At 59.9% G+C, this 103715-nt stretch overlaps 1 protein-coding gene across 1 annotated transcript; it reads right to left on the bottom strand.

Annotated features, from left to right (window-relative positions):
• Positions 1–1499: 1499 nt before the first annotated feature.
• On the bottom strand, positions 1500–103077 carry LOC307112712 ((E2-independent) E3 ubiquitin-conjugating enzyme FATS). Its single transcript, XM_079793614.1, has 7 exons — positions 102103–103077; positions 45800–46904; positions 29284–29471; positions 27899–28076; positions 7323–7386; positions 3810–3909; positions 1500–2278 (listed from the first exon to the last, which is right to left on the bottom strand). Exons 1-7 carry the CDS (start codon positions 102553–102555, stop codon positions 2240–2242), a joined length of 2127 nt encoding a protein of 708 aa, XP_079649740.1. The 5' UTR covers positions 102556–103077; the 3' UTR covers positions 1500–2239.
• Positions 103078–103715: the final 638 nt, after the last annotated feature.

Here is a 103715-nt window from a genome sequence, read left to right as displayed (position 1 = left end):
CTCACCCTCCCTCACCCTCCCGCACCCTCCCTCACCCTCCTGTACCTTCCTGCACCTTCCCTCACCTCCCGCACTCTCCTTTACCCTCCCTCACCCTTTCTCACCCTCCCTCACCCTCCCTCACCCTCCCTCACCCTCCCTTACCCTCCCTCACCCTCCCACACCCTCCCTCACCCTCCCTCACCTTCCTGCATCCTCCTGCACCTTCCTGAACCCTCCCTCAACCTCTCTCACCCTCCCGCACTCTCCCGCACCCTCCCTCACCTTCCTGCACCCTCCCTCACCCTCCCGCACTCTCCCTCACCCTCCCTCACCTTCCTGTACCCTCCTGCACCTTCCTGCACCCTCCCGCACCCTCCTGCACCCCCACAGCAGCAGAGCCTCCGTGAGCCAGCTCCCATGTACCCGAGAGCAGATTTCCGGCAATTCCATCGGTGTGGCACCCCGGGAACTTCTCAGTCACCTGCTGAGCCACAACCAAGTCCTCCCACCAATATCTACATCCCAGCCGGGGGGAGTGGGGAGGGCGGCGGGGGGGCAGTGCTCTTTCTGGGGCAGCTGCTCCTCCTGACCGTTCTCACCTGCATTCTGTCTAATTCGCTTTTTTTAAAAAAAAATGTATTTTTATTGATTTCAGAGAAGGAAGGGAGAGGGAGAGAGAGAGAAACATCCATGAGGAGAGATGACCATTGATCGCCTGCCTCCTGCACACCCCACACTGGGGATCAAGTCTGCAGCCGGGGAATGTGCCTGGACTGGAATCGAACCGTGACCTCCTGGTTCGTAGGTTGACCCTCACCACTGAGCCCGCCGGCCGGGCCCAATTCTCTTTACTTCTCTTTAGCCAATCCCCCGTCACCCATGCCCCGTCCTGGATAATAACGATGCACATGAAACATCCCTGTGGGCATCACTGTGTGGTTTCTCGCTCCTGGTTGGATCCTAAGGGCTCAGACCAGGGAGCCCCACAGCCCAGCTGTGACCCCAGTCAGCTCCTCCTCACGCAGGTACATCCTCTCGCTGGGCCAATGGCACAGGCTCTGGTGCGAGGAAACCCATGTGCCGATCGGTCCCCACGGGAGGGCAGGGGGAGGGGGGAGGCGTCAGGAGGGCACCTGAAGCTGAGCTTTTAAACAGTCGCCAGCGGACATGTGAATGGCATCTTCCCGGAAAGGGTGCCACCTGCTCACCCCCCGACCTTCCTCCTCTTTCCTCGGGGAGATTGGGGTCTTCAGGGTCCGGACCCTTGCCCTGCACAGCTCCCCGCTTCTCTGGGAGACAGCCTTCTCCGTGGGCATCGAGAGGGGCGGGCCCTGACCTGGGCGCTAGGAGGCGGCCGGGGGACCTCGGGGGCTCCAGCTGGGCCTGGGGGCGTTTCTGGCCGAGCTGCTCCATTCAGAACACAAAAGGCTCACAGAGAAATACCCGAATGTTTGTAATAACTGCCTTTATTTTATTTCCACTTTTGATAAAAACTAGTTGGTTCTTAACTCCCCAAATGATAAATGACAAACGTAAATGTTGGAAGAAGGCGTGGCAGCCTGGGAGCCCGCCGTGCCCGGCCATCGGCTGTTCCGGGGGACGGCTGCGGAGGACAGGGGGGTCCGGCGCGTCCTCCGGCTGACGCCGCCCTGGCAGTAGCCATGGAAACGGGCTCTGGCTGGGGGAGGTGCGGGGTGGGGTGGGGGCGGCGAGGGCTGAGTCCAGGTCGTGGGAGCCGCTCGCCCAGCTCCCTGGCGCAGCCCCATTTCCCCAGAGCTGCCTCCAGCACTGGGCGCCGCGTCCAGAGGCCCCTCAGCGCTCCACGCGGTGACCCGGGGCGCGGGCTTGCACGGCTGGCAGAATCAGGGGCTGGTTTGTAAGAAGTGATGGATTTGGAAATTCGATTAAAAAAATATAACCCCTGGGATCTGAGCCCCGAGGAGTGTGGGAGGCCTTTCTGCCGGGGGGAACGGGGTGGGAAGGGGGGCTCAAAGCAAAGGGGGAAACTCGGAAATACGAAGAGAAGGGTCTGGCGGGTTAGGGACTTGATCGGCCCTGGTCTGAGGAGCCCCTTCCTCAAGCGTCACTGGTCCTGCCTGTTTGGGCCAGCAGTTCGGGAAGCGAGGTTTTCCTTTGTGCAAAAAAAAAAAAATCATCTAAAGTAAAAATAAGTGTGCTGTCGTGAAGGGCTGTTTAATGGTGTGTCCGGTGTCTGGAGCCCTCCGGGCCCGGCAGGGGGCTGGCAGGCAGCCTGCGGTTAGACGGCGTTCCGCTGAAGCAGCTGGTCCAGTAATTGCTGGGGAAGCAGGAGACACACGTCAGGTGCAGAGCACACCTGGGCCCACTCCCATCACACCTGGCGGCCAGAGCACACCTGGGCCCACTCACATCACACCTGGCGGCCAGAGCACACCTGGGCCCACTCACATCACACCTGCTGGGGCCAGAGCACACCTGGGCCCACTCACATCACACCTGCTGGGGCCAGAGCACACCTGGGCCCACTCACATCACACCTGCTGGGGCCAGAGCACACCTGGGCCCACTCACATCACACCTGCTGGGGCCAGAGCACACCTGGGCCCACTCACATCACACCTGCTGGGGCCAGAGCACACCTGGGCCCACTCACATCACACCTGGCGGCCAGAGCACACCTGGGCCCACTCACATCACACCTTCTGGGGCCAGAGCACACCTGGGCCCACTCACATCACACCTGGCGGCCAGAGCACACCTGGGCCCACTCACATCACTCCTGGCGGCCAGAGCACACCTGGGCCCACTCACATCACTCCTGGCGGCCAGAGCACACCTGGGCCCACTCACATCACACCTGCTGGCGGCCAGAGCACACCTGGGCCCACTCACATCACACCTGCTGGCGGCCAGAGCACACCTGGGCCCACTCACATCACACCTGGCGGCCAGAGCACACCTGGGCCCACTCCCATCACACCTGGCGGCCAGAGCACACCTGGGCCCACTCCCATCACACCTGCTGGCGGCCAGAGCACACCTGGGCCCACTCACATCACACCTGCTGGGGCCAGAGCACACCTGGGCCCACTCACATCACACCTGCTGGGGCCAGAGCACACCTGGGCCCACTCACATCACACCTGGCGGCCAGAGCACACCTGGGCCCACTCACATCACACCTGGCGGCCAGAGCACACCTGGGCCCACTCACATCACACCTTCTGGGGCCAGAGCACACCTGGGCCCACTCACATCACACCTGGCAGCCAGAGCACACCTGGGCCCACTCACATCACTCCTGGCGGCCAGAGCACACCTGGGCCCACTCACATCACACCTGCTGGGGCCAGAGCACACCTGGGCCCACTCACATCACACCTGGCGGCCAGAGCACACCTGGGCCCACTCACATCACACCTGGCGGCCAGAGCACACCTGGGCCCACTCCCATCACACCTGGCGGCCAGAGCACACCTGGGCCCACTCACATCACACCTGCTGGCGGCCAGAGCACACCTGGGCCCACTCACATCACACCTGCTGGCGGCCAGAGCACACCTGGGCCCACTCACATCACACCTGGCGGCCAGAGAACACCTGGGCCCACTCACATCACACCTGCTGGGGCCAGAGCACACCTGGGCCCACTCACATCACACCTGCTGGGGCCAGAGCACACCTGGGCCCACTCACATCACACCTGCTGGGGCCAGAGCACACCTGGGCCCACTCACATCACACCTGCTGGGGCCAGAGCACACCTGGGCCCACTCACATCACACCTGCTGGGGCCAGAGCACACCTGGGCCCACTCACATCACACCTGCTGGCGGCTGGGCCGTTACCTTTTTGAAGACTTCCGCGCGGAGCCTGTTACTCTGTAAGATCACCCTTTTCTTCTGTTCTTCTTTTTTCTTTCTGACTTCCGGCAAGTTGTTGTAGATTCTGAAACAGATGCAGGAAACACTGTGAACGGCAGCAAGACAACGTGTGTCTGAGGGGCTGCAGCCTGGCCTGTCAGCAGGCGCCGCCGTCTCAGAGGGAGCTCTGCTCACCGGGTCTCCAATCCGCGGGACCCCGAGGCCGCGGGGCCCTGACAGTCTCCGGACAGGGCTGCGAGGCTCAGCACGCAGAGCCGGGGCGGGGGGGCGAGGAGGGCGGGGGTAAGAGGAGCGCCGTTTCTTTCTTTAGTCGTCACTTTCCTTGTCCCTCCGCTCCCTTTGAAAACGAACCCCTTCCTTGTAAAGCCAGGGGTTCCAAGCCCACTGCTCTGCCAGCCGAGTGCCAGCTTGCCCCTCGGCGCTCGCCTCCCCGTGACCTAGGGAAGCAGCAGCAATGGACGGAGGAGCAGGATTGGGTTGGAATCACACACACACACACGCGTGTGCATGCGTGTGTCTGTCTACCCTCAGCGACTGCTCTCCTCCTTCACCTGTTTCCAAACACATGTCAGGCGAGCAGCGGAGGGTGCTCGTGTCGTGGAGTAAAATCAGGCGCTTCCACTGGACAGGCAGGGCCCACGGGACCCTCTTCTGGACGCTTCTTTCCTACCTCCCAACAGAACAGTTTCTGCACCGATGCCAGGCAGAATTCTCTAGAACCCACGGCACGCGTGCTGCCTGTGCCGGGCTTTTGCGTTGCCACGCACGTAAAACGACGGGTGTGGCTCAGCGGTTAAGCTTCTACCCAGGAACCAAGAGGTCATGGTTCAATTGCCAGTCAGGGCCCATGCCCGGGTTGTGGGCGTGGTCTCCAGTAGGGGGCGTGCAGGAGGCATCCGATCCATGACTCTCTCTCATCATGGATGTCTCTCTCTCCCTCTCCCTTCCTCTCCGAAATCAATAACAAAAAAAAACAACAAAAACCCAGCTCCTTCTCGTGCTGGAAAGCCAGACCTGTTTTGCTGAACAGGCGCCACGAGTAACACAGTCATCGCCACGGGGAACAGCACTGACGCTGACGAGACAGCACCCGCCGCCATCCCGGTTCCTGGGCGCGCGACTGATCACGCGGCACGGACTGTCTCATCACTCCTCACCCGTCGGGAGAGGCGTGGGGTCCCGCTGTGACGGGGTGAGGAACCCAGGCCCCAGCCGGGTCAGGAGACTCCGACCTCCGTCTGTCTGACTGGGCCCAACACTGTCCCCGGCCACGGCGCAGAGGGACCCGGGAATACGGTGCCGGGCGCAGTGCCTGGCTCACCGTGGGCATCCCCATGGCCTGAATGAAGACAGGAGCCATCGTCACCTCCACAGAGACCCGTCCTCGGGCACTGAGCGTCTGAGCCCCCGGGGCGTTTCAGGGAACAGCCCCCCACTCACCCTGCGGCTTCTGATGCAGTATTTATTACATTTTATTTATTTAATCTTCACCGGAGGACATTTTTCCCTTTGATTTTTAGAGAGAGTAGAAGGGAGGGAGGGGGAGGGAGGGAGGGGGAAGAGAGAGGGAGAGAGAGAGAGCGCGAGAGAGCGCACAGAACACTGATGTGAGAGAGGCCCAGTGATTGGTGTCTCTCGCACACACCTGACTGGGGCTGGTAATTGAACCTGTGACTCTTCGGTGCAGCCGATGCTCGATCCCTAGGCCACACCGGCCCGGGCTGAAGCAGTCTTTTCTGAAAAGAGCTTCCTAAGTGAATTATGGTTCATCCATGTAATAGACCACTTTGCAGAGTTAAAGCCCGTGCGGAGAACCATCTGTATTCATACCTCCTGACACAGGCCGCCCGCACAGACGTGTAATAAAGTGGAAAAATAAAAGCAGGCCACGGGAAGATGAAATACCGCGTGGTCCCACTTAGGGCTAAACGTCAGATCACTGTCGGCACAGAGAGAAGTCTATTTCCGGGCAGAGGCGCCTGGTGGGTGCGCAGGCCGGGAACTGGGTGTGTTTGGAGATGGAAACAGAGAGTGGAGGGGGGGGGGCTAGCGGGTCACGAGGGACTTGAGCTTCATCTCTACTATTTGAACTTTTTAAATGAAATGTAATGAAGCGATATAATTAATAACAAAGAATGCAAAAGAAAGGGGGCCGTGCGCCCCTGGGGGCTGCGGCCTCAGAGCCCGGCCAGAGCCCACCCAGGCGCAGCCCACAGAGAGAGGGAACCGGTCCTGACTCCACGGAGACCGGCCTCCGGCGGGGGGAGCGGACTCGGGGCCATCCCCTCGCTTGTGCGTCCCGTCCCAGCCTCAGTTTCCCCTTCAGCACAACGCTGGGGCGATACGCTCTGTCCACGGACGCTGGCCTGGCCTCGATTATTTTCGTTGGAAGGCTCCCTGATCGCGGCGTGGGGTTTGGGGACCGAGAGGGAAGGATTTGGCGGAATTTCCCCCCGACATTGAAAGGGAATACTTTTGGCATGAGGTCTACACAGCTTCGCACTTCTAGCCAGCCAGCCTCGAAAGGCGGTGGCCCTTTACAGACCCCGCTAGGACGCCGCGGCGGGCAGGCCGTGAATGGGACGGCCCCCCTTAGCCTCCCGCCCGCGTCTTTATTTACAAAGAGGTTTCCTCCCGCCGGTCCACGTTGGCTCACGTCATGGAGACCGCATAACCAGGCCGAGGCCGGGGCTCTGAGCCGGGGAGCCCGGTCCGTCCTGCTCGGCGCTCTCTCTCGGCGCCCTCTCCGGCTGGCTTAACTATTGTAATTCTTCCCGGTGCGAGATACTTGGTTATAAGTTAATGGCATTTTGCTGGCCAGCACTGCGGAGCGGTTACATGTCCATGAGGCGGCCAGAGCGGGAAGAACGGCCGCCTTTGTGTGCAGCAGGTGGGGGGAGCTGGTGGGCGTCTAGAATGTCAACCGGCCGGGCAGAACAGGGCGGGTGTGCTGGCATCTCGCCGCCCAGCCCAGCCCGGCCCCGCTGGCCGGGAGGGAGGGGGCGCCAGGGAGCAGGCCTGTGGCCCCCGGTGGCTTCTCGGGCCCCCACGTGCCATCAGCCCCCACGTCTGGGCCCGTTTCCGCAGCCCTGAGCGTCGAGGCCCTCAGCAAGCAGCTTCCTCCTCCCCGTCAATGACCTTCAGAGGCGCAGGGACACAGAGCACCTGCCCGTCAATGACCTTCAGAGGCGCAGGGACACAGACACGGGACGACCAGGAGCGCCCGCTAGGAGCCCGGTGATCGCTGAGAGACCAATCACCGGTCGGTCAGGATCCAGGACCCCCGCTTTCCGAAGGATTTCCCACGAACAGCGGGAAGATCCCCCGGCACGGTCCCGCGGCCGCACTCCCCTGGGCCAGCGTTCCACATTCACGGCCAAGACGACCTCAGAGCTCACACGGGGACTGGACACCGGCCCCTCGGACAGCACGGGGCCCACGGAGCCGCCCTCCCCTCCCCCTCACGCCACCAGGTACCTCTTCGACCGCATATGCATCTCCTTCTCCGAAATGCACCTTTCTTTGGGTTTGAACAAGTTATCTGGAAAAAAGGAAAGAGGGTTCAGGTCAGAGGGCACGGGTCACACATTTCTAGAGAAACAGCTCGGTGGCTCCGCACGCTCTGTTCCCCGCTCTTCCTCCACGTGCCGGCCGGTCACCAACACGGCGGGGCGCAGTCGATGCTCACACCGCTGAGCCCCCGCCCCCGGCTGGCCTTGGCCGTAGCGAACTCCGGGCACGAGGCCCAAGGTTGGCATCTAACACACTTTATGGACAGTGACCTCCCCTTTTTAAAAACATATTTTTACATATTTTTACTGATGTCAGAGAGGACGGGAGAGGGATGGAGAGAGAGAAGCACCAATGACAAGAGAGAATCATGAACCGGCTGCCTCCTGCGCACCCTATGCTGGGGATCGAGCCCGCAACCCAGGCGTGTGCCCTGACCGGGAATCGAACCCTGACCTCCTGGCTCAGGGGGCGACGCTCAGCCCCTGAGCCACGCGGCCGGCTGTACTTCATTTTTAGAAGCAGTCGTGGTCTGCCGAGGGCGGCGCCCGGCGTCACGCTGGCTCAGGGCCCCGGTGAGCGGTCACCCCCACGAAGCAGCCACGCCGGCTCTGGTGCGGAGGACAGGCGCCCGGCCGCAGCCCGTGAAGAGCGGCACCGGGACACGCTGGCCCCGCACAGGCCGCGTCGTGGGGGGAGGGGGGGGCCGGCAGCCACCGGTGTGTGCTTAGTTCAGGAACACGGCGAAACCCACCCGAGTCCCTTTCCCCGGAAACGCTGCCTTGAGAGTTCGCGTGACGGGGAGCGCCGTGCCGGCCCACGTGCGGGTCTTCCGCGCCTTCTCCCTGGAGCTTCGCTTCTTCTCATTCACTGACAGGAGAGAGCAGGGGCTGTTCACCCCATCGCCGCTCACATCGAGGCGGCTTTCTCTTCTTCTCAAGCACATGAAGAGGAAAAGCCATGTCTGTGCTCCTGGGAAACCCGTTTGTTTTTTAAACCCCGAGCATCTGGCCTCGGGCTCTTCCCTGGGTCCCGCTCCAGGCCTGGTGCTAACGTCAACGGCGAGGCCGGACCTGCGTGTGCCTTTGCCCGTTGGAAAGTCAGCAGACCACCAGCCCCCAAGATGGGGGTCCCTCTGAGGCTGCTCTGGGGTGCAGCCGAGTGAAAGCCCGACATTCATCTCGATAAACACACGCGGGTGTTTACTATGACCCTCATCATGCACACACACACACACACACACGCACGCACACACACACACACGCACACACGCACACACACACGCCATTCTCCGCTCCGGCACAGACGTGCGTCCCGAGTTCAGAGCTGGAACACCAGCTCGGGCCTCCCATGAAGACAGGGGCGCGAAAACACACAAAGAAGAAGAAAACAACAACAACAACAACAGAGAAAGGATAGGGGCCGGGAGCTAAGAGGCGGACCCTCACAGGGCGCGCCCCTCCGGACGGGCCGGCGATGAGGAGGGCCCACCATGAGCCCCGGAGCCCGAGGACCTCCCTCCGATCCTCCTGCTGGAGAACCTCGGGCAGGCGAGGCCCCAGCTCGCCGCCTACAGGAGCCGACCCCCCAGTCAACCACGTCTATGAAACACGTTTGGGAAGAAATCGTCTGAATGTCCTGCCTGGGGCCGTTCTGCTCTATCTCTTAGACCCACGAGGACTGACCCAGCCCCGTTCCCAGCTCCCTCAGGGGCTCCTGGTCATTCCAGACTTGGTTTACACGGCGAAACCAACACCATAGCCCCTGCCCAGAGGTCCCCAGGGCTCGCCGGCACCACTTCCTGGCATTGATAGAAGAAAGGGCGGAGGAGAGTGAATGGCAGGGAAAACACCGGTTTCTTCAGCGAAGTGTGGTAGGCTGAGGTCAATTACCTGCAAGCAAAGATTCCCAGAGCAATGTTTCCCAAGGGAACTCTTAAGAATTAGATAAAAACATTCCCAGGTTAAAAAAAAAATAGGAAGAAGAGTGTTAAATAAACTTAAGCAGTCCTCACTGTTGCAGGACTTACCAGTGCCTTTAACATGCACTAGGGCCCAGTGGTGGGCAAACTCATTAGCCCACAGAGCCAAATATCAACAGGACAACGACTGAAATTTCTTTTGAGAGCCACATTTTTTAAACTTAAACTTCTTCTAATGCCACTTCAAAATAGACTCGCCCAGGCCGTGGTATTTTGTGGAAGAGCCACACTCAAGGGGCCAAAGAGCCGCATGTGGCTCGCGAGCCGCAGTTTGCCGACCACAGCACTAGGCATTGTAAACCTCCAAAAGAATATGGCGTGCGAGACATTTCTCAGAGGAATCCGAGGGAATGATCCTCCTCTGAAGTGCATTTTTGATTGTCCTAGGCTTGAGGACATTAAGGAGGAAAGTGACAACTGCAGAATAATAGCTCTCATTCATTCTCAAAGTTACGTGTGACTATAAAATAGGGTTTAGTCTACCTATGTACCGGAAGAAAACCCGGTATTCTTTGTCCACATTTTCTAAAAACGTGTATGTCTGCCCCCATTTAAAGGGACGTCAATCCTCATAGTGGCCCCCATCGCACCCTCCCCATAAAGCAGCCGTGTCTCATCCGCGTCTGAACGACCACCCGGGGGTAGGAGACGTTTTGCCCCAATTCCAGGGTTTCCCCGTGTTTTGTAAAGAGCCACAAAACGCGGCGATTTGTAGATGCCGAATAAACATTCGCTCTCGTTGCCAAGTGGGTTTACTGACGTGCATCATCGAAGAGAGACCACGTGGGAAGGAAGACCGAGGCCGTGGGGAGACGGAATCCTTCAGGAAGTCACCTCTTACCATTCTGCAACTCGGTGTGCTCCCCGGTGTTACCTTCATCAGAAACGACCTGTCCTTTCGGTCTGCTTCTAGCCCACGGACAGAAATTGGTCTGTTTTCCCCCCAGTTTGGGGTTTTGGTTTCCTGAAAACACACAGCACAAGGCCGTCCCCCTGGGGCTGGGAGGACCTAGTAACGCTGTGCATGCAATTGTCTTTGACTCAGGGAAACAACCCTTTGGCTGAATGAGGCTTCCTGCTTCCTCGCGGGTTGATGAAGTAACAATTTACTGTTATCTGATAAGCACATTTAAAAATTCCTTTGTGAGTAATACTGGGAAAACTGCCCCCAAATATTTATTCAGATGTTTTATGGAAAAGCATTCATGAGATCAGACCGGGCCGGGGTGGGGAGGGGGCGGCCGTGCTCCCAGCCGCGTGGTGGGCAGCTCCTGGCTATTACCGCGGCGCCGGCCCCGCCATCCCAGATCTGCTGGGTCACTTCTCCAGCGAGACGCTCCGGGAATGCAGATCCGTTCTAGGACCTGCCGCAGCCAAGAGCTTCCCCAAGGGCGGCTCTGCGGGGGCAGGGATTCGCAGCGCCTTCCGGAGAATTCCATCCCTCTACTGGGCCGTGGTTCGAAAGGCTCTCTGACCTGGCTCACCTCGGACATGTGGCTAATGCCATTCAGATGAATGGCGTCAGCTTCGCTGCGTGCGGCAGGGTCTCCCAGAGGGACTCGGTGCGGTGCACGCCCACAGGCACTTACCATGGAGGGAGACTTTCCTAGCAAATACCCACAGGACTATACTCCAAATGAAGATGGCAAGAAGGCCGGGGTCTGGAGGGAGACAGGAGCCACGAGTCCTCAAATGGAAGAGACTGGATGGGAGTAGTCAGGGAGGGCTTCTTGGAAGAAGGGGATATTCCTGATGGGTTTTCTACACAGTCACAGGCTAAGAGGACCCCCTGGCAGAGCCATGAGGGGGACCCGGCAGGCAGGGGGGACACAGACGGAGACAGAAGCAAGGGCGCCGGGGCTGTGAGCAGGCCAGGCCCCCGACTGGCTGTGGCATGGAGGGCAGATGGCAGCAGCGGATGAACAAAGGGCTCACTGAGCCGGCAGCTCCCCTCACAGCCCAGGGCTCCTCCCAGGGACGAGAGGACGGCACCTGGGGGTTAGGAGGCTGGACTGGAGACAGGCCAGTGAGGCGAGGCAGAGGGCGGGGGACAGGGAAGCCTGTCCAGGGGCGTGGGGACCCTGATCCGGCTGTTACCTGAGGTCAGGGAGGACAGCAATGAGACCGACCAGGAGCGGAGAGGGCAGAGGCAGGCTGGACGGGGTCCGGGGCAGGTGGGGGTGCTCAGAGGCTGGGCCCCAGCCCTGTGGGGCCGAGGAGGGCCCGGCTCAGGGTGCGGTCAGAACAGGACAGAGACAGGGACTGCTCAGCGGGGGCAGTGAAGGCCCTGCCGGGGCGCAACCACCTGTGGCCTCACTCCTGTGCTTCCCGCAGGCCTGCCGCCCCCCCCCCCACCCCCATCCCCCCTGCCGGGCTCATCCCACAGTGGAAGCCACGGCCGATTCTGAAACCCCCTCATTCCGGGCATGGTCAGCCTCAGAACACGCCCACCCTGGGAACCCCGCCCTGGAGGCGTGCAGGGGTGACGCCCGGGAGTGCTGGTGACTGAGCAGGAAGCCCTGACACAGGAGAGAGCGCAAGGCCCTCGGACTGGGACTCCGTCCTGGGTCTGCACCCAGAGGCTGCCTCCTGCCCGCCGCCTGCAGCTCCGCAGTCTCATCGTCTCCCCACAGCCCGGCGTTCTCCACCTTCCGCTGACTGTCACCCCACAGCCCGGCGTTCCCCACCTTCCGCTGACTGTCACCCCACAGCCCGGCGTTCCCCACCTTCCGCTGACTGTCACCCCACAGCCCAGCGTTCCCCACCTTCACTGACTGTCACCCCACAGCCCGGCGTTCCCCACATTCCGCTGACTGTCACCCCACAGCCCGGCGTTCCCCACCTTCCGCTGACTGTCACCCCACAGCCCGGCGTTCCCCACCTTCTGCTGACTGTCACCCCACAGCCCGGCGTTCCCCACCTTCCGCTGACTGTCACCACACAGCCCGGCGTTCCCCACCTTCACTGACTGTCACCCCACAGCCCGGCGTTCTCCACCTTCTGCTGACTGTCACCCCACAGCCCGGCGTTCTCCACCTTCCGCTGACTCTGTCACCCCACAGCCCGGCGTTCCCAACCTTCCGCTGACTGTCACCCCACAGCCCGGCGTTCCCCACCTTCCGCTGACTGTCACCCCACAGCCCGGCGTTCTCCACCTTCACTGACTGTCACCCCACAGCCCGGTGTTCCCCACCTTCACTGACTGTCACCCCACAGCCCAGCGTTCCCCACCTTCCGCTGACTGTCACCCCACAGCCCGGCGTTCCCCACCTTCCGCTGACTGTCACCCCACAGCCCAGCGTTCCCCACCTTCACTGACTGTCACCCCACAGCCCGGCGTTCCCCACCTTCCGCTGACTGTCACCCCACAGCCGGCGTTCTCCACCTTCACTGACTGTCACCCCACAGCCCGGCGTTCCCCACCTTCACTGACTGTCACCCCACAGCCCGGCGTTCCCCACCTTCACTGACTGTCACCCCACAGCCCGGCGTTCCCCACCTTCACTGACTGTCACCCCACAGCCCGGCGTTCCCCACCTTCTGCTGACTGTCACCCCACAGCCCGGCGTTCTCCACCTTCCGCTGACTGTCACCCCACAGCCCGGCGTTCTCCACCTTCCGCTGACTGTCACCCCACAGCCCGGCGTTCTCCACCTTCACTGACTGTCACCCCACAGCCCGGCGTTCCCCACCTTCACTGACTGTCACCCCACAACCCGGCGTTCCCCACCTTCCGCTGACTGTCACCCCACAGCCCGGCGTTCCCCACCTTCCGCTGACTGTCACCCCACAGCCCAGTGTTCCCCACTTTCACTGACTGTCACCCCACAGCCCGGCGTTCCCCACCTTCCGCTGACTGTCACCCCACAGCCGGCGTTCTCCACCTTCACTGACTGTCACCCCACAGCCCGGCGTTCCCCACCTTAACTGACTGTCACCCCACAGCCCGGCGTTCCCCACCTTCCGCTGACTGTCACCCCACAGCCCGGCGTCCTCCACCTTCCGCTGACTGTCACCCCACAGCCCGGCGTTCTCCACCTTCACTGACTGTCACCCCACAGCCGGGCGTTCCCCACCTTCCGCTGACTGTCACCCCACAGCCGGCGTTCCCCACCTTCCGCTGACTGTCACCCCACAGCCCGGCGTTCTCCACCTTCCGCTGACTGTCACCCCACAGCCCGGCGTTCCCCACCTTCACTGACTGTCACCCCACAGCCCGGCGTTCTCCACCTTCCGCTGACTGTCACCCCACAGCCCGGCGTTCTCCACCTTCCGCTGACTGTCACCCCACAGCCCGGCGTTCTCCACCTTCCGCTGACTGTCACCCCACAGCCCGGCGTTCCCCACCTTCACTGACTCTGTCACCCCACAGCCCGGCGTTCCCCACCTTCCGCTGACTGTCACCCCACAGCCCGGCGTTCTCCACCTTCACTGACTGTCACCCCACAGCCCGGCGTTCCCCACCTTCACTGACTGTCACCCCACAGCCCGGCGTTCTCCACCTTCCGCTGACTGTCACCCCACAGCCCGGCGTTCTCCACCTTCCGCTGACTGTCACCCCACAGCCCGGCGTTCTCCACCTTCCGCTGACTGTCACCCCACAGCCCGGCGTTCCCCACCTTCCGCTGACTGTCACCCCACAGCCCGGCGTTCTCCACCTTCCGCTGACTGTCACCCCACAGCCCGGCGTTCCCCACCTTCACTGACTCTGTCACCCCACAGCCCGGCGTTCCCCACCTTCCGCTGACTGTCACCCCACAGCCCGGCGTTCTCCACCTTCACTGACTGTCACCCCACAGCCCGGCGTTCTCCACCTTCCGCTGACTGTCACCCCACAGCCGGCGTTCCCCACCTTCCGCTGACTGTCACCCCACAGCCGGCGTTCCCCACCTTCCGCTGACTGTCACCCCACAGCCCGGCGTTCTCCACCTTCGCTGACTGTCACCCCACAGCCCGGCGTTCTCCACCATCCGCTGACTCTGTCACCCCACAGCCCGGCGTTCCCCACCTTCCGCTGACTCTGTCACCCCACAGCCCGGCGTTCTCCACCTTCCGCTGACTGTCACCCCACAGCCCGGCGTTCTCCACCTTCACTGACTGTCACCCCACAGCCCGGCGTTCCCCACCTTCACTGACTGTCACCCCACAGCCCGGCGTTCTCCACCTTCACTGACTGTCACCCACCAGCCCGGCGTTCTCCACCTTCACTGACTGTCACCCCACAGCCCGGCGTTCTCCCCCTTCCGCTGACTGTCACCCCAAGCCCGGCGTTCCCCACCTTCACTGACTGTCACCCCAAGCCCGGCGTTCCCCACCTTCCGCTGACTGTCACCCCACAGCCCGGCGTTCTCCACCTTCCGCTGACTGTCACCCCACAGCCCGGCGTTCCCAACCTTCACTGACTGTCACCCCACAGCCCGGCGTTCTCCACCTTCCGCTGATTGTCACCCCACAGCCGGCGTTCCCCACCTTCTGCTGACTGTCACCCCACAGCCCGGCGTTCCCCACCTTCACTGACTGTCACCCCACAGCCCGGCGTTCCCCACCTTCTGCTGACTGTCACCCCACAGCCCGGCGTTCCCCACCTTCTGCTGACTGTCACCCCACAGCCCGGCGTTCCCCACCTTCACTGACTGTCACCCCACAGCCCGGCGTTCCCCACCTTCACTGACTGTCACCCCACAGCCCGGCGTTCTCCACCTTCCGCTGACTGTCACCCCACAGCCCGGCGTTCCCCACCTTCCGCTGACTGTCACCCCACAGCCGGCGTTCCCCACCTTCCGCTGACTGTCACCCCACAGCCGGCATTCTCCACCTTCCGCTGACTGTCACCCCACAGCCCGGCGTTCCCCACCTTCCGCTGACTGTCACCCCACAGCCCGGCGTTCCCCACCTTCCGCTGACTGTCACCCCACAGCCCGGCGTTCTCCACCTTCACTGACTGTCACCCCACAGCCCGGCGTTCCCCACCTTCACTGACTGTCACCCCACAGCCCGGCGTTCCCCACCTTCTGCTGACTGTCACCCCACAGCCCGGCGTTCTCCACCTTCACTGACTGTCACCCCACAGCCCGGCGTTCCCCACCTTCACTGACTGTCACCCCACAGCCCGGCGTTCCCCACCTTCCGCTGACTGTCACCCCACAGCCCGGCGTTCCCCACCTTCCGCTGACTGTCACCCCACAGCCCGGCGTTCCCCACCTTCTGCTGACTGTCACCCCACAGCCCGGCGTTCTCCACCTTCACTGACTCTGTCACCCCACAGCCCGGCGTTCCCCACCTTCCGCTGACTGTCACCCCACAGCCCGGCGTTCTCCACCTTCACTGACTGTCACCCCACAGCCCGGCGTTCTCCACCTTCCGCTGACTGTCACCCCACAGCCCGGCGTTCCCCACCTTCCGCTGACTGTCACCCCACAGCCCGGCGTTCCCCACCTTCCGCTGACTGTCACCCCACAGCCGGTGTTCCCCACCTTCCGCTGACTGTCACCCCACAGCCGGTGTTCTCCACCTTCCGCTGACTGTCACCCCACAGCCCGGCGTTCCCCACCTTCCGCTGACTGTCACCCCACAGCCGGCGTTCTCCACCTTCCGCTGACTGTCACCCCACAGCCGGTGTTCTCCACCTTCCGCTGACTGTCACCCCACAGCCCGGCGTTCCCCACCTTCTGCTGACTGTCACCCCACAGCCCGGCGTTCCCCACCTTCCGCTGACTGTCACCCCACAGCCGGCGTTCTCCACCTTCCGCTGACTGTCACCCCACAGCCCGGCGTTCCCCACCTTCCGCTGACTGTCACCCCACAGCCCGGCGTTCCCCACCTTCCGCTGACTGTCACCCCACAGCCGGCGTTCTCCACCTTCCGCTACTGTCACCCCACAGCCCGGCGTTCCCCACCTTCACTGACTGTCACCCCACAGCCGGTGTTCTCCACCTTCACTGACTCTGTCACCCCACAGCCCGGCGTTCCCCACCTTCCGCTGACTGTCACCCCACAGCCCGGCGTTCCCCACCTTCCGCTGACTGTCACCCCACAGCCGGCGTTCTCCACCTTCCGCTGACTGTCACCCCACAGCCCGGCGTTCCCCACCTTCACTGACTGTCACCCCATAGCCCGGCGTTCCCCACCTTCCGCTGACTGTCACCCCACAGCCCGGCGTTCCCCACCTTCTGCTGACTGTCACCCCACAGCCCGGCGTTCTCCACCTTCACTGACTCTGTCACCCCACAGCCCGGCGTTCCCCACCTTCCGCTGACTGTCACCCCACAGCCCGGCGTTCCCCACCTTCCGCTGACTGTCACCCCACAGCCCGGCGTTCTCCACCTTCACTGACTGTCACCCCACAGCCCGGCGTTCTCCACCTTCCGCTGACTGTCACCCCACAGCCCGGCGTTCCCCACCTTCCGCTGACTGTCACCCCACAGCCCGGCGTTCCCCACCTTCCGCTGACTGTCACCCCACAGCCCGGCGTTCCCCACCTTCACTGACTGTCACCCCACAGCCCGGCGTTCTCCACCTTCCGCTGACTGTCACCCCACAGCCCGGCGTTCCCCACCTTCCGCTGACTGTCACCCCACAGCCCGGCGTTCCCCACCTTCCGCTGACTGTCACCCCACAGCCGGCGTTCTCCACCTTCCGCTGACTGTCACCCCACAGCCCGGCGTTCCCCACCTTCACTGACTGTCACCCCATAGCCCGGCGTTCCCCACCTTCCGCTGACTGTCACCCCACAGCCCGGCGTTCCCCACCTTCTGCTGACTGTCACCCCACAGCCCGGCGTTCTCCACCTTCACTGACTCTGTCACCCCACAGCCCGGCGTTCCCCACCTTCCGCTGACTGTCACCCCACAGCCCGGCGTTCCCCACCTTCCGCTGACTGTCACCCCACAGCCCGGCGTTCTCCACCTTCACTGACTGTCACCCCACAGCCCGGCGTTCTCCACCTTCCGCTGACTGTCACCCCACAGCCCGGCGTTGCCCACCTTCCGCTGACTGTCACCCCACAGCCGGCGTTCTCCACCTTCCGCTGACTGTCACCCCACAGCCCGGCGTTCCCCACCTTCACTGACTGTCACCCCACAGCCCGGCGTTCCCCACCTTCCGCTGACTGTCACCCCACAGCCCGGCGTTCCCCACCTTCTGCTGACTGTCACCCCACAGCCCGGCGTTCTCCACCTTCACTGACTCTGTCACCCCACAGCCCGGCGTTCTCCACCTTCCGCTGACTCTGTCACCCCACAGCCCGGCGTTCTCCACCTTCACTGACTGTCACCCCACAGCCCGGCGTTCCCCACCTTCACTGACTCTGTCACCCCACAGCCCGGCGTTCTCCACCTTCCGCTGACTGTCACCCCACAGCCCGGCGTTCTCCACCTTCACTGACTGTCACCCCACAGCCCGGCGTTCCCCACCTTCCGCTGACTGTCACCCCACAGCCCGGCGTTCCCCACCTTCTGCTGACTGTCACCCCACAGCCCGGCGTTCTCCACCTTCACTGACTCTGTCACCCCACAGCCCGGCGTTCCCCACCTTCCGCTGACTGTCACCCCACAGCCCGGCGTTCCCCACCTTCCGCTGACTGTCACCCCACAGCCGGTGTTCCCCACCTTCCGCTGACTGTCACCCCACAGCCGGCGTTGCCCACCTTCCGCTGACTGTCACCCCACAGCCCGGCGTTCCCCACCTTCCGCTGACTGTCACCCCACAGCCGGCGTTCTCCACCTTCCGCTGACTGTCACCCCACAGCCGGTGTTCTCCACCTTCCGCTGACTGTCACCCCACAGCCCGGCGTTCCCCACCTTCTGCTGACTGTCACCCCACAGCCCGGCGTTCCCCACCTTCCGCTGACTGTCACCCCACAGCCGGCGTTCTCCACCTTCCGCTGACTGTCACCCCACAGCCCGGCGTTCCCCACCTTCCGCTGACTGTCACCCCACAGCCCGGCGTTCCCCACCTTCCGCTGACTGTCACCCCACAGCCGGCGTTCTCCACCTTCCGCTACTGTCACCCCACAGCCCGGCGTTCCCCACCTTCACTGACTGTCACCCCACAGCCGGTGTTCTCCACCTTCACTGACTCTGTCACCCCACAGCCCGGCGTTCCCCACCTTCCGCTGACTGTCACCCCACAGCCCGGCGTTCCCCACCTTCCGCTGACTGTCACCCCACAGCCGGCGTTCTCCACCTTCCGCTGACTGTCACCCCACAGCCCGGCGTTCCCCACCTTCACTGACTGTCACCCCATAGCCCGGCGTTCCCCACCTTCCGCTGACTGTCACCCCACAGCCCGGCGTTCCCCACCTTCTGCTGACTGTCACCCCACAGCCCGGCGTTCTCCACCTTCACTGACTCTGTCACCCCACAGCCCGGCGTTCCCCACCTTCCGCTGACTGTCACCCCACAGCCCGGCGTTCCCCACCTTCCGCTGACTGTCACCCCACAGCCCGGCGTTCTCCACCTTCACTGACTGTCACCCCACAGCCCGGCGTTCTCCACCTTCCGCTGACTGTCACCCCACAGCCCGGCGTTCCCCACCTTCCGCTGACTGTCACCCCACAGCCCGGCGTTCCCCACCTTCCGCTGACTGTCACCCCACAGCCCGGCGTTCCCCACCTTCACTGACTGTCACCCCACAGCCCGGCGTTCTCCACCTTCCGCTGACTGTCACCCCACAGCCCGGCGTTCCCCACCTTCCGCTGACTGTCACCCCACAGCCCGGCGTTCCCCACCTTCCGCTGACTGTCACCCCACAGCCGGCGTTCTCCACCTTCCGCTGACTGTCACCCCACAGCCCGGCGTTCCCCACCTTCACTGACTGTCACCCCATAGCCCGGCGTTCCCCACCTTCCGCTGACTGTCACCCCACAGCCCGGCGTTCCCCACCTTCTGCTGACTGTCACCCCACAGCCCGGCGTTCTCCACCTTCACTGACTCTGTCACCCCACAGCCCGGCGTTCCCCACCTTCCGCTGACTGTCACCCCACAGCCCGGCGTTCCCCACCTTCCGCTGACTGTCACCCCACAGCCCGGCGTTCTCCACCTTCACTGACTGTCACCCCACAGCCCGGCGTTCCCCACCTTCCGCTGACTGTCACCCCACAGCCCGGCGTTCTCCACCTTCACTGACTCTGTCACCCCACAGCCCGGCGTTCTCCACCTTCCGCTGACTGTCACCCCACAGCCCGGCGTTCCCCACCTTCCGCTGACTGTCACCCCACAGCCCGGCGTTCCCCACCTTCCGCTGACTGTCACCCCACAGCCGGCGTTCTCCACCTTCCGCTGACTGTCACCCCACAGCCCGGCGTTCCCCACCTTCACTGACTGTCACCCCATAGCCCGGCGTTCCCCACCTTCCGCTGACTGTCACCCCACAGCCCGGCGTTCCCCACCTTCTGCTGACTGTCACCCCACAGCCCGGCGTTCTCCACCTTCACTGACTCTGTCACCCCACAGCCCGGCGTTCCCCACCTTCCGCTGACTGTCACCCCACAGCCCGGCGTTCCCCACCTTCCGCTGACTGTCACCCCACAGCCCGGCGTTCTCCACCTTCACTGACTGTCACCCCACAGCCCGGCGTTCTCCACCTTCCGCTGACTGTCACCCCACAGCCCGGCGTTGCCCACCTTCCGCTGACTGTCACCCCACAGCCGGCGTTCTCCACCTTCCGCTGACTGTCACCCCACAGCCCGGCGTTCCCCACCTTCACTGACTGTCACCCCACAGCCCGGCGTTCCCCACCTTCCGCTGACTGTCACCCCACAGCCCGGCGTTCCCCACCTTCTGCTGACTGTCACCCCACAGCCCGGCGTTCTCCACCTTCACTGACTCTGTCACCCCACAGCCCGGCGTTCCCCACCTTCCGCTGACTGTTACCCCACAGCCCGGCGTTCCCCACCTTCACTGACTGTCACCCCACAGCCCGGCGTTCCCCACCTTCACTGACTGTCACCCCACAGCCCGGCGTTCTCCACCTTCACTGACTGTCACCCCACAGCCCGGCGTTCTCCACCTTCCGCTGACTGTCACCCCACAGCCCGGCGTTCTCCACCTTCCGCTGACTCTGTCACCCCACAGCCCGGCGTTCTCCACCTTCACTGACTGTCACCCCACAGCCCGGCGTTCCCCACCTTCACTGACTCTGTCACCCCACAGCCCGGCGTTCTCCACCTTCCGCTGACTGTCACCCCACAGCCCGGCGTTCCCCACCTTCCGCTGACTGTCACCCCACAGCCCGGCGTTCCCCACCTTCCGCTGACTGTCACCCCACAGCCGGCGTTCTCCACCTTCCGCTACTGTCACCCCACAGCCCGGCGTTCCCCACCTTCACTGACTGTCACCCCACAGCCGGTGTTCTCCACCTTCACTGACTCTGTCACCCCACAGCCCGGCGTTCCCCACCTTCCGCTGACTGTCACCCCACAGCCCGGCGTTCCCCACCTTCCGCTGACTGTCACCCCACAGCCGGCGTTCTCCACCTTCCGCTGACTGTCACCCCACAGCCCGGCGTTCCCCACCTTCACTGACTGTCACCCCATAGCCCGGCGTTCCCCACCTTCCGCTGACTGTCACCCCACAGCCCGGCGTTCCCCACCTTCTGCTGACTGTCACCCCACAGCCCGGCGTTCTCCACCTTCACTGACTCTGTCACCCCACAGCCCGGCGTTCCCCACCTTCCGCTGACTGTCACCCCACAGCCCGGCGTTCCCCACCTTCCGCTGACTGTCACCCCACAGCCCGGCGTTCTCCACCTTCACTGACTGTCACCCCACAGCCCGGCGTTCTCCACCTTCCGCTGACTGTCACCCCACAGCCCGGCGTTCCCCACCTTCCGCTGACTGTCACCCCACAGCCCGGCGTTCCCCACCTTCCGCTGACTGTCACCCCACAGCCCGGCGTTCCCCACCTTCACTGACTGTCACCCCACAGCCCGGCGTTCTCCACCTTCCGCTGACTGTCACCCCACAGCCCGGCGTTCCCCACCTTCCGCTGACTGTCACCCCACAGCCCGGCGTTCCCCACCTTCCGCTGACTGTCACCCCACAGCCGGCGTTCTCCACCTTCCGCTGACTGTCACCCCACAGCCCGGCGTTCCCCACCTTCACTGACTGTCACCCCATAGCCCGGCGTTCCCCACCTTCCGCTGACTGTCACCCCACAGCCCGGCGTTCCCCACCTTCTGCTGACTGTCACCCCACAGCCCGGCGTTCTCCACCTTCACTGACTCTGTCACCCCACAGCCCGGCGTTCCCCACCTTCCGCTGACTGTCACCCCACAGCCCGGCGTTCCCCACCTTCCGCTGACTGTCACCCCACAGCCCGGCGTTCTCCACCTTCACTGACTGTCACCCCACAGCCCGGCGTTCTCCACCTTCCGCTGACTGTCACCCCACAGCCCGGCGTTGCCCACCTTCCGCTGACTGTCACCCCACAGCCGGCGTTCTCCACCTTCCGCTGACTGTCACCCCACAGCCCGGCGTTCCCCACCTTCACTGACTGTCACCCCACAGCCCGGCGTTCCCCACCTTCCGCTGACTGTCACCCCACAGCCCGGCGTTCCCCACCTTCTGCTGACTGTCACCCCACAGCCCGGCGTTCTCCACCTTCACTGACTCTGTCACCCCACAGCCCGGCGTTCTCCACCTTCCGCTGACTCTGTCACCCCACAGCCCGGCGTTCTCCACCTTCACTGACTGTCACCCCACAGCCCGGCGTTCCCCACCTTCACTGACTCTGTCACCCCACAGCCCGGCGTTCTCCACCTTCCGCTGACTGTCACCCCACAGCCCGGCGTTCTCCACCTTCACTGACTGTCACCCCACAGCCCGGCGTTCCCCACCTTCCGCTGACTGTCACCCCACAGCCCGGCGTTCCCCACCTTCTGCTGACTGTCACCCCACAGCCCGGCGTTCTCCACCTTCACTGACTCTGTCACCCCACAGCCCGGCGTTCCCCACCTTCCGCTGACTGTCACCCCACAGCCCGGCGTTCCCCACCTTCCGCTGACTGTCACCCCACAGCCGGTGTTCCCCACCTTCCGCTGACTGTCACCCCACAGCCGGTGTTCTCCACCTTCCGCTGACTGTCACCCCACAGCCCGGCGTTCCCCACCTTCCGCTGACTGTCACCCCACAGCCGGCGTTCTCCACCTTCCGCTGACTGTCACCCCACAGCCGGTGTTCTCCACCTTCCGCTGACTGTCACCCCACAGCCCGGCGTTCCCCACCTTCTGCTGACTGTCACCCCACAGCCCGGCGTTCCCCACCTTCCGCTGACTGTCACCCCACAGCCGGCGTTCTCCACCTTCCGCTGACTGTCACCCCACAGCCCGGCGTTCCCCACCTTCCGCTGACTGTCACCCCACAGCCCGGCGTTCCCCACCTTCCGCTGACTGTCACCCCACAGCCGGCGTTCTCCACCTTCCGCTACTGTCACCCCACAGCCCGGCGTTCCCCACCTTCACTGACTGTCACCCCACAGCCGGTGTTCTCCACCTTCACTGACTCTGTCACCCCACAGCCCGGCGTTCCCCACCTTCCGCTGACTGTCACCCCACAGCCCGGCGTTCCCCACCTTCCGCTGACTGTCACCCCACAGCCGGCGTTCTCCACCTTCCGCTGACTGTCACCCCACAGCCCGGCGTTCCCCACCTTCACTGACTGTCACCCCATAGCCCGGCGTTCCCCACCTTCCGCTGACTGTCACCCCACAGCCCGGCGTTCCCCACCTTCTGCTGACTGTCACCCCACAGCCCGGCGTTCTCCACCTTCACTGACTCTGTCACCCCACAGCCCGGCGTTCCCCACCTTCCGCTGACTGTCACCCCACAGCCCGGCGTTCCCCACCTTCCGCTGACTGTCACCCCACAGCCCGGCGTTCTCCACCTTCACTGACTGTCACCCCACAGCCCGGCGTTCTCCACCTTCCGCTGACTGTCACCCCACAGCCCGGCGTTCCCCACCTTCCGCTGACTGTCACCCCACAGCCCGGCGTTCCCCACCTTCCGCTGACTGTCACCCCACAGCCCGGCGTTCCCCACCTTCACTGACTGTCACCCCACAGCCCGGCGTTCTCCACCTTCCGCTGACTGTCACCCCACAGCCCGGCGTTCCCCACCTTCCGCTGACTGTCACCCCAAGCCCGGCGTTCCCCACCTTCCGCTGACTGTCACCCCACAGCCGGCGTTCTCCACCTTCCGCTGACTGTCACCCCACAGCCCGGCGTTCCCCACCTTCACTGACTGTCACCCCATAGCCCGGCGTTCCCCACCTTCCGCTGACTGTCACCCCACAGCCCGGCGTTCCCCACCTTCTGCTGACTGTCACCCCACAGCCCGGCGTTCTCCACCTTCACTGACTCTGTCACCCCACAGCCCGGCGTTCCCCACCTTCCGCTGACTGTCACCCCACAGCCCGGCGTTCCCCACCTTCCGCTGACTGTCACCCTACAGCCCGGCGTTCTCCACCTTCACTGACTGTCACCCCACAGCCCGGCGTTCTCCACCTTCCGCTGACTGTCACCCCACAGCCCGGCGTTGCCCACCTTCCGCTGACTGTCACCCCACAGCCGGCGTTCTCCACCTTCCGCTGACTGTCACCCCACAGCCCGGCGTTCCCCACCTTCACTGACTGTCACCCCACAGCCCGGCGTTCCCCACCTTCCGCTGACTGTCACCCCACAGCCCGGCGTTCCCCACCTTCTGCTGACTGTCACCCCACAGCCCGGCGTTCTCCACCTTCACTGACTCTGTCACCCCACAGCCCGGCGTTCTCCACCTTCCGCTGACTCTGTCACCCCACAGCCCGGCGTTCTCCACCTTCACTGACTGTCACCCCACAGCCCGGCGTTCCCCACCTTCACTGACTCTGTCACCCCACAGCCCGGCGTTCTCCACCTTCCGCTGACTGTCACCCCACAGCCCGGCGTTCTCCACCTTCACTGACTGTCACCCCACAGCCCGGCGTTCCCCACCTTCCGCTGACTGTCACCCCACAGCCCGGCGTTCCCCACCTTCTGCTGACTGTCACCCCACAGCCCGGCGTTCTCCACCTTCACTGACTCTGTCACCCCACAGCCCGGCGTTCCCCACCTTCCGCTGACTGTTACCCCACAGCCCGGCGTTCCCCACCTTCACTGACTGTCACCCCACAGCCCGGCGTTCCCCACCTTCACTGACTGTCACCCCACAGCCCGGCGTTCTCCACCTTCACTGACTGTCACCCCACAGCCCGGCGTTCTCCACCTTCCGCTGACTGTCACCCCACAGCCCGGCGTTCTCCACCTTCCGCTGACTCTGTCACCCCACAGCCCGGCGTTCTCCACCTTCACTGACTGTCACCCCACAGCCCGGCGTTCCCCACCTTCACTGACTCTGTCACCCCACAGCCCGGCGTTCTCCACCTTCCGCTGACTGTCACCCCACAGCCCGGCGTTCTCCACCTTCACTGACTGTCACCCCACAGCCCGGCGTTCTCCACCTTCACTGACTGTCACCCCACAGCCCGGCGTTCTCCACCTTCACTGACTCTGTCACCCCACAGCCCGGCGTTCCCCACCTTCACTGACTGTCACCCCATAGCCCGGCGTTCTCCACCTTCACTGACTGTCACCCCACAGCCGGCGTTCCCCACCTTCCGCTGACTGTCACCCCACAGCCCGGCGTCCTCCACCTTCACTGACTCTGTCACCCCACAGCCCTGGCCTGTCCCCGTGCGCCTCCAGCCCCTGCCCAGCCGGGCCTCCATCGCTTCCAGCCGGAGCTCTGCTAGGAAACCCTGCCTCCGCTCTGGCCCGGACCAAAGTGAACCTCGGACGCAGCACGTGCAAGTCCTCGAAGCTTCCTGGGGCTCACCTTGGCCCCGCCTCCCTCCGTGCTCCACACCCCGTCTTACGGTCCAGGGGAGCTGGGCTGAGCACCCCAGCAACCTCTCCCTCCTGGGCCCCCATCCCCACCCCGACTAGGTACCAGTCATCCTATTGTACCTGGTCCCCTCTGTCAGGAGCCTGCCCTGTCCCCCGGGTGAGAACAAAGCCCCTGCCTGCGGTTTCCATGGCAACCCAGGACAACTCCTTCCCGAACACCTAGCAAATCCCAAGGTCATTGCCTCTGTGCCTGCAGGTCTCCCCCGCGATGTAGGGAGGCCCGTGAGACCAGGGACTGTGCAGGGCACACAGTGGGGTCTCAGGAAGGGTCTGCTCAGAGACGGATGCAAACGTGCCCGGCGTCACTGCAGGGGCCTCGCCGAGGTGGCCGGGGCTCCCAGCACGGAAAGGGACGTCTGTGCTCATTAGCTTTGGGAGGTCAGCAAGGACAGGGGGCTGCAGGCAGGACCTGGGTCACGCCGCCTCCCGGTCTCTCTGTGCTGCCTACCGTGGGTAAACGTCCCCTCATCTCTGCACGGGACCCATTTACCCTTACATACGTGTGCAGGCACACACGTGTCACTGCCCAGGGCCTCAAAGACCGCTCAGCATTCACCAGCCAACAGGGGGCAGAACTGGCCGCTGGCCTCGTCGTCTCTGTCCCTGCACGTCGGGTGCCGCTGTCCCCCAGCCCCTGTCCTGCTGCCTGAGCTCCCGCCCGAACCTCCCCGGTCTGTTCGGGGTCAAGACTGATGGGCGGCGCGAGCCCTGCTCCGAGAGCCAGGCAGTCTCGCTGCTAACACGTCTGACACTGTAGCCGGCTCACTCCCGCGTGTGAAGGATGAACTAACTCGGCATGCGAGGGGAACATCTGCAGCTCGCCTCGCCATCCTGCCCGCAGACAGATGCGGCTGCAGATTTGTTTATCGGATTGAACACCGTGCCCGCACTGGGCTCTGGCTGCAGAACGCGTCTGACTCACCGGCAAAGCAAACCGACACGAGAGCGCGAACACCGCGGGGGCAGGCAGGGGCCGGACACCGCGCCCGAGCCGGTCGAGAGCGTGCTGGTCGCTGGGACGGTCCCGGAACTTGGGGAATGAAAAGGGGCCTCAGGAACTTAAAACTAGTGACGGGGCGCGACCCCTGCCTCACACACGGTCTGAAGATCTCCTTGTAAAGGAGTGTGAGCCCGGGAGGGCGTCTGTTTCGGGCAAAATACCACAGGATGACGCAGCGCCTAGGCCTGTCTCCCCAAAACGGTGCGTTCCAGCCCCGGGGCGCGTGGCCGTGACTGCGTTTGAAGGAGAGCCTTTGCGATGCCCTCAGGTTAAGGCGAGGTCACGCTGGGTCAGGGTGGGCCCTGAGCCAAGGACTCGCGTCCTTAGAAGAGGAGGAAATTCAGACACAACGACACACACACACACACACACACACACACACACACACACACACACACGGAGGCCGTCAGAGATGGAGGCTGAGGCTGGAATGACGCATCTACGAGCCAAGGAATAGCGAGGAGTCTCAGAGCCCCCAGAGCCCCCCAGAGCCCCCCAGGACCCCCCAGAACCCCCAGGGTCCCCAGGAGCCCCCCAGGACCCCCCAGAACCTCCAGAGCCCCCAGGAGCCCCCAGGAGAGAGGCCCTTGCAGGAATCAATCCTCAGACACCCGGACCTCGGACGTCTGGACTCTGATCTGGCCTCCAGACTCCGAGGGGATCCACTGCTGACTTCCCAACCGCCCAGCCCGCGGTCCTTCCATACAGCAGCCCGGAAACAAGGCGCAGGACCAAGGCGGCCCTCGGGTCCTGCAGGGGACGCTGCCCTGGACCCGTGGGGCCTGCAGAGTGCACGAGGCCCAGTCCCTTGGCGACTCCCTGTCCTTAGCATGCGGGAGTGTCGCCGGGAAGGAGCGGCAGGGCACTGCCGAATCCCTCTCCCCGAGAAGGCTGCGTTCACGTCCCCCCTTGCCAGGGTCTGAGACCATCCCCCCCACGGCGCTCTGGGGGATGCGGGCCCAGCCTGCCGTGGACCCAGGGGGGCACAGGAATCCTAGGACAGCACCCAGGACAATGGAGGCTCCCTGGCCTCCGGATTCTCAGAGCCGAGCTGCGGGCGTCAGGATGGGCTCCGGGCCCCGTCCTGCCCTCGCCTCCTCCTGCTGTTCTTGCTGGAGAAGGAGGCTGTTCACAAGCTCCGTGGAGCCAGGACTGAGGCTCATCCGCTCAGGGCCCAGCCCAGCCCCGCGCAGGCCGGGAAGGCTCCTGCTGACCCTCCTCTGAGTGACAGGCCGCTCGCGGGGTCAGCATGACCCGCGCTTCTCCGCCCTCCACCCCCGGGGCTCCGCAGGCGAGGGGCTTCCAGATGACATGACGCACGCTGATGTGGGTCCGCCCCGCACCCTGACCTCTGTCCAGGGCAGAGGGCCCCCTGCAGGGTCCGTCAGGAGCCGAGAACGTGAACTCGCTCCCCTGGCTGCGAGGCCCTGGGGCTTCCTTCCCGGCCCCGTGGCGAACTGTGAGCCAAGGAAGCTGCGAATTCAGTGCCCAAAACGGGCCGGCTCCCGTGGCCGACTCTGAGATACCCAGGTCGTCGGCGTGAACACGGTCCCGTGGACATGGTGGCAGCGTGGGATCAGCACCTGGGGGTGCAGGTCCCAGCCCGAGGATCCCCCCGGTCCCCGCCCCCAGCCACCGAGCTCACCACTAAGCGGATGGGGGACAGTGAACTGCCTCCTGCTGGCGCGGACCGGGAGGGGGCCCGGCTTCGGCCCCGGGCTCTCCTGGCGCTGGGCCCGCCTCTGCTGCGCCATGAGCTCCAGCTTCTTCAGCCGCTCTTGCGAGCGAGAGATGAACTGCGGCCTCCGGGCCTCCAGCGCCTCCTGAGGGAGCGGGGAAAGAGTTTATTTTTAAATATATTTGTACTCGAGGCCCGGTGCACGACATTCATGCACTGGGGGGGGGGGGGGTGGTGTCCCTCAGCCCGGCCTGCACCCTCTCGCAATCGGGGACGTCCCCCGAGGGGTCCTTAGAGCTGCTACTGAGGTAAGAGAGGCTCCTGCCACCGCCATTGCACTCGCCAGCCGGGAGCCCGGCTTCTGGCTGAGCGGCGCTCCCCCTGTGGGAGGGCACTGACCACCAGGGGGCAGTTCCTGCATTGAGCGTCTGCCCCCTGGTGGTCAGTGTGCGTCATAGCAACCGGTCGTTCTGCCATTTGGTCGATTTGCATATTAGCCTTTTATTATATAGGATTGATTTCAGAGAGGAGGGGAGAGGGAGAGAGAGAGGAACACCAATGGTGAGAGAATCATGGATTGGCTGCCTCTTGCACGCCTCACACTGGGGATTGAGCCCCGCAACCAGGAATCAAGCTGTGACCTCCTGGTTCACAGGTTGCTGCTTAACTAATGAGCCATGCATTTTTAAGAGGAGGGACACGGGGGGGGGGGAGGGGTGCCCACATCCATCTGACTGGCCAAGGAGCTGAGCAAGAGGACAATTCAGGGACCGAAAGTGTCAGTGCGTAATCTGGTCCCCGTGGCCTTCCCCGGCTCATGGAAAGGCGGCCCAGCCCCCCGGACGGCACAGGCCCTCTCGGCCCCCGCGGCCCACACGGTGGACCAGAACCAACATCAGGGTTGTGAGAGCAAAGGCAACCGTCTACCATCCTATCCTTTCTTCCACCGCCACCCTGTCCATTCGCTCATTTCCCACAGGCCCAAACCGGATGCCCTAATCCCATCTTCCAGGGCCGTGATGGGAGGGATGGGAGTGTCCTGAGCCCCTCGCTCCTGGGGGTGGGGGGGGTGGGGGGGCTGGGAGCCTGAGGAAGCTCAGACCCAGGTCATCCGCCAGCGTAACACACAGGCCTTCTCAGGAGAAGCGGCAATCCTGCCTAACGGATGTCATGGTCTCCGTGACTCACGCTGTGACCCAGGGGCACAGAGAGGTTAGGGCACCTGCCCAGAGGCACACAGCCTCAAGGAAGGCGAGACAGGCCTCCAGCCTCAGAGGCCGAAGTGAGGGCATGTGACCCCAGGAGCAGTCTCCCCGTGGCGGGAGCCAGGTGTGGCATGCAGAGGGCCTCACCTGCAAGGTCAAGGAGGAGCTGGCTGGTGCTGGCCGGCACTCGGAGCAGCCCTCCCGCAGGCCGGGGGTCTCCGGCTCCTCGGAGGGCGCGGGCTGGGGCGGCGCGGGCGCGGGCCCGGGGATGGCGGCGGCCTCCCGCGTCTCGCACTCCTTGATCTGAACCACCAGGTCGCAGCAGGTGTAGTCTCCTGGAGGGAGGGGAGAGCCCAGTGAGCGGCGCAGCGCTTTCTCCCGGCCCCTCGCCGCCGTGAGCCGCGGAGACCCTTTTGAAAAGGGAAATGCCCGCAGGTCATGAACGGGCCTCGCTAATCCGCAGACATCATGGCTCATCACAGACCCCCGGCCGCCCTGGCCGCGGAGAGGAGTGCCCGTGGGCGGCCGGCCCCCACGACCCGCTAACCACGCCGCCCGCGGACACGTTCCCCGGCTGCCCACGGGCGGATAGCCCTGCCCGCGCCGAGGAGAACCTTCCTGCTCCGAGCCGCAGGTCCAGTGGTTCCTGTACGATCGTCACCGTTTGGTGTCTGGGGACAGAGCGTGACTGCATCTTATGGTTGCTACGTTCATGATGGAAGACGGGGCTGGCCTTAATTATTCATCCCTCCCCTTGATTTGCCACGACGACCGCTGGCTACATGGGCCTGGGAGGTCCCGTCTCAGCGCTGGTTCGGGCTCATCCCGGGGCCACGGGGACTCGATGACTGCAACCGCGGGGAAGCTGGAGACGCACCTGCCACAGGAAGCGCATCTTTGGCCTCCGCCCCGCGGCCACCGGCCTTCAGCCAGACCCGGCTGGTTGCACGCGGAGTTGTGTGAAGAAAATGGGCAACATTGAGGAGCCCATTTGAAGTGCTGACTAAACGCCATCCAAGATTGGGCCTCAGGTGTGAGATACGGAGTTAAGGGTTTACAACACTGTGGGGAGCTCTGATCCTAGAATCCCCTCCCCACTACGCTCCCAGGACTCTGGCTGGGGAGTCCCCGGCATGGGGGCTCTGTGGGGCCGGGGCGGGGAGCAGACAGGCCTGACCCAGGACACCTCCACTTCCTGCCTCTCGGGATGGCCCTGGTCCGCCCTCCACCCCCAGCCAGACCCTCATTTCCTGAGCAAGGTCTGGAAACCCCATTTGGGGGAGATATAAATCCCTCCTAGGGTCCCAGGTCAGAAAAGGAAGTGGATTACCAGCCGTGGGTCCCGTGGAAAAGGCACGGGCTCGGCCCCTCAGCCCTGCGGGGCCGCTCGCCTGGCGGACATCCCTCTTCTGGTTTTCCCTGCGTTTCTTACAAACCGCAATCACGTCAACCCCCACCCCGCTGGCCCCGTGGCCCCGTGAGCAGCCTCTGCTAAGAACCCGCTCCCTTTGAAGAACGGTTTTTGAAAATCAGACTCGGAGACACTCCCCGGGCCTCTGAGGAGCAGCACGCGGCGCGTGAAAACAGCAACAAAGGAGAAATCTCAGGGTCCGGCGAACCTGCACCCCGGCCGGCCGGCCAGACCGCAGGCAGCCGCAGAGAGTGAGAGCCCGCCGCCGGCTGGTCCCCTCCGCCGTCCTCGTCCCGGACCTCGAGGCTGACACAGCTCACGTCCTCCCCGTCCCGCCCCCTCCCCAGGTGACCATCACGTCCCGATGAAATAAACAGGTGGTGTCGCCCCAGACAGACGCTCCCTCCGCCCGTCGCCCCCGTCCCGCGTGGACTTCCTGAGTTACTTCTCTCTCGTCGCTGGGAGTAAGTCATAAGAAACAAAACATGCTTGCTTTATGAGCGGCCCCGAGACACCCCTCAGCTCCAGGAAAGTGGAAATGCGTTTAACTGGTTCTTAAATGCTGCAGGAGCGTCTGTGTCTAGTAAGAGCATCTCCCCATCGCCCCGCACAGGGGAGGGTCTCTGTGACGATAGGCTTCTCGCGTCTCATTGAAAAGCCTCCTTTTGGCCCGACGGGCGCGGCTCCGCGCTGAGCGCCGACCTAGGAACACGGAGGTCACCATTGGATTCCCAGTTAAGGGCACATGCCCGCGTTTCAGGCTCCATCCCCAGTGTGGGGCCTGCAGGAGGCAGCCAATCAATGTTCCTTTCTCCCTTTCTCTCTCTCTCTCTCTCTTTCTCTCTCTCTCTCTCTCTCTCCCCTGCCCCTCTCTGAAATCAATAAAAATATATTTAAAACAAACAAGAAAATCATCATTTTGAAGCCATAGGAAGAGGGCAAAAGTCACTGAAAATGACAAGCTGTTCCCGAGACAATGTGTCCTCCCTCTACCAGCCGGGGACCGGAGAGAGGCCGGCACTTTCGCTCTCGAGAGCCGTCTCGTGTCGGCTGGGGCCGAAGCACCTTCCTCCTGGCATTTAAAAAGGTTCCGTTCAGCGGCTGAGTGCTGTTTGACGTCCACGGCCCCACGGGCAGCGAATTTCACAGGTGACTGGGGGGCGTGCACTGTTCTTTCCTATGCCCCCCCCGCCCCCGCTTTTGGGGACAGACTATCCAACTTATGCATGACTCCAAAACAGTAGGGAAAGGGCACTTTACTAGCTCTCATCCTGCTTTTAACCCCCAGTGCCCCGACACGTCCCTAAAGCTGCTCGCAGGAGGTGTCACACCCTCTGGTTCCGCCCGGTTCCTGGTTCCTGCCGCCTTTGTTCCTCATCTCCATCCCTTCCAAAGGGACCTTTTGGGCCAAACGGGAAACACAGCGCCCTTTAAAAAGCGGGGTTCCAGGCTCAGGCTGTCTTCGGGGCGCATCTGCTGGTGGATGTAAGACAAATGCTGGTTGGAACGGCCCTTGTTCACATCTTGCACGTGAGCCTGCGGGGACGCGGGGTGAGGGGGCGGGAACGCCGGGCACCGTGTCTGCCCCGTCTCTGTACGTCTACAACAGCTCAGGCTCGGATGGGTTTTAGGTGGTCACGGTGACCGGGGAGAAGAACCTGACCGAGGGCTCGTTTCTCATGGAGCTGAAAGGCGCCTCCCAGAAACTGAACCGTGACTCACTATCGCCGCATCTGCCCATCCACCAGACGCGGCGCAGACACGCTGGCAAACGCCTGTGCTGTGTTGGTTAACGCGTCCGATGCGTCTCGGCACGGTTTACGGTTCCAAAAGCATCAACGGGCCATCAGCTCCTCGGACTCGCACCCGGGTCAGCTCCGGTCCCCGAGCACCTGTGCGGGCCGTGGGAGCCGTCAGGGCACGGGCGCTCCCGGGATGGCCACGTGTGCAGCATGACATCATTTCAGAAAGGTGGAAGGTATTTCAAATACAAATGAACAAAAGGATTTGGAACACCCCCCTTCCCCCACCGCCCCGAGATCTGGGGTCTCCTCCCGCCTGGCTCCACCTCCCATTAACCATGTGACCGTGCACAGGTCACCAGGCCCGATCTGGCCTCAACTTACCCATCTGGGCAATGGGATAATAACCATCCTGTCCTGGGAGGGGGAAACGGGCGCTGTGAACTCAAAAAAGCATAGTGCGCTGTGCGCAGGAGCGTCGTTGTTACAGTTTAACCAGCCCTTGATAGCCCACAGGTAAGGCACAGCCTGATAAATGGATCCCTCCTGTGACCTAGGCAGACCCCTTACTGCAAACGGAGGAGGACATACACGCTCAGGAAGACACGGGCAGGGAGCCAGTCTGCTCCATCCTTGGCCGGTCCCAGCCCCACGTCCCCGGCTGGTTCTCCTCCCCATTTCATTAGACTGACTGGGTGCAGGCCCGTGCGGGCACTGTGGGTTGGAGGCTATGCCCACCTGATGTGGGGCAAGCCCGGCCGTCCTGAGCCACGGGAGCTCTCGGGGAGGGGGCGCTCTGCTCTCCAGCCCCACGGACTGTGGTCTTGTCCCCTAAATGCACAAGCCGCCCCCCCCCCCTCCGCCCAGTGCCCTGTCCGGGCTTCTCTGCTGGGAAGCAGGCCAGAGGAAGGGACGCGGAGGTCACTGCAGGGCCGGGAAGATCGGCGACCCTCAGGTGACCTTCACATGCAGCAAGGGGCCTGAAGGGCAGCCCAGCCCGGCCTCTGAGCCTGCGTGTTGAGCCTCCTCCCCTGCAGAGGGCCCTGACTCCTCGGCCAGTTCCGGGGGTGCTGAGATCTGCCCTGGGAAGGGGGCGGGTGGGGGAGCATCCGTGGGATTCCTGCCAAACCTCTACTCTGCCCTGACGGTCTTCAAGGTGGGCACCTGCGTACCAACACTCAGAACCTCTCAGAAAAGCCCCGTCGCGGGGGACCGGCTCTGGGGTCACAGGGGTGTGCCCTGGGCCCGGGAGGAGAACTCAGCGAGAATCAGCAAGGCAGGGGTTCCCCAGGAGCCGGCAGAGCCCACCCTGCTCAGATCAGGAGGGCTTTGGGGTGAGCCCCCTCCCACCGCCCCGTGAGGACACAGCGATGACGTGCGTGCGCGGCGGCGGCCAGGCCTCCCGAGGCCACAGCCCGCGGTTATTTATACACCGGGAGGAGGGGGGGGTCCTTTCCCTCCATGAAGATGCCTCTCCCCCATTAACACTAATGAGAGTCACATGGATACATGGACGGCCTCTCGTTTTCCAGATTGTCTAAAAATAAAACGTGCTGAGGAAAAACACATGTATTGTTTCTGTTTGCGACTGTAAAAACACACACCCAAAGGGGACAGAGACTGGCCGCCCGGGAGAGCCAGCGCCCTCCCGAGGCACAGCGGACGGGGCCCCTGTCCTTGCCCAGGCCTCGCGCTCCAGGAGTGGGTGAGGCAGCTTCGGGGACGCCCTGTGGTCCCTGGAAAAGTATACCGCCCCCCCCCGCCCCACCCCCCCGTTTGATGGCCAGGATGCTGGTCGTACGGCAGGTCCTGTACTGAGGTTCCACACGACAGCTGTGGTCCAGGAAAGCTGACGGTAGAGAAAGGAACGGAAAAGGGGGTTTAGAGAGCCCTGATGATTCCCATTGCACATGTGCAGTTACGTACGGCAGGAACTTCCACGACACCCTCGGGTAGCATAACATCACGCTCAAACACCCCCACGTGTAGAGCGCGCTTGGGAAGGCACACAGGCATTTGTTTAATTATTGTCAGCTGAATCCAGTGGCATCGGCAAAGCCACGTCCTGGAAACACTCTTGGCCAAAAGGCAGGCATGTTGTCAGCTTGACCTTCAGCCCAGGTGCCAGGAGGTGGGTTTTATTATGTAAATCCAGCCAAGCACCAGAAATGAATATGACCCGGGCCCACCCTAGAATTCGAATAATCTCCTTTGTCTCGACTTTTAGTAAAACCTCCTGTTTTTTGCTGTATAAAATAAACACGCTGTATGGGCTCAGAGTCACTGTTCCTGTCCCTGTCCCTGTCAGAGGACAGTGGTCCCATCCGGCCCCAGCTTTTTCCTTCTATCTCTGTGTCTGTCTCTTTCTTTCATTTTCTCAATCCCCAGACGCCCCTACTCAGGAACCGATCGCTCTCTAGCTGCGCTGGACGTGGAAAAGAGAAAAATATTTATACCCACGTCCTGTCAAAGGCCCATGCTTGCAGGGAAGGCGGCGATCAAATGTCGCCACCAGTCACACCCTGACGGCACGCAGGCCAAGCTCACCCTGTCCCAGCACAGCCACACCGAACGGGAGCTCCCGCTCCGCCTCGTCTCCCCGAGCGTGGTGTGTCCCTGGAAGCGGCTACATCTGCCGATGCGTGGCAGGAGGGGGATGCCTTGACCCGGGGGCCACCCCCTCGCCCTCCTGATGGCGAAGCCAGGCTATCCCAGAGGAGCCGGTGCTCTGGCCTCAGTGGCCTCGAGGACCGGGAGACTGAGCCCATCCCCACCGGCCCAGCCTCGGCTGCGCCCCTCCGGCCTGTTTTGCTGAGTGTCTCGCTCTGCGCAGGGGCTGGCGGGAGCCTTCCGGGCCTCCCCGGGCCGTCCCAGTGGCGGGTGCTGCCAGCCCACTGGGCTGAGAGGGCCGGGGGCGGGGGGACGTGGGGCTGTGTACCCGCTCCGTGGACGGGCGTTAGGGAAACCTCACGCGGACAGAGCTCGTTATAACCACTTCACCGTGGACGGCAGTCCCAGCCCCTTTCTGCCCCAAAGCGTTTATGAACTAAGGGGGAAATTTGAGCGATTCCGACGTCCCGTGCTCTCTGCGCTCCGTCTGAGCAGACGCCCAGATGGGCAGACAATCAGACAAAAGCCAGGTGGGGGGTGGGGCGTGCAGACAGGAGCGGAGATCAATTACTCGCTGGCGGAAACCGTGTCCTTCCCACGGAGCCGGCCCTCGCGGCGGCCGCGTTCCCCTGGATTTGAAATCACCCGTTTCCCAGCCCTGACACGGCCACGGCCTCGCCGGTGAGGCAGTTTTCCGGAAGGAAGCCGGAGATCCGCTTCAGAGGCCCCGCGGCCCAGACCGCAGGCCCCGGCGAGGCCTCCGGGAGAACGAGAGGGGCAGACGCCGCCTGCGATCCGAAGGGGGCTGCCCTTCCTGGCGGGAAAACATCGCCCACATCTACGTGGAAGTCTCTCTGCTGGAAGAGGGGTGAAGGAATGAGGTTGGCTTGGGGGGCCCTTAATTGTAAGTGCCTGCCCCTGTGACATGAGGGACTCTTGCAGAGGAACACGTAACAACATGCAGCGTTCACAAGTTCACCGCCTCCCGGAATGGCCGTCGGGGAGGGTGTGGCTAGGGCACCTCAAGCCAGGACAGTCATGGCATGTGGCTCCTACCCCAGTGAACTCGCCGTCAAATGCATCTTAGAAAGGCGAGACCGTCCACCACGCGGAGAGGCGTGGCCGGCAGGTGTGAGCAGGCGGGGCCGCTGGGAGGACACGGTGTCAGACCGACAGCCCCTCGTGCTTAGCCGGTGGAGCCGAAGCCAACGACGCTGCTGGACACGTGGCGGCCGGGCCTGGCTGGTCCTGGACTTTCTCGCCCGTCTCTGTGTTTGAGGAACTAACTCACCTCAGCGGCAGGGACGGGGGCTGGTGTGCTTTCGGTTTCAGGACGTAACACGCTTCACATCCAACTACATTCCCGTAAGAACCTCTTCCGGCCTTTCCCTGCGGACCCGGACTCGGTGCCCGTGGGCCGGCGCGCTCGGTGCTCAGGACAGAGGCAGGACGCTCACATGCAGCTGGGAGCCGGGCCCACGAGCTCGGCGGTTTCTCTGGCCAGTCCAGGTTGTCTGAAGACGCCAGCCTCCGGGGTGTTGTGGTTCGACACCATCGGTGGATTTCTATCAGGAAACCCCAAGGAAACAGGCGTGCGGGCAAACCCTGGCTCCCGGACGCCTCCCGTCTGCGACCATCCGGTTCTCCACCAGGTTGTTCACGGGGGAAAGCTGTCGTGGTTCACTCAGGTTCTGGACCTGACAACCCTATCACGCCGACGCCTCAGCACGGCAAGGAGCACGTCTCAGCCCGCAAACAAAGGCGAGAACACGCCAGCACGCGTCAGTTTACAGCTAAACCCGTGTTGTTAACATCTCAAGAGTTTTGTGAATATACAGAGTTGCAAGATTATTAGGATCTCTGAACACATAATAATCTGGCCACTCAGTGTATATCCTATATAATAAAAGGCTAATATGCAAATTGTCCCCTCGACCAGGAGTTTGACCAGAAGGCAGGCCGGCCAACCGCCCATGTCCCCTCCCCCTGGCCAGGCTGGCCGGACCCCCCCCCCCCATGCATGAATTCATGCACCGGTCCTCTAATATATATATATATATATATATATATACATATATATATATATATATGTATATATATATATATATATATATATTAATCTGACCATATATATATATATATATATATATATATATATATACTGAGTGGTCAGATTATTATGCGTTCAGAGATCACAATAATCTGGCCACTCAGTGTATATATACTAGAAGCCGAGGCTTCGTCCAGAAGGTTGTCCGGAAGGTCATTCAGCTGTCTGGTCTAATTAGCATATTACGCTTTTATTATTATGGATTTTTTTTGCTTTTGTTGCTGGTGAAATGGACAATTAGCACCATTTTAAAGAGGCCAGCAAGAGCGCTAATGTTGCAAAGAGGGTGAAAGACACAGTGAGCACAGGCCATTGAAGAGGGAGGAAGCCTGCTGTTGATGTGGATAAAGGAAAAGCAGTGAGCTGGTGACAGCACTTCGGAGGCAGTGACATGGGAAAAGGCGAAAATGCTGCCTCTGACCCCCCAGGTGAGTGCAGAGAGGGACTCCTGTAAGGCTACGAGGGGCGGCTCCATACGTTTAAGAAGTGTTTATTTATGGACTAAACCGTACATCAGACATGTACTGTATATGAGAAAGGTAAATGGGGGGAGAGGGGCACTGGGGGTCTGCAGCAAATTGACTCCATCTACATGATTTCCAAGGGGAAGAATGGTTCGGTTTTCCCATTGCCTCTGGAACAGCCTCCGGAACGAATTAAGTTCGAGGGCCGAGGCTCCACTGGGCATCTTCAGAGTAAGACTCGCCTGAGCTCCATGGACACAGCCTTCGTACCGACCGGAGGCAGGGCTGTGCCTTCCCCCACGCAGCGCGGGAGCGCGCCCACGGCCCAAGTGCGACCGGAAGCCCTTGGCCCTGACCTCCTTCCATTACCCCATCCTGTTGGCAGCCCTGCAAGCCCCCAGGGGCCGAGGACCTGTCCCATTTGTCCTTGGCTCCCGCCCCCCGGGGACGTCCTGCTCCATCCGGCTCAGGCCACCTTCCCCCTGAGACGTCACGGGTCTCGCCCTGGGAATCACCCGCCAGCTCTGCAGGCTCAGCGCAGGCCGGGTTATCCGCGGGACTGGCTTTGACTCTGCGTTTCTCTCTTCCCGTGGAGCCCGAGTGCATCTCGGGACAGAGGAAGATATCTTTCCCGCCACCGTGTCCCCCACAGCACGGGGCACGGTAGTTCACCTCTACTCTGTTTGTGGGAGGAGTTTAAAACGTGCGCTTTCTGCGTTCCAGGTCTCCCCATGCACACGCCCGTTCCCTCCAGACCCACCACTACTGGGCGGTGTCACGACAACTCCAAGTCTCCAAAGGCAGGGAAGTCAGAGGACAATAGTGGAAACGTCAAATCCAAGTTCAAAATGACCTGGCAGTCTCTACGCACTGGCCCAGAGGGTGTGGGCTCACCATCAAGGTCCCCATGACATGGAAAAAAATAACATCCTCGAGAGAGGACTAACAACATCAAAGAGTATAACGCGTCATGCCATGACAACTAGAGTTTAACCTAGAAATACATAGTTAACTTACATATGAAAACCCATGTCATTCCCCATGTTTACCAAATAAAGGAGAAAAGTCCCATTTTTATCCTTATAGGTACCTAAAATGTATGTCAGTATTCAACATCCATGCATTAAAAAAAAAAAGCATCCATCAAATTAGGAATAGAAACAATGGAATAACCTGAATAAAAAATGGGCAAAGGATTTGAATCGACATTTATCCAAAGACGACGTACAAATGGCCGATAGGCACCCAACAAGATACTCAGCAGCAGTAGGGAGTCGTCAGGGGAATGCACATCAGAACCATCATGCGATGCTACTTCACAGGCAGCAAGATGGCTGCTATCAGAAAAGTAAGAAAACAGCCAGAGTGAGCCAGGGTGTGGGAGGCTGGAGAGCTGTGCCTTGCTGGGGGGGTTGGGGGGTTGGGGGGGTGGGGGGGGATGTGACGTGGTGCGGCTGCTGTGGACAATGGAATGGCGGGTTCTCAGAAAGTCAAACACGGAACCGCCATGTGACCCAGCAGTTCCGCGTCCGGGTATGTGCATAACCAATGAGTTAAAGGCAGAGACTCAGACAGATATCTGTACACCCATGTTCACAGCAGCATAGTTCACACTAGCCGAGAAGTGGAAGCAACCCCCGTGTCCTCCGACAGATGAGTGGATACCCAGAATGCCTGTGCCTGCAGCAGGATACGGTTCAGCCTCAACCAGGAAGGCAATGCTGACGGGGCTACAACAGGGATGAACCTGGAGGGCATCATGAGAAGTGAGAGAATCCAACCACAAAAAGACAAACATTGTATGATTACATGTAGAGGAGGTCCCTAGAGTATTCCAGTTCAGAGAGATAGGGTTAGATCGAGGGGGCATTTGTAAAATAAAATAATCAAAATCTGAAAAGGTACTACGGCAGCCAGTCTCTCACAGCCCGACTCCTGCCCGAATGAGCTGTGTCTAATGCCGACGGTTCACACTTAGCAGTGTCTAATATATTCTCTGCCTTTCAAATCCACAGACAGTAACAGAGCAGCTTTTATAAGTCAGGTAATACTCAAGAGGCATGACATTTTCTAGAACAAAACAACAAAATGCATTAGGGAAATTCTTGTAGAAACACTAACTTGATAGATGATTGGCATTTTCAACCAGTAGAGAAATATTATCTCCTCAATCATCAGTGGACATTGGGTAAACCATTTAGAAAAACTGATCCCGATCTTCCCCCCTCTGAGGAAATCTATCCAGGGGGATGACAGATATAAAGGAAGGAACTAGACAGGAATGGAAGCCAGAGAGAAGGCCATTCTGAGCCTGTCGGTGAAAACAAAGGAGAAAGGATTAAAAAGATAATAACATCTGAATGTCAAAAATTACCATCGATAGACATGATGACTAAATGCAACGTGGTATCCTGGATGGGTTCCTGGAACAGAAAAAGGCATTAGTGGGAAAACTGGTGAAATGGAATAAAGACTGCAGTTCAGTTAACAGTATGGTACCAACCATTGGTTTCTTAGTCTAACTGTGGGGGATTTTGCTCCCCAGGGGACATTTGGCCTAAGGGCTATTTTGAGGTGAAGGCAATTTGCAAAGAAGCAGATACAAGGAAAGCTCTCTGCCCTCCCCCATCTGTCTAACAGCAAGACATACGTTTACAAAGGTGTCCCTTCTCTCTCCTCTACAAGGAAGGACAGAAGATAATCATCGGAGACCCCTATAGACCCTATCAGCCTGGAGACATCACCAGAGGAATCAACGTAAAGTTTACCAGCTTTTATCTACCATTTCTTTCCTCATATATTTATCTTCTCACTCTGCCAACCTTGGATGCCTAAGCATGCTTTCCTTTGTCCTGTCCTTTCTCCACAAAATTGGTCTTTGTTGAAAATGCTATATATAAGCCAGAGTTCTCAGCCACCACTTTGAGTTACTCTTTTTCCCCAGTTGCTCCCACATACGGATGAACACTACATGTTAATAAACATATTTGTTTTTCTCCTGTTAAGTAGGCCGTTTCTTATAAGAGCTCCAGGAAGAACTTAGGTGGAAGGGACATTATTTTCCATCCCCTACATCCTCAGGAATGGGGCTCTTCACTAGGGAGGCGTAGACTCATAGGATTCAGCACAGACATTTTGAAAACACATCCTTAATGCATCTGATGCTCTCCACTGCTTAACACATTGCCAACTGATCACGAGAATACTCGCTTCATATTACACAGTGTTTTACAAACTACCATACTTTAAAAAGATATTAGCTTGTAAGAACATGTAATAAATAACTTCAAAATGCAATGGGTATTTAATTTTAAAGCGTGCCTTTAACATTTATGTAAAACGTTTTTTGTACTCATTCAATGGAAACTTATCTGGCCACTGGGTAAAGCTAGTGATAAAACTACTGGTCCGCAATGTGTTAAGAACACCTTTCCATGGTCTCTGATAACAGCTGCTGAGCCATGTGAGATACTAGGATGCCACAAATGAGAGCTGTGGTCCTTCACCCACAGGAATGCCTTCATGTGGCTAAGACCTAACGTGGGAAATACATGACCCTGTGGTAGCAACGTGAAAAAGATTTCTGCATTTAACTACAAACTCCTTGCACAATGTAGTATAAGATGACTTTATGGCTGGTCCTACCACCTTCATTCATTTCTTATTCTCCCACATTAGTCAGAAACATTGAAAAGAATTTTACACATTTTAGAAAGATCTGAGCTTCTGCTTTAAGATAATTTTGAAAAAAGCAAACAAACAAACAAAAAACATCAAGCCAAAGGAATTAAACACATCACCTGTTTCTCACATTTTTTTCCCCTTTTCTCTAGGGTCATCTATATCTGAAATATATACCTTTTCCTTATGGAATTCACCATGCTATTATCACTTCCTCTTTCCCCAATCACGTCAACATTCCTTTCCTGCAGACAGCTCAGATGAGGACCAACGATGATCGCAGTAAGCTGAGTTCCCACCACGCACCACCGTGTCCGGGGCTCCGGGTAAATCACCTCACCGAGAACACCGGGTTGGCCACGGGCAGAGTCGGAATTGAAACTGAGATGGGTCCCACTCCCAAACCCAGGTGCTTCTGCTCAGTCCCCCCAATGGTCACTGCTCTCATTCGTGGGGTGCTCTGTAGTTTTGGGCCGTTATCCCATTAGCCTGCTACAGGCCTCGAGTCCAATTCTCTTACCTCACGTGGCAAACCTGAGCGAGTGGACAATTAGAATTACTGTTCCCTAAGCAACGGTGGGGACTCGACCCACATGCCATCGAGAGGGTGACTCGGAAGAAGGACCGAGCCCTTCCCCCACAGGGACACGGGGGGGGGGGGGGGGAGGCGGGCTGACAGGAGCAGCCTCCGGAGACCACGGCCTCTGGGCAGTGATGGGACCAGCACGTTCAAGGTCCTGGGGGAGGGACCCCATCTCATCCACCTTGACCAAGAGCTGAACAAGTAAAAACACCTTCAAAATATTTCTGTAACACTCTTCATACATGTCCTCGGGGGTTTGGACCTTAAACGTGACCATCGGAAGGACAACAAAGTCGTTCCGTGACAATACCGGGTTATTCTGACTGAGTTCTTGGAGGAAAGCAGCATTCTGAGACCTTTCCCCTCAGATTCACAACAAAGTGGGGGAGGCTGCAGCTTCTTGACTTCTCTCCACCTACCTCCGGACCGGAACGTTACATGGCGCCCAGCCTCTCCGAGCAGAGCGGTTTCGCGTATGGCCCCGGGGAGAGGTGGTTTGAGAGAGAACAGGCAGCAGGCCTTTGGGTGACCCTGACATCAGCAAGGCTTTGTTGGGTCATCAGGATGACCTGTCCCCCACCTGGCACCCAGGTCCTGAGCAAGTGCTCCAGGCCCCGGCTCCCGGCTGGGCGTGCCGAGGTCAGTGCCCACGAATGGGACTTGGGTCCTGACCGCAGTGACATCTAGAAGAAGGAAGTGGCCCTGGCGACACAGCCAACATATCGCATGAAAGGCCAGAGGATTCTGGGAGTCTGTGCTTGAGAGGAGAGGCTGGGAGGGTGCGCGGAGCGGTCCGCGCGGTGGGCGGTGAGGACTGCTGGGCAGGGTGGTCCCCGGCCGCGGCGGCAAGGAGGTCGGGCACAGTGCGGCCGTGGTGCTCAGCCAAGAGCGGTTTTGTCCTGTCCCCTGACCCAGTGCGCATCTGAAGACATTTGCGTTTCGCACATCTCGGGGGGAGTGGCGAGGGCTAGGGACACTGTGCACATCCCACAGTGCTCCACAGAAAATGATCTGGCCCAAATGTAGACACTACCGGGGCCTCGAGGGAGAAGGTGACAGAGGGGTGGGGACCACGGAGCCAGCTATGGCCAAGGTCAAGGTGAGCTGCAGACATAACCCAAAATGTTCCCCTTCCCCAGCAACCGCAGAGACGCCGGCTCCAGCGCAATAAGGCAGGGCCTTCTCCCTCCCCGCCCCGCCCCCCGCCCCCGTGCCAACCACTGATTTCTTCCTCTAGCTCAGCGATTCCCCACTGTGTGTGTGGGGGGGTGCTCCCCAGGGGACATTCACAAAGGGGCCCCTGCTCTCTCCTGCACAGGAAGGACAGAAGACGCTCTTGGCCAAGCCCACGTAGAGACGGTCCTCACGGGGTTTCTCGGGGAGCCTCATGTACATCGCGCGTCAAGAACCTTACAAAGGCGACTGCGCTCTGATCTCAACGTTCCACTTCAGGGATTTTTTTTTTTCCCAAAAGAAAATCACCAGCGTGTAGAAAAGTCTCCCACGCCAAGTTCCTCATCCCCATCATCCTCCAAAGTGAAGAACGCGTAGCAACGCGAAGGACCTACGGTGAGGAAATCGCGAGGCTTGGATCGGCCCATCGGGCACATCATCTGGACGTCCGTAAACATTATCTCTGCAGCGTCCTGTTCATGTCAGCAAATATGGATGGCACGGCGCCAAGTGGCAGAGGCCCAGGGGGACATTACGTGTGCAGCTGGAGCTCCACGGTTTCACAGAAAGAAGCAGACGCGCATAGCAAGAGAAGGGGAGCCAGTTTACTAAAATATGAACCATGGTGACTTCAGGGCACTGCGCTCAGGGCACCGCGCTTTGTCATTCTGCCCGTTGCTGTTCTCGGCGCCCATAATGTATTAATGTCTGAAGGTCTCAGGTGCCACTGCCTGGACCTGCTTCCTTCCCCTCCCCCTCCCCCTCCCCCTCCCCCTTCTCCTTCCCCTTGCCCAACAAAAGTCCATAACTTCCCATCTCCAAGGTGAATCCCCAGAGAATCCCACAGGCAGCATTGGACACAGGGTGGAGTTCATCTTGGAGGACGGATGATTCAGAATCAGCAAATTACAGCCTATGGGACCAAAATGGGCCCCCACCTGTTTTTATAAATAAAGTTTTATTGAAACACAGCCATCCACGCTCATTCATTCATTGTAACAGTGGCTACTTTTGCTCTACCACAGAAAAGTTAAGTAGTTGCTACAGAGACCATCTGGCCCTCCCAAAGCCATACTTAATCATTAATATCTGGTCCTTAAAACAAACAAACAAACAAACAAAAAAACTTGCTGCCGGATTGGTGTGGCTCAGTGCTTGGGTGTTGTCCTATGAATCAGGAGGTCAGGGTTCAATTCCTGGTCAGGGCACATGTCCCGGTTGCAGGCTCAATCCCCAGTGTGGGGCGTGCAGGAGGCACCCGATTGATGATTCTCTCCCCTCACTCATGTTTCTATCTCTCTCTCCCTCTCCCTTCCTCTCTGACATCAATAAAAACATACTTTAAGAAAGAACGCTTGCTGGCTCCAGCTCTGGGTCACTAAGACACATCTCACTGGTAAGATAGGGCTCCTCAAGTGTTTCCAGCCCCTCGTGGGACTAGAGGAGCTGACTCTAAAGCACACTGTCTGGTGAGCTGACACAGACATGCACTGGCTGTGACAGCGCCTTCCCGCAGGCGGCACAAGTGCTCCGTGAACTAAACCCCACGCGCCCCTGCGGGCGGAGTCTAATGTCAGCACAGGGAGACACAGCCCTCCTCTGGGACCGGGCAGGTTCTGCAGCTTTGAACTTCTGGGTTAAGGGACCCAGAGTCACACAGAATCCCTTTCCCTCACACATTTCACTTTAGGCAAATAAACCGGAAATTTCTTCAAGCCTGAGGGGCTCTTTGAGAACCCCAAATGCACGCCCGTCTCTCCCCTGCCCTCCGCCCGCATGGCTCAGGCGTCCCGACGGTCGGATCCATCTGGGAGTGTGTCACAGGCCTTAAAGATCTCTGAGCATTGGCTAGACATAAACTTGTCAAATTAATTACATCCTTTCCTGTCTGCGCGCATTACAGCTTTAACATATTTCACAGCCACTTTGGTTAATTAACACGGCGTTAATGGGCGGGGATCGCACCGTGAATTATCACGCACAAGCTGCCCTTCCCATGTCACTGCCGTTACCTTTAAATATCTTCCCCCGGTGGGAAGTCGCTCATGCAGACGCCAGAGCCTCTCGCAGAGAGTAAAGCAGAAAATCGAAGTTTGCACAGAGAGAGAAGGAGCTCGGGCCTCTGGCTGAGGCCCCGTTCCCGCCCAGCCTCCCGGAGAGGGGGCGCCCAGCAGGCCCAGGGACCCCTGCCTGCCACGTGACCTGGGAACAGCAGCACATCCTGGCCAAGCGGCTCCACGAAACACGGCCGAGGAGACAGAAAACTGCTGCTGTCCGGCCTGGAGAGGCCCAGCTTCGCTTCCTTTAGAAAATGCCCTGTAGTTATTACACACACATTCACATACACTCACACACGTGCACACACTCCCACACATGCGTGATCACACATCCACACATGTGCACACACACACATGTATGCACACACACATACACACGCTCTATTATGGAGCCAACCCACAAATATCAACCGTCTGATTGGCAGTGAAAGGGCATTGCTCTGGACACCGTCGAATGTGCAGATGCTGGGACCACAGACAACCTGTGGGCGGGGCCCTGTCCTCGCCTGCTCTGGGACCACGTAGGCCCACCCGACCCTCAGGTGACCTGGGGCCACAGTTTCTGCCTCTCACATGGTCTGGATTTGTCGTTGGAACAAAGCGTGGAGGGCCAGACTGTCCTGTCCCAGGATCTCCTCCCGGGGAGCCCCCCAGCGCAGACACCGCAGGGCGTGGCCGTCGCTGGGAGCGCAGCCGGGGATGGAGAGCTGCCCTGGGAGGGGGTGAGTGACGGAGAAGCAGCTCGCGGCCACCTGGCCGGGCTTCGCACCCGGCACCTGGCCTACGGGGGGGTCTGTGCTGGGGCCCCACCGGGGAAGCGAGGGCCACTCACCCGCCCGGTAGCTCCAGCCGGGAATGTGGATGGACAGCTGGTTGGCGTGAGCACTGGCGTGACCGCTGGTGCGACCAGGAGCCCCGTGGTCCCCCTCCCCTTTCCTCGCAGTGATCTGCCGAGTCCCCGCGTCTGCGAGTTCTGTGCTTTCCGTCGGAGCGCGGCCACTCCAAGGGCATGTGCCGGCCCCCAGGTGCACCTGCCCCAAGGAGGGGTGCAGGGCGGGGGCCCAGCGCGGGCCCAGGAGGCCGGAGCCCTCCACCAGCTGCTGCTTCAGGCTGCTGCTGATTGGCCCTCCGGAGGCTGGGCCGTCGGCCCCATCTGGTGTCAGTCTGTGAGAACTGCAGTTCAGGTTGAGCGACAGGACGGACCTGTGCGTCTGGGGGCCGGCTGGCTGCGTTGGCTCCATGGGGACCGAGAGGGACCTGTCCGGAGGGCACCGCCGAGACACCCTGAGGTGCACACAGGAGCTGAACAGCAGCGGGCCCTGCCCCGACCGCGGGCGGCCCGGGGAGAGCCTGTCCTCCCCGGGGTCCACGCCAGCCACCCAGTACTGGTGTCCGTCACACAGCCGTGCGTGGGCCTCCGGGAACTCCAGCTGCATCCTAGGGCTGCTTCCGGCGGGGTCCGTGCAGGCGAGAGGTCCGTGGTGCCAGCCTGGATCAGCGCCGCTGGCCAGAGCAGGGGGGCCCCTGAGCTGAGGGTCCTGGGCCCTGCACCGGGTGCACGGCGGGTCCCCCCCAGGGCCCCACGCCAGGGCCCTGGCTGGGGGGCCCACGCGCCGGGCGGTGATGGTGATGGAGGCAAACCCCTTCTGGGGGCTGCCGCCCGGCTGCCTCTCCTCTTTGGGGGTGAGCGCAGGCTCAGGTCCACACACCCCGGCCGGTGGCTGCGGTCCTCGCTGGCCGGGAAGGAACGCGAAGGCCCTGTTGATGGTGACCCCGCTGCGGCTGGCCAGAGCGCGCTTCCCGGGCCACATGGGCGGCTGAGCGGCGGCGCACGGCACGGGCACGGCGGCCCCCTTCTCCGTGGGCTTGTTCTCCTCCATCAGCTGCGAGATGACCAAGGAGGAAATCATCTTCGTGTCCTGGGATGCCAGCGTCTCCTGCGAACGGAAAGAGATCGGCGTTATTCCGGCCACGCACTCCAGCGTCCGCCCCAGCGCCCGCAGGCTCTCCAGGGGCCGCAGGGCGCTGCGCCCAACGCTCTCATCCGAGGCCTTTACCCCACGCCAGTGGTCGGCAAACCGCGGCTCGCGAGCCACATGTGGCTCTTTGGCCCCTTGAGTGTGGCTCTTCCACAAAATACCACGGCCTGGGCAAGTCTATTTTGAAGAAGTGGCGTTAGAAGAAGTTTAAGTTTAAACAATGTGGCTCTCAAAAGGAATTTCAGTCGTTGTACTGTTGATATTTGGCTCTGTGGACTCATGAGTTTGCCGACCACGGCCCTAGGGTTTTATGAGGAATGAGACGACGAATATGGCGAATTTAGCACAGTGCCTGCTGGTGGTGAGGACTCGCCCCTGCCCCTCCCACCTGCCCCTCCCACCTGCCCCCACGGCTGTCACCACCACAGAGGTCCCCGCCATCGGGTGACCCCCCGACAGGCATCACCCAGCAAGTCACCCCTGGGGGCCTTTGGGGCAGGTTAGCGAGAGCAAGACCAGTGGAGGCGTGGCGTGTCCCAGCAGCGGGACGGCTGTGTCACGGGAGGGGGTTCGCGTCTCCCACACGGGGACCAGCAGGAGCCGGGCCAGACAGCACCGGGCCTCGGTTTCCAGGAGAGAGGCTTGTGCGAGGGCAGGAGGCCGCCCGCCCGGCTGCTCCCTCCCTCCTCGGAGGTGGCGGGGGGATCGGCCCCAGAGCTCTCACAGGCTCCTGCTCTGCCTCTCAGCTCCCCAGCCCCCACCAGAGCCCGGCCTCAGGACCCCCAGCACCGGCCTGACCTGGGCTGCGAGGCGGTGGCCGGTGAGACGCTCCCCGCCCCCACGAAGCGGGAGGAAGTCACGGCTTTGCCACCTGCCAGCGACAGAGGGACCCGCCCGCCGAGGGACCCAGGAGGGGTCGGGAAGGGGACCCGGGAACGCCCTTGCAGGATGGCGTGGATTTAGACGCCCGGGGACGCGGGCGGGGAGGAGGTGCAGCCCACGTGGAGCCCACGGGAAAGGAGCAGGTGGCCGGGGAAAGCGGAGAGGCAGGGAGGCCCAGCGACGCCGAGGACAGCGGAGCATGCTGGGCCGAGCGCGGGCCAGGGACAGGGTCACAGGGTCCCGCGGCCCAGCACCGGAGCTGACCTGCAGACAGCCGCCAAGCGGCATCGGCTCCGCCCGGGAGTCACTCGTCGGCGTCAATGCGGACGGACGGCAGGCGGCTGAGTGTGTAAGCTCCCTTCTCCGCGAGCCGCATCGCTCACCCGTCCTTCCTCACGCCCTGGCCTGTCTTTCCCTCCCCACCGTGACCCAGGCTGTGGGAGATGCCCTGGTCAGCCCCCCACTCTGAGGACCCTGAGGACCCTGAGGACCCTGGCCCAGCGCGACTGGCGGAAGATGCGTTTCTCTTTTGAGAAGAGTCCCACCTGCGGGGAGAGGTCAGCACGTGCCCTCCCCACTCGGGGTGGATCCCACGAGGCTCCTGAGCCCTCTGCCTCCTTCCAAAGGCCTGCACTGCGGGGTGCGCTCAGCTCAGCGAGGAACCGGCCACGCCACCGCCGTCGCCGCCCTCGGAATGAGTCGGGCTCCTCCTCCGGCCTGAGCTGAAGAACCTCGGAGCCTTCTACCCCCTGTGATGACGTCACCAGAATGTCCGTGGGCCCCCCCCCCCGGGGGAGGGGCGGGCTGTCCGCCCGGGCGTCTCTCCTTAGCAGGGACAGAAATCGCCACTTTGACGTTTATATCTGAGGCTCCTTTGACAAGTCAAAACAAAGTGTACACAGCCGTTACTCCAAAGATGTGTCGCCCCGGCTGGTGTGGCTCAGTGGATAGTGCCGGCCTGTGGACTGAAGGGTCCCGGGTTTGATTCCAGTCAGGAGCACATGCCTGGGTTGTGGGCTTGATCCCCAGTGGGGGGCGTGCAGGAGGCAGCCGATCGGTGATTCTCTCTCATCATGGATGTTTCTCTCTCTCTCCCTCTCCCTTCCCCTCTGAAATCAATAAAAACATATTTTTTAAAAAGATGTGTCCAAGAACTATTTTACCCACTGCCTCCCTCAGACACACATTTCTCCTCTTTCTCCCCAGCTTCTCGGGACTTATGTCCCACCTGCCTTTGAGGATGCCGGGTCTCTGGCCCAGCAGCGTCGTCAGCGTGTACGTTTCTGCGTGTTAACACCCACCCAGGCGGCATCGCGTTCCCGTGTCTAACCTGCTCGCAGCACGTTGTACTGATGTCTGCAAACCGGCTCATCCAGAAAACTGAGCCAGGCGGCGGCTGCTCACCATGCAAGCCGTTACCAGAGCGATGGGTCTCCATGCGATTTCATGAAACACCGACGACACTGAATTATGAGGACCATTGTCACGTAGACCCAGCCGCATTGAGGGAGCTTGTAATTAACAACACAGATAAAAGCCAGTGAAACTGTGGTTTTTGTTCTTTTTTGAAAAGTAGAGCAGGTAATGAACTGGAGAAGTCACTGAACCGTGACGCCTGTGCCACAGACGGTCCAGGCAGAGGTGATCCGGCGCGAGGGTGAGCTGGCAGCAGCCGCGGCGGGAGGGGCGAGGCACAGGGCGCCCGTCCTGCCTCCGGAGGGCTGGCACCGCGTGGTGCGGAGAGCGGCCCACCCGGGGAGGGGCTGGAAACACGGGCCGTTCGGTGCAGGAACAGCCTTTGGTGAGCAGTTTCGTAAACACGGGATCGACGGGAATGTCCCCGGATGTCCCCACGGCCCTCTGAGTCCAGTCAACCTCACTGGTGCTTCGCTGTGAGATGGACGTCGGACGTGAGTCTGTGTTACGGATGGGCCTTACGCGGCGGGCGCTGTGACAAACCCATTTTACAGATGAAGAAGCTGAGCCTCGTTTGCGTAGCCTGCCCAGGGCCACCGGGTCAGGGAGCTCCAGCTGAGCGTCTGCAATGTTAGCGATCCCCGCACAGGCGTCACTGGGAGAACGGGGGATCTGACCGCAGCTCGGAAGCGTCAGGACACGGGCGGAGCAGTCTGGGGTTGGGCCTCGGGCCCGGGGTGCCATCTGGTGCCACCGCATCCCAGTGCGCTACCCTCCGTGGATGAAGGCGCGGCAGGGACCTGGGCCTGGACCTGGGCCTGCGGGAAGGCAGCAGCTCACACCGCCTCCTCCGCTGGGAGCGGCATTCCTGCCCCAGAGGCGGAGAGCACGCTCTTTGGGCCGGACCTGGGCTCGAACCTGGCTTGACCACTTACTATACAGTCTGTGACTTCGACAAGTCACCTAACGTCTCCAGCCTCAGTTTCCCCGTCTGCAAAACAAGGACCCGCGACCTATTTCGCTGGATTGTCATGAGCGCTAAGAGAGAAGACACTGAAAATCTTCAGCTTGCAGCTCAGCCTATAGGAAGCACCAATCACATTTCTTTCGTTATTTACCCAGCATGCGCGTGTATAGCATCGGCCGTGGGCCGGGCACCCGTCCACACACCGCAGTCACAGCAATGAGCACCATAAACATCATGTCTGCCCTCACGGAGCGCATATGCTGCTGATCATTCTAGCCAAGGCTCTTGGTGCTGCCCTGGCCGGATTGGCTCAGTGGTTAGAGTGTCGGCCCTCAGACCGAAGGGTCTCGGGTTCGATTCCCAGTCAAGGGCATGTACCTGGGTTGCAGGCTCAATCCCCAGCCCGGGTCAGGGTGCAAGCGGGAGGCAACCAACTGATGTTCTCTCTCTCTCCCCTCCTCGCCCCCTCCTAGTCTCTCTAAAAAATCAAAGAAAAACATCCTTGGGTGAGAATTAACAAAAAATACATACATGAAAAAGGTCATGGTGCTCATGATAATGCAAGTTTTACTCTTGATTGCAAAATCAGAAACCAGAAACTAGACTGACAAGATAAAAGGCGTTTCGCTGGTGAACGTGGACTTTGGGGAGAGAGAACTTTGCTAATCAGGGCTCTCCTGCCGGCTGCCCAGGGTGGTACCTGCACAGGCAGCAGGGGGAGGTGCCAGGCAGCGCTGGCGTGGACGCCGGGCGCAGGAATGCACCCAAAGGAGCCAACGCCAAGGTTTGGCAGCTCCCGGGGGCGAGGCACAGCGGAAACATAGGCGCGGCCCCGAGAGGGTGTGGCCGCAGGAGGACAGATCGGGGACAAAACGACGCGACAGCCGTGGATGGAGGGTGCTGGGAAGAGAGCCGGGCAGCTCCGGCTGCCTGAGAAACAGGTCCGGCAGGACTGGGCGGGCCCGAACATGAACTTGAGTGAAGGCCACACTGCCAGCCTCAAGGACTCTCCACTGCAGCGACACCCACTCCAGCACAGGAGGCTGCGGGGCCGGAGACGCCGCTCTGCTCCGAGGTCAGAGGTCAGAGGTCAGCAGGGGAAACCCTCACCGGCCCGGCCCCACGCAGGCTCGCTTGTGGGGGGATCAATAAAACCATCGCGGTGAAAACACAACCGAACGGCCGTTGTTGGGAATGAAAGAGCTGCTATTCCTGCGAGCAGGGTCAATAGGGACATATTATCAATAAGCGTCACGTGAATAGATGCACCAACACAGAAAAAATGCACCAATGGGCTTTTAAAAGCCCACATCGACACAAGATGGAACAGAAGATCCTAAGCGCCTGCTGCTATGAGAGGAGCAAACTCCTTCTCCAAACCCGTCCTGCAGAGGAAAACGCCAGGGCCCAGGCGGTCTGGCCCGAGGCAGGAAGTGCGAGTTTGGGAGACAGCCAAGCCGCCCAGGCAGCCCCGGGCATACCTGGGAAAGATGAATTCTATCAAACACGTAAGGGGAAATAACGCCAATATCACACAAGTCTTGAGACAACAGAGGGGCCAGCAGAAGGCTAGCATCGCAGCTCCACCAGATGATGATGTTACCGAAAAGAAAGACATGCTCTGGCTGGTGAGCTCAGTGGTTAGAGCCTCGGGCTGCGCACAGAAGGGTCTGGGGTTGGATTCCAGTCGAGGGTATGTACCCTGGGTTGCAGGTTCGATCCCAGCTCCCGCCGGGCACGTGTGGGAGGCAACCGATCGATGGGTCTCTCTCACATGGATGTGTCTCTCTCTCCCTCTCGCCTTCCCTTTCACTTTCTCTGAAAATCAGTGGGAAAAAACGTCCTTGAGTGAGGATTAACCAAAACCAAAACAAAATAGCCAACAGCAAAGCCAGCCGCTAACAGGACCGGGAAGCCGCGAGGCCCAGGCACCGGACAGGTTTAGCATGGGGTGGGCGGCGCCGTGCCACCTGAGCCGCAGCCAGGAGCCGCTCGTCAGCTGCAGAGAGCTGAGCCTGGAGCAAGGCCACCTTTGACGTTTATTAACCCTGCGCGTCTCCAGGGCCTGGGGAGCAGGAGCCTGCAGTCCCAGAGCTGAGCAAGGTGAGGGCGGCGGGGGGGGGGAGGGTAGTTTGCACCCCACTGGCGAGCCAGCCTTGTGGGAGTGTTTCCCACGTGCTCAGCATCTCCGCGGCAGTTCGCATTCGTGCATTTAGCAGGAAAAGCAAAACTGCCGTGAACGGAATCACAACTCCACTCCAGGGCCCGCTCTGCAGCGGGAGGCTCAGCCACCCCGGGCAGGGGAGGGGGACTTTCTACCACCAGCAAAGGCACCGGCTAGGAAACACGGTAGCCGGGGGAGGGGGTGGGCGGGGTCCTGTTGGTGGCGGGAGTCTCTGCCATGCCCCTCACGACGGGGAAGCCTTCGTACCCGGGAAACACCCCGACTGCTCCAGTATGGAAAGGTGAGACCGATGGACACAGGCACCCAGTGGGCCCCCCCCCCCCACCCCATTCACAGACCTTCTGCCGAATGCCGGGGAAATGAATTCACCCTGTAAACACGGCGCAAGTGAAATCGGACACAAAAATATTAAGGAAAAAAAAGAAACCGTGCTTATTTTGTGATTTTTAAAATAAAAACGGTCAACATGTCCAAGACCAATATATTGGGAAGGCTGCACATGAAATCCTCCCGTGCGTCCTCAGTAAACCTGCCACAGGACGCTGAGGTTTTTGAAATTTCTAGAAACAGTGAGACTTCTCCTGACAAACGTAAGCTCAAGCTCAAGGGCTCAAGCTGAAAACCGTCAGGACTCCCAGGAAAGCCATCAGCTACAACCAAAGCACCAAGAACCAGTGACTTCCACAAAGAGCAGCGTTAAACCGTGAGGAAACCTCGGGAGAAAAAGCTAACAACGGCAAGAACATCATAACGTGTCCAGGAACACATCTAACCCGAGATATTCCCGACCTGTGTCGAGAAAATCACAGAATTATGCTGGAGGAAATAAAAGGAAAACTCGGTGGATTGCAGGGGGACGGGGGTTAAAATGCCCCCATTTGTGCATTTTTATATGGCAAATGTTACTAATTAGCAAATCATAAGCGACCCTTATGACCAGAACAACCTGAATGACTGGTCAACCAGTCGCAATGACACACACTGACCACCAGGGGGCAGACGCTCAATGCAGGAGCTGCCCCCTGGTGGTCAGTGCGCTCCCATAGCCAACTTCCCGCGGTCCCTCCCCCCAGCCAGTCCCTCCCCCAGGTCAGCCGGCCAATCTCCCACGGTCTCTACCCTCCTTCCTCCCCCCCCCCCCCCGCCCCCCGCCCCCGGCCTGCAGGCCCCATCGGGCAGGCCCCAATCGGCCCAGCCCCGATCAGGACTGGGAGAGACGGCCCCAATCGGCCCTGATCACCGGCCAGGCCTAGGGACCCCACCCGTGCACGAATTCGTGCACCGGGCCTCTAGTAAAATATAATTGTCAGTCTGAGTATAAATGTATGTGGAAGAGAGACCAGCCAAGGTGATTGTGATACGAGTGGGATATTGCCATGCTACCTACCGACACGTACTCCATTCGGTGAGAACAATGTGGTGTCCACAGAGGGGACAATGGAGCCGTCAGGGGAGCAAAACAACGTGAGATGCCCACACACTCGGGACGGTGAGAGGGACCTTTCAAAGCAAAGAGACTAGAACAGCACATACCACTGGGAGTTCGTTTGAGGATAAAGTCATGTAAGTATGGTCCATCTTTAGAGCCATACACAAGACTAAACTGCGAAAGAACTAAACGCATAAACATAAAAGAGTGACATTAGAAAATAATAGAAGGCTATTTTTTTTATAATATTGAAAGTCTTCTGAAAGAAGACAAAACATCCAGAGGCCATAAAAGAGGAACATCTGACGATAAAAGAACCAGTAACTTTTATATGGCAAATGTTACAACTTAGCAAATTAAAAGACAAGCAGCAGACTGGAAGAAAATATTAAAAGCATTACTACCCAGGCTGTAAAAGTGACTCATGATGCACTCACACGGTTGTGCAACCATCCCCACCATGATAAAGAGGAAAGGCAACTCGGGAGTAAAAAAAGCACTTTAGGAAAGGGAGACAAGGAGTGGACACGGTTTCACAGAAAAGTAGGTGCAACGAGGTCATGGACATTAAACGACGCTGGAGCTCGTCAGCAGTTAGGAAAATATAAATTAAAAAAACAATGTTTAAATAAAAGAAATTAAAGCAATAGTTTGTGCATCAAAGGGTATTATTAAGAAAGTGAAAAGTCTACCTACAGAATGGGAGAAAATACTTACAAACCATATCACCAGTAAGGATCTAGAATCCAGACTATATAAAGAACTCTCACAACTCAATAACAAAAAGATAAGAAACCCAATTTAAAAGTGGGCAGAGGACCAGAAAGGACACTATTCAAATAGCCATCATGCCCATGAAAAGATGCTCAACATGATCAGCCATTAAAGAAATGAAAATCAAAACCACCATGAGGTAATATTCCATATCCACCAGGCGATTGTAACGAAGTCCAGAACAAAACTAACAGAAGACAGAATACTAAGTGTAGGTGGGGACGCGGAGAAGCATCCCCGAGACACGGCCGGTGAGAAGGTAGAAGGTGCAGCTGCTGCGGAGAACAGTCCGACAGCCTCAAAGAGGTAAACGTGGAATTCCCATGTGACCATGGGAGCTTATGTGTATACCCCAAAGCGTGGAAAACTACTCAGACAGATGCTTGTATGCACATGTTCATGTCAGCACTGGTCACGAAAGCCAAAGGGTGGAAGCAACCCAAGTGTCCCTGAACCAATGGATGGACGAACACGTGGGTACACATCTGCACAGTGGAGTCCTGTGCAGCCATGAACAGGCATGAAGCACAGATATCTGCTGCACCATCCTCAAAAATATCATGTGATGTAAGAAGCCACACAAAGATCATGTATGTAAAGGAGCCACACAAACACCATGTATGCAAATGGAGCCACACAAACATCATGCTATGTAAGAGGAGTCAGGCACAAACATCATGCATGTAAAAGAAGCCACACAAACATCATGTATGTAAATGGAGCCACACAAACATCATGTATGTAAAGGAGCCACACAAACATCATGTATGTAAAAGGAGCCGCACAGACATCACATATGTAAAAGGAGCCACACAAACACCACGTATGTAAAAGGAGCCGCACACAAAAGGTCATCTATCATGTGATTCCCTGTCCATGAAATGCCCAGACCAGGTACATCCATCTAGACAAAAGCAGTGGCTCGGACGCGGGGAGAGAGAGAAGTGCTGCCTACAGCACCTCACCGACCCCCGGCTGTCCGCGGACCCCCGGCTGGCGACCGCCGGCAGAAAGGGCACAGGGCTCTTCCGCGGGATGACACTGCTTTGGAGAGAGACACAGGGGTGGCTGCACCGAGCTGCACACGCTCCATGGTTACATGTTCTGTCATGTGCAGTCCACCCCATTTAAAAATTAGCAAGGAGATACCTAATCTTTCTTCCGTTTGGCACACACACGCGCGCACACACACGTGTACACACACACACACATACACACACACTCACACACACGCGCGCGCGCACACACACACACACACACACACACGCGCACACACCTATAGAAACCCAGTGTCTGCACGCAAGAACGTGAGCACTGCCCACACTGTGCTCACACGTAACCCCGTCGAGCATCCGGGGATGGGACCGGGCACCATCTGTCCAAATGGAAAACGCGCACAGTTTGTGGCACGAGTTTCGCTTCCAGGATTCCGTTCCGCACGCGCTCCGAGACAGACGTGAACGCACTTCGTTGGTTTTAAAAAAATGAAACACAGTAAGAAATAAAAATCTGGCAAACGGGTGTTGCTGGTTTGAGAGCCCGGAAGAAGGACCCGGAGGGCCATTTGGTCTCTAATTGCCTTGGAACATCCCTGAAATCGCCCATAAATTGCAGGCGATGTGCGTAAACACCGCTGCACGGCAATAAAAGCGGGAGAATGTGTAATTTTCCCGATAACGCATCCTCTGTAGTTCCAGCACATGGCTGTGTTAAAAATTCAGCCATTCACGTGCGACACCGCGGGACACACCGCCACACATTCACCCTCAGTCACCGCGCCGGCCCGCCCCTGCCGGCTGCTCCCGTGTGGCTGGCCGTGGGCCTTGGCCTGGGGAGCGGGGATGCCACCCCTGCCCAGAGGCCGCGAGGGGGAGGCGGGGAGTGCGCGCAGGGGAGGGGCACCCGCCCGCGCTGCACAGCCATGGGTTAAGCGCGCAGCGACTGTGGGCTGTGATTAGGGCCTCGAGGGGCTGGCATTCTGGAAGGGGACGTAGGTCATTCCGAGACGATGTTACATAACCCAGGTCAGGAGGGCTCCGAGCTGTGGGCACAGGTAAGGAGGGGAGAGCGGACTGCAGGGCAGGTCCCTCCTCGTCGCCTCTCAGTCTACAGCCACTGCCCACCCGCTGGGCGCCCTCACCCCGATCCTGGCCCGCGGTGCCTGGCTGAGACCGACACGGACCTGCTTTTCCCGGAGGTCACAGACGCCCTTTCTCCACGCCGTGCCCCTACCATTAGCACGCACGTCTAAGCGCGCCTGTGTTCGTTCTCTGGAAAATAAACTGTTGGAAAGAAAAATCAATTTTCATTAGTGGTGCAATTACTTTCAAGAAAAATCCTTTTTCGAATAAAAGCATCGAGGGCACTTGAGAACTGGTGTCAGCCTGACCTTCCCGGGAGGAGGAGTGTGCTGGGACCCGGGGCTGTCACCGCCCCTCAGCCGCCTGCCCCGGTCACGGACGTCCCGACAGGAGCCAGCAGGTGCTGCAGAAGCTGGAGGCCGGCCGGGAGGGGGGTGGGGGCAGGCGGAGAGTCCCCCCACCCCGGGGTGGGCGCCCCTCAGCTCAGCTGATGGAAGCCCAGGCCATATGCCAGACCTCCTGGTGTTGTAAGAGGAGCTCTGTGCCTGATTTTTATTTGAAATCGTCCAAATGTTTAATTATTTTAAAAAACTCAAAGTGAACAACAAAAACAATACTCTTGGGGCCCAACCAAATACTAGTGTGGGATGAACCGGGCCCGAGGGCCCCGGCGGTAACTTCTGTGACACACGCCTGCCCTGCCGAGAACCAATCCCAGCGTGTAATAATGACAAGAGTTTTACCAAAAGGTTGGTGAAGCTTGGGGAGCTCAACATGTAGTTCACCTGTTGGAAACGGCTAAACGGCACTTCCCCCAAACCTGAATAGGATTGTCTGTTGCCAGACAGCTCAGGGCATTTTATCGCCTCCTGTTGGCCAAACACCTGAACAGCTGTAGGCTGTTCCCCAAACTGACAATCTCTGTAAACCCTTTGATACCATACCCTTTGAAGGGTATATTTCCACCTTGCCTTGGGACAAATTGTGTTTAATAAAAGCACGGGTCCTTGGTCAAGGGTAGAGTCTTCTAGCTCCTTCAGCTGGAAGCTCCTCTGACCCCCAGTGCCTCTCAAAAATATCTTTCGTCCACGGACTCCTTCTTAATCATCTACGTGCAGCCCCTTTCTCCAGAATGCTGAACCCTTTGTGAGGCTGGGGAAAAAGAACCCCGGCATTGCCCTTGGCGGTTAGAAAATGTACGTCCAAAGGTGCTCATGGGCCAGGGCTGTGGACGTCACAAGAAAAGCATCTACCCGCCCCAGGCCTGATAAAGCCCCTTCGTGGGTGCGAGTCGGTTTCCCCTCCCCAGCCTGTCCATCATCTGCCCCCGGCCCTGGCCACATTGCGGCTCCACACCACGCCCTTGCCGGGGCCACGGTTTGAAACGACACCTGGAACTTTGGACGGTGCTTCCCACACACCTCGCTTGACAACAATAAACGGCAAGACACATCCCCCCCTGAGAACACACACGGGAGTTTTGTTTTCCCTTCCACTGCACGAGTCAGCAGAACTGGTGGCTCTTTTATGGAGCGATTACCGTAAATGAATATAAAGAGGCACGATGGAACCAGGTTAGAGAAACTCCGCAGCCGCCGCCAGGCAAAGCTCGAGCAGAATTGATTTTCCTTAAGTGGGGCCAGTGAGTAATCGGTGCGCCCGGCCCGGGAGCCGCTCTGAAGCCCCTTCTGCCCCCGTGGCGTCCTGCCCCGGCCTCGCCCGATCGATCCTGCCACATGCGTCGCCAACAGAGTGCAGGGCCTTCGATTATCTGGTGATTTTTAGCATTTCTCCCTCCTTTTCTTTTTTTTTCCATTCTATGTGCCTCGGGCATGAAGCAGCTCTGGCCACCGACACAGGCATCGAGCTGGGATGAACTAAGGCCTGTACCTCTGCTTTGCCCCTGATGGATGTCAGAGCAACACCACCAATCAGGTGTCTCCGTGCCCGTTGCCAGGGGGCTCTCCCTCCTTCTTCATCAGCACCGGCAGGGGGGCTGATGTGGAAGCCAGCTTCCAGGCTAGATTTCCCCATCCCTGCGTGGAAAGGGATTTATAAACGCCGCTGTCGCTTTTAGGCGAGATACAGGCTGCCTGTGGTTTAGCAGATGTGCTGCGTGTTGCCCCGGGCAGTACCCTGACTTGTAGCTCAGCCGAGGCCGTGCATGATGCGTCCCCCAACCCCGAGCCACCCCTCCAGAGGGGCTGTCCTCCTAACCCCTCTCCCCCCGCCTGTGCTGCCATCCCTCGCACAGAGCGAGCTTCCTATCCCTGGGGAACCTGGAACAGGAGGCGAGGAGGAGTATAGCAAGGATACCCCATACACTACTGTGTGGGTACCCTATGGACCGGCCATGGCTGGCTTTCCAGCGCCCTGACCCCGCTGGGTCAAGGTGTCTCTGCGGCCTCATGCAATTCCTCGCCCTCTCCTTTACGAAGGTGAGGAGGGCGTCGGGCCTCACACCGCGTGGATGACACGAGGGCTTCACTTTCTGTGGCCACGGTAAGTCCTTACAATGATTCACGTGTTCTTATGGAGATGCTACGGCGATGGCTTCTCTCTGCCCGCTGCCTGGCGTCCCGACATGGCTGAGGAACCAGCGGGCAGACAGCGCTGGCAATACTTACACAGACCTCTCTCCCTGTCCCCCTCTGGCAAACCCACCGACTGGAATTCCTAAGACCACAAAGGCCAGAGGAAGAGACAATAAGAAAAGAACTTGCAACTCAGAATCCTAGGCTTAGAGAAAATATCTCAGGAATAAAGGGAAGGGGAATTCAAAACATTCTCAAATGGAAACACACACACACACACACACAAACCAAAACACGAAGAGAATTTGTGGCCAGCAGACTGGCCCTGAGGGAACGGCCGGAGGTAGTTCTCAACCAAAAGGAAGAGCGAACAGGAAGCGCCGTGGAATATGGTGAAGGAAGGAAGGACTCAGTGAGCAAACGTACCGGCAAAGACAACAGGTTTCTCCTCCTCCTGAGTTTTGTAAATTATGTTTGGCTGTTGAAGAAGAATTTGTAACACAGTCTGACGTGGTTCTACATGTATATACAGGAAGCATTTAAAACAATTATATAATGAATGGGGGAGGTAAAGTTTCTATACTTTACTTGAACGGGCAAAATGATGACATCAAGAATATGTGATGACATATAGATGTGTATGTATATATGTATGCATACATATGTTTGTATGTGTATGTATCATGTATATAATGTGATACCTAGAACAGCTACTGAAACAGCAATACCTTTTAAAGTATAAGACCTACTCAAAACCACTAGAGTGAAACATAATGAAATGTTAAAAAATTGCCCCAGCTGGGTCGGCTCAGTGGATAGAACGTCGGCCTGCAGACCCTCTGAGCTGCCTGCTGCGATTCTCACCGCGCTCGCCTTCCTCCGAGTGTTTACCCGGAAGACCACACGAGAGCAGCACCGCCCGCCGAGGCGTGTGCATTGACCGTAGGACTCAACCTGACGACCCGAACATTCCCGGGGGGTGGGGGGGTGTCCCACCTGACTCATCAGCCTTTCATTTCCGGGTCATTCCCAATTGACGTTGGGTTGACCTGGAGTGTTTACAGGATGGATGGAGTGGGCTTTGGGGAAGACAGGTGGGGGCAGGGAGCGGGAAGTAAAACATTAAATACAGACAGATCCAAGCACCAGCTTCCGGATAGAAAAGGCAGCGGAAGAGATTGACACAGCAGCCCACACCTCTCATCCTCCGCTGTTTAAAATGAACTGATCAGCCCGGCTGGCATGGCTCAGTGGTTAAGCATCGACCTATGAACCAGGAGGTCACAGTTCGATTCCTGCTCAAGACACATTCCCAGTAGCGGGGGTGCTTGATCCCCAGTAGTGGGCGTGCAGGAGGCAGCAGATCAATTTTTCTCACTCATCATTGATGTTTCTATCTCTCTCCCCTCTCCCTTCCTCTCTAAAAATCAATAAAAGTCCATCCATCCATCAATCAATCTATCAATCAATAAAAGGAACTGGTCCGAACCTCCAGTCGCGCTGGGGTCAGCGCGAGTAAAGTGGGCCTCCCTTGGCGATGCCCACAGACGTGGCGGAGGGAAGCCCCTCGCTCAACGCGACAAGTTACCTCCCCCCAGAAGTTGCTCTTAGAAATGATTCCATTCCACAAAGATGCCAGTCTGTCCACGCCCGAGCCAACTGCACACGTCAACCCGTCGCCGTGAAACTTCTGTGAAGTCATACAGTTTCGGTGAGTGCCTGTGAGCCTGCGCAGGGAGTTGTTGTCACGTGAACCGAAATGGGTGGAACATGCCCGGCTCGGCCTGCACGGGGTCACACAGGAACCCTTACTTCCGGATAGCATCCACGCCGGGTCACACAGGAACCCTTACTTCCGGATAGCATCCACGCCGGGTCACACATGAACCCTTACTTCCGGATAGCATCCACGCCGGCTGGTGGCCCGGCCGGAAGTCAGGCCCTGCCCACGCACGGGCCAAAGTGCCCACTGGCCCGGGGCCGGGCCCCCCGGGAATGGTCCGAGGCCCTCTCTCAGAGGAAGACCTGTCATCTGGCCTGTGCTGTGGGTGAACGCACAGCATCGACGGCAGGAAGGCAAGAGGCACTCACGTGTGAGAGGCAGGGCTGGGAGGAGGGACAATGGATGCAGCAAAGGGGCCAAGGTGACCCCCCTTCTTCTCTCAGGATCAGAACAGAGCGCACGCGGCCTCCCCCCGCGGTTACCAAACCCAGACGCCCTTCCAGCCGCAAACTCATGAAATGATCCTTGAAATGATCTCGCCCAGAGAAAACGTCCTCCGTTGCTTATTTTGATGTAATTTAAATAAATGTGCGGCAGGTGGAATTATTGCTCCGTTCCATCCTGGTTCTGAAAATGAAATTCCATTTACGAGCCAGTCTGTGGCCCCTCAGCTGCGCAGAACGCACCGGCGTGTTGTTGGCTGTAGGACCCGGGTCCCGGGCCGCGGGCTCTCTCTCCCAAGGTGAAAACGACCCTGTCGGGTCAAGGGTGCGTGCAAGTGCGTTCCCACCGGGCTGCAGCATGCAGGTGGATTTTTAACTGATAGTGCCAACCCAGACACCCTGTTTCTTCGATCTGACGCGTGATTTCTGAAAAGGGGCATGTGGAGGGATCCCGCGGAAGCCAGAAGTGTCAAATGCCACGGACACACCTGTGCACGCAACTGTGACCCCAGGCAAGGAGCCCGTGCACAGTCCCACGCCCTGGCCCCGAGGGAACAGCAGGGCTGTGGGGCTCGGGGTTCTCCCTAAGGCTCTGTGTGAGCAGGAGAGGGGGTTGTTCTTGGGGACGGTGTGAAATCGATTGTCATTGACCTCAGAGAGGAGGGGAGAGGGAGGGAGAGAGAGAGAAGCATCCATGATGAAAGAGAATCATAGATCGCTGCCTCCTGCACGCCCCCTAGTGGGGATGGAGCCCAAAACCTGGGCATGTGACCTGGCCAGGCTTGGAAAATGCGTTAAAATGGTGGTCTCCGGCGATGGGCTTTGGATGACTTTTTAAAAAAAATCATGATATGTTGAAGACCTGTAGGATGATAACAAATAATAAATTTCACAGCGGCGCATGCACCACACGGGTTAAGAACACACGTTACCTAAAGAGTTGCTGTCTTTTCCCCGACTATCCCTGCCCCCCACTGACCCCCATGGGCCTCTCCCCCAGGCCACCTTCCCTCAGGCCGCCACCGCGCAGAGCGGGGTGGTCATCTGTCCTTTAGCCAGAGGTGGGGCCTCATGTTTGCAGGCGTTTATAAATAGGGCCACACCGGCCCCCCCCCCCCGGGACTCCCTCTTTCTGCTCCACGTTTTACTCGAGACCCACTCGTGTTGGTACACGCAGTCCCAACTGGTCCTCGCCATACTGTATGACAGAGATGAGCAACCTCTTCTCATCCTGCACTTCTCACAGCTCCGGCGTCGGCCACGCCTTCCTTTCGCCACCAGAAAAGAACAGGGTTTGTAAGGGGGAGGCAGCCCCAACTCCCCCTCATCCACGCCCCCTCCCTTGGGGAATGACAGCGTGGCGTGGGATCCTGGAACCTCCCCCAGCCCCCCAGCCAATGACGGAGTCCTGCTGGCCCCCCTTCCGCCACATCTCAGACCCCTCTCTTACCTCCCCCTCGCTCGCACGGCCCTGCGTCAGGGGCCCAGCCTCTGTCCTGGCCTGGGTGCCGGGTCTGCCCGGCCTCTGCTCCTCTCCCTGCCCTGGTGCAAGGCCACCTTGGTGAGTCCCAGCGGCCACCGTCCAGGTCAGGCCACCACCGTCTCTGTCTGGTGTCACTTCTAGTCTCACGGCCTGAAGTATTGCTCTAAACCAGAAACCCGAACCGCATCAAACCCTCCTCCACATCAGACATCCTCCAGGGCCTTCTCATTGTCTTGGGGATGAAATCTGAACTCCGAGGCATCAAGGGTAAGACGCCTCGCCATCTGATCCTCCCCCATCTGGCCGCTCATCCCATCCACCCCGAAAGAGCTGCTGAGCCCTCCTATTAACCAGGAGGTCAGGGTTCAATTCCTGGTCAGGGCACAGGCCCGGGTTGTGGGCTCGATCCTCAGTATGGGGCGTGCAGGAGGCAGCCGATCCATGATTTCCTCTCATCATTGATGTTTCTTTTTTTTTTTTTTAAATCCTCCCCCGAGGATATTTCTCTATTGCTTTTTAGAGAGAGTAGAAGAGAGAGGGAAAGACAGAAAGAAACATCGATGTGAGAGAAAGACAATGATTGGTTGCCTCTTGCATGAGCCCTGACCGGGGTCTGGGCCGGGGAGGAGCCTGCAAAAAAGTATGTGCCCTTGACCAGAATCAAACTCAGGACCCTTCAATCTGCAGGCCCACAATCTATCCACTGAGCCACACCAGCTAGGGCTCATTGATATTTCTTTCTCTCTCTCCTTTCCTGTCTGAAATAAATATAAATATAAATTTAAATATATAAAAACTAGAGGCCCGATGCATGAAATTCGTGCAAGAGTAGGCCTTCCTTCCCCCAGCTGCCAGCACCGGCTTCCCTCTGGCACCCGGGACCCGGGCTTCCCTCACAGCCCTGGCTTCGTCTGGAAGGACATCCAGTCTAATTAGGATATTATGCTTTTATCATTATAGATATATTTATATGTGTGTATTTTTAAAGAGCTGCTGGAATGCTCCAGTCTGGCCCCGCCCTCTCTCACCTCCCCGTGGTTTCTCCTGGCTGGGTGCTCTTCCTCTTCCCAGCCTGGCCAGTGCTGTCGCCGGGTCCTTCACGTCTCCCTGAGCACCCTCAGGAGGCCTTTTCTGAGCGCCCATCCCCGCTGGGCCCCCAACTCTGTGGTCCTCAGTGTCCCCCATGTCGCCTCTCCCGTGGGGGCGCACACTGATGGGTACCCACCTGCTCCTCCCTCTCTTCCCCACACAGGGCTGGGCTCCCAGGCTGTGCTGGGCCCTTGTATTCCCAAGACCCGCGCAGACATTTTCTGCAAAGGGCCAGCCAGCCAGCATGGGCTCTGCAGGCCACCGGGTCCCTGTCGCTCAGCAGCCCGGCCACTGCCGCACGTGAGCGGCGGTGACAGCACGGAAGTGAAGGGCCCGGCTGCTCCTCGCAACGTCACGGACCCTGACACGTGAGCTTCATGTCATTTTCACGTGTCAGAAAAGATTCTTCTCTCTTTCCTCCCAGCCCTCAGAGGGCAGGAACACATGCTCGGCTCAGAGTTCTTACTGGGCAGGCAGTTCCATCGTCCAGGACGGGATCTGCTGCCCCCGCAAAGCCCACGTAGAACGGGCCTCCCGAAGCCCTCAGGCGGAAACAGGCCGCCCGCAGGTGGGGTCAGTCGCCCGCACAGCCCTGGTCCCCACCCCGCTGCCCGCCGCCCGGTGTCACAGGGGACCAGACACTGAGCCCACACGTGCGGTCAAAGGTCTGGGAACGGTGAGAAGAAAATCGGGAGAATCCTTAAAAAGCGCCCCGGGAAGGTAATGCCCAGCCTGCAGCCGGGACCCCGCGTGGGCCCTGCCCCCAGTGAATCGAACGGCCGCGCGGCACTTGTGCTGGTGGAGCCTGTGGAACGTCAGCGACATCCATTCAGCGTCTGCGAGGCTCGGCGGCCTCAGCAGCGTGGCTCCGGGGTGATGGGGGGCCCAGCTCGTGACGGCGGTGGGTGTGGGTGTGCAATGGAGGCAATTACATTGTGTCACTGCCGTCCCGGGGCCGCAGGATTCATTAGCGGGCGCTCGCTCTCAGGAGCGGGCTGTGGGCCTGACACTTCGGGGTCCCGCAAGGAAAATAAGAGCAGGCGTTCGCTCTCCACGCCGCGGGAGCCGCACAACGCCCGCACTGCACGAGCTCAGACGTGACTGACGGGTGTCACCTCCGATCTGCGGCTGCAAATGGAAGAAGGGGACCCAGAGGAACCCGGCAGAGTCCCCAGCTGAGCAGGACCGAGGCAGAGGAGGAACCCAGGCCCGTCCCAGCTAGCCCCCAGCGCCTGCTAAGCACCCATCAACACCTCCAGACAGCGGTGCAGGGAGAGGCCAGAGGCGCAAATTTGAAAGTTAAGTGAGAAAACCCTCCGCTGAGAGCGGAATTAGGAGGTAAAAGCTGTGACCAGGGAGGTCCCGGGATTAAACAGCATCCGGAAGAGCTCAGGCCTGCGATGCAGCATTGATTCCGGCAGCTGAAGAGCCAGGGGGGCTGCCCCCCGCGGAGGTGCTGCTGAACTGCCTCTGCTTTGCCAGCCGAGCAGGCCAGGCCCCGGGAGGTGGCAGCCGCCGCAGCCCCTGCAGGGGGTGGGGAGGCTTTGTTGGCACAGCCCAGAGGCCGTCTGCTGGAGGGGGAGAAGGAGGCAAGTCCCTGCAGCTTGTCAGCTCAGCCTCTGTCAGCTCAGCCTCCGTGAGCTCAGCCTCCGTGAGCTCAGCCTCTGTACCCTCAGCCTCTGTGAACTCAGCCTTTGGATGCTCAGCCTCCGTGAGCTCAGCCTCTATGCTCAGCCTCCGTGAGCTCAGCCTCTATGCTCAGCCTCTGTGCTCTCAGCCTCCGTAGCTCAGCCTCTATGCTCAGCCTCTATGCTCAGCCTCCGTGAGCTCAGCCTCTATGCTCAGCCTCTGTGCTCTCAGCCTCTGTGAACTCAGCCTCTATGCTCAGCCTCTGTGCTCTCAGCCTCCGTGAGCTCAGGCCTGCAGCACCTGCAATTCCCTGGATCCTAGGACTCGCCTGGCCGCCCTCCCATCCCCTGGGGTGAAAATGAAGCCCAGAGGCAGCGGCTGCCCAGGACAGACGCCCATCAACGCCGCTCCCGCGTTCCTCCAGCAAGATGAGGGGGGAGCCCGGGACGGGAGCAACAGAAGTCGCCGCCTAAAACCATAGCAACCTCCTCCCTCTCGCGGAGGGGTGGCCAGCTGGCCCACGTCCACTCCGCGCAGACTGGCTTGTTCTGCTCTTTGTCACCCCCTCGTGCTGCAGCCCGCCCGGAGCCCTTCCCTCACGGGCTCCCCGTCCCTCTGCTTCAACAGGAAAATGAAGCCGGTCGTGCTGACTCACGTCTACGTTTAGGGATAAGCCTCTAGACCCAAGGTTTACATGTGTGTACACGTCTGTGTGTGTATGTGTATACATGCACACATGTAAACATACACACGAACATAAATACAAACTTTCAACCCATTTGCAGCGTAAAGGCACTAGCAGGAACCCGAGCTCTGCTCTGTAAGGCGCTTCTTCATGAGCTTCCGACACAGGAAACCGCTCTGCCCAGGACTCCCGGCCCCGCGCTGGCTGGTCTGAGGCCCCTCAAAGCTCCTGGTGTTCCCCAAACTGGAACAGAAAACGAAGCACTGAGAAAGCAGGCAGCCCGGCCCGCGCTCCACCGGGGCGGGTCCCGGCAGCCCCTCCTGCTGTGAAACTAGCGGAGTCCCCACATCTCAGGGACAGTACCCCCACCCAGACCCACAGCTCCGCCCAGTGAGCTCTGTGGGCCCCCCGGCTGCCCCCGGGGAACCCAGCGCACGTCTGCACAAAGCCACGTGCCTTCCCATGCGTGGCTCCTTTAAGGTTTTCTAAACGCCTCTCGTGGACGGCGTTCACAGCCCCTGCCCACGTGGCCGGGCACGCCCAGGCCTTCCCGCGGAGGAAGCGAGGCCCCCCCCCCCCCCCCCCCCGCCGCCCCACCAGACGTATCAGCCGCCTGCACACGGCGCTCTGATGCAATTTCATTCCGAAAGGGTCTCGCGGATCTCTGTTCCTCGATGCGGTTTTACACTGAGCGGGTTTCACTGAAGCCTGCTCACATCGGAGACGGTTTGAAATGCGCACGTTCTGCGTGTCTATCACTCACAGCCAGAGAAAAGACAAGCACAACACGCGTTTTCCAGGCGCAATCTCTTGTTGAAATCTACCACCCTCTGGCTGCAGGCTGTCGCGTAGAAACATATGTCGGCGAAGTCGTGGAGAAGGGGCTGGTTCTTACCCGGCGCGCACACGGCGGGCGGCGTGGAGCTCATGCTGTCCCAGGCTCGGTGCTCCCGGGAGGACGCTGCGGTCAGGGGCCGGCGCAGCGGTGCATGAACCCCCGGGTGTCCTGGGGACACCCCCAGACGGGGTGACTACTGCTCTGGATTATAGACGGGGAAGCCCGTGGTTAAACCGCTTGTTCAAGGCTGCGGCTCTCGTGTGCGAACTGAAGAGCCCCACAGCCAGGAGCCTGAGGACGGCCCGCCCACACGCGTGCGCCTGCGTGTCTGGTGCTGCGTCAACCTGCCTCCTCCCCACAGCGGCGCATTGCCTAAGGGAAAACGCTGAGCCACGGCAGTCACCTGGGTGCTGGCAGCGCCAGAATCAGCACCGAGGAGGAGGGAGGGAGGGAGGGAGCTGGGATGGGCGAGCACGTGAGGGGAAGCGGGGACCACCGACTTCTTACTGCTGGCCCTGGGCTGGGCCCTGGCTCTCTCCTCCCGAGACCTGCCTTCTCCGCGCCTCTTGGGACGCTAGGAGATCTGTCTCTTTCCTGAATAACACTGCGTCTCCACTGGGGCATTTGAGTTGGTTTTTCTCATCACGATGAAAAACAGAAAGATGCCCGGCCGACGTGGCTCAGTGGTTGAGCATCGACTTATGAACCAGGAGGTCAGGTTTCGATTCCTGGTCAGGGCACATGCCCAGGTTGCGGGCTTGATCCCCAGTGTGGGGCGTGCAGGAGGCAGCCGGTCAAAGATTCTCTCTCATCATTGATGTTTCTCTCTCTCTCTCCCTCTCCCTTCCTCTCTGAAACCAATAAAAACATATTTTTAAAAAAAGAAAGAAAGAGAACGAGACCGCTGAGACGAGATGCAGGACAGATCCCTTCCACGGGCCGAGAACGCGACCCGGCCGGTGGACGGGGTCAGATTAGCGTGTTTGGAGGGCGGCTGGCCGCTGGGAAGAGCTGACCAGGAAGGCGCGCGAGCAGAGAGCTGGACAGCAGCCAGGAGCCGGGACGTGGCCGGGGCGGGGTGGGACGTGGAGATGGTGATGGAGGGCGTGGGTGCCTTAGAAAGCTTTTGGAGAGTCTGTCTCCAGCACCCGACGACCGATTGGCTTTGGGGAAATGATCCTCCTTATCCCCCGACATGTCCTCCTCTCGGCGTCGGCCCTTCCCCTTGGATTCCGCCCCCTCCTCGCCGTTCCGGTCCGTGTCTGCCTGTGTCAGGGCGTCCTTGTGCCGGGCAGCGTGGGACCAGGACGGGGGCTTCACAGCATGGGGGACGCCCTCGGCCTCATGGACTTGAACAGGGCTCTTCACCCACCAGGCACGGGGCCGCCCAGCCCACGTCTCCCCACTCCTCCAGCCGGGACGTCATGGAGGCCTGGTCAGAGGCCCCCCAGGTACCACACTCCCACGGCGTTCCCCGGAACCGCACAGCAGAGAGGGAGGGAGAACAGTGTGTGTGACAGGACTGGCCTTTGGTCAGCTGTCCTGGCCCCGAGGGCTCTCCAAGGGCTCGCCCGTGGCCCTCGCGCACCGTCACCCACCGGCGGCGGAACGGACCCACACCCGGGACACGGACCCCATCCGCTCCCCCCACCCCGTTCCCCTGCGGCCCCGGCACTGAGGCGACAGGCCCACCAGCACCGGCCCCTGGCCCTCCCGGGCGGCGCGACCACATCTGACACGCTCGTCTTGGAAGAGAGAGAAAAAGAACGGAAGCGCCCTGCCCGCGCCGTTCTTTTCTGAATGGCCATCATCCGGCCGTGGGGGTGCGTGTCCTTGAACACCGAATCCGCCGGCAGCGGGTCTGTAGACAAAACGCCTTGTCCTCAGCCAGGCCACCAGCGGGCTGCGATGGAGGCGCCCGTCCCACCGCGTGGCCCCGCGTCCCTGCCAGCATCCTCTCCCTCGTCCACGTTCCCGTGCCTCCCGGCTCCGGACCTGCAATGAAGCCTCTCCTTCGGCAAATCATCGCATTTGCAGTCGGCGTGTGAGCGGGTCTTCAGGAGGGACGCCGTCGGCACGTCTGGGCTTAGTCACACGCGTGTGAGCTGACGGGCGCAGCGGGTGGGACGAGGGAAATTAACCAGGCACAGGGGCTTCCTCACGGCGGCGCTGGCGTGGGAGGGGACGATAGAAGCAGACCAGCTGTCCTCTCTCTCTCTCTCTCTCTCTCTCTCTCTCTCTCTCTCTCCTTCCCTCCCTCCCTCCTCGCTAGGTGATGGAGAATTTGCTGGCTATGATGATCAAAGCTGAGGTTTGCTCCATCTTCGCACGCACACGCTGGCAAACTTCTAGTTGCTGCTTTGTTGACAATAACTCAGAACTTGAAGTCATTTCTGGGGTCAGTGAGCCTGTCTAGCCTCTCTCACCTTTCCCGACCTCAGCTCTTCCTGGGAAGACCCCCCCCCCCCCTCCGCACGAGGGGGCAAGCTCCTGTGTGCTGGGAGCTAAGGGTGCTGGCCCATTGGGGTCCCCTCCCGGGAAGGCCGGGCCAGGGCGCTGGTCGGTGAACCCACGGGCAGCGCCATGAAAAGACCAGGAGACAGGCGGGCCGGGGCCCACGCACTCCTCCGAGACGCGGGCGGACGCCCCTCCGGCGGCCCGCTCTGCTTCGCAGGGTTTTAGTGCCGCGCTCACAGCCGCGTGCACAATTAGCGGTGGATTAGAGAAGCTGGTAATAAGGGATTTGGCTGCTAATCCCCTTCTGCTTGTTAATATTAATTAAAGTGCTTTTCTCTTTCATTCTGCAACAAACACCAGCTACTTGAAGAGGAGGAACGGAGAGTGCGGCCGACAGGGTCGTCTCTGTGTGGCTTCTCCATCCAGGAGGGCGCTGTGCGTTCTCAGAGCGAAGCTGCACCGTGGCTATGAGGCGCGGGAGGGAGAGAAGCATTCACGGCCCACGGAACCGGTGAGGAACGCTTTAAGGGTCTATCATTTCTCCCGAGAGTTTTCCTGTTGGCCCCTGCAGGCAACCACTTAGTTCAGACAGTTCGCCGGAGGACTGGCTGCGGGGAGCAGCGGTGCCGCTCAGGTCAGGACGCCTCTGGCAGGGGAGGGCGGGGCACGCTCCCTGGCAGGGGTTAGGGCTTCGCTCCTGGCTTTCTCACCTGCACGTAGGATCCTGCCTGGACCGTCTGGCTGTCCCGATCCTTCCTCTCTCAGGGTTGAATACAAACCATCCACACGCGCTTTCTTAAAAGATCCAAGGCGGCTCGCGCAGAAAGCCCGCAGTCTTCAGGGAGGGCCTGGCGCCTGCGGTTCCATCCGAAGGATAATGAACAAAACACGGACACGCGAACGTGGGTGGCATCTTCCCTCCCCGCCCTCCTGTCAGGGTGCTTTTCCTCGGAAGCCCCGGAGGGAGACAGCGGGTCTTTCCCGCGTTACCCAGCATCCTGCAGGGGGAAGGCGCCGGCCCGTCGCGCACACGGATGTCACGGAGGTGGCCACGTATCTCCGCATCTCTACAGGTTCCCCTCGGAATGCCTTCCGGATGCGGCACGGATCCGTGTCAGTGGGAGCCGGCAGTTTTTTCAGGGAGATAAGGCCCGTTTTCAGATGAGGGTGCAGGAGGCGCGCATGTTTTTCCATTAATGGGCCTTGGGATTCGGTCACGCAGCCTCTGCCTGACGTGTAGGCCTTGCCCATGCGTGTACCCGTGTGATCTGGTGCCACCCCAGGACAATGCAGAGAAGAGACAAACCAGCAAGCGGCAGGCGCGTGGGGTAAGGCGGATCGGGTCCTGAAGAGAGCTGGACTTTCACATGAATGTTGCCCAGTGCATCCTTCTCACCCTGTCTCCCCATGACTGGCCATCTCCCATCCACCTGTCAGACCCACTCCATCCCTCTGCACCCGCGGGTGGGCCCTCAGGCTGCCCTGCACGGCATGTGTTGATGGAGCTCCCTGGCCTCTGGCTTCCAGTTGGCTCACCCAACGGGACACGGGTAGGTTATCAGAGGGGGAGGCGGTGGGGCACTGACTCCCTGGCCCCCCTCCCGGGCCCTCCCTGGGCTGGCTGGGTTGCAGGCTCCATCCCCAGTGTGCAGGGGGCGGCTGATCAATGATTCTCTCTCATCATTGATATTTCTCTCTCTCCCTCTCTGAATCAACAAAAATATATTTAAAAACAAAACAAACAACACCCAAGTAGAATATGCTCTCATTCCTCCTGGCCCCGGCCGATGGGCTGGGCAGGAGTCCGACCCAACCCCTTGGGCGTGGATGGCCCTCAGGGAGGCGGGGCCTCCTCCCGTTCCCTGCTTTCTCGGAGTGGAGTGCAGCCCAGACACACTGCAGCGCTGATTAAATGTTTGCTGGATGAGCGAATGCTAAATGGATTTCTCTTTCAATTCTGTCCACATTTTAAATCAAATGCTTTAACACACTTCAGGAGGGGAATTAATTGCCTCTCCTAGTCATTATTTTAATCCATAGCTCTATCAAGCCCACCCACCCCAGCTAATAAAGGGAACCAGGCACAGCGCAAGCCCCCCGAACGGAGAGCCTCCTCAGGGCATCTCCCCAGGGACTCCGCACCCCAGACACGCGCTGTGGGGGGCAGAGAGAGGGGGCCTCTATATGTGTTCTATTTTTCTTTATTTCTTTTTTTCTCCACTTGCCTTTTAATTTCATTTATGGTGTTTTTTAATATAACCATTTGATTAAGAGAGAATTCACATACGGTACAATTCACCCATTTAAAGTATACCAATCGGTGGGTTTTAGTATACTCAGAGATGTTCAGCTGTCTCCACAATCAATTTTATTTATTATTTTTTAAAAATTTATATATATATATATGTATGTATGTATATATTGATCTCAGAGAAGAAGGGAGAGGGAGAGAGTGAGAGAAACATCAATGATGAGAGAGAATCATTGATCGCTGCCTCTGCATGCCCTCTACATGTGCCCTTGACCAGAATCAAACCTGGGACCCTTCAGTTCACAGGCTGACACTCTACCCACTGAGCCAAACCAGGTAGGGCATCCACAGTCAAGTTTAGAAATTTTCCATCGACCCAGAAAGAAACTATGTCATTAGCAGTCACACCCATTTGCCTCCACCTGCCCCCCGCCAGCCCTGGGCAACCGCGGCCGATAGATTCGCAGGTTCTGGACATTTCACATAGATGGACTCACACAACACGTGGCCCTTCATGATGGCTGCTTTCACTTAGCACCGTGGTCTGCAAACTGCGGCTTGCGAGCCATATGTGGCTCTTTGGCCCCTTGAGTGTGGCTCTTCCACAAAATACCACGGCCTGGGCGAGTCTATTTTGAAGAAGTGGCGTTAGAAGAAGTTTAAGTTTAAAAAATTGGGCTCTCAAAAGAGATTTCAATCGTTGTCCTGTTGATATTTGGCTCTGCTGATGAGTGAGTTTGCCGACCACTGGCAGCACAACATTATCCCGATCCGCCCACGCCGGGGCGTGTGCCGGTCCTGCACTGCTCTCTATGGCCCGGTACCCGTCCCGTGTGGAAACACCACATTTTATTGACCTTTTCCTCAGCTGACAGATATCTGAGGTAGGTCCACACCCTCGCCAACACGTATTATTACCTGTGCTTTTTACAGCAGCTCTTTACTCGTTGTTGTTGTTCTAGCCCTCACCTGAGGATATTTTTAGAGAGAGTGGAAGAGACAGGGAAGGACAGAGAGAAATATTGATGTGAGAGAAACACATAGATTGGTTGCCTCCTGCACCTGCCCTGACCAGGGCTCGGGCAGGGGAGGAGCCTGCAACCGAGGTACATGCCTTTGGAATCGAACCTGGGACCCTTCAGTCTGCAGGCCGATGCTCTATCCACTGAGCCAAACCGGCTAGGGCTGTACTCATTGTAAAACACTTCTGGGAGAGGCGTCTATCAGTCACCTGGGCTCCCCCTTAAGTGACCACATGTGTCAGGGGCTAGTCTAGAATCCCCCTCCCCCCCCCCCAATACCTCAGAGTTTCTGGAGTTCTAGCCAGGCTCCATGCCACTGAGTGCATGCGGCCCCAAGTAGCACATGGACCGTCCAGACAAACCCCCAGTGGCGTGAATTCTGCGTGCTCTGGAGCGGCCTGCCTAGCACAGCGACCACTGGCCACAGGAGGCTGTTGGAACCTAAATCAGTTACAATAAATGAAACCCTCAGCTGCTCACTCGCACTGACCACACTTCAAGTGCTCAACAGCCGCGTGTGGCCAGTGGCGGCCATATTGGACGGTGTGGCTGTAACACATTTCCATCGCTGTAGAAGTCTATTTTATTTTTTATTTTAGGTTTTTATTGATTTTAGAGAGAGAGGAAGCGAGGGAGAGAGAGAGAGAGAGAGAAGCATTGATGTGAGAGAGAAACATGGATCGGCTGCCTCCTGCACGCCCTCTACTGGGGATCAAGCCTGCGACCTGGGCCTGTGCCCTGACTGGGAATCGAACCCGTGACCTTTCCATGCATGGAATGACGCTCAACCACTGAGCCACACGGGTCGGGACCATCGCTGTGGAGGTTCATTGGTCAGCGCCGAGAGGAAAGACAGCAGGCAGCGTACATCACCACCCTGTGAGACGTGTTCCCCAAGTGGCTTTGTCTCCGGACCCCCCACTTCAGTAGCCCTTGACACATACCCCACGACCCATTTGCCAGTCATCCGAGAGGCTCAGGATTCGTGGGGATCAAAGAGAAGAGCAGGACGCGCGTGTATTTGATGGAGAAACGCTGAGGGTTAGACCTCGAGAACTCGCAGGTGGACTGTCACATTTTTCCGTGACTTCAGCGACATTGGAGCCATTCTTTTCCCTCCTCGAGGTCCCACCAGCCAACCCTCAGGGCCTGGGATGAGCAACACTTCACGTCCACAAGCACCTCCTTCCGGAAGGACGGCCACACCATGCGTTTCTAAGAAGCACACATCGCTGCGTGTGCTGTTCATAGTCAGCAGGCCCTCGGCCCTTCTCGGCTCCCCGCTGTTACAATGCTGACCACGGAGGAAAACCATCGCCCCCTAAAGCCGCGACCGCCTTGAACACGGGGTGACCACCTGGGAAGGCGTCCCAGGCCTGGTGATAGGCAAGGGTACACGCCCTCGAGCTTGCCCACAGGCAAACACGCCTCACCGTGTGTGTATCCCTATGGGCACTGGCCCCACCTCTGAGGTCACAGCCCCGCCCGCTGCCCCAGGTGAGCGCTGCCCCAGGACCAAAGCTCAGGGAGCATTTTGGTCGCTGGTACAGACGCCTGCAGTCGCTGGTCCAAACCTGGACAACCACATACGGCAGCTGAGCAGCCACATTCTCCACGGAGCCCCCCACCGCCCTCTGGATCACTGTGGGTACGTGAACTCTGGCCCGGTCTTGTTTGAAAGACGCAGCCGGTGACTTCTCACGGGGCATCGATCAAATTTACAACCAGGTGACCTTCCAGTGCAGACCGAAGGGCATCGGGAGCCCTGTTCTCCGGATATGAGGCTCCGAGGGTCTCGCCGTTTACATCTGGGCCGAGCCCTGTGGGTCCCCCACGAGACGCAGTGCACTGTGGGGCCCTGACCTCTACCCCCTGAGCAGCCTGGGGACCAGCATCCGCTGACAAATGCTCGGGGAGGAGGCGGAGCGGAGCCTGGCCTGGGAGGGTTTCGAGAGGCAGGAAGGCGGCACGGATGTGGGCGAAGGCGCCGTGAACTCCGGCAGCTCCCGGCGCTCCCTCCATCAGCACCGCGGTGGCTCTCCGTCCACTGACCTGACCTCAGAGGCCAGGGCAGGGCTCTGGGATCCGAGCCTCGCCAATCCATCTTCTTAATGAATGGCCATTCGTGATTAAAGCCCAGCTTGTGGCAATTCCTGCCACGTGAAGAGCAGAACCTTTGATCCGTGCTCTTTGCTGGTCTCCTCCTAATTGGATCTCGGGCAGAAAGAAAAATAACAGCCAGTCTCCCTGCCGGATGCCGTGGCCTTCGGTGCCCCGGCCCAGGGGGGCCGGCCTCTAGCTGCCTGCACCCCCCTTCCCAGCCGGAGCTCCTTCATCGAACTTGAAAGACGTGGAGACATAGCTGCCAGGCGCCGGTCGCTGTCAGGAAACCAACCCGACTCAATTCCCGCCCAGAGTCTTCTCCCTCCCTAATACCCCAACGAGGGGTCACGTGCAAGACACACTGGGCACAACTGAGCGGCACTGAGCTGCCTGCCCCCAGGTCACTCCACACGGCCGCACCCCATCCCCAAACGGGGCGCTGTGGGACATTCCTTCCCGGGGGCCCCCCAGATCACTCCACATGCCTGCACCACCACCCCAAATGGGGTGATGTGGGACATTCCTTCCCTGGTGCTCCCCAGGTCACTCCACACGCCTGCACACCCCCCCCAAAAAAAAACGGGGTGATGTGGGACCTTCCTTCCCAGGTGCTCCCCAGCGGGGCGTGTCCTGGGACCGGAGCTGAGCTCCACTCCGGTCCCCCGGTGCCAGAGGGAAGAATGCCCACCTGCCCACGGGCAAGGACAAGATGCTCCGCAAGACAACACCACGCCCTACATACCTGCAGAGTGCGTGCCTCCCAGCGGAATGCCGGGTTTGGGTTCCGCCAAACCGCTGGGTGAGCCAGAGAGCTGGGCCCCGACACTCCCCAGCCCCAAGCCGGGCTCGCTACCAGGTGTGTGTGTCCTGGGTGTGGACACACGGACACACAGCCCCCGATTCATTCCCTGCGGGAGAGCCAGTCCCAACACCGTCCCTCGTTTGCTTGAGCGGCCTCTGAGGCCTTTGCCAGGCCCAGGAGCTCTGACGGCGAGGGCTCTGTCCGCCGATGTGCCCTGGGCTCCGCTCTGCTCCCTCGTCCCACGCTCGGTGAGGACAGAGAAGCATCGTCCACCACGGGCTCGCCCTTTGTCCTACCTTTGCCATTGTGAACGTGGACTATTCTAGACAGTCAGAGGGAGAGGGGGAGGGAGAGCGGGAGGGAGGGAGAGAGGGGGAGGGAGAGAGAGAGAGAGCGCGCGCGTGCGAGGGATCATCAGTCACAGAACCCATGAGCAATAAATGCTAACGTATGCCAATTGGTATTCAGAGCTGGCTGCCGGCCGCGGCCGATGCTTAATATTTATTGAGTGCCCATCATGGATGCGGCCCCTCCTGACCCTCCCGTGGAACAGCCCTCGGGAGGAATCGCAAATGCTTCCCGCGGGAACCCGCCCCCCTCCCTGTGCGGCCAGAGGGATCTTTAGAGGGAGCTTCAGGGCCACATTTCATCAGGCAGATGCCTCTCACCCCCACCGTCCGATGCGGATGCGCCGTTATGCCCTGGACCTAAGGCAGAGAGACCCCATTCACTGCCAGGAGCTGTGGACAGCGTGCGGCATCCAGCGTTCGGCCGCGCTGAGAGGCGACAGCACGCACGCCTTCGAGTCGATGAGATGCGTTGTTAGCCGGCACTGCCCCTGCCTTTGGCATCGGAATCTCCCGAGCTGGGACCCTGCTTGTGTCCGTTTCTGTACCTGGGCGTGCTGTTGCCTGCGAGTCATTCTGGTTCCCCACAGCCCTCCTGCTGCCCGGCCAAACTCCCGCCGGCTCCCATTGATACTTGTTTGGTCTCCTCACCTGGTCCAAGCCAGGCTGCTCCTGCCTTATCTTAAATGAGACGCTGTATTTGCTTAACGGCGGCAATCAAGCACTCCTGTCTTCTCTCCCGGAAGGCAAACAACGTCCACCCCTTCTTACTGAAGTGCGACGCACACACACAGAAAAGGAACCGTCCGCAGAGGGAAAGCTTGATCGTTTTTATGACATGATCCCATTTGGAGCCCGGCAGGTGTGGCTCAGCGGCTGAGCGTCGATCTAGGAACCAGGAGGTCACAGTTCAATTCCCAGCCAGGGCATGTGCTTGGGTAGCGGGCTCGAACCTCAGTAGGGGGGCCTGCAGGAGGCAGCCCACCAATGATTCTCTCTCATCACTGATGGTTCTCTCTCTCTCCCTCTCTTCCTCTCTGAAATCAATAAAAAAATATTTTTAAAAAATGAGCACCTCTGGAAAAACCACCATTCTGATTTTTAAAAAACAGGAGCCTCCTCGATGCCTCCCCCTCTCCGTCCCTCACCCCCAAGTGAATCATCCGGACTCCAGCCAGACCCAGAGGCGCCTTTCGCTCTGGACTGCGGGGAGATGGAGGCAGACAGCGCGCAGGCCCGTGCGTTTGGTTCCTGTTGCTCGGCTCACACGCACCATCAGGAGTCAGCAGCGGCGGCTTGCTCCATTTCGTTGCCACAATGTATTTACCCCCCTCACTCCCCACGGGCATCTGGGTTCCTTCCCACTCACGCCCACGACGAGTGATGCCGTCACGGATCTCCTTCGATAGGTCTTCCAGGACGCATCGTGCTGGCACCACACACGAGGGTGGCGTCGCTGGGCACAGGGCAGGCACATGCTCAACAGTGTCCCAACGTCCTCGTGCCAGTTCCTACTCCCACAGCCAACGCGTGAGCTCGGTGGCTCCGTGTCCTCGCCAACACTCGCTCGTGTCTACCTCACTTGAGCCATCCTGGCAGGGGGGCGCCTCAGCGTGGTTTCCATCTGCATTTCCCGCACCATGAAGGACCCTGAGTGAGAGAGGACACGCAACCCACGGAGCCACGCAGGCCGGGGCTGTGAGTTTGAATGTTTTTTCCGTGTTTTCCAGCCACCGCTGCTTTTCTTCGTGCATCGGGATCCGGCCAGTGTGGCACGTCTTCAGAAGCCAAAGCCAGTAGCGACCTGTCTGTGTTAGACCCCGTGCTCCTCGGGCGGCGCGGCCTGGATTGCACCTCGCATCCGCAGCCAGCAGCCCGCGCCTCCTCACTGAGCCGAGCGAAGGGAGGCCTGTGTGTGCCCGGCGCTCTTTCCCGTCCACGGCCGCCATCTGCGCTCCGTGCGTGGGTGAGGAAGAGCTGCTGATGTTCGTTACGATAACGATGACGCCCGGAGAATTTATTTTAGTGGCATCTGTCGTGCGGAGTCCCCGCTTTCGTTATTTCAGTCTGACAACCTTATGGATTGGTTTCCCTGAGGCCATTCTAATCCTTCCCTGTATTAATAAAAAACCCCTCCCTGCGATGAATGTGGTATAAACATGGACATTTAGAGAGCGCTCCCAGGCCTGGCTTTCACTCGTGGGCACACAGCTGGGCAAACCCCGCAATCACTTTGCGGTCCCCGGGATGCTGGGCACTCTCCTGCCCGCTGGCCTTTGCACACGTCGTGCACCATCCTTCCCAGCTCCGCCCCCTCGCTGACTTGTCCTCAGCTCCTTCCGACCCCGTGTCTCCTGGCCGCGGCCTCTCGTGGGCTGTTTGGGGTGTTCCTTCACTCATTCCTTCCAGCACCCCGAATGTCCCCCCCATCACTGCCACTTTGCATCAAGTATTAGAATTGTCCGGAGGGATTGTCTCTGGTTCGTTCCTGTGCTCACTCCGTCCTTCACCCGTGAATCTATCACCGTCCCTGGGACGTAGCAGCAATGAAACATTGATTGTGGAGTGAATGAAAATAGTTGAAATAAATTCAGTGGGCATCCACCTTCTCCAGCTCACCTAATGAATAATCGCATCGGGCTGGAGAGGACACACAGACCTAGCTTTCTACTCTTTAAAAAAAAAAAAAATAGGTTTTTATTGATTTCAGAGAGGGAAGGGGGGAGGGAGAGAGAGCTAGAAACATCAATGATGAGAGAGAATCAGGGATCGGCTGCCTCCCGCACGCCCCCTACTGGGGATCAAGCTGGCTACCTGGGCATGTGCCCTGGCCAGAATCAAACCATGACCTCCTGGTTTGATGGTCAACCACTGAGCCACACCGGCCAGACCCTATCTTTCTACTCTTTGTCGCCCTGCCCATTGTCAGGTTCTGGTCTCTCCTCCCCTGTGACCAAGGGGGAAAAAAATCCAAATTCTCTTTCCATGAATGTTGTTTTTAAGCTCTCTGACAGTGTTCCCAACTGGGGCCGTTGAGCCTCTAGGGGACAGTTGGTAACGTCTGGAGGCGTTTTATTTCCTGACTGCATGAGGAGGTGCTGCCGGCGCCGGGTAGGGCCCAGGCACGCAGCTCACACCCTGCGATGCCCAGGACACCCCACTGGAGAGTTATCGGCTCCAAGGTCAAGAGGCTGAGGCCGAGAGCCCTGCTCTATGAAATCCTCCCCACTTCCCGGCACCCCTGTGCCACCCCTTAGCAGCCACCACTTCGCCTGAGCCTCAGTGGCTGAGCGCACTGCACCGAGGTGGCCAAAGGCCCCTGCTTGCAGCCGTGGCCCCAGCTCCGACGTGCCCACCACGCTCTGTTCTGCAAAGGAGCCTCAACAACCCTTCAGAGGCCACTTGACATGAAATCATCTCATTTACATGGGCAAGCACGTCTTTACATACATGCATACAAATTAAGCGGCACAGGTGGAAAGCCTCACATGAAATATTAACAATATAATTGGATTTCAAAATGCTCCAGGCAATTGTCCTCATGGGAGACAAAAACCGCACGGAATGCTGCCCAGTCCACAGAGCCCAGGTTTCTCCTGAGCCTGAAGAGGGACGGGCGCCTCCATGTGGGGTGGGAAAGCCCTTCCGCTGGCAGCTGCCAGGCCTGGGGCCCCGACCAGCCTGGCCGGGTCACATCTGCTCTGCGACGCAGTTCTCTTGTGGGTCAACAGGACCAGGTTGCTAAGGAGCTCTGTGGCTTTTATGTTCTTGGGGTCTCCAGACGTTTATTTGTTGGGGTAAGTTCAAAATGCCAAGGTCTAGGTCTTATTTATGTATGTATTTTCAGGGCCTTTCTCAAAGTTGTCATCTGTTAGATGTTGGGTGGGTGGGTGGATGGATGAATGGATGGATGGATGGATGGATGAATGCATAATAGATGGGTGGATGGATGTATAATGGATGGGTGGATGGATGCATGCATGATGGATGTATGATGGATGGATGGATCGGAGGGTGGTTGGATAAATGGAAGGAAGAAAGGAAGGAAGGAAGGAAGGAAAGAAGGAAGGGAGGGAGGGAGGGAGGGAGGGAGGGAGGGAGGGAGGGAGGGAGGGAGGAGGAAAAGGATGAGGGTGGGGACTGGCTGGATGCTCTGGCAGTCAGCTTTCCCGGCTCCTGGTTTTGGAGAACTCCCGCCCCCACACGAGCCCTCTGCGAGTTTCGATGCCACCGGAACACGGAGCCCAGGGAGGGCGCTGACCTTGCCGGGGTCAGTCTCCAAGACGCGTTTCATTGGCTCCTGCCTCCCCGCATTGAAGCCGCTCAATAATAAGTCACTTGGGGCTGATTTTGCCGAGTGGACAGTTCCGAGTACTTGGCAGCCACCACGCCGGACCGTCTCCTTGGCCACACGACACCCTTTCCTGTCCTCCATCCTGTCCCTGCAGCTTCTCCGGGACCAGGCTCACCCACCGCCCGCCGCTCAGCCGCCTCTTGGCTCACAGGTGGTTCGCAACTCGTGGTCCCTGTCACCGTGGCGGGGCCAGGAGGTGACTGCTGCACGGTGCCCCACCCCCTAGGCCGCAGTCCCCACCGTTTGCCCCTGCGCGACCCCAGGCTCACCCTGGCCTCTGCAGAGACCTCTGAATGGCCCTTGTGTGGACGCTGGGTCTACCGAGGGCTCCCCGTGCCGCTGCCACGCACACGCCAGCGTTCCCACGGCGACAGCAAGCCAGGCGGGCCCTCCGGCAGTGATTTCTGACGACCCGCTAATGAGGGGAGGCATCTGGCCGGACCAACCTCGGCACCCCCAGACTGGACCCTGATCCGTGCTCCCCGCATCTCAGTTACCAGGGGAGCGGCGCTCAGACCCCAAAGCTTGCCCGAGGACGTCACTGCGGGAGCTTCCTTTTGCTCCCCCCTCCTCTCCTTTAACCGGCAGGTTTTCCTCAGTTTTAGCTACAACAACTATGATGTGTTCAACTCTCTTTCCTCTTTTTAAAAAAAATTTTTTTAAGATAAATTTCAAAGAGGAAAGGAGAGAGAGAGAGAGAGAGAAACATCAATAATGAAAGAGAATCACGGATCAGCTGCCTCCTGCACGCCCCCTACTGGGGATGGAGCCCACAGCCCAGGCATGTGCCCTGACCGGAAATTGAACTCTGACCTCCTGGTTCATAGGTTGACGCTCAACCACTGAGCCACGCGGGCCGGGCAACTTTCTTTCTTCCTAATACACAGACGATAGAAACAGCAACTGTCTCTGTGTGCTGTGCACCAGGCACGGGCCGGCGTGACCTTGTTTAATCCGCTCAGGGGCGCTCCGAGGCAGACCCTGTCACTGTCCCCGTTTCAACACATTTTAATCAGCAGCAGGCCAGGCCGCTTGCACCCGGGGGCCCGTGCACTTGCCCAGCTGCTGCCGTCATGTGTTCCACAGAATGTGCTCTGCAAGAGCCATCATGTGACCAGCACCCGTGTTCGTACCAAGAGGTGAAGTAAGCGATGGGGACCTAGCCGGTGTGGCTCAGTGGATAGAGCATTGGCCCACGGACTGAAGGGTCCCGGGTTCAATTCTGGTCAAGGGCACGTGCCTCGGTTGCAAGCTCCCTGGCCCTGGCTGGGGCGTGTGCAGGAGGCAACCAATCGATGCGTCTCTCTCTCACATCGATGTTTCTCTGCCTCTCCCTCTCCCTTCCACTCTCTCTAAAAAAATCAATGGGAATATATCCTCGGCTGAGGATGAACAAACCCACAAAGGAAAGCGGTGGGGGTACACCGTCTCCCTGGGTCGGGGCGGCGTGGCTCAGTGTCCTCGCCCCCTGGGGCCCGGTCACAGCATGGCCGCCAGATCAACACACCGTTCGTGTGGGAAACTGGGCCCTGAGGTGGCCGCTGTGTGAACACTCTGAGCTCCCCACACACGGTGCCCCCCGGCGTGGCTTCCGTGTCTGTTCTTCTGTTTATGCCCTTTTTCCTGGTCCAACGTCTTCCCTTCCGTGGCCAGCTGGGTGCAAAGGCAACAAAAAAACACACACAAATGCCGCCTCCGCCCCTCAGCGTGTCTTCCCTCTGCAGCCCTCCCCGGTAGCACACACACACGCATTGGAAGGAGCGTGTGACCTCCCCGGTAGCACACACACACGCATTGGAAGGAGCGTGTGACGTCCCCGGTAGCACTCACGCATTGGAAGGAGCGTGTGACCTCCCCGGTAGCACACACGCATTGGAAGGAGCGTGGGACCTTCCACGGTCATTGGTGGGTGTGACCGTTCTTTCGGGGGTGCTATTGCTATACAACGGACAAACAACAGGAAACCAAGGCCAATAAGCCTCTGTCATTTAAAGCTGCTTAAAATCGCACCAATATTGACGTACAAGCCCCACGCGGAGCCCTGTGCGGTGGGGCCTGCGGCTCTGGCGGCCAGAGATGCGGGAGGAGAGAGGCGGTGACCTCGGAGGAAGCAGAGTGAAGACCGAGGGCGAGGAGAGGGCGGACCCATGCGGAGCCGGGGAAGCGAGGACCGAGAAGGGGAGACGCACACGGGTCTCAGTGTGTCCCCACAGTCTCTTCGACGTCGCGGAGAGGAGCCTGCTTCCCGCCCCCACGGCGCTCCGGCCCACAGGGACCTGCCCCCCGCCTCCAACCAGCACTCATGCCCCAGGAGGTGTGTGTTGTCCCCGAAGCCTGGCCCTGGGCCGAGAGCAGCGTCCAGGCTTCGGTGCAGCTGGCGGCTGGATGGGGGACAAATGGTTATCAGATGTTTGAACCCAGTCAGGGCACGTGCAAGAGGCAACCAGCGCCCGGCCGGCGGGGCTCAGGGGTTGAGCATCAACCTGGGAACCAGGAGGTCACGGTTCCATCCCCAGGCAGGGCACAGGCCCGGGTTGTGGGCTCGATCGCCAGTAGGGGGCGCGCGGGGGACAAACAGTTATCAGATGTTTGACCCCGATCAGGGCACGTGCAAGAGGCAACCAGCGCCCGGCCGGCGGGGCTCAGGGGTTGAGCATCGACCTGGGAACCAGGAGGTCACGGTTCCATCCCCAGGCAGGGCACAGGCCCGGGTTGTGGGCTCAATCCCCAGTAGGGGGCGTGCAGGAGGCAGCCGATGCATGATTCTCTCTCATTATGGATGTTTCTCGCTCTCCCTCCCTCTCCCTTCCTCTCTGAAATCAATAAAAATATACGTATTTTTTTAAATAGAAGCAACCATCTGAGTCCCTCAGATCGGGCTGAGGGCCCTGTCCTCCGTCCTTCTGTCCGCAGGAGGCGTGGCCGCGCTCCGGGGGCTCAGGGAGGAAGCGGTTAAACCCGGGCAGAGGCATCCCTCACGGACACAAAGCAGCACACACGGAAAACCGCGGCGGAGCGCCTGGCTCATTATTTTCCCAATTATTTTTTAGAATTAGATTGTGTCGCGGGTGACGGCAGACGGGGCTGGAGGCAGGGGCTCACACAGAGGGGGAGAGTTGCTTATTGCACGGTTTACGGGTGACGGCAGCAAAATTGAGGGTCAGGACCCAGGCGGCCGCTACGCAGGGTTCAGGAGGGGAGGCGGGCGTGGCGGTGATTAGGTAGCAAACAAGGACGGTCACACGCTCCCGGGACAAGGTGACGGCCATATTCTTCCCAAGATCGCCCCCCGCAGGTAGGCAGGACACCCCCGGGTCCCGACGCCTTGCACAGAAGAATAATGAGAGTCGCCCTGGCTGGCTGGGCTCAGTGGACAGTGTCTGCCGACTGAAGGGCCTGGGTTTGATTCCGGGTCAGGACACGTGCCCAGATGCAGGCTCCATCCCCAGTAGGGGGCATGCAGGAGGCAGCGGATCAAGGATTCTCTCTCATCATGAATGTTTCTATCCCTCTCTCTCTCTCCCTTCCTCTCTGAAATCAACAAAAATATATTTAAAAAACAAAACAAAACAAAACAGGTTTTGCAGGGACCGTAAACAGAAGTGCGGTCCCTTCTGCTCCTTGTCCGCAGAGAAGCCACACGCACAGACGGCTTCTGGGCGGGAGAGGAAGCCGCTCCCGCCGCCCTGGTGGGATTGGGAAGAGGGGGGCCCTCCGGAAGCTGGGTCCGGGCACGTGCGGTACGGGGCAGCTCCCCGGCTCAGGGCGGGGACCGGGAAGGCCGCGTGCGAGGCGGCACGGCTGCTGCCCATGCGGGGAGGGGCAGTTCTCTACGTTTTCAGGAAGCACAGCGCCTTCATCCGCTCACCGGTCCGCCCGTTGGCACTGCCCTGGGAGGGGCCGGCTTCACGGATGAGGAGGGAGGCCGTCTCACGCGGACCACTTCCTTCCGGAGCCCAGCGACCGAGGAGTTAAAAAGCGCAAGCGCAGGTGGCTCCGTAGCGCAATGGATAGCGCATTGGACTTCTAAAAAGCGCAAGCGCCTTCATCGAGCCCCTCTCCGTGCACTTCCCACAACGGAGCCCCAGAAATGGCTTCGGGGGCACCTCTCTCCGTCCCTGGTCCAGCCGCCGCTCCGCCGGGGGGTGCACCTTGAGGGGACAGTGAGCGGGACCCTCTTTCACACACAGAATGGGGTGTGGGAGGCACGGGCTACCTCTCCCTGATTTTGAAAACTGACGTGAGTCTGGGCAGAAGCAGCCAGCCCTCCAACGTGTTCCCCCCTTAGTAACCAGAGCCCGTGAATCACCAGAAACGGGAACTCCCACAGGCCGAGGGGTTCAGAGGCCTGGCTGGGAGGAGAGGTCACCGGGAGAAATCGCCGGGCCCCGCGCACCCCTCCATTCCCCTCTTCCCCACCCCCCCCGCCCCCCCGCCCCGGCCTGGGGTTCCGATGGCCCCGGCAGCGGTGAACAGCCGCATTGTGCCGACGGAGGAAGCCAAACCAGAAACACGGGGACGATGGAGGAAGCCAAACCGGAAACCCGGGGACGACGCTCACTTCGATTTCCTCCCCGCTGAGACCTGATCAGACTCCTCGTAGCCAGCTGTCAGTCCACCGAACCCGAACCCCTCAGCCCGGGGGTTTCCTCTTAGAAGCGGCCCCGACCCCGACCCCCCTGGGCCTCGGCTCTAGTTCCCACTTTTCCTGGTGGTGATCGAGGGAGCCCTGCTGGTCCCTGCTGCAGGCCCCTGGATAAACCCCCCTGGAGAGAACCCCCGACCGCTTTCAGGCACCCCGAGGCCTTCTTCCTTTAACAAGGGCTTGCCTCCTGCCAGAATCCCCAGGCTTGGGGCTGCCGGGCAGGTGTTTGCTCATAATCAGGACTTGGAAATACAGATGGATCTAAGCAGAAAGGAAGACGGGACAGAGGGAGGGAGAGGAGGGAGAGAGAGAGGGGGGCAGGCAGGAGGCAGGTGCTCCCTGCTGCTCGCACAGGCGCGCTTGGGTGCCTTCAGCAGCCCTGACACGAACCCCGGCCTCGGGCTGCGGGCACTCGGTTTCTGAGCCATTAACGGCTAAGTGCCTGGTGCGCGCCCCGTGGACGTGCCCGATGAGGCCCCGTTGGAGCTGGGCTAATTGTACAAAGACCCCGCGTGTCCACATGGAGTCGCAGGGCGGGCTGTTCCCAGAGGCGCCTGCGCGCTCCGAGGGGCAGGAGGCCAGACCTGCTGAGCCCTGAGCCCTGAGCCTGAGCCTGAGCCTGAGCCTGAGCCTGAACCCTGAGCCTGAGCCCTGAGCCCTGAGCCTGAGCCTGAACCTGAGCCTGAGCCCTGAGCCTGAGCCCTGAGCCTGAGCCCTGAGCCCTGAGCCTGAGCCTGAGCCTGAGCCCTGAGCCCTGAGCCCTGAGCCTGAGCCCTGAGCCTGAGCCCTGAGCCCTGAGCCTGAGCCTGAGCCCTGAGCCCTGAGCCTGAGCCCTGAGCCTGAGCCTGAACCCTGAGCCCTGAGCCTGAGCCCTGAGCCCTGAGCCTGAACCTGAGCCTGAGCCCTGAGCCTGAGCCTGAGCCCTGAGCCCTGAGCCTGAGCCCTGAGCCCTGAGCCCTGAGCCTGAACCTGAGCCTGAGCCCTGAGCCTGAACCTGAGCCTGAGCCCTGAGCCCTGAGCCTGAGCCCTGAGCCCTGAACCTGAACCTGAGCCTGAGCCCTGAGCCCTGAGCCTGAGCCCTGAGCCCTGAGCCCTGAGCCTGAACCTGAGCCTGAGCCCTGAGCCCTGAGCCTGAACCTGAGCCTGAGCCCTGAGCCTGAGCCTGAACCCTGAGCCCTTAGCCTGAGCCCTGAGCCCTGAGCCCTGAGCCTGAACCTGAGCCTGAGCCCTGAGCCCTGAGCCCTGAGCCTGAGCCCTGAGCCTGAGCCGCGCTCACACCAGCAGCAGCGACTCCATCCTCGCCACACGCAGCTCCAGGCTGGGGGTAAAGGGTCCGGACTCAGGGTCAGGTCAGTCACTGTGGGAGAATCAGCCAGAAGCCTCGCTGGGGCTGCTGCAGGGGCGGGGGGGGGGGGGGGGGGGACTGTGAACGCGTCTCTGAAATGACCCTTCCGTCTGGGGCTGACTGTCAGTCAGGGTGGGACCCGGTCCCTGAGATCAGGCGGAGCTAGGGTCATGGTGAGAGAAGCTGTAAATGCCACACACACATGACTACACGTGTACACACACTCACACACACACACACACACACTCACACACACACACACACACACACACACACACACACACGTAGTTATAGATACCAACTGGCCTGCCACACTGACAAAGTAACACTAAAACGAGGATTAGAAACGAAATTTGCTTCATGCAAACATTCTCCTAAAACCTACTTTGCCAGAGTGTCTCAGAGGGTCTATTCTCTCCGCCCGGCAGTCCCATTCCAGTCCCAGCCGAAAATCTGACCAAACCCAGGTCATTTCTCTCGTGAAAGGGAGAAGAAGAAAAACTTGTTTTCACATCGTTTAAGTTAACAAACGTAATAAGCGCGACCACGGCCACCATCCCACACGGTGTTTTTCACAGTTCAGTGGCCGTGGATTGAAGCTTCATAAAAAGTGATTTATGGAGGCACCGACACCGTGCCCATGTTTTAATTGCACCCGCTCCCATCTGAGCGGATTTCACGTTCGTCCCATTATTCATTCCCGGCGCACCACAGCCCGCCGCCCCGGCCCGCACACGCCGCACCCCGCGCCCATCCCGCCGCGGGCGCTGCCGAGGCGACCGGGTTCCCTCGGCCCCGGGGGCTCCCCAGGCGTGGCCGGCTTCCCGTGTACTCAGCCGGAGCCCCGAGCTGTCCTCTCCTGCCCGAGGCGGACGAGGCTCCGAGGCACATTGCCTCATTCATAGATACAAAGCCCAGAGGGGGGGTGGGGCCCCGAGCTTTCCCTGCGATGGAGACTCCCGCTTCTCTCCCCGGCAGAGGATCGGAGGGTGAGAAGAGTCGGCTGAGGACCCGGAGGTGAACAGAACCCTGCCCCGTCTTACGTTTTTATTCTCCCGGATGTCGTCCTCAGTAAAGAAGGCACGTGATTATTTTTATAAAAACCAAGAAACAGCCCAGACCGCTCCGCCCCCCAGAAAGGATGTGGGCTGTAACGAACACTCATTCCCGGGGTCTCCTGTGCTCGCGCGGCCAAGGCGTAAAGGGCAGCAGGGTCCTGGCGGTTTTTAAATCCACAAGGAGGCCGGCAGGAGGGGGAACCCGCAGCCAGCTCCCTCGGTCCAAGAATCCCACCTCATGTTTCCTGTCCGCCCCGTCAGAGCGCGGGATGGTGCTGAGTTAGACCTGGACAGTCGGTAGATGTCAACACATCGGTTAACCACGAGGAATCCGGTCTCAGAGGTCGCGGTGGAGACGCCGCGGAGGCGAGGAAGCACGCCACGTGCCCAGCGGTCCACGGGCGGGATGATCACGCGGGGGCAGAGGCTGCGGTTCGCGCCCCGGCAGCCAGAGGCTGTGCCCGAGGCCGGAGCGCTGTAGATACAGTGACAGAACCTTCCGTTTACAGAAGCTACTTCACAAGAGCGCCCGTCCTCTCAGGCCGCCCAGGCCCTGCCGTCACCGCTGCCCCGAGGGGCACACGCTCCTGTTGGCCGACTCTCCCTCCAGACCCCCGAGTGCCCACCCTGGGCGCCCACCCCGCCCTGCGACGCCCAAACCCATCAGCTGGGAAAGCGAGTTTTCCTCCGGAGTCTGTAGGAAAGGAATCTGACACAAAGCCTTCCTGGGCTGCCCTGCGGCTGCTTATATGTTAATGGATGCCAGCGAGTGAGAATATTCATACATTTGACTGCAAAGCATCAGCGAGCGTCCCTGCAGGGTGCTAGGCAGGTCCCGCTGGGAATGCCGGGCGACGCTACCTTTCTGAGAGAAAATTAAGAAGTCGTGCTTGAATCACGCTCGGCCCCACGAGTTTTGGATGGAGAACTGTGGCTGGGCGCTGCAGATGTTAAAGGAACTGACCGGCCGCGGGGTTAGAGTGCTCCAGGCAGCCCCTCACCGGCCCCGCGGGACAGGCCTTCTCTCCGCCTTTTACGGACAAGGACGCTGGGAGGGGAGTCAGGGTTTCCCCTAGGGACAGAGCTGCTGAATGCCAGGGCCCTGTCCTCCTAGAAGGCGTGTTCTCAGCACCCCCCATGTTAGTCTCCGTGCGTGTGCACGTGTGTGTATGTTTGCATGTGTGTGCATTCGTGTTAGTGTGTGCACATATATGTGCTTGCATGTTTGTGTGTTGGCATGCCTGTGTGCATGCGTGTCTGTAGGGTGGTGGAGGGAACAGTTAGAGACGGCTCCCGGGCTCCGAAAGCACGGAGCGCGTAGAACAGGGTCTGAAGCGTTCCAGGCCCTAGGAAAGCCGTGAGGGAGGAAACAGGGTTTCCCAGGCTTCCCCCTGCCCCTTCTGGACACGGAATCACGAAGAACCCAGAGGAGAGATTCCGCATCCGCCCGGGCCCCACGTGGTCACAGACCCAGGGCGCATTTGGCTGGCCCTCTCTCTGGGATACGGGTAGACGCGCCGGAGCCAGCCGGCAGGAAGGCAGGGAAGAGGGCCGGTGTTTTCAGCACCCCAGGGCCTCCTCGAGGGGACGCTGGAGACCCCCCTGGAGGGCAGAGAGCAAGCCGTGGGTGGAAGCCCCGGGCCGGACTGCGCTGGGTCAGCGTGGCCTCTGTCGGGCGGGAGCACCCTCTCCATGGCTCATCCCGGGCACGACACGGCTCTGTCAGCATCGCATGAGTCTAACCCTCTGACCCCCCTCTGCAGCAGGATTCCCGTCAGCGCCTTCGTGGATCCGCCGTGGATTCCTGGTCAGTGCGACGTGGCGCCTGTGCTAACTCAAACCCGAGGTCTCTCCGTCCGCCCGGCCTCCTCGTCACGCTCCGGCTCCTCACGTTACATCTGCCTCCACGTCTCCTAATCGAAGTAAATCCGCACGGAGCACGTTGGGTGTCCATTTAGATTCTCCATTGCCTTTCGTACGGAGACCGTGTCCTCTCTCGGTGGCAAATGGCAGGGCTGTTCCCTGTCAGCTGCGGAGGAAGACGGCCTTCTGGGCTCTCGCTTTCTCCCTCACGTCTGTGGCCAGGGCGGGGCCTGGAGGGATGCTGGCTGACAACGAGGCAGGTCGGATGGAAAGGGGACGTGGTGTTCTGAGGACGTGTCCTCGGGTGAGACGCCCGTGGGGAAACAGCCTCCGGGGGCCTCGGGAGAGGGGTCCCTGGAGAGCTCCCCAGGGCGGCCCAGCCCTGCCCGTCGGCAGAGATGAGCGAGGGCGGCCAGGAGGACGCCCGGGGCGGGAGGTGTCCGTGTGAACGTCAGGCGTGGCGGGGGAAGGACTCGGGGCGAGCTGCTCATTACCGGCTCAGTCAAAGGACAGAACTGTTTTGTACATCAGAGCCTCTTCGGCAGATTCCCTTCTGTTTCCTGTCATCGTCTCCATCTTGAAAACGGAGCTGATGATGCTAAAAACGGACTCGGTTCCTTGTGCCCGAAGGAAACTCCTCTCTCCCCCCGTAACTGTTTGCTGCCGCCGCCTCCTGTCCCTCCGCGACGGCCCCGATCCGCTGGACATCCTCTCCCAGGGAACTCAGTCCTCCGGCTTTGGAAAACCGGGGAGAGGCCCGAGACTCCGATCCCCCTCAGCCCACCAGCTCTTCACTCCGAGGCTGTGGCTCTGCTCCTCTCAAAGGCACCGAGGCAGGGACAAAGGACGCCGGTGCTTCCTGTCCCCGGCTCCCCCGTGCACAGGGAGCTCCGTCCGGTCCCGGGCCAGCAGGGCAAGGCCCTCTCATCTCACCCTGCTGGTTGCTTTGGCAACCCCCTTATCCGCCCGGAGAGCGAGGGAGCAGGAGCCCGCCTTACAGCCGCCCGTCACGCCTCCCAGAACGAGGAGGAACGGCAGGCCCTCCTTAGGGAGCGGTCGCAGCCCTCGCGGTGTTGTAACAGAATCACGGTGAGACCGCCATTGTAGGGAGCTCACGATGGCCCAGGCACCCTGTGCTTCCTGGCCTCACGTCATCTCCATGGCAACCCGAGGAGGGACCACGATCACCCCATTCTAAAGGAAGGGAACGTGATTCCTGCTATTCGTGTCAATAATACCATCAGCCATAACAGGATAAACTCCTGGCGTGCCTGAGCTCTTCCCGTGAGCCACGCCGTGCCCACGTTCCCTCCGCCGCCACGCCATTCACCTCCACACCCGCCGGGCGAAGGGACTCTTCTTACTCTATTTGTACATGAGGCGGCAGTGCCGGGCCAGAATCTCTGAACAGCAGAGTCAGATGAAAACGCAAGTCCGCCTGGATCGGGCCCGAGGCCGCCCTCCTCCGCGTCTCAGTACAACACCGGCTGCTGGTTAAGATGCCAAACGCAGTCACAGAAGCTCAGCACGGTCTCAAGCCCACACACTGAGCCTGCACTTACGGGACATGCCGGACCGTAACACTCAGTGGCAAAGCGCAGATCGGCGGCTGCCAGGGGCTGGGCGGGCGGGGGGGGGCGGGGGGGGGGGGCGGTGCGGGCTGGGTATAAAGGGCTCAGGGAACTTCCTGGGCAGGTAGGACACGTACATCGTGGTTCGGTTCTGATTACAGGACTGCACACATTTGTCAAAACAAAATGAACTGTACACTTAGAAAATGTATGAATACTAATGTATGTGAATGATACCTGTGCAAGGCTGACTTTCTTTTGTTAATCCTCATCTGAGGATATTTTTTCCATTGCTTTTTCCAGAGAGTGGAAGGGAGGGAGGGAGGAGGAGAGTTGGGGGGGGGGGGGGGGGAGAGAGAGAGAGAGAGAGAGAGAGAGAGAGAGAGAGAGAGAGAGAGAAACATCAATGTGAGAGAGAGACATCAACTGGCTGTCTCCCGCACGGGCCCAGGATCCCAGCATCTGATGGGAGAGAACTGTCGGAGGCGTGTAGAGCACAGACGCGTGCGGGACCCCGGCGGGGCCGGGATTCAGAAGGGCCACACCCTGGGCTGTGCCGCCATCTGTTTTTTTTATTGTGGCAACACATACGTAACATACATTTGCCATGTTCAGAGTACAGTTCAGTGAGATTCACGGAGCATTCACACGTGTGTTGCACACCCATCCCCACCACCGTCCAGAGCTCTCACCCTGAGACTGAAACTGTACCTACTACACACTGACTCCTCCCCCTGCACCCCCTCCCCCCTCCCCCCTCCCCCCTCCATGTCCTCACCCTGCACCTCCTCACCCTCCCCCTCCTCCCCCTCCACCTCCTCCTCCTGCACCTCCTACCCCTCCACCTCCTCGCCCGGCCCCTGCCCCTGGTAGCATCATCTGCTTCCTGTCTCTGTGGCTTTAGTGTGAGGATCTCATAAAAATGGAGTCAAATCCCACTTCCTGTCTCTGTGGCTTTAGTGTGAGGATCTCATAAAAATGGAGTCAAATCCCACGTGTGACCAGCTCATCAGCAGGATGTCACCAAGGCTCATCCTCACTGCAGGGAGGGGCCTTTTCACACTGATCATGCCCTCTGATGACCACGAGTTCTTCGCTCTGATGAGTCCGCTTTATCCGTTCTTCTCTTTTGTGGCCTGTGATTTGGGTATCACCATCTTGAACTTTTTAAAAATATGTCTTTATTGATTTCAGAGAAAGGAAGGGAGAGAGAGAGACATCAATGTGAGAGAGAAACAATGATCCGCTGCCTCCTGCACGCCCCCTACTGGGGATCAAGCCTGCAACCTGGGAATCGAGCTCACAGGTCAATGCTCCACCATTGAGCACACTGGCCGGGCACCATCTTGAAATTTTTAACGTGACCTTTGGCCTCTGTTGTGTAAGTGAAGCCCTTGGGACAGCGGGCTGTGGTCCTGAGCAGAGACACGTGCCGTGTACGCGTCTGAGAAGCCAGCATGTCCGGAGCTCGTTAGCGAGGACGTGAGCACATGTTGCTGAAGTCATGGGTGCTGTGAACTCTGTCCGTAGCCGGACCCGAGGCATCTGGGCCCCGCAGCAGGGGAGCCCCTGGGGGCCGACCCCCGCCCCCCCCTCCACGGGCTGCAGGCTGCTCTGCTGGCAGGTGGCTTCTAGTCGTCCATGCAGCGTGGCGAGCGCCTTGCTGTCGACTTGAAGATAGTAACTCCCCGCCGGTCCTCAGCCCTGTTTTCGTCTCTGAGACATTACTCTTCTGAAACGCTGGTGTTTGTCAGGTGCGCGTTCTGGGAGCCGTCTCAAAGTCCTTGCTGGATGCTAAATTAGACGCACAGAGAGGAAATGGAACATCTTCTCCATTTGGGATGTGATTGATGAAGGGGATACAATGGTCCTAGCCGGTGTGGCACAGTGGATAGAGCGTCGGCCTGCAGATCAAAGGGTCTCAGGTTCAATTCCAGTCAAGGGTACGTACCTTGGTTGCAGGCTCCTCCCCAGCCCAGGCCCTGGTCGGGGCTCGTGCAGGAGGCAACCAATTGATGTGCTTCTCTCACATCGATGTTGCTCTCTGTCTTTTCCTCTCTGTTCCACTCTCCCTAAAAATTAATGGAAAAAATATCCTCAAGTGAAGATTAGCAACAACAACAAAAAGTGGGAGGGACAAAATGAGTGACCTCCATTCGGGAGCTTCACTTGGGAGAACGAGAGCTGACGTTCGTCTGTCTGCTTGTCAATCACTGGAAAATGAGTGTCTCTTTATGGGACCCTAACGTAAGCATCGAATCAGAAGATCTCTTACATATACGATGTCATAAACGTCATTCACACTGGCCTCGAGTTTTTATCCAAAACACACTTCAGCTACCTTTGTTCATCCATCCATCCACCCATCCATCCATCCATCCATCCATCCATTCATCCATCCATTCATCCATCTATCCACCCGCCCACCCATCCACCCACCCACCCAGTGTTTCCTGAGGGCTGGCCTGGTGCTGGGGGCACAGTGGTGAGCTAGAGCAGACCAGAGACACCGTTCATCATGACACTCGCAAAGGCTCCAGCCCATGTGCCTTCAAGTCCTTTCATTTCCTTTTCTGCGACGATACGAACACTTAAACATACCAGAGGCCCGACGCATGAAATTTGTGCAAGGGGCTTGGCCCTTGCAGCTGCGGAGACTTGCCTTGGCCCCGGCTTCGTCTGGAAGGTCGTCCAGAAGGACGTCTGGTCTAATTAGTATATTATGCTTTTATTATTATAGATTGTGGTTGGCAGAAGACCCAGATGGCCCCCAAGATTCTCACCCCTTGGTGCCCATGTCCTAGATGTTCTCGCTCCTTGGAGTGCAAGCAGAACTGGTCAACATGATGGACTGTCACTTCCACAATTAAACTATGTTAGGTGGCACAGGAGTTGGTAGATGTCATTAAGGTTGCTAATCAGTTGACGTTGAGTCACTCAAAAGAGAGGCTATCCCAGGTGGGCCTGCCCTAATCAGGTGTGTCTTTAAGAAGGAGTCAGGCTGATTCAAGCAGCAGAGACTACCCTGCCATCCTTGAAAAAGCAGCCCGGCCGGCATGGCTCCGTGGTTGAGCATCAACCTGTGAACCAGGAAGTCACAGTTTGATTCCCAGTCAGGGTGCATGCCAGGGTTGCAGGCTCTATAGGGGGGTTGCAGGAGGCAGCTGATCAATGATTCTCTCTCATCATTGATGTTCTCTCCCTCTCTTTCTCTCTCTCTCCCCCCCCCCCGTCTTTCTTCCTCTCTGAAATCAATAAAAATTTATTAAAAAAGAAAAAGCAAACGGACGAAATGTAAGCTGCCTGGGGCTGCACCCCCATGGCAAGGCCCTGAGGAGCTCAAGGAGCCGAGTGCTGGCTGACAGGCATCCAGGACGTGGGGATCGTGTCCTGTGACCACAGGGACTGCAGAGAGCCTGGGCAGCAAGAAGGGAGGGTGGTGGGAACCCCATGAGACCTAGGAACGGAGGGGGCGCGTAGGGAAAGGGCCGGGGGAGGACAGGCACCTGGAGTGGAAGGAGAGAGGCAGTCCAGGGCACCAGGCCTCTCGCCACTGGACTTGGGCACTCTGACCTCCCCTGGAAGTCCCCTGGGTCCCAGCTGCTCCCCGCCGCCCACCCCGCCAGCACCAGGCAGGCAGCACAGCCTTCGAGGAGGGCATGACTAATGTGGGTCCTCCTGCCGCTGCTCACGGGGCCCCTGGGCGCCCGCCTCCCTCTGGGCCTCACAGACGCTTCTCTTTGGAGACAGGGCTCATGTGCCCGACGCAGCTGCGGCGATGAATGGGGCCATTCAGGGATCCTCCGGCACCGTCCCTCCGTGCCAGCCCCGCCTCCCGCTGGCCTGCACTCACGCCTGGCCCTGGCACGGCCCTCTCTGCCCTGCCTCCCCGCCCGTGACCTTCACCCCGGCCGCATTACCACGGGCGCGCACACGGTTTCTCTGTCACTCTCTCCTGGTGCACGCGGTTCGAAAACACCAGCCCGGAACTTCCAGCTCGGGGCGTCAGGCCCGCGGCAGAATCAACAAAAATATATACATATATATATTTTAAAGGAAAAGCAAACAGAATCACCGATTTTTCACGTTAAAAACATGGGTCTCTGGACCTCACCCTTCCCAGGGCTCTGTGTTCCTAAAATGTTCCCCTGAGGGCTCCAGAGGCCACTCGAGCGTGAGGGCCACGTAATCCTCTGCGAGGCGTCAACCCCCTTGGAGACCTCACAGCTCTTCCCAGCGAGATGCAGCCACAGGAAACGCTGCGGGGCCTCGGGCAGGCCTGCGGCGCGGAGGAGCTCATGCCCACTCTGTCCTCCTGTCGAAGGTCGGATTTGCAGCTGAAGATGGGAGGGGGTGCTGTGCTTCCATTCAGGGCCATTTTGGCGGCTGATCTGGGGAGTCCCTGGCTGCTGGGCGAGGGCCGTCCTGGGCACCGTAGGGCCGTCAGCAGCATCCCTGGCCTCCCCCCAGCAGGTACCAATAGCATCTTCCCCGAAACTGTCACAACCCAAAACGCCTCCGGGCATTCTCAAACCGGGGAGCCACCCCTGACCGAGACCCACGGCCCCCAACGAACGTCCACTGAGAAGCCTCAGGGACCCCCTGTTGGCAAGCCCCAGCCTCCTGCTCGGGTAGAGGTCCAGGCTCACCGAGGACACAACACAGACGCCTGCCCTGCCCCGGGGCCTGGGCTGGGCTCCGTCCGACGTACTCCTCAGTGTGCCCCGAGGAACCCAACGTCCATCAGCACAGGAACCAGCTCACACGATGCAGTGGGCCTCAGTGCAGCACTGTCCAGCCTCAAAAAGGGAAAGGACCTTGGATGGAAGTGGGGGACCCTCTCCTGAGGGAAACAAGCCCATCACGGAGGCGCCGCCGCATGATGCCACCCACGTGAGGGATCCCGGCGAGCTGAATTCCTCGACGCAGAGAACGGCACGGCGGCTGTCGGTCGGGGGCTGGGGGTGGGACCTGTGGCTCCGAGGGTATAAAGCTTCGGCAGCGCAAGAGGGGTAGGATCGCCCGCAGTAACGGCATGCCATGTGCGCTTCAAAATATGCCACCAAGCCGAAACCGGTGTGGCTCAGTGGATAGAGCGTGGGCCTGCGGACTGAAAGGTCCCGGGTTCAATTCCGGTCAAGGGCATGTACCTTGGTTGTGGGCACATCTCCAGTAGGGGTGTGCAAGAGGCAGCTGATCGATGTTTCTCTCTCATCGATGTTTCTAACTCTCCATCCCTCTCCCTTCCTCTCTGTAAAAAATCAATAAAATGTATTTAAAAAAATAAAAATATAATATGCCACCAGGATGTCCCAAAGTCACACAGAAAGCAACCCACAGAAGCACACGAGGACACGTTAGGGCTGGTGGGTAAGTTCGGTCCCGCGCCCATCCTCAGAAAGGTCTCCACCATCTACTAGGACAGTGGCCGGTAAACGGCGGCTCGCGAGCCACATGCGGCTCTTTGGCCCCTTGAGTGTGGCTCTTCCACAAAATACCACGGCCTGGGCAAGTCTATTTTGAAGAAGCGGTGTTAGAAGAAGTTTAAGTTTAAAAAATTTGGCTCTCAGAAGAAATTTCAATCATTGTCCTGTTGATATTTGGCTCTGTGGACTAATGAGTGTGCCGACCACTGGGCTAGGAGATGCCAACTCCCATTCCAGGCAAACGCATCTCAGTGCCACGTGGATTTCCGTCCGCAGGTCCGCGAGATCGTCCACACTCTGCTTCCCGGGAATCCCAGGCGCGGCCCGGCTCCCAGTCCCTCCCAGCCCTGTTCCGGCTACTGGGATGTCTGAAACCTACCAGCATGTGGGCAGAGTAGGAGGCCCTCCTACTGTGGGTAACTGTGGGGGGCATTTGGGGACCAGCAGGGATCCAGGCTCTGCAAATGGGCGACCCCGCGGTGGCCCTCGCCACCGTCGGCGTCCCACCCTGGTTACTTGACGGCACAACGGGTCAGCTCCTCTATTCTAGTAAAAGACAGTTTCAGCCCTGGCTGGTTTGGCTCAGTGGGTAGAGTGTCGGCCTGCAGGCTGGTGGGTCCTGGGTTCGATTCCCGGTCAAGGGCATGTACCTCGGTTGCAGGCTCGATCCCCAGAGGCAACCAATCAATGTGTCTCTCTCACATCGATGTATTTTTCTCTCTGTGTCTCTCCCCTCCCTTCCACTCTCTCTAAAATTCAATGGAAAATATCCTTGGGTGAGGAGTAACAACAACAACAAAAGGACCGTGTCGGTAAGAGAAGGCGTGTGGCCGGGCCGGCAGAGTTAGGCGGGGTCGTTGCTGGTCTCCGACAAGAGGCAGCATCTCCAAGCACTGACACGGCTCCGGACCAAGGCCACGGCTTTAGGAAAATGCCGCCTCAGACCTTAAACTCAGCGCAAGCAGCCTGGGGGTCCTCGTGGGCAGGACTGGGAATCCACACGTTTTTACAGAAACGAACGCTCCCCGGTCCTGTCGGCGGGAGAAGCAGCCGTGTCCTCACTGCGCTCCTCTGTGCCCTCACTGCGCTCCTCTGTCCTCACTGCGCTCCTCTGTGCCCTCACTGCGCTCCTCTGTGCCCTCACTGCGCTCATCTGTGCTCACTGCGCTCCTCTGTGCCCTCACTGCGCTCCTCTGTCCTCACTGCGCTCCTCTGTGCCCTCACTGCGCTCCTCTGTCCTCACTGCGCTCCTCTGTCCTCACTGCGCTCCTCTGTCCTCACTGCGCTCCTCTGTGCTCACTGCGCTCCTCTGTCCTCACTGTGCTCCTCTGTCCTCACTGCGCTCCTCTGTGCCCTCACTGCGCTCCTCTGTGCCCTCACTGCGCTCCTCTGCCCCCTCACTGCGCTCCTCTGTCCTCACTGCGCTCCTCTGTGCCCTCACTGCGCTCCTCTGTGCCCTCATTGCGCTCCTCTGTCCTCACTGCGCTCCTCTGTCCTCACTGCACTCCTCTGTGCTCACTGCGCTCCTCTGTCCTCACTGCGCTCCTCTGTGCCCTCACTGCGCTCCTCTGTCCTCACTGCGCTCCTCTGTGCCCTCACTGCGCTCCTCTGTCCTCACTGCGCTCCTCTGTCCTCACTGCGCTCCCCTGTCCTCACTGCGCTCCTCTGTGCCCTCACTGCGCTCCTCTGTCCTCACTGCGCTCCTCTGTCCTCACTGCGCTCCTCTGTGCCCTCACTGCGCTCCTCTGTCCTCACTGCGCTCCTCTGTGCCCTCACTGCGCTCGTCTGTCCTCACTGCGCTCCTCTGTGTCCTCACTGCGCTCCTCTGTGCCCTCACTGCGCTCCTCTGTGTCCTCACTGCGCTCCTCTGTGCCCTCACTGCGCTCCTCTGTCCTCACTGCGTTCCTCCGTCCTCACTGTGCTCCTCTGTCCTCACTGCGCTCCTCTGTGCCCTCACTGCGCTCTTCTGTCCTCACTGCGCTCCTCTGTCCTCACTGCGCTCCTCTGTGTCCTCACTGCGCTCCTCTGTGCCCTCACTGCGCTCCTCTGTCCTCACTGCGCTCCTCTGTGCCCTCACTGCGCTCCTCTGTGCCCTCACTGCGCTCCTCTGTGCTCACTGCACTCCTCTGCCCTCACTGCGCTCCTCTGTGCCCTCACTGCGCTCCTCTGTCCTCACTGCGCTCCTCTGTGCCCTCACTGCGCTCCTCTGTCCTCACTGCGCTCCTCTGTGCCCTCACTGCGCTCCTCTGTGCCCTCACTGCGCTCATCTGTGCTCACTGCGCTCCTCTGTGCCCTCACTGCGCTCCTCTGTCCTCACTGCGCTCCTCTGTGCCCTCACTGCGCTCCTCTGTCCTCACTGCGCTCCTCTGTCCTCACTGCGCTCCTCTGTCCTCACTGCGCTCCTCTGTGCCCGCACTGCGCTCCTCTGTGCCCTCACTGCGCTCCTCTGCCCCCTCACTGCGCTCCTCTGTCCTCACTGCGCTCCTCTGTGCCCTCACTGCGCTCCTCTGTGCCCTCACTGCGCTCCTCTGTCCTCACTGCGCTCCTCTGTCCTCACTGCGCTCCTCTGTCCTCACTGCGCTCCTCTGTGCTCACTGCGCTCCTCTGTCCTCACTGCGCTCCTCTGTGCCCTCACTGCGCTCCTCTGTCCTCACTGCGCTCCTCTGTGCCCTCACTGCGCTCCTCTGTCCTCACTGCGCTCCTCTGTCCTCACTGCGCTACTCTGTCCTCACTGCGCTCCTCTGTGCCCTCACTGCGCTCCTCTGTCCTCACTGCGCTCCTCTGTCCTCACTGCGCTCCTCTGTCCTCACTGCGCTCCTCTGTGCCCTCACTGCGCTCGTCTGTCCTCACTGCGCTCCTCCGTCCTCACTGTGCTCCTCTGTCCTCACTGCGCTCCTCTGTGCCCTCACTGCGCTCTTCTGTCCTCACTGCGCTCCTCTGTCCTCACTGCGCTCCTCTGTCCTCACTGCGCTCCTCTGTGTCCTCACTGCGCTCCTCTGTGCCCTCACTGCGCTCCTCTGTGCTCACTGCGCTCCTCTGTCCTCACTGCACTCCTCTGTTCTCACTGTGCTCCTCTGTGCTCACTGCGCTCCTCTGCCCTCACTGCGCTCCTCTGTCCTCACTGCGCTCCTCTGTGCCCTCACTGCGCTCCTCTGTGCCCTCACTGCGCTCCTCTGTGCTCACTGCACTCCTCTGTCCTCACTGCGCTCCTCTGTGCCCTCACTGCGCTCCTCTGTCCTCACTGCGCTCCTCTGTGCCCTCACTGCGCTCCTCTGTGCCCTCACTGCACTCCTCTGTGCTCACTGCACTCCTCTGTCCTCACTGCGCTCCTCTGTGCCCTCACTGCGCTCCTCTGTCCTCACTGCGCTCCTCTGTGCCCTCACTGCGCTCCTCTGTCCTCACTGCGCTCCTCTGTCCTCACTGCGCTCCTCTGTGCCCTCACTGCGCTCCTCTGTGCTCACTGCGCTCCTCGGTGCCCTGGGAGCCGCCCGGGGCTGGGCTCGCTTTCCCCCCCCACCAAGCTCTTTATGGGCAAAGCCCCGCCGGTGAGCCAATGGCCCTGGAGCCGGCCAGACCGCAGGGGCCGCCGGGCCACGGCGAACAGGCCCCGGGCTGCACACGGGCCTCGCCCACCAGTTCGGCGTGGAGAGTGAGCCGGGACATGGCCCTTCTCCAGGTTTCCTCATCGAAATAGTGCCGCCCTGCCCCCGGGGGAAGGGTGCGAACGGTTCAGCGCTCGGAGGATATTTTAGGGTCTGAGGGGATGCTTAGATCCTGGAGCGAGCTGGGGCCTCGGAGGGACAGGGAGCACGGGTCCTCGCTGATGGTTTTCAAGGCTGACCTGCCCCGGAGCGGGTGATGCGGGCCCTGCCTGGACCGCTTCTCCTATCACAGAGAGGACCCTCCAGCTGGCCCACCCGATGGGTGTGGGAGGGTCTGGGACCCACTCCCACTTTACCATACGACTTTAGACTCCAGGTCCCCTTCAGGCAGCGGGCACGCAGCCTCTGCAGTTGGCTGTAACTGGTAACCCAGCAGCCGAAGGGGGGGAGGGGGCGGGGGCAGGCCAGGGAAAGAGGTTATAAAAAAAACTGTAGCTGTGACTGTCGTGATGACGTTTTTTACAACCTCCTGCAAAGATTATTATTACTTTTTTATTTTTATTTTTTACCACACTATTACCTTCCATGTTACTCTAGGAATAAATGAAGTTTTGTGCGTGAAAAAAAAAAAAAATGGGGACACGGAGCTGCTGTCTGCCCTTTGGGGTTTGAAAGGTCGCCATGAGCACTTCTGCCAAGCGCAAGAGGATGCAACTCCACACGTCCTTCTCCCCCCAGGACCGAGCACCCCGCAGCGAGACCCACACAGCAACGGCCGGTCCCCACCCGCTGACTAATTACGTGGCAAGAACCACATCGCTGGCTTCTCTCCATCGTGTTCTGATCGCACACCTTCGGCCCTGGCTCACGGGGCCACGGACGACGACCACGGACTGAACGGACGCCAACGCGGCCGCGCCTCCCCACCGCGGCTGTGAGCGTGGAAATTCACCGTCCCGGCTCGGGCCGGAGGAGCCGGCCTCGCACCGGCCGAGCGGGTTCTCAGGTTGCCCTGCAGGAAGGAAGCCAGCGCGGGGGACAAAAGCCCGGAGCAGGTGCCAGCATTCCCGGGGCCCCGTGATGAGAGCATCGATAGGCAGAAAGGTCCCCTTTCCATAAAACATGAGCGATTTGCATGCTGCGTGTCTCCAAAGAGGTGGCTACGGGAGTCCACGGGAGTCAATTACAATGTCATTCATAATGTATCCGGCGCCATGAGGAGCGATCGGATTTCATGCGTGTTTACTTTCGGAGCGGTAACTGCCGCGGGCTCATCCCGGCTGCAGAATGCAAATGAGCTTCGGGGTCATTTGTGTTCCTCATTTCGACATTCGAAGTTCCCGAGGTTCCTTCCCCCCGAGAGGCAGCCTCTGCTTGGAAACTGGCGCTCCCCTCACACATAAAAGACCCTTCTCACCGGCCAAACTGAATCCTATTTTATCTGGATCGGGCCCTGCTTGTCCTGCTGCCGACCACACCCGGAAACGGATAGGAACTTGTGTTTAAAGACAGGTGATTGCACGCGTATAGCACCCAGAACACACTGAGTGGCCAGATTATGATGATCTCTGAACACATAATAATCTATGCAAATTGTCCCCTCGACCAGGAGTTTGACCAGCAGGCAGGCCGGCCAACCGCCCATGTCCCACCGCCCATGTCCCCTCCCCCTGGCCAGGCTGGCCGGACCCCACCCATGCACAAACTCATGCACCGGGCCTCTAACACACACACACACACACACACACACACACACACACACTGAGTGGCCAGATTATTATGCGTTCAGAGATCATAATGATCTGGCCACTCACTGTATGTAACTCACAGAAACGGGCCGCGTCGCTACACGGGGACACAAAGTGTCCGACTCCTTGGAGCACCGAATCATGTTTGCAAACGCAGGCATGTGTCATGTACAAACCCCATCCATCCCGTGTGCTTCGCCCCACCCCGTAGCTCAAAACCTGAAATGTCTTTTCCAAGCCCCTGGGGGGAAACCCCACACAAAAGATGACATAATTAGCGCAGACGGAGCATCTGACCTGTCCGTCTGCTGAACACCGCCCCCCGCCCCCCCCCCCCCGTGTCCCCGGACGAGGCCTGTGCCCCCGCTCCCCGCCCCCCAGCTCCCCGCCCAGGCCCGCGGTACCTCGTAGCGGCTGGCGCCCCTCTCGGCCGGCTTCAGGCCGTGGTACAGGCGGAGGATGCACACTTTGGCTCTTCTCTGGGAGGGAAACCAGTTGCTCTTCACGAAATCCATGACCATCACATGGTTTTTCAACTCCGTGCTGAAGGCTCTGATCTGGAAGGTCCGGCGCCCGGCGGTTTCCGCGCGGCGGGCAGCAGCCCCGAGCGGGCGGGTCCCTGCAGGGACTCCAGGGTGCTGCATGACACGCGCGATCTTGTGACTCGGGCTCGCCGGCCCGGCAGACACAATTTCCTTTGTTTCACGCGGGTACTGAGCGCAGCAGGAGGGACCGGGGAAGTGCCCGATGCCGCCCGGCCCCGGTGTTTTCCAGCTCACGGCTCGTCGCCCCCATCCCCAGCGGCCCCAGGGGCAGGTGTGCGCGCAGGACGCTCCAGGGTGACCTTCACGGGCCATAAAGAGCCTCCCGCGCTCCCACCTGCGCTCCCCGGCCGCCGGGATTCTTCTCGGGTTTCAGACTCATTGCTCCGGGTCCCCGCGCTCACACCCTGAGCGCACAGTCCGCCCGGTGACCCTGAGGCTCCGTGCGCCCCGGCTCAGGCCCTCCGACCCCGTGAATGACTTACAGGAGCCGGGCCAGGGAGCCGCCAGTGGCCGTGGCTGCCTCTCACAGCTCCGGCTCTGTCACGCCAGGGCCGGGAGAGACCAGCCCAGCTCCGGCCACACAAAGGGTGACCTCAGCCGGGCAGATAAGAGGCCCGTTCACGTGACAGAGAACTTGGGCTCAGAGCGGCGCCGGCGGCCGGTGGGCCTTAGAGGATCGGGGCCGAGCGGGACCGTGCGCCACGGGGCGGGGGCTGCGCGCTGGCTGACACGGTCCCCACTCAGCCCTGAGCAGCCCCCCGCCCCCTGAGCCTCGGTCTCCCTGGGAGGAAAGGGGGAATCCCGACCCCTGCCATCCCAGGGCTGTGGGGGATGGGGAGCGGGTGGGAGGCGTGAGGAAGGAGCCAGGGCAGCCGGGCATGTCTCCCCGCTCAGGGGCCGGGCCCTGGGTGCTGGGCTGCCTCCGACACGTCCATGTCACGGAGTGGACATTCGCACGGCGCTGAGGGCGACTGGTCCTGACCTGCGGCCACGTGGACATGCAGGTGTGTGACAGACTCCTTCGCGTGGCGTGGCATGTTTGGTGCCATCTCTGTTAGCCCAGCACCCACATAAAGGGGAAAGTACTGGCCCGGGGTCAGGGGGCTGGGAGGAGGGAGACGCCCCGGCTGTTTCCAGGCTGCAGAACCCCCTTCTCTACAGACAGCTTCCTGAGCTTCAGGCAAAGATGTCCTCCCCCCAGTATCCCCCTCCCACATAGATGCCCCCCAGTATTCTGTTTCCCCACCTGGAAGCCATGGGGCAGGTAAATGGAGAAGTGATTGCAAATGACTGTCCTGAGGAGGTCACTGCCCACACGCAGCGGGCACGGAGAGTGCGCCCCGGAGGGAGGTTTGCCACAGGACGGGACCCCGAGAAGCCCTCCTGGGAGGGAGACACGGTGTCCTGCCATTTGTTTATTTGTTGGTTTGTGTGTTTGTTATTGATGTCAGAGAGGCAGGGAGAGGGAGAAG

Source organism: Cnephaeus nilssonii (assembly GCF_951640355.1).
Source record: "Cnephaeus nilssonii genome assembly, chromosome: 16".
Lineage (NCBI taxonomy): Eukaryota > Metazoa > Chordata > Mammalia > Chiroptera > Vespertilionidae > Cnephaeus > Cnephaeus nilssonii.
The sequence above is the reverse complement of the archived record's forward strand: the minus strand, read 5'-3'. Positions and strand labels throughout refer to the sequence as shown.

Excerpts from the sequence above, each read along its gene's own strand:
- LOC307112712 (XM_079793614.1), bottom strand. The coding sequence starts at position 102,555 with ATGGCCCGTGAAGGTCACCCTGGAGCGTCCTGCGCGCACACCTGCCCC. Across the intron at positions 3,910-7,322 it reads ATGCATATGCGGTCGAAGAG|AATCTACAACAACTTGCCGG; the intron begins GTACCTGGTGGC and ends CATCTGTTTCAG. Across the intron at positions 2,279-3,809 it reads GCGCGGAAGTCTTCAAAAAG|CAATTACTGGACCAGCTGCT; the intron begins GTAACGGCCCAG and ends CTGCTTCCCCAG.